The sequence below is a fragment of the Cololabis saira genome, chromosome 20 (assembly GCF_033807715.1).
Source record: "Cololabis saira isolate AMF1-May2022 chromosome 20, fColSai1.1, whole genome shotgun sequence".
NCBI lineage: Eukaryota > Metazoa > Chordata > Actinopteri > Beloniformes > Belonidae > Cololabis > Cololabis saira.
In genome coordinates this window covers 23986681-24130859 of record NC_084606.1, presented here as the reverse complement: position 1 = coordinate 24130859, position 144179 = coordinate 23986681, and the positions used below count along the sequence as shown (strand labels likewise).

Genomic DNA, 144179 nt, shown 5'->3' with positions numbered 1-144179 from the left:
CTTCCCGTGCAAAATGGCTGCACCCTGTAAGAACCATTTGATTGTTTTCACCACGACTGTAACAGTCACAACTGTAACAATACTTTACTTTGTGGTGGTGTGTCGCCCTAATGAAAAACCACCGCTGTTATGCAAGTTTGATACCATGAGAGGGTTTTACATAGCAAAAAAGAAAAAAAGAAGTGGAAAGCTGAGGCTCTTTAGAAAACTAATACCTTAGAGCAGGGGTCCTCAACCTTTTTTCAGTGATGTACCCCCTGTGAAATATTTTTTCAGCCAAGTACCCCCTAACCAGCGCAAAGCACTTTTGGTTGTAAAAAAAAAAAGACCTTAAATAGAGCACTGTGCCATCAGAAACTGATTTATTAAACATAAAAATATTGCTGCTACGCTTCAACCACGACTCCATCGTTGGTCCAAGTGATTGACAGGTGAAGCCAGGTGATTGACAGGTTAGGTGGAACCATCCTGGTGTGGTGGATACTTTGGGGTTTTAGGATAATAAGTTGAATAGCCTACTCCTGAAGATAAAATTCATTTTATGAATTTAGACTTATATTTTCCTCAATTATTTATGAAATATTTATTTTTAAAGGATTTTTGCATGGATGCTACTTTTTAAATATATGTATATTTTAAAATCTCACGTACCCCCTGGAGTGTCTTCACGTTCCCCCAGGGGTACACGTACCCCCATTTGAGAACCACTGCCTTAGAGAATATCACCTTTGTTCCCTTTAAATAGCAAAACACCTATTTATGGCTCACTTTGATCGAGTCAGTTCAACTTCCTTAGACCTCTAACTGCACTTTGGAGCAGTTACGTTTACTGCACAACTAAAGTTATATTAAAATGATGTATCTATGACATTGAAACATAAAATGCACAGAACACTTGCAATAATGCTTTCATATGTTTATTGAAGGGAAAGAGACTTAAGGAAATCAACTCATCCACCAGAAGCTAATGATTCAACACAAGTTGTTAGTATTTGTAACTTATCCTTTATACAGGACATGAAACATAAAAGTTATGACTCGCCACCTTCTCCGACACTTACGCCGCCGTCATTTTGGAAGTTAAGTCACAAAGTATGTCTTGGTTTTCTTTGAGCACGTTGCCAACGATTTTGTAGTCCAGCGCCCTCCAGTTCAGCACGTTTCCTGGAGTGAAGCTCTGGCTGTTCATGTAGTTCTGGATTTCGCAGGCGGACAGGGCGTAGTCCCACATGTGGACATCAGACATCATGCCAACAAAAGACTGTTTAGTGTCAAACCTACTGCCGTGAGAATCTTGTTCCTGCAGATGAGATGGCAAGTAAAGGTTTCATCATCCAATAAATCATCTTACATCTAAACAAGCTGTAGATGCCTAAATTCAGTTTAGGAGGGTCATTTCAGTTCATGTTTCCAAAGGTAATTTAGGTGTATTAAGATAAAAAGGTACTACTTACAGGTCAAATATTTACAGGATAATAAGTTCATGGTAAAACATAAGAATGTGTGTGCATGATGATAAGCTTAAAGATAAGAATTCTCATGTGTAAGGATTTGTGATATAAGAGACTGAACGAAAGCTTTCTAGCAAATTTGCATATTTAATTACTCGTTAGAGAGTTTGGGTTTCAGGTGTGGTTGTCACAGTAGTCGGTCGGGCAAGTGGAGTGGAGCCACACAGTTTGTTGACCTCTTTCAAATTGATCTTTTTATTCCTTATTTGTGGAAAATTCATGTCTGTATTGTTTTTTTGTTGTTTTTTTTAAAGTAAACTGATGAACCTAACCGAGAGGATCCATTTCTTTTTTTTTGCCATTAATGGATTGTAACAGGAAGAGGAGAACATCAAGCTTATGGCTTCATTACTTAGGAACCTACACAGACGATTACAAAATAAATCAAACTGATTTGTGGAGACCGGTGAGGTTAAGTAGAGAACGTTACCTGTCCTAAAATAATCGAAGGTTGCCCAATGATGTTTGATCCAGAGCTGATAAATCTCCGAATGGAAGGTTGTCCATCGACCCACACCTGCACCACTCCAAACGTAGAGTCCCATGTGCTGCAGATGGAGTGCCAGGTGTTTGGTTTGTAGTCGAAACCTCCAAACCCTACCCTTTTATCCCTGATATGGGGCGAAACCTCTTGTTTGCCTTCATCCCAGAAAATCAGGAAGTCGTTAGCAGTAGAGGGGGTGGCCAAAGAAAACAGGGAGTGGTCTCTTTTGAGGTCTGTAATGGATCTTAAAAGATAACAAATGAATTGTTTATTAGAGCGAACATCTCAGTGATGAAGATATAGCGGGTTCTGCTTTCATACGGACCTGTGACAGACGGTTACAACACCGAAATTCTGTTTCGTCGTGATCAACTTCACATGATCGGAGTTTGTTTCCGCTGGGAAGGTGAACATCTTTCCTGACAGATCTGGAGAAAAGAAAAGAAAATGAAATAAGTTGTTTTACATTTTTAAAGAATTTAAAAGAAAACTTCAAAGCAGTGGACGAATCAGTGCACGTTTATCACGTTCGTACACTATTATACTGTTTACATGAACAGTGTCAGGGTTTCACCCTTCCTGTTTCATTTTGAAGTCTGTGTCCTTGTATTTAAGTTCTGGTTTGACCTTCCTGTTTCTCATCTGCCCTGATCGTTTGCACCTGTGTCTCGTTATCCCTTGTGTATATCTAGTCTTGTCTTTCACCTGCTCCCTGCTGGTCCATATTGTTTCCTCCCTCCGTGTTTCCCATGTGTTTGGTAATTTTTGATCCCAGTTCCAGGTTTTTGCCATCCTGCCAAGCAGCGCTTTTTGTTGGAGTTAATAAATCTTTGCTTTTGAGAACTCCTGCGTCCGGCCTCTTGCTCTCTCCTACATCTGGGTCCGAACAACATAACATAATAGAATGGACCAGCCAGCATGGACCCACCAGGAAAGAGTGTGGATCTGTGGGAGTTCTTCTACGGTGACCAAGTGGAGTTCTGTCACCGTATGGCGAAGAGGACAGGGACCTGCCGCCAGACCCAGTCTGTTCCGGTGGGGGGTCCTGGACGCACCTCTTCCTTTTCCCGAGGTGGTCCCGGACGCTCCCCAGCCTCTTCTCCCCTTCTGGGGAACACGCCTGGCTCGAGGGGGGCCCAGGTGTGTTCAACCCCAGGGGAAACGACGTCAGCGCCACCCCCTATTCTTGCTCCGGCGGTGGTCCCGGACGCACCTCGCCCTGTAGCTGTTTTGGCGGTGGTCCCGGACGCATCAGTTCCTGCTCCGGCGGTAGTCCCGGACGCATCAGTTCCTGCTCCGGCGGTGGTCCCGGACGCATCAGTTCCTGCTCCGGCGGTAGTCCCGGACGCATCAGTTCCTGCTCCGGCGGTAGTCCCGGACGCATCAGTTCCTGCTCCGGCGGTGGTCCCGGACGCCTCAGTTCCTGCTCCGGCGGTGGTCCCGGACGCATCAGTTCCTGCTCCGGCGGTAGTCCCGGACGCATCAGTTCCTGCTCCGGCGGTGGTCCCGGACGCACCAGTTCCTGCTCCGGCGGTAGTCCCGGACGCATCAGTTCCTGCTCCGGCGGTGGTCCCGGACGCATCAGTTCCTGCTCCGGCGGTGGTCCCGGACGCATCAGTTCCTGCTCCGGCGGTGGTCCCGGACGCATCAGTTCCTGCTCCGGCGGTGGTCCCGGACGCATCAGTTCCTGCTCCGGCGGTGGTCCCGGACGCATCAGTTCCTGCTCCGGCGGTAGTCCCGGACGCATCAGTTCCTGTTCCAGTTCCGGGGGAACCCGGTGTCCCCTCAGCCGGCGTCGAGGACCCGGTGTCCCCCTCAGCCGGCCCCTCGGACTCTTTGTCCCCCGTAGCCGGCCCCTCGGATTCTGTCTGCCCCGAAGCCGCCCCTTCGGGTTCTATGTCCCACGAAGCCAAGGGCTGAGTTCCGAGAACGCCCCCGCGCACAGTCCCAAGAACGACCCTCTGACCCGTCTGCTCAGTCCCGAGAACGACCGTCTCGCCGATCTGCCCGGCCCCAAGGACGGCCCCCTGATATTTGACTATGTGTTGACCTTTTTCATGTTTTTCTCTTATTATTCTACAATTTTAATGAAAGCTAAAGGTTAATTTCTTTATTTTAAGCTGTAACATAAAATAAAAACATTAGATACTGTCTATAGAATGACAAGAAAAGACAAATAATTCCTTCAAAGCTCCTTCACTTTCAAAATTTCCTTTAGATCTCCTTCTAAGGTGAAACAGACAAAAGCACCACCTTCAAGAGCTGAAGCACACACCACCAACATCGCCAGTAGAAGGAAACACGTCATCTGAAAATAAAGGATTAAACATGTTCACATTTGGTGCATAAAATAATTTTTTTCACTAAATGCGTACTACATTTACAGTGTATTGCAATGAATACATGATAAATACGAGTGGAAAAAAGTATACGAATAAAACTATTAATTTTATAATTTAATTTGTTTTTAATTTTCTCACAAACTTAACATTGTGATCTCACCTTGAAATCTGCGTTTGCTCCGATGAAGAGTCGTGTTCTCATTTGAGTCACTGTTCATGTGTTACCTTTTATCCTCTTTTTCACCTCCCTGCTGCAACACACACACACACACACACACACACACACTAAAATGTGCTTTTTCGTTGACACTCAACATCTACATCTGTTAACATCCTTGTTCCACCTGAATAACAAACTACCTATACAAACACACATCATCTTATGCTTGTGAAGGTATTAACGCTAACACAATACAGTTCGGTCAATGTTCAGTCTGCAGATTATAATGTCAATAACGTCAATCTTCCCTGTTAAAGGTCTGTTGTAAAAGCAGAGGGACTAAATCTCCTGGCTGGCCAGGGAACATCCTGGTACCCTCCTGGAAAAGCTGCTGGAAGTTCGTGGATGATAACTGTCTTTGGAGGCTTATTAATGGACTATTTTAAAACAGAATCTCTTCCCCCAACAGTAACATATATTCTACTGTAACACTACGTAGCGGCTGGTTGCAGCAGCTGCAGTAGCTCAGATTACCTCAAATCTCTTTGTAAGCGCCATGTATAGCTTATAATTTAACTTTTTTATTGCATAATAGGACTTGTTTACACAGAGGTAATATATTTCAGTTTAAATTTTGAGAGCTATTATTTTATACTTGATTAATGTGATTAATACTTAAATTTCACTACTGAGATTTGTTTGTTTTGCCTTAACGGTTTTTGTAGTTTGGGCCTGTGGGGCTTCCGTAGTGGGCTGTGTTTTTTGTGAGTCATTGAATAAACGAGTGACGGTGGAGCAACACAGTGTTTTACCGTTCTGTTGATGTTCTGTTGCCATACTCAACGCATAAACAATCTCCTGTCGTCATTGCAATACAGTCATGAAGTGAGTAACAAGTGTAGCAAAAGAAGAAAAGAAAGTGTAAAGATAGTCACTACACTCTTTTTTTAGTGCGGGTTTGTGATGATTGATTATGACGGACACAAAGTTTCAACACACCTGAAGTCCTTACTTTGTTATGTTTCGCTTCAATACTTTTACTATCAGCCACAATAATTTGGTGGTATTTTTGGGATTATTGTCCACTTGGAAGAACCATCCAAAACCAAGCTTTGACTTTCCTTTTGGATAAGGTTGTGTTTGAGGATTGTCATGATCAGGACGATGGAAGATCTCCAGCTTACACCACTAGATCCACACAGTCTTCTTTCCTTTTAGCTACAATCTTTAAAATGTTGCTTGAAGCTTTTGTGGGAATCATTTAAACATTTTAAAAGAAAGCATGTTTACCTCTCTTACACAGAAGCTGTCTCTCTTCTGTATGATTGCTCTGTGTTCCCATGGTGTTTGTACTTGGTTGAACAGATAAACATGGGGCTGTAAGAGATCTGTGTCAATCAAATCAACTAATCTTTATTAGTATAGCACTTTTAAAACAACCTCTGTTGAACTACTAAGAATAATAAAAACATTCCAGTAAAAAAATCCAATGAAAAAGAAATAAAAGTATAAAATAAATCAATAAAAAAAGGGTTTGGTTCTGATTTGAATTGAGGCGGGTCAGTGAAGGACGATAACTCAAGGGGCAATGTGCTCCAGAGTTTAGGACCAGCTACTGCAAAAGCACCCCACTTTTTCACCCTCATCTATGGAACCTCTAGCAAAAGGAGATTTAAAACATTGCAGAGATATGAGGGAGCAAGGCCATATTCCATCCATCCATCGTCCACTGCTTATCCGTTCCTGGGTCGCGGGGGCAGCAGCCTCAGCAGAGATGCCCAGATTTCCCTCACCCCAGACACTTCCTCCAGCTCTTCCGAGGGGAGTCCGAGGCGTTCCCAGGCCAGCCGAGAGACATAGTCTCTCCAGCGTATCCTGGGTCTTCCCCGGGGTCTCCTCCCGTAGGGACATGCCTGGCAAGCCTCCCTAGGGAGGTGTCCAGGAGGCATCCAGTACAGATGCCCAAGCCACCTCAGCTGACTCCTCTCAATGTGAAGGAGCAGCGCCTCGACTCCGAGCTCCTCCCGGGTGACCGAACTCCTCACCCTATCTCTAAGGGAAAGACCGGCCACCCTGCAGAGGAAACTCATCTCGGCCGCTTGTATCCTCGATCTCGTCCTTTCGGTCAAAAGTTCATGACCATAGGTGAGGGTAGGTGCGTAGATTGACCGGTAAATCGAAAGCTTCGCCTTTCGACTCAGCTCCTTCTTCACCACGACGGTCCAGTACATCGACCGCATAACTGCGGACGCTGCACCGATCCGTCTGTCCCGCTCCATCGTTCCCTCACTCGTGAACAAGATCCCGAGATACTTGAACTCCTCCACCTGAGGCAGGACTTCTCCACCCACCCGGAGAAGGCACGCCACCCTTTCCTGGTGGAGAACCATGGCCTCGGTCTTGGAGGTGCTGATTCTCATCCCTGCCGCGTCGAACTCGGCCTCAAACCGCCCCAGCACATGCTGAAGGTCCCGGTCCGATGAAGCCAACAGGACAACGTCATCCGCAAAAAGCAGAGACGAAATCCTGTGGTTCCCAAACCGGATCCCCTCCGGCCCCTGGGTGCGCCTAGAAATCCTGTCCATAAAAATTATGAACAGGGCCGGTGACAAAGGGCAGCCCTGCCGGAGTCCAACATGCACCGGGAACAAGTCTGTACCCTCTCCAGTACCCTGGCGTAGACTTTACCGGGGAGGCTGAGAAGTGTGATCCCCCTATAGTTGGAGCACACTCTCCGGTCCCCCTTTTTAAAGAGAGGTACCACCACCCCGGTTTGCCACTCCAGCGGCACTGTCCCCTTCCTCCATGCAATGTCGCAGAGGCGTGTCAACCAAGACAGCCCTACAACATCCAGAGACTTGAGGTAATTGGGGCGAATCTCATCCACCCCCGGTGCCACTGAGTAGCTTACAAACCACCTCAGTGACCTCGGCTTGGGTGATGGATGAGCACACCCCAGAGTCCCCACTCTCTGCTTCCTCAGTGGAAGGCATGTCAGTCGGGTTGAGGAGATCCTCGAAGTACTCCTTCCACCGTCCGACGATGTCCCAAGTCAAGATCAACAGCTCACCCACACCATAAACGGTGGCGGCAGAGTACTGCTTCCCCCTTCTGAGGCGCCGAACGGTCCGCCAGAATTTCCCCGAGGCCGACCGAAAGTCTTCCTCCATGGCCTCACCGAACTCCTCCCAGACCCGGGTTTTTGCCTCCAGGACCGCCCGAGCCGCAGCTCGCTTGGCCTGCCGGTACCTATCTACTGTGTCAGGAGTCCCACAGGCCAACATAGCCTGGTAGGACTCCTTCTTCAGTCTGACAGTCAGGTATCACTGTCATTGCCCATGTGAGCGTTGAAGTCCCCCAGTAGAACAATGGAGTCCCCAGTTGGAGCACTATCCAGTACTCCTCCCAGGGACCCCAAGAAGGCCGGGTACTCCGCACTGCTGTTCACAAACAACAGTGAGAGACCTTTTCCTGACCCGGCGCAGGGAAGTTACCCTCTCGTTCACGAGCTGAGGGGCTACTGAGCTGAGGGGCTATAACCAACACCAGCCTGTCGCCTCTCACCCTGGGCAACTCCAGAGTAGTTCACGAGCTGAGGGGCTACTGAGCTGAGGGGCTATAACCAACACCAGCCCGTCGCCTCTCACCCTGGGCAACTCCAGAGTAGTGGAGGGTCCAGCCCCTTTCAAGGAGCTGGGTTCCAGAGCCCAAGCTATGTGTGGATGTGAGCCCGACTATCTCTAGCCGCACAAGCTCCTTCCCCCCCAGCGAGGTGACATTACATGTCCCCACTGCGAGGGTCTTGGTCCAGGGATTGGGTCGTCGAGGCATCCCACCATGACTGCTACCCAGTCCACATGGCACCAGCCTATCATGGACATTCCTGCGGGTGGTGGGCCTACGGGAAGCTATGTTGTTGGGGGCATTACGCACCTGGTATGGTGTCCCATGGCAAACAGGTCCTAGGTGACGGGCCAGACTAAGAGCGGTTCAAGCCTATCATGTGGGAAGGTGGCTCAGTTGGTAGAGCGTTCGCCCATGAACCTGAAGGTCAGTGGTTCGAACCCTAGTTCCGCCTGTGTCCTACGGGAAGGCAGGCCCACGTCGCCATTTCGGGCTGAGCCCGGCCCGGCCGGGTCCCACGGGCAAACACCCGGCCACCATGCGCTCGCCCCGCTGACGCCGATCCGGGCGACGTTACGGTCCAGACCTTGCTGTCTTCCTCTTCATGGTAAATGGTAAATGGCTTACACTTATATAGCGCTTTCCAGCTGTACTCCTACCACCTGAGCCACCTTCCCACATGATAGGCTTGAACCGCTCTTAGTCTGGCCCGTCACCTAGGACCTGTTTGCCATGGGACACCCTACCAGGTGCGTAATGCCCCCAACAACATAGCTCCTAGGATCACTCGGGCACACAAACCCGAGTTCAAGGAGGGGGAGCAAGGCCATATTGTAGTGGAAAATTCTGGTCCCCCTACATAAACTAAGTTTCTATAAGTATCACCGTTTCCAATTGGACTGAAGAAAAATAATGCCAAAAGTCAGATCCGTCTGGTTTTCCGTTCAAATACTTTACATTGCATAAAAACAATTAGTACCAACCACAGGAGAATTAACCATTCGAATGGACAACTTTAAAATCTTTCATCGAGTCCTCCTTCTTATATACTATCAAAGGGCCTGGGGGCCACACCCCTCAGTTTTATTTATTATCATGATTACAACCCATATTCTTCCATTGTTTCCCTCACGTATATTATATCGGAGGAACAAGAAACAACCTTTCATTTTTTTAAACTTTAACCACCCTCCCCTGCACCTTTTCTCAAAAACAGGTGTCCTTTTCTCAGAATTTGTGTCTTTTCCCAGAATCTCGTGTCTTTTCTTAGAATCCTGGGAAATTTGTGCACACAAGGGGAGGATCCCCCGAGTGACACTTGTTACTACAAATTTTGGTGTAGATTGCTCAAAAAAGGGCAATCTCTAGGCACCTGTTCTGAGAAATGACGCCCTCTATACCCAGAAAAAGGGGAGAGAATTTGCACAAAGAGAGCGGAGCTCCTCCCGCAGGAGGCCGCGTGTGCTCTCTTCCAATTTGAGCATAAAGGTGAAAAGAGACATTATGATGAGAAATAATTGACTCTTATAGCAGCATGTATAATGAAAATAGGACAGGCAAGGCAAGGCAAATTTATTTATATAGCACAATTCAACACAAGGTAATTCAAAGTGCTTTACATTGACATTAAAAGCGGCAAGACATAATAACAAATAGGTAAGAATAAGAAAATAAGTAAAATAATAAAAAGCACAAGCTGTTAAAAAAAATAAGGGCAGTAGAGTACAGCAGGTTTAATTTAAGAGTACATTTCAGTAAACAGTAATGTTTTTAACCCTGATTTAAAGGAGCTGACAGTTGGAGCAGAACTCAGGTCTACAGGAAGTTTGTTCCACCGGTGAGGAGCAGAATAACTGAACGCTGCCTCACCTTGCTTGGTTCTGGTTCTTGGGAACCACAACAAACCAGATCCAGAAGACCTAAGGGGTCTGGGAGCTTCATAGGGAACTAACAGATCAACCATGTATTTTGGTCCAAGACCATTCAGTGCTTTGTAGACCAGCAGTAAGATTTTAAACTCTATCCTTTGACTAACTTGAAGCCAGTGTAGTGATTTCATCACCGGTGTAATGTGGTCCAGTTTCCTGGTGTTTGTAAGGACTCTGGCGGCTCGTTCTGAATCAGCTGCAGCTGCCTGATAGATTTCTTGTTAAGGCCTGTAAAGATGCCATTGCAATAATCCAACCTACTGAAAATGAATGCATGAATAAGTTTTTCCATGTCTTGTTTAGACAGAATACCCTTAATTCTAGCAATGTTTTTTAGGTGGTAATAGGCAGATTTGGTGATAAACTTTAGATGGCTGTTGAAGATCAAGTCTGAGTCAATAATTACACCCAGATTTCTGGCTTGATTCGTAGCTGTCAATGACATGGAGCCAAGGTGAGCGCTGATCTTTTCCCTTTCATTTTTTCAGGGACAAAAATGGATCCATGTGGCACACCAGAAGACAAAGGGGCTAAGAATAAGGAGAGGTCATTAATCATAATGAAAAAACTCTTCCTTGTCCTGCTTGAGTTTGACGTGCACTTAGTTATCTGTACAGTGTTAAATGATGTTATGGATGAGATAGCTCACACAATATTGTGACTTTACACAGTAGGTGTGTCAGTTAAGCGGTGGGATAAGGTTGTAGATATTACCACCTGAGTGCAAGTAATGAATGACAGTAAATATCGTTGTTTGTGTAACCTGCATGCTATATCCATGTGTTCATATAGTCGAGTGTAATTTTGCGGTCTGATATGGAGGGGAGGTCGGAGCTTAACTGGCTGCATGTCCGGCTTCATGCACAATAACCAACCACACCCTCGGCTCACCTGAGTTACTGTATCACAGTGGGTGGTGTTGGAATATTTATGTATATAAATATAGACAAATGTTGAAGTTATCATTTTTCATGATTATGCCATAACTTTGGATATTAATCTTATGCGTATTGCTTTATATGTGTTAACTGAAGCTGCTGAGAAACTGAAGCTGCAAGTTTCACATCACCGCAGAGCAATGTGGGAGTAGCGCACATCCTCTTATCAAGCATTAGTGTGTGTGTGTGTGTGTTAAAGTGTTCTTTAAATCAGGGAAGCAACAGCCAGGTGCCAGCGGAAGGGGAGGCCTGACTGCATCTTGGACTGAAGATATTAACTGACTGCTTGTATTCTTCTATTGTGAGCTAATAATTTACCAATTTGCATGAGCAGCCCTAACCCCCACCCATATGCTGCTCGTGCCCGTGTAACCAGGGTGTTCCCAAATTAATTAAAAGAGGGTAGACGAGGCAGAGACGGACCGAGACGTTTGGAGGATTGTGACTGCACGTCCTCTGACCTCTCTCCTCGCGAGTTTGTTCCTGAACTGATGTCTCTGTCTTTTGTTAATATCCAGCAGATTTAGCCAACTTGCTGAGGGTGTCAGTCTGGACCTGACAGTTAGTGTTGCCACCTGTCCCTTAAAATACGGAATCTTTACGTAATTGGGAATTAAAAGTTGCATTCCGTATTGAACCAATACAGACATATATTATGCTCTTATTTATTGATGTCATAATATACAGGGGAAGGTCTGAAAATTTGAATATATTGCAAAACTTCATTTGTAGTAAATTCAACTTAAGGTGAAACAAATATATTAGTTCCCACTACATGCAAAGTGAGATATTTCAAGGCTTTATTTGTTATAATGTTGATGATTATGACTCACAGTTTATAAAAAACCCCAAATAAAATTATTTAACTTATTTCTATTTGTGAAAGGTGGCAACCCTACTGACAGTGGAAATATGCCTCAGCTAGATTTGTAGATAAGTGGTTGTCTACGACTTGTGTTTTACCCATCGACTTAGTAAAACAATGGACGAAGCATTTGGTCACGTGACCCATTCAGGTCCTTCAGAACACGTTAGCTCGACCACGGAAAGGTTAATACAAACAGTTGGTTGCTTTGCTAAGTGTGGTACCTTGATGATTATGAATGAGGAAGTGATGAGGGCTAGCCAGTGGCTGAGCGACTGACAATCAATCATATAAGAACTTAATTTATTGCTTGATTTACTGTAAAATCCCTGGCATGGTACAAAAAACATTCACCCTCCTCAGAGTTTTCATGGGTATGAAATAAACCGATGGGGACCAAAATGGGTCCATCGCTCAGTACTCATCCTCAAATCTTGATGTCATTCAGACAGGATTGGTAACATTTTATTTACAAAAATATAGCTGACTTTAAAAAACAAACTATGTTAATGTTATGTTATCTCACAACCAGAGGCGCTTTGTTCACCAGGGTGATCAGACGACACACCATCCAAAAGAAAAGCATTAATACATTCAAAAGCTCTGTTACAGTCATCGTGACAGATTGGACAGTTTGAGCAGAGATACCAGAGATTTCCCACAACTAGTATGAAAACAAAAACCACAAGAGCATTTTTAACTGTAATTGTCCTGTTATTCCACAAGGTGGCACCATAAGGACTGAAATGGTCTGGAATGGTCTTCCCACAATCAAGGATTTGATATGGGATTTAATTGTTGTTGCGGCTGCCTCTATTAATCCCAGATGTTTCCTGTTTCCCTTGATGATACCCTGATTACAACTGCTTGAAGGGGATTGGCCAAGGTCCACACACCTTCTTCTCTGCCCTCCCCTTGGTTGCAGTCCATCCAATCACCACTCCAGATCCAGAGACCCAGCAGGTCTATGGGAGGCAACTGTTTGCTCAGCTACAGTCTGTCTACACAGTATGTCTCAAACTTGTGACAAGTGGGTAATGGTATAGAAGCAACTGTATAACATTTTCATGGAGTCATGAACCATGGATATCCTCACCCGTGACTCCCTGAATATGTTATAGGCTACAGTTGCTTCATTGTCCCATTCATCAGTTATTGTGTGGAAATCTGGGGAAATACATACAAAACAATCACAGACCCGATTTTTATCTTACAAAAAAGAGCCATTAGAGTTATAAACAAAGCAGATTATCGAGAACCAACAAATAGATTATTCATAAATTAAGCTTAAGAAAACTCAAATATCCTATCTCAAAAAATTAGAATATTCTGGGAATCTTAAACTGTAAGCCATAATCAGCAATATTAAAATAATAAAAGGCTTGCGATATTTCAGTTGATTTGTAATGAATCCAGAATGTATGACATTTTTGTTTTTTTAATTGCATTACAGAAAAAAAGAACTTCATCACAATATTCTAATTTTCTGAGACAGTCCTGTATGTATGCGTATGTATGTGTATGTATGTATATATATATATATATATATATATATATATATATATGTATATGTATATATATATATATATATATATATATATATATATATATATATATATATATATATATATATATATGTATATATATGTATATGTATATATATATATATATATATATGTATAGTATGCGTATGTATGTATGTATGTATGTATGTGCTTATATATACTGTATGGAATGATATTTAGTAATGACATGTGGAATATGCTGTATGTTTGTGTACAGTTATTTTGTTTATACTCGGGCAACTTCTCATTTGGATTTATTTATGTATTTTGTTTAATTCTCTAAATCCTAAATGCACTAGTTTATAAAAGCTAACATTTTTTTTCCTTTCTTTTTTTCTCTTGTAAAAGGGTAGGTGTCATAAGCTTAGGCTTTAGTCTACACCTTTTGGTCCTTGGTTTTTAGTTAAAATTGTATATACTTTGGGTTTGTAAGGAAGGGGAGCGTAAGTGCAGCAGCTCAGAGAGGGAGCGTTACGAGTAGGGTCATTTAAAGGTTTAAAAAAACAAATGAAAAAATATTAGTGATGGGCAGATGAAGCCACATGAAGCTTCCACAGGGTTCATCTGATTATGCTGGAAGATGAACCAGATTCAGGGCTTTGAAACCACGCAGGACAGTGACATCTGTTGGCACACTGCAAGTATATCATCTGCTTCAACCAGCTTCCTTGTCCTTGTTATACTTCAATATTTACATAATAAAAAAAGCGTATAACAAAACAATTTGTGACAATATATGTTAGAATTGCTTGTGTTACATTGTCAATAATAAGTATAAAGTGAAAGTTTGACAAAGGCCTAAGGGTGACATTAAATAAAATACAGCTCATTAGGTAAACATGCATTGATACTGTAAATGCTATAGAACTACTAGCCACCTACCTTGAAACCTTGATCGCTATTTCCCGTTTATCCTGGCCGAAACAAGATGACATTATATAATATTATTATATAAGAATATTATAATATTAATATTATATAATAATATTATTATACTTAATATTATACTTATGACATATACGTATCACTTGGCAACCAAACACCGCTGCATTGCATTGTGGGAAGTTTCTGCTTAGCTAGTGTCCATCAATCCACACTACATTGTATGCACTATCCATACTCATTCTGGAGAAATGTATTAGTGTGGATCATGGATGTATTAAATATTGTATATTTAATACATCCATGATCCACACTAATACATTTCTCCAGAATGAGTATGGATAGTACATACTATTGAGTACGTTCTAATGTTTCGGACGCACTAAAAAATCTCACATACTCATTTTGCATACTCATTAGTGTGGAAGTATGCAATTTCGGACGCAGCCCATCTAAGCAGAAACTTCCCACAATGCAATGCAGCGGTGTTTGGTTGCTAAGTGCTGCGCAGATATATGTCATAACTATAATATTAAGTAGAATAATATGATTATATAATATTAATATTATAATATTCGTATATAATAATATATTATATAATGTAATCTTGTTTGGGCCAGGATAAACGGGAAAGAGCAGAGCGGTGCTGCTACTGATGCTGTGACAGGAGTTGTTACCATGGTAACAACTCCCCCTCCCAACGGCAGGAAGTGTGTCTCTGAGTAGTACGTCAGAATGAATTCATACTACTGATATTTACTCAAAAGTGTGCCGGACTTAAGTATACTTTTTGAGTATATACTGTTTAATATGGCATTTCGGACGCACCGTTTGAGTTTTGTTTTACTTTGGAGAGTGGAGACGCGGGAGAAATGCCACAGAAGAAGAAGCAACTCGTGCTCTGTTCTCGACGGGTAGCAGCGATCGACAGAACACCGGGGGTCACGTGACCACGTCACCTTCCCTGGTGGCGCAGCCGTCGATGTGAGCACATTATCCTCGGGAAAGGCAACTAACGGTATGTGACACGACGTTTTTATAAGAACACTGAAGGAAACTATTTAAATTATGTCATAGTTGGTTGTTTTCCGCTGCCGTTAAGGCTTCCCCACTAGTTTAATTAATTGAAGCGACTGATTAGCGGACAGATAAGTACTTTCTCTCTCGTTTCAGCGTTTTGCTATAGGGTAACATTGTTTTTCCTCACTTCTGATATTTTAAACAGACGTGCTAGCATTTCTTTCAGGTTGTATGTGCCAAGGAGAACAAGCCTCCTAAATTAAAACCCAATAAAGAGACAAAACTAAGAAAATAATTGTCTAAATTGTGTCTTTTAAATAGGAAAAAAGCAACTTGATTATACTGAGCCAAGGAGACGAAACTCTATCTTTGTGTATATTTATCTATGCGTATATATCTATCTGTGTGTCTCCTTTTTTAACTAGCTTTAGCCTGGCTGTTTGTGATTTTTTTTTTTAATTAATTAATTAATTTATTTTTTATTTAACATTTGCAAACAGTACAATGATAACAAAACTTCACATTATGCAATTTCACGTTGAATTATACCATATAAAGAGTACAACTCAAATAAAAAACAAAACAAAAAGCACAACACATTATAATAAGCCAGGGGGGATGAAATTATAATAGAAAGCCAAAACATTTACATACATTTATGGTTTTGATTGCTTTTGAATTAGTAGAAAACTTAATAGAGTCCAGATACTGTTTTAATTCACAATGAAAAGTAAAAAAAGAGGGTTTTTTGCATAAGAATTTGGATTTGTGGATGTGGAATTTTGCGAGGATAATCAACAAATTAATAATAAATGTTTCTTTTGGCTTTGTTCTAATCGTTACATGGTCAAAAACATTTTGTTTGTGATTGCATTGCTCTTGGTAAGGCTATCCCGTTACCATGGTTACTTCTAACAATAATGGATTTTCCCTGTAACAATTGGCCACTACATACTTAATAACCAATTTCATGGCAAATCCATGTGTAGAAATGCCTTTTATGAAATTTCTCAGAATTTTTATTGCTAGTTAGGCAACCAACAGTCTGCTTCTCAAAAACACCTGTTTTAGCTTATTGATGGCTAAGTTTCTTGGGGCTCTCTAACCAACAAGTGTCTTTTTGCAGAGCTTCCAGAGCGTCCGGTACTGATTGGGAGGGAGGCTTCATCCTTGAAAGTCCAGCTGGCACAGATGCAGATTACCAGCATTCCTGCTGTTGGTGGCCATCACTCACCGTAACCTCCTATAAGGCACAAACATGTATAATCCACATGTTTACTGGAACCAAAGTCTCCCCCAAGGGTGGCATGGACACTTCAGTACACTGGCTGGAGGGGAAACCCAGAGGCCATATCCTCAGCTGGGACCCGGATCCACCTTTCCCCCGAACGGGGCTTCAACAGCCCAGCCATTAGTGGCTGCGCCAGTGAGCTATGAATCTGAGCAAAGTAGGGCAATAATGGCTGAGGCTGTAAATATATCTGTAGATGTGAATATTGATGGAGACGGGCATCAATCTGTTAACCAAATCCCTTACTTTACCAGCAATCACAGAGATCAGTTTCTCTCTTGGGAGAACTCCAATCTGACCTCTGGCTTCCAAGGACGTGGGCCCTCTGATCTTGAGAGGGGCTCTTGGGAGTCGTTGCCTAGCCGCCAAATGGCCACTGAGAGTAAATCTTCCAAATTCTACTCATCATCTTTCTCTTCTGGCTATCTAAGCAACTTTAACAGCACAGTTGGTACCTCCAGTGAACATGAAAGGTGGTCTCCTCCAGGCTTGGGGAGCTTTGCAGGGAAAGCCAAGCCTGTGTTTCCCACGTGCAGTTTCTCCAGAAATACTCCACAAACGGCCACTGAGATCCCCCCACGTTTCGGATTGGAAAAAGGTGATTTGGAAAACCACTCCTATTACCCTAAATATCAAGTCCCTGCTCAAAACCCGCCTCTCATCTCACCCCCAATCCACATGCAGAAGCCCAAGACACCAGCAGCTGGTTTTCAGTCAAAAAGCTGCACTGAAAGTCGACCTGCAACAAATGTGAGTGGAATGAAAGGGTTAAGTAGCTTCATGGGAGCAGGACCGCACCTGGATAAAACACCAACTAGCCTCAAAGCAAGTAAAATGTTTGACTTTGGACTTGGTGGGAAATGTCCTGTAGGGGTTAGACGTGAGACTGGAAACATTTTTGGCAGAACGACGCACAGTTTTGGCAGTAAAGGCGTGTTGCCGATCAATACTTGCGTAGGTAGCAATCAGATTAAAGACCCACCGATGAAGATGAAAAGAGGTACCTTGGTTTCTTCACGTGACCAGAAAAGTTTTGAGACCAATCTTGGCTCATTGCAGAGCTCTGTAGCTTCTTCAGACAACGAACCAATGAAACAAGGGCAGGCCCAACCAACCCAGAATCCCCTCACCTCATTCTCTCTGTCAAGTCAGGACACGGATGTAACATTTCTCACATCTGAACCCCCCAAATTCCTTTATATGAAAGAAACTAAATTCAGTCCCTAGTCAGTGTTAAAAACCCAAATACCCAGCACTTCACTCGGTGCTGTCCGTCCTGGTCAATCTGGTCCTCCGCTCAACTGTAATGTTAGCAATTCAACTAATCAGAACAAAAGTGATGGGAAAGGTTCCAGCGTTGTTGAGCGGGTTAAAAAACAGCAGGCAGCACAACCTCCAAACTGGCTTCAAAATGAGCTGGACCTGAGACTGGAACCTCCAGTATCTCAGAAGGGACTGATTCCTTGTTCATCTGAACCCCCAAAATTCCCTTATATGAAAGAAACTAAATTCAGTCCCCAGTCAGTGTTAAAAACCCAAATACCCAGCACTTCACTCGGTGGTGTCCGTCCTGGTCAATCTGGTCCTCCGCTCAACTGTAATGTTAGCAATTCAACTAATCAGAACAAAGGTGAGTGGAAAGGTTCCGGCGTTGTTGAGCGGGTTAAAAAACAGCAGGCAGCACAACCTCCAAACTGGCTTCAAAGTCAGGAGGACCTGAGACTGGAACCTCTAGTATCTCAGAAGGGACAGATTCCTTCTTCCTTGAAACCACCTCCTTTGCCTTCTGTGGACCGCTGGACCAACACCGACCCCCCAGTCGAACCTCGGCCCATACCGAGTCTTTCAGCCTCTGCTCAGATACAGCAGCCACAATTCAGCAGACAGTCTCCAGATAAAGGGGGTCTCTCCAGGACTTCACCGCCTCTCGCCGTGATGAATGACTATGCTGCGACCATACCGAGAGTGTTTCCCTACACCTGTTGTCTTTGCAATGAAAGTTGTGCCCATATTAAGGTGAGTTGCATTGTGCTCCTTGTCCACTTCAGATATCAAGTTAAATGTAAAATGTTTGTCTTATTTTTCAGTGTGTCAAATTCTTTTTGACACACCATTTTGATCCCAATTTGTATTGATGTTTTTTTTTTTTTTTTAATTATCTGACTTTATTTTTTTATTTATGTTTATCTTTTATTTGGAAAAGCCTTGATTTCACAGATGCAGATTTACATAGCGTCAAAATCACTTCAAGTAAGTTAACATAACATTGGCATGACATTTTGTAATACTTCTGATGTCCAATTTGCCTCCTGGCTCTTCCCAGAATTTTCTTTGTAAAATATTTACATGGAACATGGAAAGCTTCTCATCTTAAATATTACATACAGAAAATTACACACAAAGCAGAATGAGTAAAGATCTTGCTGTAGATTATATCAATATATCATATTACAAAACACATTTTGATCCCACTCCTTATTTTTGTCAAGTTAGCAAAAGTCAGACCTAAAAGGTTTTATGTACTCATACCACTTAGACTACATCTGGTAAAATCTCTCCTTGATTTTTAGAAAGAATGACAACTTTTCCATTACATATATTTAATTCATCCTGAAAGTTTACAATTGTCATACATTAATCTAAAAAATTACAGTTGAGTCACATAGTAGTATATCTTAGATTATACAAATAATACAAAGATGAAAAGGTCCTTCCACCATTATTGTAAGAAATAAGAACTAAACTCCCTAGAACAGGGATGCACATTTATGCTTCTACAAAACCTTTACAAGAGGTGTAAAAAGACAAAGCAAAACAAAAGGGGAGAGAGGGACGTAAAACTAAGCTTTAGCATTAGATAAAAGATGGTCGTTCCGGTGTGACAAACATAATCCATTTATCCCGTATTGATAAATAACAGGATTGAAGTACCTGAAAGAGGCGAGGTTATGGCAGCTTCAGGTTCAGCATGTAGGCGTTGAGCAGGATGATGTCCTGCAGCTCTGGAGGGAGTTTTGTTAGAGCTGAAGCTGAGGCCCCTTCAGGCTTCATCCATCAGCTGTCAGGTCATTTGAGAGGAAACCAGATTAGACCAGCGTCTCCAGAGACGAGCGTTTATGTGATCAATAGCCTCTAATTGATATGATGGACGAAGCTGCTGTTATGTAGACACGAAGATAAAAAAATGAATGCAGATCTGTTGTTTATTAAACCGCTGAAATGGATAAAAAAAGAAAAGTGTGTCATATTCTGATCTGTAATAAAACTGTAAGACCTTCCTAAACACGAGGATTACTAAATATTAAAATAAATGCGATATGGGAAGATTAAAGTCACTAAAGAAAAGATGAGTTGTCCTCAATAAAGCTATATTTCTACTAACTCCATTTTTGTGGCCAAGTTATCAAGATAAAGCCTATTTAATAACATCCTGCCAGTTGATCAAAGGCTCGTAAAGATCGCCTCCACACCATTTGCTCGGTACGTTATCAACCGGTGGAAATGGCCGTGAATGAGAGGGGTACCAGACCCGTTTCATCAGTTAGAGCTGATCGCCCAGCCGACCTCAGTCATCGCAATCAAATATTATACATCCCATAATTAAAACGATAAACGATATAATGATACAAACAGGATTTAGAAACTTTATTTCTTTCTATATACTGTATAATAAACACGTACATACATATATACACATATAAAGAGGGTTTTCTGTGTATTGTCAGGCATTAACGGGTTAAATTGCAGGTTCACTGGACTAAAGTACGATTTATTTTGAAATTCCAGAAGATACCTTAAATTAAAAGTCGTCAATATCTCAACCTCCTAATTTTTTTATTTTATTTGTATCTTTAATCCACATGAATGTTTCCTGCTTTTATTGACAGGGACAACACTTAGACTAACGTGGTTTTCTACTGGAAGACTTCTGAGTGACTGGAAACATCGATTCATGAGAGGAAAAGCTCCATATTTATAAATAGATATGATGATGCTATCTTTATTTAATAAGGAGATTCCACGTCCAAACACAAACATGAGGTCCATGTTCCTAATGCTGACCCCCCCCGCCTCTAAAGTTAGCTCACTTCCCCCGAGAACACGTCTAAATGTGAAGATGACTGCCCACTGGGCCGGGCTATAAATAGAGGGGCAACAGAAATCCCCTCATGTTGTGAGGCCTGCCCCCCCCCGACTGAACAGGAGCAGTTGCTCTGCTCCTCACAGAACCGGGTTCATCTGCTGTTCGGCTGATGGCCGTAAGACAGTGAAATATAACGTATGCCGGTCTGGGAGAGTCTCAAACACACAATCCCAGTTTTAAAACCTTCATTCCTGCACAACATGAGATCAGGTTTAACTTGGTCACATGACGAGTCTGAGCTCCAGGTTAAGGTGTAAACTCTGTGTCCAAATCACTGACTTCCAGATTAAGAATAAATAAAAAAAATGTTACCTCTATATGCTTTTAACGATAACATAAGTCAGTTATAGACTGTATAAAAAGAACTGGACAAGCCTTCCAGGAAGTGGCTGGGAACCGACTAAAGTTGCTTTCGTCAATGAAAATTATGACTAAATATTGTCGTCAACGAACCTTTATCACCTGAGTAAAACAAGACGCAACAAAAATGCTGGTCATGTGACGATAACGAAAATTAAATATATAATGCAATATCGTAGAGGAATAAAAACAAGACTAAAATGTAGATTACAAAATAAAAACTCTGCTAAAATCACGATCTTTGGATACACTTTCCTACATAGACATGGAAAAGAAAACCGAATGTGTCGTTGAAAAAGAAAAAGATGGGGAGAAATGTGGAAAAATAAATATGTTGTAAACTCAAGATAGTCTTCTGTATCTGGAATGAATGTATTCTTGAGTCTATAAGGTAACATATAATAAGATAACCTTGTTTGAATTGTAAAATGGGTTTGGCTAAATACAATCTTTTTTCTAAAACTAGACTAAAATGGTCCTGGACAATTCGATTAAAATAAGACTAAAATGCTCAGACTTTTAGTTGACTGAAACTTGACCCGACTAAAAGGAGAATGAATGTGACTAAAACTAATAAAAACTAAAATGATAGCTTGACCCAATGACTAGACTAAAACTAAAATTGAAACAGTCTGACAAAAACAATAGTCATCTTACATATATTCTGATCAAGTCTATCCAAACATCCTTATTCTAGACGACGTTGGTGAAATGACCTCTGAAAGGAAGTCAACCTGCAGTATATGATGCGTACAAGGATGATTTTCTACCTCCTACTTTAATGAGCCGGTCAGAGTGGTCATGTGACCTGCTTCTGTTACAATAGTGTTTTAACGGTTGCATACGACATAATACCAATGACAGACCAGTAAACGGTACATGCTGCTTACTGTATAGTAGGCAGTTATGAAAACGGCCTCTTCCCGATGGGAGTCTTGCATCTTGCAAGGAGGCTTTTCGTGGTTTATAAATACCTGAATGTTAACAGACTGAATTATAAATGTAAAACGGGGTTGTCATATTATAGTTATGTATTATTCCTGCCTAGTAACCTATATTAATTCTGTTTATAGTATATAAACCTTGGTCATTGTTCGACTGATGTGAACTGAAACTATCAAATTTCACTGTGCAAATGAAGCAAATATAAACAAACTCTTCTCAAGGTTTCTGGCAGTTTTCAAGTGTTTCTTAGCAACTTTAACTTCTAGTGCTGCTATTAAAATAACATATAACACTTTACGTCGCAGTTTAACTTGAAAGGTTACATCAAGTCCACCCCCTGGTGGGGAAAAGTGGTATTACACAACATGCCGGATCGTCCCCACTCATTAACACTTTGACAAATTTGTCAGAAACCCAATTCAAGATAGGTGAGATATGTCCGGGGATAACGTTTTGAACATCCCGAATAAGTGTCTTTGTCATGTTATTTGTCTGACAGAAATCCGCAGGGGCGGAGTGCATTGCCCTCCCTAAGCCACACGGAAAAAAGAGAGAAAAAAGCTGTTTATTTTGCAGTCCCTAGTTTGAATATTATTGTCCAATTAGCGACCTGATTCATGCTGCTGATCCCACAGTGATATTCAGCCAGCCTGAATGTCACTTTCCAACCAGAAGCCCCCCCCCCCTTGGGGTGATTTTGGTCAGATTCAAAATCGCCCCAAACGCTCTCATAGACTTGCATGATGAGCCTTTTTTTTTCAAAATTTTGACCCTACCATTAATTTCTATGGGCTCCAGGAGTGCTTGCCCCTAATGTGATTTCGTCATACGTACCGATGCGTGCTCGGACGATACGTACTGCGCTTGCGCGTGTGAATAGACCAATGTCATCATGGCTGCCAACTCAAGCAACCATTTATACGTAGAAATAATGTGGCTATAAAAGAATCGTGACCCCCCCCCCCCCCCCCCACCAAATTTAAATACCAAACAGGTGACAAAAAAAGCGGGGAAAACACACAATAGTCCACTGTCTGAAGACTGAAATCTAGTGGTTATCTGAATCAAGTCTGGCGTGCTGCTGCTTGGTTGGAACAACAACATGCACGCCCACCGGCCCTTTGAGGAGTCAGTTTGAGATGCCTGTTGTAGATAGACTGTTAAAAGTGTTGTTGACCAAGGTGGAAGCATTTTATTGTTGTTGAACTAAATTTATTGTCTTTTAGACATTTGATTTTGCTCTGGTTTTGCCATCTATTGAGGAGGAAAACCAAATAAAACAATGCAATGTAACACTGTAAGTTCACTATCTGACTTTTATTTATTATTTTACCCATTGAATGGGTCATCTTGTCCATCTTTGCAACAGTTGCCCCCCTTGAGAAATTTGTCAGGAGCCGCCACTGGAAATCAGGAAAGCGCTTTGAAAGGTCTCCTTTATCTAAATAACGGACTGCTTTGTCTTACATTGTTGCTGCTACTTGCAGTTGAAGCACATTTTAAAATGTATGTGTTTGGATTACCGACCGTGTTCAGGCATGTGTGACCTCAAAATAAAGGCCACTGTCTGTGTGTGTGTGTGTGTGTGTGTGTGTGTGTATGGCCCCTTTAAGCCAGTTGTGACTGAAAGCTGTGTGTGTGTGTGTGTGTGTGTGTGTGCATGAGTCAGCTAGTGCACTATGCTACTGCTATGTGAGTGTGGGGGGGTGAGACAGCTGAGAGCTGCAGCAACGCCAGTCGCTCTCAGTCCAGACCCGGTCTCTCTGCTTCACCTCGGTGGACTGTCCCTGATTTCTCAGACCCACCCCGCCCCCCTATTTTCTTGGATCAATTGATCGATTGTGGACGTCGATGGGATTTGACGGCTCCGTTCTTGTGCGTTTGAAGCATGCTGCGCGTGTTTATCCTGTGTGCGGAGCGTCTGCAGACGCCAGACAATGACGTCAGCGACGCCTACTGCAGCGCCACCTATGAAGGTAAGTGTGTGTTTGAATACATGTTTCTGTCCCCAAGACTGAGCAGAGAAGTGATGTAAAGTCTCAGCTGAGAGTTTCATTCACTCTCACGGGACGCTACAACGTATTGATTTAGTAAACTTGTCTAGCAGCTGCAAAGTTGGAGTGGAAAGTGGAAAGGCTCCGATGGCCGACCTCGGCGGGGCGGGGCAGAGATGGACAGGAGAGCAGGTGGAACAAGTGTGAGGTGGTGTTTTTTTGGTTTCCAACCCCAGGAGACCACAGTTGTCCTTTACAGACCCCTCCACTTTCCTCCCTGTCATGGTAACGGTGGGTCCCGGGGGGCCGACCGCGCTCTGTTTGGGACCGGTATGTGACATTGACGGCCAGCCAGTTGGTTGGTCCGTCAGCTGGACTCAGGTCTGCCGTATCAGTCATGAACGCAGCAGCAAAGGAGGTTTTTCATTTCAGTTCCACCTGAAGGAATATTGTTGGTGTTCTTCTCTCAGATGGAAGTCGCTTTGGATAAAAGCGTCTGCTAAATGACGGTGGTAATAGTAATATTGCATCAGGAGGCCGAGTGGATGCCACAGCTGCGTATCACTTTACGGTCAGCAACATCAGCAACAATTAAACTAATGGCACTTTTCCACTAGTACCTACTCAGCTCGGCTCTCCTCACCTCAGTTTGGTTCTTTCCCACTAGGGGTCTAACGTGCAGAGTAGATACTTTTCTGTAACTATTCTGCCGAGGTTCTAAGCGGCTGAGTCGGCTGTATCTGAGATCATCACACTACAGGCCACCGATTGGTCGGGGGGTTGGAGTCAGACGTCTGAGTCAGGATGTGACATCAGCAAAAGAGCCACTCTGACGGCTTCTTGTTCATTTTATTCGACCATCAATGGCAGCGTAGAAGTCTGTTTGATGATCCAACTCTGAGGTGCAGATGTTCATAAACCTGGTGGCTGAGCAGAGAATTAAAAAGGGATCTAGATGGGCGATAAGGAACGACCAGATCTACCAGGAGCTCTGTCTCTTCATAGATGCTCGCGGCTCCCAGCTGACTTTTCAGCAGTGCCGAGACAAACTAAAGAAATTAAAAAGCTTGAAGCTTCTCTCACTCTCATTTTTTAACTTGATATCGAACACAAGCCACAGACCCAGCAGCACATGTATCATCTCCTCCAGGTTCTACATCTTTAGTGTTGTTGTCTTCTTCGTTTAGATCACACAATCAAATACGTCACAGCAGCTTCGCTCCAACCACCTACTTCTGCTCCAGGTGCTGAATTGTAGTGGAAAAGAAACCAGGCCGAGTTGAGTCGAGCTGAGATGAGTAGAGCCGAGTAGGTGCTAGTGGAAAAGTGCCATAAGAGACGGGACCGAGCCGGAGTCCAGTACCTGAACTTTACCTTAGCGATAGGTTAAAACGGTTCGCCATGTGGGAGGGGCTCAAGGTCACCAGCCAATTGAGGTGTTTTGGGCATCTGGTTAGGATGCAAGAATATAATGTAAATATTTACATTATACAACCCGCCCATTAAGTTCAAAACAGGAATGATTTATCCGAACAAAATGAATTTAATTGGGCACTTGAAACGACAAAAAACACAAGGTTTTCAAATCGAATATTTCTTTTTGACACAGCATTGAATTGAATGTTCAAACAAAAAATCAACGTTTACCTTAATTGTATTATAAAATGTTACGAATCACTCTTTTTTTTTTTCTCATTAGGAACCATTTTGGACGCTGTCTTTATGCTAGAGAGAAAAAAAACTCAGTGATCTAAAGAAAGAGGCTGAGACATCTCATTTTCTTGCATGCAAGGGTAGGCGCACGAGCAGCGAACTACAATGGTCCTGCCCCCAGCAAAGTTTATTTAAAGACATGAAAAAATGGGTGTGTATTTACAGAAGAAAAGGGTGTAGATTTCAGAGTACAATCAGGAAGTAGGCGTGCTGTGGGTGTGGTGTGGATCACATCATCGTACAGTGAATTCAGATGAGGCGACCTTGACTCACATGACGCAGCAAAGAATGGTGAGAAAAGCAGATAGATAGAAGGAACAAATAAAACAGGCCACATCATGGGAAAATATTTTCCCTCTAACACATTCTGATATCTGATGAGTGAATTTTGCCAGTTTTGCCCTCTATACCTACATTGGATTGAATCAGTTCCGAGTCCTTCTGCGGCAAGACCCGCCCCGCTCTAGTTGTGTTTCCATTACCCTTAAATTTATGAAAAACCCAGATATTGAAAAAGAAATTATAGAAACTGCTCTAATTTAAAAAAAAAAAAAAAAAAAAAAAAAAAAAAAAACCTATCTTTTTACGGTTCTATAAGGTGGTTTTTCGCGCCTTTTGTCTGTTATTGGTCGGGGTTGGAGTTGGGGAAGGGGTGAGGCGAATGACATGCAACCAATCAGCATTTTCAGGCTACGGAGTCATTTTAGATTTGTTATATTTCCCAAGTTTTAGTCTCAAGGGAGGAAATGGGAGTTATAATTTAGCTTGTCAGAGTAAGCCAGACAAAAACAGGTCAAAACAGGTCCTGCTTTTGTTACGTCTGATGAAGTGAGAAGATTTGGTGCTAGCTGTTGAATCACCATCATGAGGGATCCATCGGACCAGCAGGGGGGTCCAGTTTCACAGCTTATGGCCACATTGATCCCCACCTCTCCTGGTTCATATCCTCAGATACTTGACCCTCGTTGGCCCCCATAGCATTCCTCCCTTGTTGTTGTTTTACACTAAATCTTCGGCTACATGATTGCAGCTTCTTTTAATCTCAATCGCTCCAATCATGCTGCATTTTTCTGCTGGCCTTTTGCGAACTGCAAAAAATGAGCATTACCGCCCCCTGGTGGTCGGTGGTGCTATTTTTTTTTTCAATGAACCACTTGAGCTCCAACTAAAAAACAAGTATATTTCACTCAGTTTGTAGCTCCATCGTGGAACTGAGTGAAATCTGCCTGGTTTAGTTTGTTAAAATATAGTTTTAGCGTTTAATGTAAACATAATTGACCAGGATAGGGCCATTTGTTGTTTTAGTCGACCGCTGGTTTGTGTTTCATCCGAGTTCTGACTTCAGTGTGTCATGAACTCATGACACACTTTTTGCACAAACGTTTCCCTGTGCACTCGGCCAGCGCCTGCAGTCTCTGAGGACGTACGCTTGTGACTGAAGTTGCTTGTTTCAGGAAGTATCTTCAAGTAATCTGAAAATACTTATCCTGTCCTAACACACTCATAAAAAGAGTTATTTTGTAGCTCGTTATAAAGAAGAGTGCTATTGGGCTGTTTTGTTTACAGTTTGCCATCTGAACAAACTGGAGATAAACTTAAAAAAATTATGTTTGTATAGTATAGTTTGGGCTGCTACATGGCGCTACCTATCTGCTGCGTCTGTCTGCACAGACTGCTGCATCACTTCTTTCTCTCAGAGCTTATTAAGCTGAAAGGCTCTTGAGGAGGGGAGACTGATTTAATTGATAAGAACTTTCATCAGCTAATAGGATGTTTTAATCATTTTGTTGTTTTTCCAGTCAGTCTTGGATCTTTTTAAAAACGTGAGCGACCTTCACAGGAGTCAAAGAAGGGATTTCATGCCAAGTCGTAATACCAGTCATCTTTTGGTCTCATAAAATGTTTTCCTAGTAGGTTCTGAGACCCGAGAGATCCCAATTAATATTTGGGATAGAATCAGGAGATCCAGGGATCATTTCCCACCTTCACCTAAGGTCACGAGCAACCGAAAGAATGAGATCAAACATACAAGGAGAGGAAATGAGCCTCCTTCTCACCCCGTCAGTAACAGGATGTCTATTGACCACTAAGGAGCTATTGTTTTAAAACATAATTTAGTTTTAAAGTGGAATAACTTGCCAACAATTTGGAAACCTGTGTCATGTCTGTGGGTGGCGCTGTTGCACTGCACATGTTTTGTTATTTATGTATGTTATTGGCAGTTATTGGAGTAATTGGCAAAAGCAGGTGGATGTATTTTTCTCCTTTTAGAAGGGTTTATATAATTAAAGAATTAAGTTTATTTCTGATTCTCTTCCTCTTGAGCTGATTTGAAATATACCAGCAGATCTGCTGTGAAACATAAATTACATACGGACGATATGTTATCACATCCCATTTTCTGTATCTGCACTATGTAAATATACATATTTCTTTATTTTATTTATTTATCTAAACTGTAAATGTGACATTCATTGCTTTGCCACATTGGCATTTCTGATTTATATTGGAAATGACATTTTGATAGCAAAGTCTGTCTAAGTTTAGTCATCTGAAGATTTAAGATCAACTCCTCCGAGGACAGATGATTGTTTTGAACTGTAACAAAACAAAACTCAGACACTTGAATTTTACCTCCGTTTGGCAGCGAGAAAATGCTTTAATGTCTCGCTGGAGACCAGATGTGGGAGACGGCACATTTACCACAAACGTCAGATTAAAATAAGCCAGATGCAAAAAGACAGAGTCGGATAAAGGGATCAGAGAAACGGCAGCGGTAAAGGGGGTGATGCAGATAACATCCAGGGAAATATTTGGTCGTGAGCGAGGAACAATCAGTAGACACGAGAGGAAAGGAGCACAGGAAATGTAGAGATTTCCTTTGGATGTGAGGTGTGTGTTCCCAGCATGCTCGCTGCTCGCTGCCCTCTCCAAGTCAGAGGAGTCAGGAACGCAGAGCAGCTGCTTCGGCCGGGGTGCTTGTCCATTTGAGAAAAGAAGCTTTTATTTTGTAGACTCTGGTCCATGGAAATGCTGTAAGAGAAAGCAGCAGAAGGATAAACCGCTTCAAATAAGGACTTTGGAGAAGACAGATTATCCTTCCCTGGGCTGGTAGTTCTGGTTGACTCACCGAGACGGTCATGTAACCAACGGTGTCGGGGTCTGACCTTCCATTCCAACTGCCAGCCGTTCAGTTGGATTCTCAGTAAGATCTCAAAGGTTTCAGGACGTCGCTGGACCCGTTGAGGTTTCAGTCATGTTGCGTTGCGTTGTCCAGCGAGCTAATAACCTGAGACACTCCCACCCTCTGGCCAGCGTCACGTTCAGAGGTAAGATGACCAATTCAACACTCAGCCCAAGATAAAGGTAGTAACTAAACAGTCTGACACCTGGTACAGGTTCTAGCCATCACGTGAGCCTTTTTCAGGAGGGAAAAAAAAAAAAAGATTGTGTATCTGAAACTCTTTAGTCTCAAATAAATCAAGACAAAGGCACGTCCCCATAGATGTATTGAATCAACACGTCCTGTCCTGAAATACTTTACCTGAAGTTTTATTTGATGAATACGTGAGCACCGCAAGCTCAAAATCTTAATTGTGTTTCCTCTGGTGATCTTAAAAACTCTGTTTTAACTGTGTTTTGGTCTCCCATTACTCTTAAATCTGAAAATGTCAATACTTGCCATGTAAAACTCTTAAAGTAGCTTTTTTGGTTGTAGGGTAAGGTAAAGGTTGAGAATGGAACATCTCATTGTTTACCTTTTTATTTAGGCGCATTTGGGAGAAGCCATTACGGTTTGTATTAATCTGGTAATCTCACTTGAGAAGCACTTTGTCTCAAGCCCTATCTAACTTCGGGTTGAGGCTCTATATTTAGTTGCAGTTCCTCTTCCGGCCCTAGAGGCTGCAAAAGCGAGTCGATCTCCATTGACTCCCATGTTAAAATTTTAGAGCGTTTTGGTCTCAATCGTTTTATTTCACATCCATAACAGGGTGAATCTTTTTGTACCACGCCAGGAGAGTTTATATAAAGTGTTAAATGTCTAATTACTAATAGGAGTTATTGTCCAGCCAATGAGTAAGCTAAATCAAATAACTAACATAACTTTGATTGACATGCAGTGAGTGTGTTCCCGTCAGCCTCCCAAGCGCTAGTATTGCCAATGAATAATGCATTAATCAAAACAATCTAATTTGTATCTAATTTTTCTTAAAAGGAGAAAAGTTAAGTTGGCATTCGCTAAACTTCATTTTCCCAGATAACGACTGATTGGATGGAATTGATCGTAGCTAACGATGTTCTTGAATTTAAGTTACTACTCATGACTCAAAAATAAACATGGCGCTTATTGTAGTTTAGCAGAAGCTAACTTCATACGTAAACATAATAACCTAGTAACTAGTTTTATGCATAACTCAAAACTCTTCAGAGACATTTTATGGCCTAATTTGTGACTTGAATCCAGAACCGACAGCTGTAGCCTTCGCCGAGAGCAGCGCTAGCTGAGGACGGAGGTCATGGAAAACGCCGAGGCGGCGGCATGGCGACGTTGCTACCTGAGCTCAAGCCCTTGTTTATCAGTCTGTTTTGTTTGTTTTAACCTTCCACACATTGGCGTTTGCCTCCTTAATGAGGCGAGCTGTGCTCTCAACGTCCGGCTTTTGTCCGACAGCGGCTTCCTGGTGCCATCACGCGTGTTTGGATTACCCTCGTGTCCCGACTTGAACCTGATCCTGAACTCAGGTCTCGACCACAAATATGTGGGACTAGTGTCACCTGGGAGACCTGTGGCAACTCAAAAATCAAACCCCCCCAAAGTCTCTGTTTAGTCCGGTTTACGAAACCGAATGGTACTGAATGGTAAATGTAGCCCGGAGGGCTCTGTGCTGTCAGGCTAGGCGTTGACCTGCAGCCCCCGTACGCCATGTAGGTTAATGTAGTTATATGATATCACTTTATTGGCCACAGCTGCCGAACTTATGCCTGGATTTTTTTTTTTTAAACCGGTCAATTATTTGTGATGGAATAGTTACTTTTGTGTTACTGTACCTTTTAAGTAGTTATCCTTTTTCAGCTTTCACTTAACTAATGATGGTTTTCTGAGACCCGGGTCCCGGCCGCCTACCGGAGGCCGTCAGGAGCTGATGTGGGAAATCTGCTTTGTTTAGTTCTGACACAGAATTAAACAAAGCAAATAACCTGACAAACGTCATCAAGCGCTCCACCATCGGCATATTTCAATCGTTTTGTTTCAAACTGTGACCTCGGGCCGTCAGAGGAGTCCAGGTTCTCTGTGGGTTTTGACCACTTCTGGACTTCAGTGCGGCGAACAGAAGAGAGCATTTCCTTCTCCGCAGATAACAAATGCCGCGGCCATTTATAGAAACTAGGAAGGATGATGATGAGAGGGCAGCAAGGAAGCGGTGGGCGGAGAGAAAGAGGAACGGCTGCATGGAGGTAATAAATCTGGGCCCAAGTGTAAACAAAGAGACGCTTTTCTCGAAACGCCCCCAAGGATGTTTTGGCTCTTTAAATAATACCGTGAATAATTCTTTAACAATAAGTGTTGTTGATGAACAGCATCGCCAGGACTTTTCCCGTGTTGCAGCCACATCATTTTGTACGTCTGCAGGTGTGTATATCATTAAATTTGACCACACATGCCTGCGTTTGTGGGCTGAAGGAAGGATTTCCGGCCAACGTGTTGCTATTGAAACAATAAGTGTTGTCCCATCAGATCCAGGACCCCCCCCCCCCTCCTTCATCCACCTGATTATTATTAGACCCCGGGACAAATTCCACTTTCTCATTAAAGACAAAACCAAGGGAGAACACACACACACGCGTGTGTGACCGCGGTCGGTTCTATTCTCAGCTCGTGATGGAAAATGTGCCAAGCTGAACCAGCCAGGAAGTTGATGCTGTGCCACTTCCGCTCAGATCCAAACCGAGATAGCAGCCCTGCACACACACGCACACACACACACACACACACACACACACACACGCACACGCACACGCACACGCACACACACACACACACACCGTAACGCCGCCTCCTGAGCCGTGTGGAAGGGTGGAGATGTTTTTTAAGATATCCTCCAGGAACGGAGCTGCACTTGTGTGTGTGTGTGTGTGTGTGTGTGTGTGTGTGTGTGTGTGTGTGTGTGTATACACGTGCTGGTGTGTGTTTGTCCTGAAACTGGGAGACCAGTTAGAGGAAAAACAGGAAAGCAAACAACCTGTCCGAGGGTGTGTTATGGAGAGAGAGATTCAGGGCTTTTTAAAGAGTTGGGAGGCAAAATCCGATCACCCCTCGGCTGGTTCAGCCGTCAGCAGCTCAACCTCCCCAACAGTCACGGGGAAAGTTAGTGCCCCCCTGCTGAAACCTGGTCTCATCTGTAAAGGAAAGGTATTACAAGTCATGGGCTTGTAGCAGGATTGGGTGAACACAACCTTGGAGGAACGACAACGTCCTCTTAACTGTCTGACAGACATAAATGGTGTGGGCAATACTAAGCACCCCATTACCGCTTCTGATATTTAAGAGGGTAGGTTGCAGCGGCCCATGGGGCCTATTGATCTTTGGTGGGTGTGCAGGACTACGAGAGCAGGGAACAGTCTGGACTGGGTTTGGAGTTTAGCGTTTTACAGAGAGACGTATTATTCACAAGTGGAGAGCATTCAATCGTCCCAAAAGTGTGTTTTCCCCCAAAGTTGCATCGTTCAACTCTCCAAAAATACAAAAAGCAACTAGAAAACAATGGCTACACTTCAGTCCAATAGGCCTCACCAAGAGTGTTAGATCTTAACGTTGCCTCACTTCCTGTTTGCATAAAACCAAATAACGCACCAAAACTCTTCCCAGGAGCTGTTGGGCATGGCGGCGGAGGGATAATGATTTGGGCTTGTTTTGGACCTGGGTACATCTTAATGTTTTAATTTTTACATGTATTTTTCCTTAAATGGCCCAAAGACACTATACTACATTTTCAAATTGTGCAAGAATGCAAAGAAAAAACAACTTGTGTAGCATCAGAAAAAAGAAGTCTTAAAAATTACTGCCATAATTTGACATTTATCCAGGTCAGATTTCAAGTTTCGTCCAGCCATTTCTACTCAAAGGAGAAAATCATCTCTTCAAATTGTTGTTTAGAGTTTAGAGTTTAGAGTTTATTAATTTAGCACAATTAGATGCATAAAGCACTGCGCAAGGAGGGAACGAAGTTCTATAGCGAACTTGTACAAGGTTCCACCCCTGTCAAAAAAACAAAACAAAGGACAAGCAGACAGCATGCATGAGCTAAACAACAACAAAAGACAAAGATCAATAGCAACAGGAATTCAAGTACTTGAAACAACTAATAGTAAAAAACACAAAGAAAGAACAAAAAATGTGACAAAAGCAGTACAATGAGAAAGAATATATAATTAAAGGTCGATAAAATTAAAGGTCGAGTAGAGAAAGTAAATTAGGTTCATGTGGAAAGTAAAAATTCCTTTAGGTTTTTTTTGAAAATGCATTGGGAGGAGGTGGACCTCAGTGAAGAGTTTAAGTCAGACCAGAGCTTGGGGCCTCTATAAGTAATGTTGAATTGGTGACTTGAGGTTCGGGAGGACGGTATAGATAAACTATTGTTACTAAACCTTGTTTGATATGAGTGAAAGTCTGTTGTCAGAATAAAGAAATTGTGAAAAGTAATAGGCAGATCTTGTTTCCTGTATATAAACTTATGAATAAAAAGGCATGTTTGATAGGCATTCACCTTATCAATAGGTAAGAGTCGATACTTCAGAAAAAGAGGCGCTGATGGCGCATATCTAGAGGAGTGGGAGATCAATCTCAGAAACCTCTTCTGCAATAAGAGTAGTTTTCTTAGATGAGTCGGATAATTAGCTGCCCAAACAATGTTACAATAATTTAAATGGGGGAACAAGAAACTATAATATAGGGTTAAGTAAGCTGAGGAATGAATTAAAGGGAGAACTTTCCTCAAAATGCCTAGCATCTTCATGGATCTTTTGGAGACGAGATCAATATGATTACACCAGTTGAGGTGTTCATCTAGAATAACCCCCAGAAATTTGGTTGAATTGAATTGAATTGAGTTGTAGCCGATATAATCCGACTGTTCGCTGTTGTTTCTCGTCAGAGAGAGGAAATCAGAGCTCAGGACTTCATGTTACAGGACGCCTCACAAAGATGACATGAACACATTAAATCATTGGGGTTATTTTAGAACAGCGTAGTAAATCGGTGCTTTTCACGTATGATCCCATGTTGGGCCGTTAGTCTTCACGACGATGAGCTCCAGGCCTAAATGAGGCCAAGCAGCATTTCTGAGATCCTGGTTTAGGTTTGTGAGAATTAACATTAAAGAGCCATTAAAATAAACATAAAAACAATTCTGTGTTTAAGAGGATATGTTTAAGTGCTTGAAATGACTCCGTATCCATAACTCAGTTATCACCCAACCCTGTCACTTTTAAGTTTGGGCAACGCTGGTCACGATTAAGTCTATAGGATGTCCTGAGACGAAAGTTTATGTTCCAACCCAGCTTCATTCGCGATAAAACCTCTTCCTTACGCATAGAAGGAATATTTTTTGAGTGGAATTGTTAATCTGAACTAATATGGATTTGAATATGTTTTTTTGTTCATTCCATTTCTATTCAGTTTTGTTGTATCGTGCCAGTTCAGATTTATAGTCACTTCAAAGAACTTTACAACAATATCAGTGCAGTCTAGTTACTTTAATACAATCCAGGTATAAAGCAACTATTCCTATCAAATCCGATTCGTTATGATCAGTTTACAATCTAATTTACTCCTATCTTTATAAATCCATAAAAAGCAGCCTATCTTCCATTCAACTCGATCGATCCGCGCATGCATGTGGCGACAGTGGGAGGAAATAACTTCTTTTTAACAGGAAAAATTCCAGCAGAACCGGGATCATGAAGGCAACTTATCAATAATTTTTTTAAATTCTTTATTTGTTATGTTCAAAGTTTAATTTACAAGGCTATTTACTATTGAAATCTGTTTCTGTGTCTCGTTTAGGGTCCAAGAAGAAGACAAAGGTCATCAAAAACAACCCCAATCCTGTTTGGAATGAGGTAAAGGCTCCAGCTGATCTGTAATGTTCAGGTTTCATGGGAATGTGGGTGAAAAAAACTGAAAAATCTGACGTAAAAAGCCCATCAAAGCTGTCTGTGCTTCTCCTGGTGGGTGTTAAAATTGCAATTATTACCATAATTACAATTATGGTGTTAAGATATCAAACAAATCCAATCCTTACAGTAAACATCTTATATTCAGGCTAAATGTGAAACCATATTCTGATTTATTTGACATCAGCATAGATCCCATGAACGCAGCTAATGTTGATGACGTAGCTCTTATTTTCTTTTAGATTTATTTATTGTTGATTATAAACGTTTGCATCAAACCAGAGCTGAACATTTTTTCAAGGACAAAATGAATCAGGAACTAACATGAATTGCTTTAGTGTTGATGTTTCAGTTCAGTCAAACCCCAGAAAACACGTGATTTAATGTTTGTGTTTCCGTCCTCCGTGTCTCCGTCAGGGGTTTGAGTGGGACCTGAAGGGGACCCCCCTGGACTTCGGAGCAGAGGTGCACTGTGTCGTCAAAGACCATGAGAAGATGGGAAGAAACAGGTACGGTGTTAATGACTCCCAGTGGATCTAGATCACCTCGGTGATCTGATACCGTTACGACACACTTCATGAAAAGTGCTGGACGAAGCATCTGTGATGTCACCCGTTGGTTTTCTGGAGAAAACAAGCTTTTGAAGCTTATTTTTGGAGCTAAGTGCCATATTTGCAGGAGCTGATCGACCAGGACCGAGACCCTGGTGGTCCTGGCGAGTCCAGAGCACAACAAGCCATATGAAAGTCCTCTCTTAGGTCTCCAGTCACAGCACAGACATAGACTCCAATGTAACCATCACTCACATTTATGCAGAAATGTGCGGTTCAGTGTCACCTTAAGTCAGTGGTTCTCAACCTTTTTGGGGTCCTGGACCCCTTTGCAAATTTTTGGTCAGCTCTTGTTTTTACATTATTGCAATTTCAAGTGCTAACTTGAACTTTGCAAGTTAATGAGCGTTCCCCCAACAGCTTCCTGCAAATATTTCACAATAAAAGCATTTTTTAAAGAACTGAATGGTGCATGCCCACTGAAACTAGGGGGCTTTTAATTTGAAAAGGATGTAAGTTTGTATGAACAATGTCATTCAGTAACTTCAACAATGCAAACGGGTGAGAGGTTTCTTATTAAAATAAAATGAATGATCATGAAAGAGAAAAAGGTCATATACCCTCAGTAGTTTAGGTAGATAAAGGTCTCTGTCACTTTAATTTTTTTAACAATATCTTTTTTTTTTATTCACACAAGAAATTATTATAAAGGACATTTCACAACAACATTTTACTTAATAATCTTAACCCCAACCCACTCCACATCCCTTCTCTCTTTACATCTCTCTTGTTATAAGATATAAAATAAGTACAAAGTAGCATATGACAGTATTATAATTACAGTCCAACAAGGAATTTGACTCCGGTAATTTCGCTCTTTGGTAGTAAAATAAACAATAAAACAAATGTGGAATTTCTATGATACAGAATAAACAGAATAAACATTTAAGGTGCAGCAGTTTGAGGTAGAGAAAGAAAATAAAATAAAAGGGACAGTTCTGTATAAAAATAAAAAATAAAATATAAATAACCTATTTACAATTTTACAAGACAATTATACAAAAAAAATGCAAAAAGATTATACAAATTATACAAAGAAATACAAAGTGAGGGGTGCAGCAGAGTCAGGCAAACATGGTTATCAAGGAAGGTGCTAGATGATGCTAGATTTATTGCACGTGATTGGTTACTATGAGACTATTAGTTGTGGGAGTTCATCAGAGCAACCGCTTGGGGGAAGAAACTGTCCCTGTGTCTCGAAGTTCTGGCACACAGAGCTCTGTAGCGCCGTCCAGAGGGGAGGAGTTGGAACAGGCTGTGTCCTGGGTGTGAGGGGTCAGCAGAGATTCGACCTAAACATTCCGAGGTTCACCACTTCTTTGACATTTAGGTATCCTGCCCTGCATTTTCCTCCCGTAGAAGCACCCCTATCTCTCCATTTAATAAATCGGTTTCCAGATTTCCTCGTACATCCCGAGTTTGTTTTTTTAATGTATATGTTATTCTCTCCATTGACATACATTGTGATGTAACCTTGATCCAAGCACCTATTTTAGGTGCATCCGTTTTCCTCCAGTTAAGAGCAATAATCCTTTTGGTCTCGGTCACATTTGTATAAAATAATAATCTATTTCTAGAAATGTCAAATATTTTTTTTAAATATGTATTTTATTATCACGACCCCTTGCAATTACACCACAGACCACTAGGGGTCCGCGGAGCCCCGGTTGAGAATCACTACCTTAAGTGATGAAATGCACAAAAATCCACTCATGGGGCTTTGGATATCGCATCCAAAGAACAAAGTGGTGGGGGGGAAGGGCATTAATACGTTTTATGTTTGTATTTGTTTTATGTAAAGCACTTTGTGCTGCCTTCTATGCATGAAAGGTGCTTTATAAATAGTTTTGATTTGATAGTAGTGGAAACGTGTAACAATGGCAACAGTAACCAAGCCATGACTACTTGTGTACTGGACTACATATGCTTCCACCGGCGGGGCTCAGATCACGCACAGCGACGGCTCAGAACAGGAATCGGGATGAGAACCGCGTCATTGTCAGACTTAAATGGGACTGACCAGGCGTCAGAGTCAGAGAGGAAGGGTCAGCCGTCCAGTCATCCTCTCATTGTGGTGTTTATTTACTCAGTCATGCTTCCACCCATCCACCCACTGACGTGCTGACTGATTCATGGATCTACTTGCTGCTCATGGTATATTCCCCGAGGTCATTGCTAAAACCAGCATTTTTGTTAGTTAGTGGGTTACTCCATTTATTACACATATTCATTTCATTTTGACTCAGGCACATTCAGACTGCACAGCGAATATTCAGCTTCAGCCACCTAAAGAAGATTTGATCAATTATTTCAGAGCAACAAAGACCGGGAATCGGCAAAGTACATATTTGCAGATCCAGTGGTATGATAGCTCTGGAGGAGCTGCAGAAAAACCCTCTTTCCAACCAAAAGCAACCGCCAGAGACTGGTTTGTTATGAGTAGCCTCAGCGGAGCTCAGGTGAGCCTCCAGCAGACATCATTTCATATGCTGAAATGTGGATGGATGGACAGATTTGATCAAAATTCATGTAACCTAACCTTAATTAGCGTAGATCAGCATCAGATAAGTAAGATAAAGTACAGAGTGTGTGGTAACATGAGGTAAGGAAGGTGTGTTTCAACTAACTTACAGGTTTTTTTGTTCCCTTTTGGATCAACTGTGGTTCGGACAGAGACAGGTCCTGACAATGTCCACCCAGCACTGTGAAAAGTGGACAACTGGCTATAGCTATGTTGCAAGATGACCCTCTATTGCAAGATCAAAATGCATATGCAAAATTTGGTATAAACCATTCATACCTATCATATCATTCATTATATGCAGACATATTCTTTAAAATGTCATTCATTATGTGCAGACATATTCTTTAAAGTGAGTGCTAAGTCAAAATATATACCATCTTGCAAACTTTCATGGGACGTGAAACTGGCAACTCGGTCACTTGGAATGTCCAAGAATCTCAAAATGAGGAGCTGCAGTTTATTAAACATGAGAAGTGTCTCAGCAAACGGCTAACAACCAGCTTCAGATGGTGTTGGGCGGCAGTTTAACCGGCGGTGTATATATGTGTATGTATGTATGTATGTATGTATGTATGTATGTGTGTATATATATGTGTGTATATATATATATATATATGTGTGTATATATATATATATATATATATATATATATATATATATATATATATATATATATATATATATATATGCATATGCGCATGCATGCAGACAGAAGGAAAATAACTAGAATATAACATGATGCCCCCAAATGCTGCAGAGTTTAAAGTTTAAAGCAATGAACACACATCTTAATGTGACAAGCTAAAACAGTTGCTTTTTCCACCCGTCTGTCCAGGTTTCTGGGGGAGTGTCGGCTGGCCCTCAGAGACGTCCTCAACTCTCCGAACCTGGCTGCGTCCTTCACCATCTCCCTGGTGGACACCAAGAGGAACAACACAGGGGTGAGCACCGACACCTTCATCCAACCTTGCTGCCCCGTGAATCAACCACCGATCGTAAATCACTCACTGTTTCCTGTCTGGGGCTCAAAATAGAGAAGGGGATTCCTGAGTCAGAGGAGAACGATGACTCCTGTTATGTTTGTTGACGTGGAAACCTATTTAAAAAATGTGGCTCCTAAAGTCTTCTGAATCATCTGTGGGACACGTTCTTTTGATCTTCTAATGTTGAATTGACAGCAACGAGTCAGCCCTTTTAAGAGTTTTTAATGATATCTTTTTAGCCACAGATTCCGGTGACTGTTGTTCTTGTGCTTTTAGACTTAAAGGAGCTTGAGGCCGGATTGTGGCAAGATTTATGAAAAAAATCCGTATACATTTTAAGTTTTCTAGTAATAATGTCAGATGAAGCGTTCCAAACCCAAAAGAATGAGCCCTCTAGTGTATCTCTCCTTTGCCTTGAACAGGCTGTGTGCTGCAAAATGTGCTGCAATTCGGTCCCGATTTTCCCGCGCTGCCCTGCGGATGTGACGTCAAATGACGCTGCATGTGCGTTCTCCCCGTTCTCCCGTGACGGCTTCACTGTTGGCTGCAGTACCCCCAACGGCCGTCGTGGTGAAGTGTGGCGCTAGAGAGTCTCATTTCTTAAAAGGAGCCTCAAGCTCCTTTAACTGCTGCATTCGACACAGTGGACCACAAAGTCTTAATTTCTCGCTTGGAGCAGTGGGTGGGCATCAGGGGCGTAGCACTGGAATGGTTCAGGTAGTACTTGGCAGACCGAACTTTCTGTGTCAGCCTTGGTGACTTTGTGTCCTCCTCTGCTCCTCTCTCATGTGGGATTCCGCAGGGCTCGGCTCTCGGCCCTCTCTTGTTCTCCTTGTATTTGCTCCCGCTTGGCTCCATACTTAGGAAGCATGGGATTTTTTTATCATTGTTATGCAGATGACAGTCAAATTTATGTCCCTCTTAAAAAGAAAGACGCTTACTCAATCACTGCCCTAGTTAAGTGTCTTGATGACATACTGTAAAGGCCTGGATGTCTCTGAACTTTTTAAATTTTAATGAAAAAAAGATTGAGGTGATGGTTTTTGGTGGCGCCGCTGGAACACCCCTTCCAGATCTGGGCTCCTTGCCCCAGCATGTAAAACCAACCATCACAAATCTAGGGGTAAAAGTGGATGCAGCTCTCAAGCTTGACAGCCAGATCATGGCGGTTGTCAAATCGAGTTTTTAGCATTTGCGGCAGCTGGCCAAAATAAAGCCAATTCTTTCAAGACAGCAGCTTGAAATAGTAATCCATGCCTTTGTCACCACTCGGCTGGACTATTGCAACGCCCTTTATGTGGGGGTTAGTGCCTCCTCCACCTCCCGTCTCCAGATGGTTCAGAATGCTGCAGCCCGCCTTTCAACTGGCACACGGAAATATGAGCACATTTCCCCCATTTTAGCCCATGCAGTCTAGGATTCATTTTAAAATTCTTTTATTTGCTTTTAAATCCTTGAATGGTCTTGCCCCGCCGTACCTCTGAGCTGCTCCTGAGAGCCTAAAACTAAGAGGAAGCTCAGAGGGGATGGCGTCTTCGCTGTTGCAGCTCCAAAACTTTGGAACAACCTGCCCAGCAAATCAGACATCATCCTCTGTCTGTTTTTAAATCTCTTCTCAAAACCCACCTTTTCTCCTTGGCTTTTAACACCGAGCAAGACAGTTGAGTTTATTTTATTCTTTTATCTTATCCTATTTTATTCACTAGCATTTAACTTGATAGTTTTATTTTATTTATGTGTCTTATGTTTTACAGTGTTTTGTTTTTGTTTTCCATTTGCCTGTCCAGCACTTTGGACCATGTTGTTTTTAAAGTGCTTTATAAATAAACTTGACTTGACTTCAAGCTGCCTAATTTAGCAACATTAAAGACAAATGTCAGTCTTCTGTACAGAAGACTGACACTCAGATCTGTAGGTTCATATTATGCTTTGAAAATCAAAACAAAGAAAAGACCCACATAATCCAGGTCCCTTTTTAGCTATTTTAGCTCGGTTTTATGGCACTTGCAAACGTTATGTTGGGAAAATGTGTCTCAAAGGCCCTGACCTGGACCTAACTTGGGTTTAGGCTTCTGTTGTCTGAGGTATGATGGGACTTAAGTGTTGTAAAATATCTTTGACATGTTTTGTTGTAAGCATTGCAAGGGCCAGGGGAAGATGACTGATACATATTGGTGAATTTAAGCAGCCTGGGTAATCTTATCAGTTGAGGGCAAATATGGGCCATTGTTTGGGCCAAGCATTCTTTGTTATATTTGTAGAAACCTGGCCAGCTGTCTCCTCCTGATTATGGTTATTAGACCAAGCTTGGCCATTCAGATCTCGATTCACATGGCCGGTAGTACGTGAGAGTTGGCTGCCCTTGGTCACCAGGTCTGTTCATAACTTTTGGAGGACAGAGTTTCTAGGTGCAGCCAGTGGGTGGATCCAGTTCAGTGACCTCAGGATTACACCTCTGATTTTTGCAGACGATGTGGTCCTTTTTCTTTCAGCTTGCACTGAAGTGCACTGTTTGAGAAGTCAGGAAAAGGGTGGAAGGCCCGCTCTAGGTTTGGGCTGAGGCGTTATCTCTAATGGGACTTTGGCGGGCTTTAAGTACTTCTGGGTTTTGTTCATGAGTGAAGGAAGAGATTGGCAGGAAGCAGCACTAGGCTCACACCAGTTGAATCTCGTTCCAGTCCTGTTAGGTCGTCATGACATGTAGTGTCCAAAATAAACAGGTTTCCTCCGTAGGGTGACTGGACTTTGAGGGGTTGGCTTGGAGTAGAGCTCCTGTTCCTCCATATCAAGAGGAGCCAGTTGTTTTGGTCTGATCATCTGACCAGGATGCATCCTGGATACCGATGTCCAACTGGGAGGAGGCCTCAGGCAGACCAAGTCCATGCTGGAGAGATGATACATCTCAGCAGGTTTGGGGAAGTCATATTACCTCAAAGAGTTGGGGGATGTGACCCATGTGACCCGGATTCAAATAAGTTAAAGGACGGACTAGGATGTGCAAGCTGCCGTAAGGCTATCTCGTGATGTGCCGCATCATTTAATACACAGCTGAGTCAGTATCAGGTTATCACGACACATGATCTGGTTTATATTTACAATTATGAGAAAGAATCCAACACAAGCTTTTGCAGAGCGTTGCATCCAGATGTTAAACAAATGTAGCTGCGTAATATGAACAATCGCAGCTGAAACATATGACAACTGCTTTAGGTTTCTGAAAAGCTTGAAACTCAAATGTCTTTTGTACTAACCACATCAGATACACACACACACACACACACACACACACACACACACACACACACACACACACACACACACACACACACACACACACACACACACACACACACACACACACACACACACACACACACACACCTTGGTGGGCCACACCTATGTTCTTAGCTGCAGATGAAGCAGTGTTCTGTTTTCCATCCTCTCTTCCTGAACTCAAAACAAAGTCTTCCTGTCAGTGTCAACTTGACCTGATTGATCACACACACACACACACACACACACACACACACACACACACACACACACACACACACACACACACACACACACAGGTCTGGACATCCCCACTCATTCATATTAAATTACTGACTTTCAAGCTGCATTTTCCTGTAACTCTAACAAATAGTTTGACGTAACATCACAAAACAAAGGAGCATCCGTCATTATAACAAACAAGCCATTTAAACATTCAGTTGAATAATTGATCACTTTCTTGGCTTCCTACTGTACCTTGACTTATTTCTTTGCAGACAGTATGAATCCGAGAAATCTCATGTTGTATCTTTTAAACTGATAATGTCATCGGGTGATTTTAATGATTTAATTTTTTGGATACATAAGAAGTATCTATGACTGTTTTAGTTTATAACTCTTTCAGCGGTTTAATAATATCCTTCAATGGTATCTGGTTAAACTAAAGGAATGCGTTGTGAGATTTCTTATCTCTTAGACAGCAAAGAAAATGCAGAAAAAGAAATAAGAAAATGCATCTTTTCCATATGTGTTTCCTGGGAGTACAGGACAAAATGATGTTCTTCGTAGCATAACCTTGGTGGAAAAGCTCTGCTGTCTAGTTTGTGATGACATCATTAGAGGTCTTGTTTTACTGTCCTGTAGCTGAAGTTTCATGAAAACCTATCTCCAGAGCTGCTGAATAGACTACAGAGTTACATATTTAGACACATTGATTAAGCTGAAAAACACAAAAATAGAAAAACTTATAAAAAAAAAAAGAGTCTTTATGAATAAATTAAAGCTTTTGAAGGTAAAGTGAACGATGAAAAAGGGACAGCAGCTCTATCAAAGCTACAGAGGAGGAGCTGAGGGCTGAATATGCTGCAACAAAAGTGCAGTGCTGCCCCCTGATGGATGATCCACAGATGCTCTCAGGACCTCAGATCGCTGAGGGAGATGGTCTGCCAGACATCGCTAATCCAAACCTCAACCAGTCTGAAAGCTGAGCTGGAGTACCGGCCTGGGAAAAAGACTGTTACTGGTCCTGAGGACTTGAAGTCAGTGTTGAGGTTGGAGACGGGTCCCTCTGGTTGTGTTTGCAGAGCTCTTTCAGAGGAATGCAGTCACACACTCAGTTATGGGGAAGGAATTCCTCGTAGGTCGGTATTCAGCAGAGTCCCTGCCAGTTCCCTCCACTGATGCCACCCACGACAGGAAGCAGCATTCACCTCTAAATGATGACTCCATCCCTTTATAGCCTGAATATAAACTTCTTCTTTCTTTTAAACAGCGTTGTTCCTTCTGTTGTTATTGAGATAAACAAGCATAGCTATGTTTGCATATAAAGAGATATTTTTTTAGAAATATTTGGTTTTAACTTGGATTTATTTTTTTCCAGGAGCCTTGTGTTCTCAGTGTTATTTTTGATAATCATGTTGTAGTTTTCTTTATTTTATGTTTGTTTTTAATTGTGGTCATGACAATTTTTATTTGCCTTAATGGTTACATTGCATTCGAGTGTTTTGGCTTATTAGTGCAGGTATAAATAAAGGAGACAAAGTGCTCCTGTTATTGTGATACGCCACGGAAAATAAATGTGATGATGTTTCCATTTACTGTAACTGAGACAAAAGGAAGATTTGACCAGTACACGTGTTTGTGGCAGCGTAACAGACCAGTTATAAATAAAATGAAAGATGGTAACATGTGAGAGGAAGCCCTGGGCAGGACAGACTAGGGGGCCCCCAGAATCATGATGAATGAGGTCCAGGACCACAGATCAGTAACCAAATATTTTATTTAACAATTAACATATAAAATACAAAATAAATAACATAACTATCTCAATGCAAACTTTACATAAACACTAACTTATTATGTGGCTATGAATATGTTTGGAAGAAAATGGCTGAATTCACTTTACACAACTTTAATCTGCAGTAAACTTGGTGGATGACGGGAGTTTGGGATAAAGTGGAGGCGGGCTAGCAGCACCACTTTTTTATAATATAACACTCATAGCTTACACATTCTTACCACTGACCTTTTTTCTTTTCATCCTTGTTTTTTTTTTTTTCGTGTGCCCAGACTTGTTCGCTTGATTTTTTCCAATTGTGAATCACTATTGCCGCATGTTGATGCTGGCTAGTAATGGGGCCCCATTAGGGGAATTCCTGACTGTCATTGCAGCGTCTACGGGGGTTTCAAGTTGTGTCGCTGATATGGAGCGATATCAGTCGTCTGTCGGGCCCCCCCTACTATCAACTAGCCAGTGACAACTTGGAAAGGGCCCCGTGAGGGGGGTTTCTGATGCGTTGTCGTTGCGTCTAAAGCAGTCCCATTATTTAGTTGATGTCAGCCGTCCCTCGGGGCCCGCTATATTTCTGTTAAAAATAGAATAAGCCAGAAAAAACTTTTTTACCCCTGGTGTTTCTTTTTCTCATTTAAAAGTAGCTTTCCATCTGTGATGTTTGGTGAGAAAAATGCTTCCATCAATTATCTTGGTTCAATTTCTGCACTAATGACCCATGAACACCTAAAGACTAAAGCCTGGGATATACTTGCAGTTCAGACCGCGTACGCATCATGGCCGCCACGGGTATCCTGCGTTCATCTGACGCGTCTCAAAAAGACACTGAATGCGTAGCGACCTGCAGTTCTCACTCTGGCCACGAGTGACGCTGATCCCGGTCTGATACCAGCTGGCCACAAGTGAAGACGCGGAGGTCGCTAGTGCCGTTTACTTTGCCGAAAACGCAACCAAAGCAATGTTATAATCTCCTACATCATCCAATGGTGTCATGTTAACTTGTTCGTTGTTCTAATCTGCTACTGGTACTACCGCTACTACTAAATATGTAATCACTTTTCCAACTGTTGCTCTGCTTACTGCCCCCTATCGGTCGCCGCCGGTACGACGCGCTCTCCTCGCCTACTACCCGAGCGACGTTGCAGTTGGTGGTGGACGCGAACGCAAGCACCAAGTATATCCCAGGCTTTAAGGACAGAACATGTGCCCTGGTTTGATGGTGTTCTTTCACCAAGTCTCACGGTGTCTTCTCTCCATCAGGCCACGCTGACCCTGCAGGTCTCCTACATCCCTCCTCCAGGGATGGCTCCCATCTACCAGCCTCCTCACCAGCCGGAATCCCTGCCGCATAACAACCCCGGCATGGAGATGGACACAGTCACAAGTATGACGATCCCTTGATAAACGTCTGGATCCAACCACAAAAATAGTCGTTTTGATTCCTGGAAGTACTTCCTCTCCACTTGTCTTCCTGAGCAGTGATTTCTCTGGACACGCTGGGGGAGGAGGACACGGAGAGCATGATCATGGTGGAGCCCCCGGACGACCAAGGGGCCGACGATGGGCGCTCCATGGTGATTATTGGCCCCCAGGGGCCCCCCGGCCAGGAGTCCCCCACCGCCCAGACCCCCAAGCGCTCACCTCCGTCCTACAACACCCACGGTGGGCTGAGGAAGAGGAGGAGAGGAGGCAGCAGTCATACCAAACAGCTGCCCAACAAGCCCCAGGACATCCAGGTAGGTCACTGTACAAACGTTCAGGTTCAACGGAAACATTCTCACCTGCCTGAACATTGAGGGTTCATGCTTGGATCAGGGTCGTGGGTTGATAAGGAGAAGATTTTCAGAGAGGTACCGTATGCATGACTGTAGCAGCCCTTGGACCCGAAAGAAGAGAAATCTCAAACGGGTCCAATCACCGTGAAACTAAAAGTATCATCACAAATAAACAAAGGTGCAGTTTCATACGATATCAATTACAAGCTCAAAGATGAATGAAGAATATGCTGTGGAAGTGCTGTGATTCCCGTTTAAAGGGTTGTTTAAAAAAAAAAAAAAAAGAAATAGAGATAGTTTTGGTGCTGGTCTTTTATCAAACTTTACCAACGGATTGACCTCTGACTGACCCTCAGCTCGTCAGGGTCACGCCTACTTCCTCTACCCAGAGTTAGAACAAAACACGGTGAGGCAGCTTTCAGTTTTTATGCTCCTCACCTGGGGAACAAACTCCCAGAATGTAACAGGGCTACTGAAACTCTCAGTTGCTTTAAATTGAGGTTGAAAAGGTTGAAAACCTTTTTTATTTACTGCTGCATTTCAGTAATATCCCACAATGCACTGCAACCTTTATTTCTTGCAACTTATTTGATAATTAAGTGATTATTTTAAATCCTGTAAATTATGTTTTATTTTATTTATATTTTATTATCAGTATTAATATAATTTGTTTATACTTCATGCTTTTTAATTTCTGTTGTTGAATTGTGCTTTATAAATAAAACTATATAAAAATATGCTACAGCCTCAGTAAAAACTAAAACATGGTGAGATAGAAAACACTTTTTTGTGTGTGTGTGTATGTATATATATGTATATATATGTATATATATATATATATATATATATATATATATATATGCATTTTTGATATAAAATATTTATATATTAGTGTGTGTGTATGCGCTTTAGGTTCTTACCAACATGGTATTAACCATTAATATATATGCAGACCAAAAAAAACAAACATTTTTTGTGACTTTCATGCAACACAATCACATGACTAATCACAAGTGAGAAGAACTTTGCAGCATGTTGGGTTGGATCAAACCCAAGTTTGTTGAACAATAATACCACTGTCCTTAGTCCTCGCTTTAGGTGATTTTTATTTTTTTAGATGTTAAATGTGGTTAAGATGAATTTCGTGTAAGTTTAATGTTGTGTAAAACTGAGGCACGTCTTAATCTCTGAAGGGAAGCGTCAGTGCAGAACAAGTTAAAGCTTTCTCTGTGAATCTGAACTAATGTCTCTCTTGTTTACTGAAACTGTGGGAGAGATTTTGATATATCAAAGAAACACCCAAACTTACAGTCCGGACACAAACTCATGAGAATAAACCACGTCGTTAATAAATGATTGGGTTTTAAAACATGTTTTTTTTATGCTTTTTATTTACTTATTTCACTGCAAAAACTGTCCCTTTGCTATTTCGACCAGATCCGCGTGCGGGTCATCGAGGCGCGACAGTTACCAGGCATCAACATCAAACCTGTTGTCAAGGTGGCGGTGTCTGGTCAAAGTAAGAGGACACGGATCAGAAAGGGCAACAACCCAGTCTTTGATGAGGTTCGTATTTCTCCCTTAATGCCTCTGATCAAACGTAAGACGCTTCCCCCTCAAACTGTTGGGGCTTTTTCTCCACAGACGTTCTTCCTGAACTTCTTCGAGACACCGTCAGACCTGTTCAATGAACCAATCTTCATCACTGTGAGTCTGACTTGTCATATTTGCAAATATGTTGAAGACTGACAAATATTAGTCTTTATTTTAAACATTTTCTGAAGCTGTAGACATCAAACCCTGTACCTCCCCTCGCCTGACAGGTGTGTGACTCTCGCTCGCTTAGAACCGACGCTGTGATCGGCGAATTCAAGGTAAAATTGATTTTTGGTCAAACAAAGCTAGAGTCGTGTTGGACTTGAAGGTCCCGGACTTTTCCCCTCACTTTGAACCTCAACCTTTGCTGACTGTCAACTCCTTCCTGTTCCACAGCTGGATGTGGGCGCCGTGTACAATGAACACAGTGAGTACTTGTGTTTGCTGATGATGCACTACTGTGTTTGATTGAATAAAATAGAAAGCCTTTATTGTCATTATAATAATGAGATTAAGCAGCAGCTCCATATAACTGCACACATGAAAAGGCAATGTAAAAACAAAATAAGAAACAGACAATATAAATATATATACACTATGAAAATGAATGAATGAAAGAATATTGCACATAAATGAGTGAAGGAATATTGCACATGAATGTATGAGAATATTGCACAGTATGAGGTAGTTTATGAGTTTAGAAAAGCTGTCCCTGAGTCTGTTTGTTCTGGCCCGAAGAGATGATGGGTGGTTTGTTAAATTTTTTTATATTTTTTTAAATATCAGGACACTGCTTCTTGAGGAAATGGCTGCTGCTGTGTGACCCCGACGATCTCTCCGCCGGGGTCCGAGGTTACCTGAAGGTCAGCTTATTCGTGTTGGCCGCTGGAGACGAGCCACCGGTGAGTTTCACAGGCTGACGCCAGACGTGTAGCTGCACTTCTATAAAGGTTTATCACCAGTGTTGGGGAGTAACATGGGGAGTACATGTAAACACTGTCATGTATTTAGATTATTAATTTTGAGTAACTGTATTCCGGTACAGTTACTGTTTTAAATAAAAATGAGTAAATAATAACAGTTACTTTCGTAATACCATTTGAATACTTTCATATTTTCTACTTTCCCACCAAAGATAAATAATATAGATAAATAACAAGTATTTACTGTTAGTAATATGAGCGAAAGGATGCAGCAGTTTTTCCCTTTTTGTCATATTATGGAAACTATTTTGTTAATATTTTCAAAAAAGCTGTAAAAAACAGTCCACATTTTATCAACCCCCCCTTTTCCCCCCAAATATGGTCACATCCAGCTCCAGAGGGGCCTAGATCACCCAACCCATCCTCATAGCAGTGCAACAAACTAAAAATAGTCACTTTTATGCAGTTATCATGGAATCAAAAGTGGTTTAAGTTCTCAAACCGCTTCATTTTGAATGTGGTTAATTAAAACCTCTCACCCTTGGTCATCTCCAGGCGGATAAGCGAGAGTGCGTGGAGGAGAAGGAGGACATCGAGGGGAACCTGCTGAGGCCAGCCGGCCTCTCGCTGAGAGGAGCAGTGTTCACGCTGAGGATCTTCAGAGCCGAAGACCTGCCTCAGAGTGAGTCTCCACGCCGCCGTTGGTTGGTTGGCGCCTCGGCCCTTTGTTTAATCCCTCCTATTCGTCTTTGCAGTGGACGACGCCTTCATGGATGGGATGAGGCAGATTTTCGGGTTTGATGCCAACAGGAAGAACTTGGTGGATCCAATGGTGGAGATCCACTTTGCTGGAAAAACGGTGGATATTCGTTGATAACGTCCCTCATCAGTCGATTGAACGGAGCGTCATGTTAGACTAAACGACACGTTGGTGGTCTGTTTTCAGGTCTGCACGAAGATCATGGAGAAGAATGCGAGTCCCCAGTGGAACCAGAGCCTGGCCATGCCCATCCGGGTAAGGAGACCCTCTGGTAACTCCACCGTGTGACTGCTCAACCGATCCATATCATCACAGTTCCTGTCTTCTTGTCTTCCAGTTTCCCTCCATGTGTGAGAAGATGAGGATCAGAATTGTGGACTGGTAGATCCCCGCTCCTACGTGACTGTTTAGTTTGAGACGTTTACGAGGCTCTTCTAAACATACAAGTGTGAACTAGTGTTTCTGTCAGCCTGTTTCAGTTTTAGTTTGAGTCTAGTCTTTGGTCGAGCTATCATTTGAGTTTTTATTAGTTTTAGTCACGTTCATTCTCCTTTTAGTCATGTCAAGTTTCAGTCGACTAAAAGTCTGAGCATTTTAGTCTTCTTTTAGTCAAAGATTGTATTTAGCCAAACCCATTTTACAATTCAAACAAGATTCTTATCTTATTATTATATTATTGTTACCTTATAGACTCAAGAATACATTCATTCCAGATACAGAAGACTCTAATTTGAGTTTACAACATATTTATTTTTTTCTGTAACCCAGCAGCAGCGACTAAACCAGAGGAAACTACTTAAAACATGGAGATTAAGGATAATGAACGAAAATGAAGACTTTTTAGCAGTTTTTATTTTGTGATCTACATTTTAGTCTCGTTTTTATTCCTCTACGACAAGGATTGTCAACCGGTGGTCCGCGGCCCTCTGGTGGTCCGTGACGGTAGTGCAGGTTGTCCGTGAAATTGTAAATAGAAAACAATAATAATTTAAAAAATATATATTTATTCTTTAGACTCGATTTATTTTCCATTATTATTCATTTTTGTGAATAATTTACCCATCCAAATTATTTCAAATGAGTGAGAGTGAACTTTGTAATATTATAAGCCCTCTTGGCTTCCTATTGTTCATTTTTCATTGACTGTTTTTTTTTTTTTAGCAAAAGGTTCAAATATAAATATACACCGATGCAAATAAATAGCCTATAGGCCCATACTCTTATTTAAAAGCAAGGTGCAAAATAAAACAAACATCCCCAAAAGCAGTGGTCCCCGAGTTGCTTCTTGGTTATAATGGTGGTCCCTGGGACAAAACCAGTTGAAAACCTCTGCTCTACGATATTGCATTATATATTCAATTATCGTTATCGTCACATGACCAGCATTTTTGTTGCGTCTTGTCTCGTTTTCCTCAGGTGATTAAAGGTTCGTTGACGACGATATTTAGTAATAATTTTCGTTGGCGAAAACTTTGGTGTGAAGTTTATCCATGAACACATGTTGGACTTGCTCGGAGAACCACCGTTCATTAGACTGACGTTTGCAGAGCAAGGGAGGTCAGCAGATAAGTTGGCCGAGTCCAGTGGTAAGAGTTCTGGGTTCTTGTCGTCCCTTGTTGCAGGGATAGAGCCAGTCACAACGACGTCATCGGCACCACCCACCTCTGCATGTCCAAGATATCTGCTCCAGGAGGAGAGATCGACGGTGAGTGAGCAGTCAAAGCTGGTCTGAACCGGAGCCAGACCGGTTCAGACCGGATTTGACAGCAGTAGAGCATCTATACCGGCTAGGCTAATGACATCCACTCCTGGTTTGGACCCAAACTAACTCAGTTCTGCCTCCTGATTGGTTTGCAAAGATGATAACAAACACACCTTTGGAATAAGTCGGTTTTAAGAACAACTTTTCCATGTTGACAAGCTGGAACGTCTGTGCATGTTTGTTTCTAAGAGAAGCCATCAAGGCACCGATCAAACGATCACATTGGGTCAGGTGAGACGAGGCTGGTCGCTCAGCTGAAGCCTGCTGGACCAGTTCTAGCAGAGCAAAAGCATCAGTTACCCAACTTTTATTATTGTTTTTATTGTCTCTGGCACAAAAAAACGCTTTGCAGGCTTCAGACTGTGAGATCCGTACAACTCTGAATTAGGTTATTTATCGCTCTCACAGTGAGTTTTACTGGAGCGTAAAGAACAACAGAAAAGCTTCCTCAAGGCTTTCTGTGATTTTCAGTCACACAGAACCTATTTAGTGTCACGTAAACCATTGGATGACCCTGTTGTGAACTTGAGGCATTAAGATTAACCTGGTAATGGCTGAGCAGATTGAGGTTTTCAGTCTCTGGAGGGTCACAACAAACCCTCTATGCATGAGTTTCATCACTGTTTGTGGCGAGAGTGTGTATTTTCCTTTTTGCAGTTGTTTGGACTTAAAATTACACAGAGAATAAGTTACTTGAAGAACCACAGTTGTCTTCTTTGATCATTTGATAATACAGCCAAGTTGTCTTGTAATAACATAACTTCTTTAAGGTCCCATATTGTGCTTTTCCTAAGATGTGACTTTAAGAGGTGCACAACTGATTCAGCAGAAAATAGCAGATTTAAAAGAGCAGACTTAGATGGTCCCTTCACATTTATTGCCGCCATCACAGTGTATTTGAAACACAGGAAACAGAAAACGCTGCAACCATCTCATTTTTTTCTATTCTAATCTTATTCCAGTTATTTTTTGCTTCTTCTTTGCAATCTCTTTCTACTAACTGGCGATTAGCAACTGTTGACAGTAGAGGTGTAACGGTACACAAAAATCACGGTTCGGTACGTACCTCGGTTCTGAGGTCACGGTTCATTTTCGGTTCAGTAAGGGAAAAAACAAAACATAAAAATGGCTTTTTGTTTAATTTTTAACTTTTGCAAACTACAGTTTTATACATTTTCTTATAAAAATGAAACCTCCAATAAATAAATTATTTTCAAATTAAACAAAATATAAATCGTGTTAAAAACCTCAACAACTGAGTATATAAAAACTATAAAACTACCAATGACGTTACAGCTTTAGCTCGATCTGAATTTCTGGCTAAAGTCTGTTTAGATACCAAAGGTCGCTGTGTTGAAACGCTGCTGGTTTCTTTCCTCGCAGCATCGGTGTTCACGTCCTCGTGGTTTCAGATGTGTTATGAGGTTTGACGTGTTGCCAGAAACACGGTTGCTGGTGAACGTCGTCTGATCTACTCGTCTTTGTCCGTCGTTGTCACCGAAGTGTTCCCAGACAGGAGCCCTTAAAGATGAGGGAGGGTCTTCAAACTCTGCCTCCTTGTTTGAATCAGAGATGACGGCTGCTAGCGGATAACAAACGCACGCAGGAGTCCGGTGCCGACTACAAACCTCCAGTCCGCCACTTAAGATGTCCGAGTGGAAATCAAATCAAACTCGGATTTTAGTTAAATAGCTACATGAAATGTTGTACCGTATTCGGATCGGTACACGTCTTCACCGTACCAACGGCCCGGTAACGGAACGGTTCGGTATGAACAAGTGTACCGTTACACCTTTAGTTGAAAGTGGATTTAGTTCAGTGGATCCTACCGGGTCCATCACTGGAGACACGATTGAGGACGTCGGTCCTGCCACAGTTCAGCCTCCCTGGAGGTGTCCAGATGATTTAATAAAGTTAATTTTGTCCACGGCTTTACAATTTAACTTGCTGATTCTTTTCGTCGGACAAGAATATTTAGGCTTTTTAAATACCTGATATGTTCGGGCGATTACCTTCGCCTTCATCAGAGTCACCACTCTCTGAGTGACTGATGAAGGCGGAAGTAATCGCCGAAACATGTCAGGTATTTAAAAACTTAGTTATTCTTGTCCAACAAGAAGAATCAGAAAATTAAGATGTCCAGATGTTAGAAAGCTAAAAGCCTTCTCCTATTGGCCAGTTCCAGTGGCATCACCCAACATTGTGCAGAAGCTCTCCTGAAATTAAAATTATGAGCTTTTTGTTAATGTTGAGCAGATACAGGTGAAAAGGAAGTTTAATCACTTAAAAACACTGCAAAAATATTTGATAGATGTTTTGTTTTCTTCAGTGATGGAAAACTACGACTTTACAGAGAAGAACATGTTTTTTTTACGACATTGTTTCAAGTCTGTAAAAGCAGCTGATTGGTCGTCTGTGTGACGTGTGAAGAGTGTTGGGTTTGACTCTGCGGTGCTGTGCTTCTGTTTGAGTTACGTTCAGACATGTGTTTCCTCTCTGACTCCAAACACCTGTAACTCTTGCCCATCCTTCCTCTCTACGCATCCAGATGATGTGACTCCTCGGAGCGTCCACTCTGGCAGTACGTCCACCAGCTCTCTACATCACTCTTCCATCTGATTTCACTGATCTAAATCTCTTTTTACTCAAATCTATTTGAATCACGGCTAAGCTGCAAGCAAATTCAGAAAACATCACATCCCCCTTTCTTTTCTTTTGCCAGTTTAACATTTCAGCCTGTGTAAAAACAGTCAACCCTAATCACATCCATAGCGCTACACTGTGACCCGATGATGCTGAAACTTACAGCCTGTTGTCTCTCGTTACAGTGGACGACAGTCTGGGTTTCCTGCCGACGTTCGGCCCGTGCTTTGTCAACCTGTACGGCAGCCCCCGAGAGTTCACCGCCTTCCACGACCCCCACGAGACCCTGAACCTGGGAAAAGTAACCCCACACCCCCACTTCTTTTCAATTTAATTCATTAATAGGAGGATTTAGACTATAAGTCGCTTCACATTCACCAATTCACACACACACATACGGTGCTTTCTTATGAAATATCTTTGTGTAAATATAAGTGCTTTTCTTTAACAATAACCCCCTGAGGAACACAGCTCAGGCAATGTGGGCCCACCAAAAGAAACCCAAAGACTTTCCTGGACCACATCTGTATTTTACTACTAACGAGATCTAAATGTGTAAAGCAAGGACGTAGAGTTGTTCTTGGCATCGGTGGGGACCTATGAATCAACCCAAAGATTACATGCTCTTTATCCCCACATTAAAACCAACCAAAGAACGCAACAGCAAATAACAAAGAAAGCATTTTAAAAGCTCACACACAAAAAGTCTGAAATAAAAAACAAAACAAATGTGAAATAATTGTATCTGAGAATAAGAGATGATAATCTAATCTGGTGGGAAGACGAACTCCCAACGGAGCCGTGACCGGGCCCAGCCAGAAATCCTGGTTCTAGAAGTCTACCATACAAAGATTTAGTCCTGTTCCTCTCGATTAGACGCGTCAGTACCAACGGATGCAGAAGAAACTGCATCTAGATGCCATTTAACATATAAGTGTCATATTACCATATAATATGGTCAGCACACTTAATTATTACGATTAGTTGCTAATTCAAGGAGGCTAATAATGACACCTGGTCAGGTCCAAGAACCCAACACGCCTTGGGTCAAGGGTTCTCAGACACCAGTCCGTTCACCACCGGCGGCACATGAGCTCCCTCTAGTGGTAAAAGATGAGGTTATCATTAAAAATATAAATATTAGTGATGATCCGATCACATGACTAGAAATCGGGATCAGGTGGGAATTATCAGAATTTAGTAATTAATTGCAGTAATTAATTTAATTAATTACTGCACCGTTACCGGCTGCCGTTAATGTCAGGTAGAGAGTAGCTAGTGAAAAAAATTAGTGAACCGTGTTTTTGATGAGTTTATTGGTTTCAGGAGTTTGATGGACTGAGAATTTTTTAAATAATAAAATTTTACTAACACTGTTGCCCCTCTGTGTCCGTCAGGGGGAGGGCGTGGCCTACCGTGGGAGAGTTTTACTAGAAGTAACCACCAAACTGGTGGACAAGCCAGAGCATAAAACGGACGACATCCCATCAGATGATCTGCTGGTGGTGGAGGTGAGAGAAGAAGAAGAAGAACGTGATGGATGCAGGAAGATTATTACCACTTATACACCTTTCTCTCTCTCCATCCTACAGAAATTTCTCCGGAAGAGGAAGTTCGCTCTCTTCGTGGCGTTTTACTCGGCCACGATGCTTCAGGACATCGACGATGCCATCCAGTTCGAGGTCAGCATCGGTAACTACGGCAACAAGTTCGATTACAGCTGCCTCCCTCTGGCCTCCACCACGCAGTTCAGCAGGGCCGTGTTCGATGGTACGTCGGAGCTCAGACGGGTGAAATGAGTGTTTTTAGCATTTTCATGTATTAATAATGAAGACTTCCATCTTTAATAAGTTATTTATCTTTATATTTCTGTGAAATGCTGTTAACTGAAGCAGTATTGATGCATTTCTCATCCCTCCAGGCTGCCAGTACTACTACCTGCCATGGGGAAACATCAAGCCGGTGGTGGTTCTGTCCTCGGAGTGGGAAGACATCCGACCGAGGATCGAGGCTCTCAACATGCTCCTGGCCGTCATAGACAGACTGGTATGTGCATTTCGACTTGTTTAAGTACCGTCAACGTTGAAAATGAGAAAACAGTCACACGAAATGCAAAACATCAAATCAAAATGAGGTTTCAAAATCATCAGGAAGTGGGCGGAGTTCAAAAATCACCAAATCACATTTTGTTTTAAAGGCAACATATTCAGCTGTTGTTTTTCAAAAGTTGACCTTAATGAGATTTCAGTGAGATACTTTGATCAAAATACCTCACTGATACCTTACAACATGATAGCTGCCTGTTTTAGAGGCTGACTGTGTAAGAAGAACCAGACAAACCCCTCTGTTTGTTCATTTGAGCAAACGGTGGCCTTGAAAAAAACAGTTTTTATGGTCCTGTAATGATACGCTGTGGCCCACAGCTCCTTCAGCTGATCCAATTGGTACCAGAAGATGCAGAAAAAACTGCTTCTTCAAACCGTTTCGTTGGTATACAACCAATCAGTGAAATGAAGCATGTGACTGCAACCATCACCTTTTTCAGATTGGTTCGGTACGTTCTGTACCGGTGGGAAGAAGGGGTTTCAGACCCGTTTTATGAGAGAATATTTTGGTTAAGTGACTGGGCACGACAGGCCAGATGAGTCTAACTTCACAATTCAGTTCAACATACTTGTATCACTCAAATATTTTAACCCTTCATGACCGGCTGGAGCGCCGGCGCTCCCGTTTGCATATTGATTTTCAAAATGCGTGTACAATTAAAACCAAATAAAACAGAGCAATAATTCTTTTTGCATGTTAAACAGGAAGAGTTTCACTTACATATCCTGCATTTAGTGTCCCAGAGTTTTAATCCATTAAATCGTTTGGAAAAATCACATAATAATCCAGTAAAATTGCGGAAAGCTTCATAATTTACATTGTGCGTTATTTATAGATCCGGTACGTGTTCACAGCACGTCCTACGTTGACATGAAATGATATATCTCAAAAACTAAAGTATGAATTAATTCCAAATACATTTCCTGTGGTTTGAAAGGCTTCTGTGTGCACTTAAGTGCTAAGTGCACTTAGTATAAAAATACTCATGAAAATATGAAATGGCAGTATATCATGCAGAAATGTAAGAATATGCTTGTTCTATGGTAGGTCATAAAGGGCTAATATATGTATCAGGATTTATCGTCTAATATAGATGATCCCATGCAGATCTCTGTTCTCAGACTTTGAAGGATCCCTTCAGTAGAGTTCGAGCTTACTTGTAAAGTAAAGAATACTTTCAGGCTACAAAATCCATTTGTCCATCCAGGAGTCAAACCTGCAACGCGTGCAGCTGGAGGTGAAGGCAGGCAGCGATCTGGAGGAGGTGGAGGGCCGAGTGATCGAGCTGTTGGATCAGCTGGTCCAGGACTGCAGGTAAACACTTGCCTGTGTCTCATTAGCTGGTCGAGTTACCCCAAATTACTCGTATGGGATCAATCCTATGCTTTTTTGACGTCTATTTATTGACAATTTGCAGAGAAACAAATTGAGTTGTCATGACACGGTTTGACAGATTAAACTTGCCCCCCTGTGTGATCCTGTGTCCCTCACCTGTCCTGCAGCCAGGAGCTCCCCTCCCTGGACCAGTGGCCATGCGTTACACCTCTGGATCGTGCGCTGAAGCACATCCGTACCCTCCACCTGGAGCAGATAATCGCCGGGGCGACGGCACTCAAGAACGGTCCTGAAACGGAGCTGTCCTCGGTGCTGGAGCAGGCCGAGGACTGGGCCACCAGACTGAAGACCATGGCTGAGGAGGTGCGCTTGCAACTGTGAATTTACTCCAGTAGGGATTTTAAACTCTGCACATCTGCCTGATTTGTCATAATCAATCAGTTTTTCAAGTTGTCACATGTTTACTTTGACGTCTATTGAAGTTCCTACATGTCTGACTGAACTATAACGAGTCTTGCGGGAGAATGGAGATGGATTCCTTCTGACTGGTCATTTGACTGGATATGATGAGCTGAAAGTGGGATTTGATTATTTTAAGCAAAAAGCTCAAACTTTTCAAACTGAACACTGTGTTTTGAACATGTATCTGACATTCCTCCATAACATTACATTTAAATGTTGTGACACAGATCAATGTCACACATCATTATTGCTGAATGATGCCCTGCAGCTATAAAATAGCATTCAACAAATCCCTAAAGACGCCAGCCTTAGCCTGCTTTGAATATTATATTCTGCAAGTATTAAGAATAGAGGGCGTTTTTAAATCACGAAACATAATCTGACAAAATGTTCTCATTGTCACATAAACCTACAAGTCACAAACCAACGATTTGAAGGATGTCAAGTCCGTTTCAAATGCAGAATTGAGTTTTTAATTTTATTTATTTTTTATTTATTTTTGGTATCTTGAATATTCTTAGGAATATTCAAGATACCATTCATGACTTGATTTTTTTTCAGCTAAAAACCAAGCTTCATACACGATTTGGTGAAATTCAAACAGCATTCCAGCGTAGGACTGGGGATCGATTCAAATGTCAAGAATTGATTTGATTTTGAATCTTAAGATTCAGAATCGATTATCACGATCCGATCTGGTATTGATTTGAGCTTGATTTACGTTATTAAAATTATTCAAAATGTTTTTTGAGCTGTTACCTGAATTACATGACTGTAGTTATGCAACATATTAATACTAGTATTAAACTTGACACCATGTTCATTGTTTGATAGTTTTACACCACGTGCATGCATGATTTTAATGACACATCTACTGGGATTAAAGTTCACTGGGCGAAAATGTAATAATAAAGAAAACGATCTTTAGACTTACAAATCAATTTTAGGAATTAATATGAGAATCGATTTTTCCAACAAAGGCCTATTCCAGCGTAAACACTTCATAACTACTGCCCGGCACGGCGGAGGAAGGGGCTCGGTTTGCAGACACCTTGCAGGCTATCGGTCTGACAGCTGAAACGTGGTCAAATAACTGCACCAATATGTCGATTAAACCCCCAAATCTGTAACTGCGAGTATGAAAAATACAATTATTCATGATTTCGAGGTGGTGTGGTCGAAGTACAAACCTCAAGTTTATGATAAAGGTGTTTGGATGTTGGTTTTATCTCCTGGTATTTAAGATTCCCTCTGTGTCCTTGTGTGTTAAATTCTCTCTTCTCTGTTTTCTCACTTCCTCCCGTCTTCCTGTTACACGTCTAATACATCCCGTGTTCTCGTTGATATCCTCTTCCTCCAGCCTCAGAACAGTCTTCCAGACATAGTAATCTGGATGCTGCAGGGCGACCGTCGGGTGGCGTATCACCGCATCCCGGCGCACACCGTCCTCTTCTCCCAGGAGCACTGTGGGAAACACTGCGGACAGCTGCAGAACATCTTCCTCAAGGTGAACGCCGAGACACGTGGAAACCCCCCCGTCTCAAGCCCCAAGGTGTGACCACCTCGCTGTGTTTGTCGTCCTGCAGTTCCCTCAAGGCAGCGGCGCCGAGGCCAAACTCCCCGGCCAGCTGAGGGTCAAGGTGTGGTTCGGTCTGGCCACGGAGAGCAAACACTTCAACGAGTATGGCGAAGGAACTCTGTCGGTGTTTGCTGAGACGGTAGGACTCTCCGCTGGATCGAAGCACTTCAGTAACTGTCGTTGAGTCTGGATGAAGTGAAAAAAATCACAAATATACAAATATATGCGCCGGTTGCATTTACTTGAACTTGAAAAGGTTCAAAAGTGATGATTCTTACACGTACCGTATTGGCCCGAATATAAGACGACCCTGATTATAAGACGACCCCCTCTTTTTCAAGACTCAAGTTTGAAAAAAGACACCAAATTAAATTTTTATACAGAAAATAATTACAGTACATCTGAAATAAATGATTATAACAATATATTCGAGAGAAAAAGCATGTTATTTTGCCTCATTCAAATCATCATCTTGAAGTTTGCATCATAACTTCTCCTCAGCTGCAGGTTAACCTGCCGATCTTCCACCCACTTTTCTTCAGATTGACGCTACGTTTCTCCATTTTCTGTTCTTTTATTTTCTTCTCTTATTTATTTTTCTTCTTCGTGCTACCGCTATTTTTATTTTTATTCTTCGTGACAGGGGTTTGCTTTGGCCTGGGGAGTTAAGTTCAGGATTCGCTTTAAAGATATCTGGCGCCATCTAGCGTTGTGAATGGGTATAATGTCTAGACCCCGAATGTAAGACAATCCCCACTTTTTCAGTTTTATTTCAATGCAAAAAACACCGTCGGGCCAATACGGTAGTTCTCCTTCAACGATCAATAATATCATCATAGGCATCGAGGAACCTTTACTCATCCCACAAGGGGAAGTTCCTGCTTTTAACCCATCTCCATCTGGACCAGGAGCGCTGGGCTGCAGTCAAGGTTAAGGGTCTTGCTCAGGGCCCTGCAGTCCCAGGGACTTGAACCTGGCCCCCCCAGACCCAGGCCACTGTAACCACTAGGCTATCTTACTTTGGGAAGCTTTCTTTATATTTCGGCGTTATTTCCGCATAGAAGAGAGTTTGGTGCCGTTGGAGTCGTTGGTCCTAGTGAAGCTGCAGTATGTCTGCGGTGAGCAGCACTGACACACCGGGTCGGAGCGGATTTAGTCATAATGTTTAAACTGTTTTGTGATTAATGAGCTCGGTTTTTAATTATTTTGCATTGGATCGATGTAGCAAATAAAATAGACCATACAGCTCCTCAACAATCAGTTACGTGTTTCACATGAGCAGAGTTCAGATAAAAACATTTTAGTTCAGGTAAAAACATTTTAGTTCAGGTAAAAACATTTTAGTTCAGATAAAAACATTTTAGTTCAGGTAGAAACATTTTAGTTCAGGTAGAAACATTTTAGTTCAGGTAGAAACATTTAGTTCAGGTAAAAACAGCAGTCAGATCAGCTAAAATGTAAGTTTGCTGGATGAAATATATCAATTCCTGATAAAATAAGTGTGTGTGCAGCTATGCTCATGTGTTTGTACACAAAAGTACACTGTACATTGAGGCTTCTTGCTTTGGGAATCCCGGTCTGTGATTGGACGCTGCCTCGGCATCGCCGCTGCTCATTTGCATAAAGTTGAGATTCTCTCAACTTCAAATTGACGTTCTGGACACCTCCAACGCCTCACAGTGAGCTCTCATAGACAATGAATAGCAGCCGGACGCATATGTGACTCTTTCGGTGTGAATCCACAGTAAGAGTCAAGGTGACCGGTCTGGAAATGTGTTAAATTTGACTGATTTAACCTTTATTTAAGCAGCTGAGCCGACGGAGAACCAAATTCATACTAATCCAGCTTGTTTTCGAAGGAATCAGCTTTCCAGATCTGTAGAAACGGGTGCTCTGGACCGAGAACGAAAGCGAGCGTCCAGACTGTTGTTAGAGGTCAGGCTCTGTTTGTCTGCAGGGGAATAAAAATCAGAGCAGAAGTTCGGATCGCTGCTTGTTTTTGGGTTGTTATCCTCCTCTTCCTCAGATTTAATGCTTTTCTTTCCTCCTAATACTGTTACGGCGCCCCAGAACGGTCAAGTGTCCCCCCTTGATCCAAACCTATCTCTCCGCAGTACGAGAACCAGACCCGGCTGGCTCTGGTGGGCAGCTGGGGGACGACGGGCCTGTCCTATCCCAAGTTCAGTGATGTCACCGGGAGAGTGAAGCTGCCCAAGGAGAGCTTCAAACCCTCGCCCGGCTGGTCCTGGGCCGGGGACTGGTTCATCAGCCCCGAGAAGACGTGAGTCCCGGTTTCGGGGATTATTGAGAATTATTTTTACTGTTTTATTTCTTAAAGTTATATTATCAATAAAGTTATGGGACTTATGAAGTATGGAGTGAAAACTGTGACCCGTGTGAGTAAAACACTTGTCAGCTCCATTTAAAATGTGTTTCTGAGTATTTTTCCTTGATTCTCACTTTTAAAATACGTTAGTTTCATTGTTTTATTTGTATATCACCTGAGCTTCTGCTCAGAGGCAGATTTAACCCGTTTATGGAGGTTGTTCCTTGTAAATGACTTCATGTGGTTCAGGCTGCTGTTTGACGCCGACGCCGGTCACATGGCCTTCACCGTGGAGGTGTTTGAAAACCAGATGAGGCTGCCAGGCGGACAGTGGATCGGCATGCCGGAGGGATACACCGACGTGGTGCGTGTGTGTGTGTTTGTGTGTGTGTGTGTTACAGCTTCATCGTTTCGATAAATATCAAAACTGTGTGTTTGTGTCAGAATGGAGAGAAAGCGACGCCGAAGGACGAGGTGGAGTGTCCTCCAGGTTGGGTCTGGGAGGAGGTGGAGTGGAGTGAAGATCTCAACAGAGCCGTGGATGATCAAGGTACTGACACACACACACACACACACACACACACACACACACACACACACACACACACACACACACACACACACACACACACACACACACACACACACACACACGTACACGTACAAAAACTAGTTAACATATAAAAAGCTCACACCTGGCAGGTCTTAAGTTTGTACATGTGTGTTCAGGGTGGGAGTACGGCATCACCATCCCCCCGGACCGCCGTCCCAAGTCCTGGGTGCCGTCAGAGAAGATGTACCACACCAACCGCCGGCGACGGTGGATTCGGATGAGGCGACGGGACCAGCAGAAGATGGAGGCTCTCAGGAAGGTAGACGAGAGAACAACCCTGTAGATGTTGTTTCTTAATCAGACATAAATAAATAAATAACCATTTTATTTTATTAACCCTTTATTTATCCAGGAAATGTCCCATGAGATACAAGATCTCTTCTTCCAGGGAGTCCTGGCCAAGACAGCACACATACATTTCATATATAAGAGACAATAAAACGTGTGTGTGTGTGTGTGTGTGTGTGTGTGTGTGTGTGTGTGTGTGTGTGTGTGTGTGTGTGTGTGTGTGTGTGTGTGTGTGTGTGTGTGTGTGTGTGTGTGTGTGTGTGTGTGTGTGTGTGTGTGTGTGTGTGTGTGTATATATATATAATATATAGAAAGCCTTTATTGTCATTATAGTATGAGATTAAGCAGCATAAAAAGTACACATGTAAAAGGCTATGTAGAAACAAAACAAGAAACAGACAATGTAAATATATATACACCAAAAATATGAGTGAATGAATATCGCACATAAATGAAAGAATATTGCACACTATGAGGTAGCTTATTGTGTGTGTGTGTGGCTGATTTTCAAATACCTTTAACCATATTTACCAAAAAATCATAAATGTTTTTTTTCTTCAAGTGGTAAACTTGTATTATGTTTACAAAATTAAAAGCATTAACTTGAAACATTATATTTTCACGTAAAAAAAATACACTCATCTTAAAAGTATGATTATCCTGAAGTTCTTGAAAAAATAAAAAAAGAAAGAGATAATTAAAAGGAAAACTTTGCTTCCTGTGAGCAGTTGAAGTTCCCTCATATGGCCACTAGATGGTGGTCAGGTTACACAAATGAAAAGAGAAACCTTTGACAGGTACGCTGCGTTTGGGCCTTAAAGCCACTTTTAAAGCATCTAACTTGTGTTTTGAAAAGGGGGAAAAAATGTTTTTAATCAATTTAATATTTCTGTGACTGAACTGTCATGAAGTAATCATGATGATAAACGAATGTAACCCTCAGTTTGGTGTTTGCTTCCGCAGCAGCGTCCGGATGAGTCAGACCGGGAGGGCTGGGAGTACGCGTCTCTGTTCGGCTGGAGGTTCCACCTGAAGCCGCGGAAGACGGACAGCTTCAGGCGGCGCCGCTGGAGGTGCCGCATGGAGCCGCTGGAGAAGACGGGACAGGCGGCCATCTTTGCTCTGGAGTGCTCTCTGGTGAGGCCTCGCCACTAAAAAGATTTTAAGATATAACTGCATGTCGGATGATGATAAGCTGGTTGGGTTTAAGGTTCTTTGTGTGAAATTGAATTCTTAATTAACCTGATTTTGAGGGTTGGAGCTTTGTCATGTGACAGTTAGGGGCTTGCAAGGTCCTTATCTACCTGTAACGTTGTAGTTTCCTGCACCTTTAAGGGAGAGACCTTGTGCCTCGTTACTATTATATGAACATTCCCACCTCAGGTCTCAGTTTTTGTACTTTTTACCTCCATATTCCTCCGTTCCTCCCATCACCTCGTCCCACAGAGCAGCATAGAAGACAAGCAGGAAGACAAGTCCATCACAACTACGTTCGGAGTCAACAGACCGACCATCTCCTGTTTCTTTGACCGTAAGACAGCCTCCTCTTTTCATCCTTCTTCACCTCTCCTCATTCCATCCTCAATATTCCTCTTGTTCATCTGTGTGTAGGTGGGACCCGCTACCACCTGCGCTGTTACCTGTATCAGGCCAGAGACCTGACGGCCATGGACTCGGACAGCTTCTCAGGTATCACTCAAGTCTTGGCTTAGGCTCGTGTGTTGACTGCCTTGTTTCCCGGCTTCTCCATCATCCTGCATGTGAACTGAAAAGAGATCTGATTTAAAGGATGTTTCAATTCCTCACATGTTCCTGGAGGAGCATTGTCCTCTCAGGTTTGGGTCCTCCACTAGAGGTCTGGGAGACTAAAGGGTTCCCTGGAGTTTATCCTGCAACAATGTGCTCTTTTGCATCTCAGATATTGATACCAAATCTGGAAGTCACTATTAGTTTGCTGGATTTGGAAATCCCAAAGAATCTTTTGTCTTTCGTTCTCCACAACCAGTCGAGATATATATCCACCTCTTGACTTCGGGGCTTCCGAGCCGTAGCTGACACGGCTTCTTGGTTATGGAGATCCATGTTTGACGTACCGGTGTGCATCTAACAGATTACTGGTCTGGTGTGGTGGACCTGGGTCTCTGAGCTTCTTGTGATTACTGCCTCGCTGGTAGGACTTCTCCATCAGCCGCTCCTTCACCCTGCTGGTGGCTCATGTGAAGCCACGATGGTTCTTCCTCTTTGGGTCGTTGCTGCCTGAGAGAATTTACTGGCAATAACTGCCAGAAGGAAGGTGAAACCATTATATTGAGACCTGTTACCAAGGCTGATTGTGGCATCATCAGTTCAGCGGTTGCCGCGGTGCAAACACCTCGGTGCATTCATGGTGACCCGTCTTCCACTCTGCATCTCAGCAGGAAAGCGCGAGCTTCTCTTCAGTGTGAGCTTTCATAAAGCATTACGGCGTTCATGAGTTAAGGACGGCCCCTTTGTTGAAAGGGGTGAATGAAATGACATAAATAATAATAAATAAATAAATGATAACAATAGAAATAAATAAATGATAATAATAAATAATTAAAATTAGAAATTATATAATTATGAATTATAATAATAAATCAATTATAATTAATAGCAAATACATTTCTAAAAATAATACATTATTATAATAATTATTATAAATTGTTATAATAATGAATAAATAAATTGTAATAAATAATTTAAATATATTATAATAACATTATATATATATATATATATATATATATATATATATATATATATATGTGTGTAATTTAAATACATAAGAAATTATTTAATAATTATAAATAAATGTTTTATTCAGTCAGCTCTGGTGCTTTTCATTTTTGTAGCTGAACAGTGGAGTCAGACAGCCCGTTGTGTCTCGCCGTCCTCGTAGACGGACCGATGGCGTCATCGTCAGGACTTTGAGGCCATCCTTGTGCAACAAAATGTAACGCTGTTTGACCTCTGACACGCAAGCAGCTTCGTGAATGAGTTTCTTTTCCCTTTGGCATTATTATATATTCTTCAGTTTGATTATTTTATTTCAGTCCAATGCAGGTTAGTTACGTTGAAAAAGGACTCACTGATCCATTGTTGGGTTCATTCTTACGCAATCCACCTTAACTTTGATAAGTTGAAATAAAAAGTCTTTTTAAAAATCTCTCTCAGCGGAGCGTCTCCCTCCCAGGACCGCGGTTCCGGGTTCGGTCCGTCTCTGCTGATTGAATTTCTGTTGTTTCTTCAGGAAGCAATTTCAGAAACCCGCCCGGAGCACCGGGGGTTAAACAAACCATCTGCGTCTGTCGACCCCCAAATGGCAAATTTCCTGTTTTCTCCAGCTGGTTAGCAACTAGCTCACTGCTGACGAGGTAGCTAAGTGATCCGACGGCGTTTCAGGGTTTCACCTTGGAGGTCGTGGAGGCGGCAGCTACTGTGTGTGTTAATCAGAAGCTCGACACAGAATCAGATGTAAAAACAGGAGGATGAATGGATGGAAGTGATGGATGAGAGGAACAGAGGTGTCTGGCAACAAGCTGCTGATAAATCACGTCCTCACTCGTCCTCGTTAGCTCACACACCGCTGATAGATGGGCGTCACTTGTGTGTTAATTTGGCATCACATGGCGTCTCGGTGGCCAAGATTAAAGACCGAATGCTTTCTTTTAGTCTAGTCGACTTTAATCTTTTATTTATGTCTTTTTTATGGCTCTGTCCTGTTTACTCGTGTTTAAAGTCAGTATAATCAGAATAAAATGTTGAAAGGCTCAAGGGAACTTGCGATCCCTTTTACAAGGAGCTGCTTTCGCTGCACCTCTGAAGGGGGGGAAGCTGATTCAAAGGTTGAACATCCCTCGAAGCGGCTGTTATGAACAGAGCTAGGAAGACATGATGGAACGGGGAGCTTTAATTGCGCGTCTGTTTCAGAGACGTTTCAGTTAAAGTAAGACTCGTTTCTGTCTTCTGAACTCAATATGGAGAGAAAATCGATTTGTGCATAACTTGCTCGAAGTTACGACAAAACGATAATTAAGAATTCAAGCCTCCTACACACAAAAATCGTTAAATACATGTGCACGAACAGCACAAAGCTATAGATACACAAATGGTTTTGAGACTCTTTTCATGCCTCCAAGAAGCCTCACAGATTTGTCCGTGGTGCAATTAAGGAATGGAGGAAAGCTTGGTCATCTGAACTTTCATCCAAGTCCAGCATTATTTCTTTCGATACTTAGTTACCTCCCCTACGAAGGTAAACCTACTTCAGACCACCGTGATGTCTGTGATCAGTCTTCTTGTCTCCCGATTTGACCTTCAGTTTTTCCACCATCGAGTGGTCGTTGCTTTAAAACATCTAATATTATTTGTGAGTCTCATAAATGCAAAGGTAACTAAGTATCGAGGGAAATAACACTGGACTCAGATGAAACTCAGATGACCAAGCTTTCCACCAGTCTTTAAACGGACGAATCTGCAAGGCTTCTTGGAGGCGTGAAAAGTCTCAAAACACGATTTGTGCGTATTTAACGATTTGTGTGTAGGAGGCTCTTTGAATTCGTAATTATCGTTTAAAGGTATAGTCTGTAATCGTATTCAAAAACATTTATTGTTATACTGGGTGAAATAGTCCTTCCATCCTGAGAGTAGCCAGTGAATAATGTGTTCAGAAAAAGGAAAGAAAAAAATCTGACCCCTCTGACAGCTTTAATCCTGTAAAAACTCTAACCAATCTGTTTTTTGCGGTCCGAATGAAACGGATTGGTCAGAGGACCAGAGGCTTGGCAGGGGGGAAAGAACCAATCAGATGCCTTCATTTTAAGTCCCGCCCCCCTCTGTCCCATGCGCGCACTCTGCTTCAAGCCCCCGTGTCCACGGGTCCTCCTCGGCTCAGAGTGTCCCACTTTCAAATCTTGCTAGCTCTAGAACATCACAGACTATACCTTTTAATTCGTAACTTCGAGCAACTTACTACTTACTTACTTACTATTTTTTTGAGTCGAGTTTCTTCCCATAAATCAACATTTAAAGAATTTTTAATCAAGATACATCTTTTTTTTTCCTCCATCTTTCTATTCAAATCAAACTTTATTTAAAAAGCACTTTTAAAACACTAGTAACGTAACGTGCATTAGATTAGATTGTCCTCAGTGGGGAAATTTGCTTTGAGCAGCAGCAGTACACACAACACACACATGCAGAGAAAAAAGGATAAAGTTAAATATATATAATTACAAAATATAAACAGTATATACAGTACAGTGGAATGAAAATAAAAGCAGTGCTGTTTCGTGTATTTCCCCGGCGTAAATATCAGGAAACTCGATCTATGGTCAAATATTAATGTCCATGGACCACTGGTTCTTGGGGTAACTATACGGGTCACTGTCAAGTCCAACTGCCTTTTAATTTAAGCCGATAATCGGCTGTTATCCCGTCTTTTCCACTAATTGCAGCTGTTTTTGCCACTCAGTGCGAGTAAGGGGGGGGTCCTGTGGGGAAGTGACGTCAATGCATACCCTCCATACCCACACAGCATATATACACCCCTGCCCCCCTCCACCCCTACATAGACATTAAAGCATGATCATGAACATCATAAATAAATAATACATAACTATATTATTACATTACACTATGTTCTTTTCCTAATCTCCACCCTTACCCCCCCTCGACCCTCAACCACACCATCATTGTGTTTACCGCTGCCTCGCCGCTACACGCTCTCATAAATACACACTCGTAGCCTCACATAACCCCCCCTGGGCTGTTTATATGAGCACATGGGCTGTTGGGTCACTGTGTGTTTGTGTGTGTGTGTGTGTTTCATGGAAAGCTGGTGGGAAAGTGCATCTCGGCTTCTGTTTATTCTGATGCTAACGGCTCCACGGAGAGTCATTATTCGGCCTGAAACAACAAACCACCCCGTTGGTGTAACTGTACAGTAGAGACAGAGCAACTATAATCTGTAGATCTGAAACAACAAACTTCTCAGAGCGGCGTTCCCAGCGCTGTCTCCAGCTCATTCCCGGGTCGCTTATGTCACCGCGTGGGACGCCGACATAGTTGGGACCAATTCATACATGTAGATGTGCAAAAGTTCGTACAATCCTACCTTTTATCACATGTAAGGACCAAATGTAACTCGCAAGTCTTAGTTTTGGACAAATACAACCTAAAGTGAAGCCACAGAGGACAAAAAACTAATTTGGGCAATCCTACGTACCCCAATGAGTCAAGCGCTGGTAGATCCACGTGACCATGAAGATATTTTTAACTTCTATGTAACAACCAACGATTTCTACCATCCTTTGCTGTGATCTAGGTAGACTTGTAGACAAGACTGTCTAAACTGAGACCAAGATGCTACCAAGAACAGAGTATCAAGACCAAGACTAGTTAATCTCCAGACCCAGACCAAAAACAAACCTAGTAATTTCCTGATCCTGCGTGATTGTAGAACATCAGCTCCATCCTGGTTCAGCTAGTTTCCCTATGAGGTTGTTTTCAACTGCAGCACAATAACAGAGAAGTGGATGATGATGTTGAACTCACTAGAAATGTTTCCATCCATCAGCTGAGATCAGATATGTGTGGCGACTGCACTACCGCTATTTCTACACTATTGGAGGATTGACTCCAGTGCTTTTAAGGATTGACACGACTACTAACTAGTCCCAAAGTCCTCTAGCAGAATAACCAGCTCCAACACCCCCCTCCACCTCAGAAAAGTAGTGAATAGTAAATGTTGCTGATTTAAATTTGAATTAATTTGGAGATGAAACTGGAAATTTAAATATTAAAGATTGAAATTACATTATTTACCATTATAGTAATCAGATTACACTGTATATCAGAATCACTGAAATGAACCTGATGCTTAATCAATCACAACGATATGCAGATTTTATTGATATATTTATTTAAACAAGGCCGTTATAAACACAAAACTGTAATTAAATACAGGCAGATGCACCAAAACATTAAATCAGATACAAAATACAAATAGTTTACAAAACTGTACATTAACAAGAGGAAGAACTGCTGATCACCAGATTCTGTCACCTTGGTGCAACGAACTCTGTTATCAGAGTCCAGGACCTGGTGAGACCGAGACAAGACCAAGACCACAAGAAAGTGGTCTAGAGAACTACAAGTTTAGATGCAAGCTTGTGCATTGTTGGTTTTGTCAGCTGGGACACCCTGTTATGTTTTGATCGTTTAAATTAGATTAAAAACCCAAAGAAGTTCTTCCTGAACTTTTAAAACAAACCTGAAACATAGACGGCTCTGGTCGCGATTACAGAAAACTAAGGAAAGTAACCTTTCTTTTCAGACCCCTACGCCTTCGTGTCGTTCCTCCACCAGTCCCAGAGGACGGTGACGGTCCGTAACTCCCTCAATCCCACCTGGGACCAGACGCTCATCTTCTACGAGGTCGAGGTCTTCGGGGACCCTGAGGTGACGATGGCCAACCCTCCCAACGTGGTGGTGGAGCTCTACGACGAGGACACCTACGTGAGTGTTTAAGCTTCACCAAACGTGTCCGTCCGTGTACGAACGTCTGTTTTACCCACTTTTTTTTTTGCGTTGCCATGGCAACGTGCAGGGAGCGGACGAGTTCCTGGGCCGCTGCGTGTGCCAGCCGTCCCTGACCCCGTCACCCCGCCTGGCCTGGTTCCCGGTCCGCAGGGGGGACAAGCGCGCCGGCGAGCTGCTGGCCGCCTTCGAGCTCATACGCAGGGAAAAGGTCGGAGGCTGCACCTTCATCACCATTTGAGTCTTTTCTTTCCTCCTCTGTATTCAGTTTTTCAAAAATACAGTACATGAAGGTTTCGAAGATATAAATGATTGATTGATTGACTGATCGTCTTACTTTTTGGGATTATTATGAAACATTTGGTACAGACGTGGAGGCGTGTGTGTTAATCAGAGGGTTGTGTTGAACTTAGTGATTTCTGGCCAGGCGTTTACGTTTTTTAAGACCAGCTGGTAGCAATCTGCAATGTTGCCACTAGATGACTAAACGGAATAATACTACTACCACTGCTACTACTACTACTACTACTACTACTACTACTACTACTACTAGTACTGGCATTTAGAGAGAACAACATCTGAGAGAACACAAGCAAGAAATCACCTAGGAGGGTCCATCTGGATCAGTGCTGGTCAGACTGCTGAAAGTCCAGTTGGACACAAGTGCTGCCATGCCAGTTTTTTGTTCACTTCCCACCCAACACAACAGTCCCTTTTATACAATAAAACTAGGGCTAGGCTGGGCAGACAATAAGCTCAGTCTTGGACAGATTTAGCTGTGGCGGTCCTTCATCCAAGCAGAGATATCAGAAAGACAGGCCGATATTCGCATTGAGACGGCCGTGTCACCAGGTGGGAAGGAAAGGAAGAGCTGGGTGTCATCGGCACAGCAGTGGTAGGAGAACCTATGAGAGGGGATGATTTCACCTAGTGAAGTGGTGTATAGTGAAAAGAGAAGGGGGCCAAGCACCGATTCCTGTGGCACTCCTGTTGCAAACTCATGTCATCTGGACACTCGTCCTTGCCATGATATCTATGTGAATATTGAGGTCCAACTACAAACAACTACCACCACACGATATATTTAATTAAGTTATCCACATGTTATATTTGAAGGTATATAAACCGTTTTCCTACATTTTCGTTTCAAATTATTAAACTAAACAATTTGGAAATTCAATAACACATAGTTGAAAATTTCAATTTGCTCTCGTTGCACATTATTTTAATGGCATCTATCAATATTAACACTTTGTCTGTCAGGAATGAACAAAATTGGCTTTATTCATGAGTTATTTCCTTTGTTTTTATCATAAGACAAATAATCTGCAGCTTTAAGGACGTTATTTGTGTCCAGCTGTTGAAAAATGGTAGTTTCAAGCCAGCTTTTTAAGATCTTAACAATAATGTTTACTGCTGCCTTTCTTTTTTCCACAATTTTATGCCAAAAATGATCTTCTTTCTTCCATTTTTTGTCCGCAGCCATCGATTCATCATATTCCAGGACAAGATGTAAGTTGCTCTCACAGAAACTCTTTAAAGCCCCTCTTGTGCAGCAATACCACCCCTGACCACACAGGGGCGGTGTGACACACGAAGCGTCGGGGACAAAAGTGCTGGCCCCTCGCCACTCATCAGTGCAGGATTATCAGTGGATCTACACGCCCCCAGGTGGCCAGCAGTGGTATTGTTACATAGGGTGGCTTTGATGCTTTATATCTCGTCATTTACATCTCTGAAGATTTTCAGTCTTTCAAATAAAGTTTGTCTGACCCGCAGGGAGACTTCGTCAGCTCCACCAGCGTTCTAGATGAGGTAAACGAGATGGTTTTCTTAAGTCAAGTTAAGACCAAATAAGCTGAAGTTTACCTAGTTACTTCTACTTGTTTATAAAACAAAAACAAATTGGATTTACTCTAATCTCATCATAGGAAATCAACATCATCCTTTGTTGTTTTTTTTATTCTGCTCCTCACAAGCGGCCGAGCTTGTGAAGCAAAAGTAACATTTTCTAATAGTTTTGTTTGAATGTAAATCAGCACAAGATGTTTGACCACTGCTCAAAAATGAGTCAAAACGTAATTGAAACAAGGAATTGTCTATTTTTTCATTCTTTTTTTTTCTCTACTTTTCTTCTCTGTCGCTGGCCCAGTTGATGTTTCCAGGATTCCTCTCTGAAAACCTGCAGCAATGGGTACGACGCAGAAACTCTCGCACGAAATCCCCTGCTTCACGTCCGTGTCGCTGCGCAGGCACCTCACATAAACCTTCACTCCGGCTGTTACTCAACCCGGTCCCGTATCCCCAACCCTTAAAATAATTTGGCTTCACGTTGCATAGACCTACTGGTGTGTCCAGAAGCCCACACGGGACACGAGTAAAGATTTGAATCTCCGTGTTCTCGCTGGGCCGCACGCAAGTTCCAGTTTCTCAAGATAACAGACTAAAAGGTTACGAGAAACCACATTTATTACTGTGTAATTATCTGTCTCCTAGAATCTTAAATAAGCTGTCCAGAGCTGCTAAAATAAAGCTTATTTTCTTTTCCTCTCCAATAATACGTCTGTATATGTAATTATGGTGCCGTGCAAAGGTTAGTATCCCGTCTTTGAATCCTCCGACGGTTGTAGGTTTTAGTATTAGGCAAACACAACCTCAGACAAGGAACATCACATGAATTTTTTTTTTACTTTTTATGAAAAATGAAGCTAAAAAGAAGAAAAATACAATGCAAGGAACACTAAATACCTCTTTACAGCCTCAATAGGATGTAAGAAGGCAGTTATCGAGGACTTGATCATCTGCAGATGTGCAGACCTCAGAAAAAGACCTTTTGGTAATTTCTTGGTCTTGAGGATTCAGATGTGTTAACACAATGCCAACAGGGGAAGGCATCAGCAATGGTGATGGAGAAGCAAACACATCCTCCATCTATGGACAGATGAAACCAGCGTTGATCTGTTGGACTTTAATTACCAGCCACTGATTTCAGCAGAAAACCCTCACAGCCACTGTGGAGCACGGCGGTGGAGGGATGATGGCCTGGGGTTGTTTTGCTGCTGAAGGACCTGGACGAATAATTTCAAACACCTGGACTCAGAGCAGATGTTTTAGATGTTTATTCACACCTTTACATTTTCTCTCTTATTCACACAGTTAACCAATAGGTACCAAAATAAAGTCGCTCCAAAAGGAGAAAAACGCTACCTTAATGATGCGATACCCAAAAATAACATCAACAAAAAGCGGAAAACAAAGCTACTTATCTATAAAACCTATCTGAGCCCTAATTCTGGAACAAAAAGGCTACAGAACATGGAAAAATCACTCGAAGGAAGAAAAATTATGCGCACAAGGCGAAACTACTATGGATCTGGGACACAGGATGGTAGGACGATGAAGGACGACACACTGACTATTTGAACACATGGGGAAAGAGGGGACAGGTGGACACAATCAGGAATCAAGGGAGACGATGAAACATGAGGAAGTGACCTGAAACGAGAGGAGAGTGACCTTTCAAAATAAAACCAGAAATGACGAGACGTAAAAACACAAAACAAGACATGATCTCCCCGCGGTGTGACACTGCGATGTGAGAATCTGCCTGCCAGACTTCTTTCTTTTTGGTTTAATTGTTATTGCATTAAAAATGACAAGGTGCCAATAAGAAAATAAATAAAAAACAGGATTAAAAGAGGTGGTAATAACTTCTGCACATGAGTGGCATTTTCTTCTTCAGAACTCACTAAAAACAAACACCTACAGAAATATTGATTTTAGTCTTCCACACATCTTGTAAATTCATCAATTTTTGCCGTGTTGTGTTTCTGTACGTTGACCTCACATCTGCTGTTCTGCGTTGCTGTTGGCAGCCGGAGGAGTCGGACCTCCCCTACCCGCCCCCCCAGAGGGAGCCCAACGTCTTCATGGTTCCTCAAGGAATCAAACCCGTCCTGCAGAGAACCGCCATTGAGGTACCGCCATTATTTTTCCCTTGGAAGCCTTAAGATGGTAAAAGTGGGTTATTTTATATCTTTACCTTTCTGAGCCCCCTTCTCTCCTTCTCCAGATCCTGGCCTGGGGCGTTCGTAACCTGAAGAGCTTCCAGCTGGCCAGCATTACGTCTCCCAGCCTGCAGGTGGAGTGCGGCGGCTGCGTGGTGCAGAGCTGCGTGATCCGCAGCATGAAGAAGAGGCCGAACTTCGACGTCAACACGCTGCTCCTTGATGTGGTGAGAGCGCGCTGTGTAATCAGCGCACGGCTCCCTGGGCTTCCAGGGCTAATGAGAGCTCTGCTGTGATGTGGTTTATACCGGGGTCATTTATCTTCATCAGCGGAGCCGCAGTAACGACAGCAGAGACACCCCCCCTCCCTCAAAAAAACAGAGAAATCTATATATTTTGGTGTAAAAGGCTGAAACTGCATTTCAGAGACATTTTAGAACTGAAAGTGTTATTTTAAAGAAAAGTTCCCTATCCAGACTTTAACTGAAGGTTACACTTGGTGAGGTGTTCTGAACCCCCAAAGCCCCCCTGTACCCCCCCAAAAAATCTGCTCCTCAGTACAATAGAATCATGTAATTTACTGTAAAAAAAGCGTGAATTTTAGGAAAATATGAAGAAAACAAGGAGATAAAATAACGTTTCTATAAGAATCATCAGCTACTCGGGGGTAGCCCGCCCCCCCCCCCCCCCCCCCCCCCCATATCCCCCTGTCAGTCATTCAGTCTTTTATTCTGATCAAACAGACCTCGTTACTGCAGTCAAACAGCCTGTTTTTATAGAGCGATGCTTCATTTCCAGCAGGTTTACGTTGCTGCCATTTGTATTAAAGCCCTCGCTGAAACATGGAAATGTTGCACACATTTTTCCTGGTTTTCCCTCCTAAACGGGCTCGGGAGTCTTAATTTTAACAGCGTTAAGGTCTGAAGTTGATCACCTCGGTGTTTTATTATGACAAGTTTAACTGCAGCATGGAAATATCCGCGTTTTTTCCCCCTCGGCCGAGATCCCCACCGTCGCCGGTGCAGTTCAGAGCTAACCAGATTAAGGTTCCTGTTCTGACCGCCACAAAAGGTATGACGGCGTCGCTCGCGCTGCGGAAAAACTCACATTTTTCCCTTCGATCCGGCCCCGAAGCAAGTCCGAGTGTTTAATGTTAACAACGTTACGGCTGTCGGTTGACTGCCTAAGTGTTTTCTCATGCCACGGGAGAAGAAGGAAACAACGTCAGGAGTCTAACCAGGTCCCTCCGCTTGCTCTTCATCGTTAGCACCGTTAGCTTCACCTGAGCCTTTTTAAAGACAGAGGTCAAATGAATCACCGCCACCCGCCCCCATCCCCCCCCTTTTTTCTTTTTTGTGCCTTTGAGTCTGGGAAGTTGAATGATACCGAGACATTTTGTTGAGATTTAGCAGCCGGGTCTGAGCTGCTTCTTCAACCACGCCTCTCACAGGCCAAGTAAAATCAGGCTAATCAAGCGATTTGCCTGCGGCAGCTTTGAAGAGGTTTGAGGAAGCATGTCTGCAGCTCCAGCGCCGACATTACCGGCTCCAAGCCGGCTATTTTCAACAAGCGATGGTCTGCTGAAGGCTTTTCTGTTTCCTCTGAAGCAGTTGGAGCTAAACACAGATGAGCAGTTTGAGTCAGGGACAGTTTTTTGATTTTTAGCACACCTCAAGAAATGTTTCGGAAGAGGTTTAATTTCGTTGCAACGGCATTAAATGTACATAAACACTACAAAGATCAATTTGTTTTATGCATTTTGTTGAGTATTGATAATTTCTTCTTCTTTTCTCAGAGACTCCCCTGCGAAGAGCTCTACATGCCTCCGATTGTCATCAAAGTCATTGACAACCGGCAGTTTGGGAGGAAGCCGGTGGTCGGTCAGTGCACCATCCAGTCGCTGGAGGAGTACCGCTGCAGCCAGCAGGAGGATCGGGCCGAGGAGGAGGAGGGAGAACAGGAAGAATGGAGACGTAAGAGTTGGGGATGGATGCTCAAACTCGAGTCCTCGAGTATCCTGGTTTGTGTTAAAAATGCTTTTTCTGTCCGTGTTTCTGTGTGAAGGTGAGACATCCCGTTTAAGCTCTGGTGAGGTCTTCATAGACATTGATGATGAGCAGCCCCTCGTACCTGACCAGGTAAAACCGCACTTCCACTTGTGTAAAAGTTGCTGCTTGTGAGCATGACTTCCTCATAACCTGTTTTTACATATGGTAAAATAAATTGGAGGGATTTAGGGGAACCGAGTCAACATTCACAGTATCAAACGGGCCTGACGGCTCCAGGTCTTTGTCTTCTCGGGTTCCAGCAGACTATTGCATAAATAAAGAGAGAACTAATTAGAGATTTACTGCAGCTGTGTTAAATTAGTTTCTCGTGGCTCCGTTCCCTGAACCACTGCCCCACATCTCCCTACAGCTGAGCAGAAACCACACACCACAGCCCCTTTAACATAAATAAGAAGTTAATCAGCTGTCTGAGTGAGAGTAGTTGGTATTTACTCTGTGCCGTAGACCAACGCCTGCCGTGTTAGTAATCAGCAGAGCCGGCGTGGCAGGACTCTAGTTTGAGCTCAGGGTTTGAAGGTAATGGGCTACAACGTGGAAAACCGCTGGTTCCTTTTAAGAGCGCTGAAGAAACATTTACAGACGGTGAATCTGAGGAGGATTTCTGAGTTTCCTGGAAAGAATTCAAACCTTCTGTGTGAAGAAAAGTATTCAAGTCTCGTGGATTCTTCCTTTTTATGAGTTTCTCATCTCGTTATAATCTGTTTGCTTCTCCCCTGTATCTCTTCTCCTTGGTGTCTTGTCTTCCCATCTTCTTTATCTCCTCTCACCGAAGGACATAACTGGGATTCTTCCTCCTCTACATCTTGCGCGATGTAGTTTCTTTTATTTCTTGACTTCCTGTTTTAGTCCTTACTTTTAATCTCATCCCACTCTTTTACTTCATTCCCTCTTTCCCTTTCCTCCACTCCTTCCTCATGCTTCCTTCCTTTTTTAAATAATTCATTTATCTCCCTTTTAACTTTCCCTTTGAGCAATTCTTCACTCCAGCTTTTCCTCAATCCTCCTTTTCTTCATTTCTCACTGTGTAACTTCCACTTCCTCTTCTTTCACAGCATTTTTTTTGTGTTTAATGTGTTTTTCCTGCACCTCCATATTTTAGGAATGTTTCAGCATAGCCTATAGCAGCATATCTACCGCGAAGCTATATTTGAGACTAACTATTATAGTCTTGTTCTATAGCTGCAACTATGACTACTGACTCTAACACACTAGAGTTTACACTACCTCGAGATTTACCAACACCAGCTAGAGGTTTACTAAACACTAACTATAGGCTTTACTAAACACAAAGGTTTTAAGTTTAGTTTTAAAGGTGGAGGTGGTGTCAGCCTCCTTAACCCAGATTGGAAGTTGGTTCCAAAGTAATGGTGCCTGATAGCAGAACGCCCGCCCTCCAAATCTACATTTAGATACTCTAGGAACTACGAGTAAACCTGCACTCTGGGAGCGGAGAGCTCTGCCAGGAACATAAGGCACTATCAGGTCTTGTAAATACTGCAGAGCTAAGCCGTTTTGGGCTTTATATGCAAGTAATAAAATTTTAAATTGGATTCTGAATTTGACAGGTAGCCAATGGAGCGACGCTAGCACTGGAGAGACGTGGTCTCTCCTGCTAATTCCTGTCAGTACTCGTGCTGCTTTTATCACAGGAACCAGGAACTTAACAGAAGTATGAAGGTGAAATTTGTTATTGCTTCGACTTCTTCTTTTACTTTGAAAGTGTTTGTCCCAGTGTGTCACTTCCTGCGTTGGTGAAAACTGGACAACGCCAGTGATTTTAGTTACAATCCGTTACCAAACAATACCAAGACTAGTATCTGTCCTTATTTATGTTAAGAATACATCGAAAATTCCCGTAAAGCTTACTTTTAATGGCCGGGTTTCCCAGATCAGTTAAGTAGTTCTTAACAGCGAAAGACTTCTTTCAAACCTTCTTAAGGAGCCTTTGAAAGAAAATCGCGTTTCCCAGAGTCGCTCTTAGCTTAAGTATCTCTTTCATTAAGAAGGAAATGAAAGATGCTGCTGACCCAGTCTTTACAACCATCTTAGTGAACAAAGACTCACAGATCCAGCCGCGTCAGGCAAATCAATATCACACCAAGCAATGAGATATTAAAACAATGCACCCCGCACAAGTTTTGATCTATTTTATACTTTAGATTTATATTGTTTAGCATTTATTGGTGACAGCAAAGGGGGGAAAAAAAAGAAAAATAAGGAATAACAAGTGTGTTCCTGTATATGCTTTATGCATTACGCACAAATAAAACGATCATCATGAATATCATTTATTTGATAATTTGGCTGCTATACAGCATGTTCTCGCTGCAAATCAACCGCGTCACCGTGCGCGAAGCAGAACTGTTTATATGAACGCATTGGTGCGTCAGCACTTCAATCCCCTGGACGTGCTGTCGGACCGGGCTGTCCAGGCAACCGTGACACCTGCCCGAGCCCGAGCACCTATATGTGATGACAGGGAAGCAGCAGCTGAAAGAACGGAATCCTTTGATGAATCGTTCATTACAGTCTCAAATATAATCAATGGTGTCGGTTTATATTAAAGAATCTTTTTGCCCAGAAGAAAAAAGAGCGAAGACAACGACCCATAACTATTTTCTTCTCTTGAAAAAACCCACCTGCACCGCAGGGTTTAGGAGAAAAAGACGCTACAGAGTCGGGATGCAGCGTCTCAGAAGAGGAGGAATACGTGCGAGGCGGGGCCGATCTCTGCAATCTGAAGCCCTCTATAATTGTAAAAAGAATTTCACTTATCACGGGTTCTTTTTGGAACATAACCCCTGCGAAAAACCAGGGATTGCTGTAATTCCACGTTGCGATTTGCGAAACTCGCCTTCTCTTGGCTCATGTTTTTGAACGCACACACACGCCCACCACATTTCCTCCCGGTCTCTGCGTGTGGGGAAAAAAAGCCTCACTGTAGCCAGAAATAACGGAGTAACACACCGTTTGGATGAAAAAGGGTCATTGAATTATATTTATCATCTTAATTTTTCATTATAACGCACAAGCAGCAGGGAATTAATGCGTTAGGTGGCAGTGCTGCGTGTGAAAATGCGCTGATAGTGATCGGTGATCGATTTGCCTGGCATCGATTGATTTGGTTTCAGAACCGGACAGCTGCTCCAAAGAGCTTCTGAAAGAGCGAAACTAAAGAACGGTGTTAAGAAGTCATCTGGGAAACACCCGTATCTTAGGGTTCTCTCTTAGTTCAAACCTTCTTTGAACCTCTCTTAAATCCTTAAGAGAGGTCGGATCTGGGAAACCCGGCCAATGTTTATTAGCCTTTTAAAAAAAATCAGGATTCAGACACACTTCAGGCCACCTGAGATATTGTGGCATTAAAACATTTTCTTTTCAACGTTACTAATCCTAATCATTACTATTTATCATATAATAACTCCAAACCACACATTTCTGTTGTGCTCTAAGGTAGAAGAGATAAATAGTTCCTACTTAAATTAACCTTAACAGCGCAGATAAAAAGCTAACAATATTTTGTTTATTTTTCTCTTAATGTGAATAAATAAACCAGAACTGATATAAACGTTAACATTAGTCCAGTGTTTAATTGATTAAAGTGACTAGCAGCCGTGTTGGATTTAAAAAAAAAAGGCGTTTTGGGTTCACACTCTTTCATGGTTTCAATCTTTTTAATAATTTCATCTATGAGGTTCCTCATTAATTTCCTCTATTTTCCCAGCCGGCAGTTGCTTGTTTAATGGCATCGTCATGTCTTCTTCCTCTTCTCTTCCCTGTGGTGGTTGATGAACCACTTGTGTCCATCCTTTTCCCCGAGTCCCCCCTGGTGTGTCTCCATATTTCAGTGTCTCTGTGCGTCCATCCCTCTCCGTCATCCCTCAGCCCACAGGCGTCATCACGGCTTCACACACCGTCCCGTCTCCAGCTCTTCAGAGGACTTTACATCAACTTATATTAATTTCCTGGAGACCCAAACTAACCTAAAACCTCATCTCGATATTTAATATGCTGCTGGCTGCCTCACTGTTACGACACCGACCTCCTTCGCTCCGCAGAAACCGCACATACTTTTCCATTGTCCTCCGTGCATTCAATAACCCACTTGTCGTTTCTGGTGAGGGGGTGGGGAGAGTCCAGAAGTTCAAAAATGCACAGCATGAGCTTCCATATGTAAATCAACTGTGTTGACACCAGTATACACTCCCTGGCGTTAACGCCTCCATCCAATTAAAGTTTAGATTTTACATCACAACATCCGTGTGGATGCGAGTCCAGTTATCCAACCAGCCGTTAAATTTGCGGTGGCGGGTGGATGTTCTGCGCGCCTGCAGCTTTGAACCACAAGTTGATTTGTAAAATGTAATTTGAAGAACTAAATTTGAACAGCTGGTCAACAACATCAAAAAATAAAGAGCGTCGTATCTGATTCTCTTACAGAAGCAGGAGTAAAGATGCTTCGTACACACCTGACGGCTAATCTTCATCTAAGTCGTAATTTTAGACTAAATCAGTGCTGATAAAACACAAACAATCATCTGATTTTGGGTAGAAAACCTGTTGCACATTTTTGCTATTGCAATCTGCGTCACTCAAAAATTCATCCCGGTGATGAAGTATGGAAGTGGTAGCACCATGGTTGGGCCTTGCTTCGCGGCCATGACCACTGGCCATTATTGAAGGGGACTTTAATTATCCAGCTTACCAACATATCCTTCAGGACGATGTCGTGGTAGTTTAGTAGAGGTTGAGCGATGCTGCAGGACAACGACCTGAAACATCAAAGAAAGCGAACCGTTTGTATTGGTCCGGTCAGAAATCTGCTGCCACAACAGAAGCACATGAAACCAACATAATATAACTGATCCATATTGATGAAAAGACATGGGTATAAAAGACCTTTTAAACTATAGTTTTTAACGCAGATTAGTTCTGCTCATCGTTTTAGGTATGGCAATTAGTTTTGCCCACCTACGATCGGTAGGTGGGGAAGATTTAGCCATCAGGTGTGTAGGAAGCATCTTTACTGCTGCTTCTGTAAGTGAATCAGATACAACACCACTTATTTTTGATGTTGTTGACCAGCTGTTAAAATTTAGTTCTTGAAATTACATTTAAAAATCAACTTGTGGTTCAAAGCTGCAGGTGCGCGGAACATCCAAATAATAAAACCAATAAGATGAATGAAAGAATTATAAACAAAAATAAGAACTGCTATAAAAATGAAAAAAGTAGTCCTACCAGCGGCGTGTCATTAATGGCGCTTTTCCACTAGTACCTACTCAGCCCGACTCGCCTCGGTACGGCTCGTCACGCATCATCCCGGCTTTGTTCTCGATTGTTTTTCCACAGCCAGGTGAGAAGTGGGCAGGTTGGGGTGAAGCTGCTGTGACGTACTCGATTGCGCAACCGCTTTGTTCATGTCGGCGCAGATGAGAAAATCAGCTGGAGCCGCGAGCGGCTGAGAGTAAAACAGAGCGCCTGTGGATCTGATCGTTCCTTATCGCCCGTCTACATCCCTTTTTTAATTCTCTCGTCAGCCACCAGGTTTATGAACATCTGCACCTCAGAGTTGGATCACCAAACAGACTTTGTATAATAAAATCGCTGCGAGTTGCTCCCGCGCTGACTCCCGCTTCCTTATTCAAACGTCAGACGGCCCCGCCCCCCGACCAATCAGTGGCGTGGAGGGTGATGACGTCAGATCCAGGGCCGACTCAGCACGCTCAGAACCTCGGCAGCCTCGGTACAGAAAAAGTATCTGCTTGGCACGGCTCCACCCGCCTTGGCCCATAGTGGAAAAGCGCAAGACGGGGGCGTGGCGAGTAGAAGCAAGCTGAGTAGGTACTAGTGGAAAAGGGCCATTAGACAAAATCTGAATAGTTTAGTTACTTTCCACCGTATTGCTGTTAATGATATACATTACCACAGATGACTAAAGTATCAAAAGTATCAATATTTTCATTTGAAAATCGATTTTAGAGCATATAGATCTGGTATAGTATCGATCCGCACATCACTAACTAGCCTCTAGCCCAAATCCTAAAATAAACACTGCTCAAATCCTGGTGGCACCTCCAGTAAGATTGATCCTTCAAAGCATCTTGAGTCGGTTTTAATGTGAATCAACTGGACTTCTTGATTCAAGTCTGATTGATTAAAAATGAGAACTAAATCTAGGAACTGCTGGCTGTTTGAGCCGAGGGGCCAAGCCTCTTGGCAGATTATCGGCACTGCGTTGATTAAAATTGGTAAAACTCTCCATGACAGAAACAGATGGCTGGTGATTAATAAAAGGAAAGCTCATCCAAATAAAAAAGGTCATGTCAGCCAAAGTAGCTAAAGGTGAGAGAGCTCAACGGCCAGTTGGCGCGCCCGGCAAGCTCGTGTGAACAGTTTGGATCCGGGTTTGGAAATTCATTAAGAGGGCAACACCAGCAGCCAACTGTCTGAAGTGGACAAATGAGTCTGAATGATGCCCAGCAATATTTTAATGGTACTTAAAGGTCTATCTGAATGGTCGCAGTTCTCCTGCTGTGCTGCAAACTGGCAAATAACCAGGACTCATGTCTAAAGGCAGGATTTTTGCTGCTTAAAGACACCAGCCAGTTCCACAAAGCTCAATGTGTCCAACATGTCGGGAGCAACACATCTGGAGTCAAGTCTGATCTTAACGTGTGTTTTTAGTCACTAACATGTTTGCTAAAATGTTTGCAGGACATTTTTAAAACAATACTCTGGAGTTACTGAATGGTGATGAGCTTTTGTTGGAGGGCGAAGCAACAAATCATAGCAGTTTTGATTTGGAACGGATTATACGTTAATTTTAGCCCAGAAGTCAAGTAGCAACATCTCAATAAGTGACGGATATAACTCTGAAAAGCCTAAAAAATTTCCTTCCACTGAGGTGATGGTGTTGACAGAGACGCCAAGGGATGTTTAACTTTTTGTGAACCGGATTAACCGGAATATCCATCCCTTCGCTGCTAGAATTGCATCTTTGAGTCGTCTCCAGGGGCCTGTCATCGCCCTTGCTGGTTTGATGCCGACCGCTAAGTAGGTTTAGTAGCTGTTCCTCAATGGGACCGTTGGTGGTCGGCTCCAAGATTGAGTCCATTTCTATTGATGGCAGCGTTAAAATGTCTGTTATTTAACCAGATTTAATTCTCATTTCCCAACGATCTGTCAAAGACGACACCCACGCTCTTAACCTGAGGGGAGGGGGAAACAGAGGAGTTGTCAATGGAGATGGTGAAACTGGGAGTCTTATTGAGAGCGGATGTTGAACCAACAAGGGGGACTTCAGTTTTATCACTGTTATGTTTGACAAAATTCGAGGAGAGCCAGGATTTGAGCTCCTGTAAACAGACACAAAGCGAGGGGGTTGGGAAAGTGGAGGTGGGTTTTAGAGGAGAGGTAGAGCTGGGTGTCATCTGCGTAACAGTGGATGTTGTATTTTTGGAAAATATGACGAAGAGGAAGAAGATAGATGATAAATAGGATGGGACTGAGGACAGAGCCTTGGGGAACACCAGAGGAGACGGGAGAGGGTTCGGATGGGAATGTCTTTAGCTGGATGAACTGTTAGTTAGTTAGTTAGTTAGTTTCTATTGACGGCAGCGTTAAAATGTCCGTTGCTTAACCAGATTTCACATCTATGACCGAACTTTTTGGTCATAAGGTCAAATTTTAAAAGGCAACAAATACATCTATAATTAGAGGCGTGGTCTGTTGATTGACGGCTGGCATAGCCAATAAATATCCCTCATCACTTTTGCAGTTTAACTTGCCTTCTGGACTGTGAATAAGGTCTTTTAAAGAGCACTCTTTTATTTTAAGGATGACATGGGTTGTTGTGGTTTTCCACTTGTTGCGCCACTCACCCTTCCTCATCGGTAATCGTCCGATGCCGCGCTTAGTGAAGCCACCAGCCGTGTGAAAGGGTATGTTCCTGCCTTAAACGTCTCTCAGCAGCTCTGCAGATTTTTTGGTGGGGACCTGCTAACTTTGATTGACGTGCAGTTGGGCGGTTTCCCGTATGAAGGAAAATGGGCTTCAAACCCGGCCTTTTCCGGTTTCGACGGCCTGTTCTTGCTGCCCTTTTACAACATGACGCTCTGCAGCACGAGGAGGAGAAGGCTTTTAAAGCCGTCTCCAGAAAACCCGTGTGACAGGGATCCTTTTATACGCTCGACGGTCCTGTCAGAGGTTCCAAACACCAATTCATCCTGAGGTTGCTACTTGTCCTCCGGGCCAACATAAATCGTCTTTATGATGCAAACAATCCTCTGTTCCTACTCACAACTGCTCAGTTTCATTTAATTTAATTTCTAACGAACGTTAACACTCATTACCGTCCAATAACAGAGCAAGTGTCGGTTTGACTCAGGATGTCTCTCGCCGCACTCACATCTGACATCTGCCAGTTTGACGTTCACCATGGACCCTGGACGTTTTACTGCGGCTAACCGTAACCAGCTAACCTGAAAGTGTGTGTTTGTCTGTGGATGTTTTCTTGTAGCTTGCAGATGGAACCAGCTCCGCTATCATTAACCTCTCAGCCTCTTCTTCCAGCCTCCATGTAGGTAACAAACTCATCTTTTAACTTCATTTACCAAATGTTTACCACATATTCACGTGTCCATCCTTGATCTCATGTCACATCAAACTGAAACTGAACGCAGATCTGCTCATACTGGCAACGACGGCCCATATTTTTACTCTGAATAAAGGTCTAGAGCGAGAGAGAGAGAGAGAGACAGGCTCACGGACACATGAGGAGGGAACGAGAAGTCTGCTTTCTTGGTCTTGTCTCCTAAGCCTCCTACTCCAGTTTTAGCGAGCAACACACTCGGAGCCGTGCGGTTTCGCTAGAAACCCGATCCCTGATTTGTAAGCGAGACCACGCTCCCCGTTACATTCTTCCGTCTTATTTTTCTAAGCCAGGTCAATTTGGAGACTAAGCTTGACCCGGAGCAGACTGCACACACAAACACTCACCCAGTAGTGCTCTCTCCTTCCCCTGACGGTAATTGGGGGGAGGAGGAGGAGGACGAGGGGTTGATTTCTTCCTCTTCAAACACAGATATTTGTTTTATTAAGGGTCAGATATTGAAACCAGTGAAATTAAAGGCTCGGCTTTCTGTCCCGGCCCGAGCCAAAGTCAACAGAGCTGCTATAGATCGTCCACGCCGCAGCGCTCGTTAGAAGACGGTTACCAGAACGGAGGGAGGGATGGATGGATGGATGAGAGAGAAGGGAGAGAGTGACGAAAGGAGGAACACAAAGACTGAAAAGAATCAGAAAAGGTTTGACTGAAAGGAGGAAAAAGAGGGAGGGGGGTAATATCTCGTGGCACCAGGAGAACCTCTCTTATGTGCTGTAAATCCTGGCTCCTTAATCGTTGGGTTGGACCCAAAAGAGCGGGTCAGGGGCGTACGTCTGATGACTACCAGCTCACCGCCGCCGTGTGTGTGTGCGAGCTCTGCTTCCAAGTTGGATCGGTCAGATTTAGTTTCAGAGCTGGAAAAGTTTGAGAGGATCGGCTGTCAGTATGGCCACCGCTCCACAAACCCCGGAGCCTCCGATCGCCCTTCGACACGTCTCAGATCTGACGCCCCTCACATGGAAAATGAACATCGGGTGTCACAGTTCATCTGCAGGATTGGTTGCTGATGACAGCGTTTATCAGGGCTCAAACTAAACCCCCACCTCCCCGTTGCCATAAGGTAGCGGCGTTTTAAAAATCGTTGGGGTCAGTTGCAAATAATGTGGTATTTGAGACCTTCTTGGGGTTTTTTTTTGTGTCTGGAGGCGATGTGTCTCACATGAATACTGCCCTTTCAAAAACTGTGGTTGTGGTGCGCCTCTCTTCTGTCATCCGTCGGCGAAAGTATCCCGCTCCGCTGCCAACCTCCAGTCAGGTTTGGTTAAAATCCCAGTTTGAAAACGTAGTTTGCCTCAACGTCTATAAATCCTTTTCTGGCTGCTTCAGTTCAGAAACACTAACTGGCGTGGCCTGGTGCCAGGTGACATTGCAGGATTTTCTGAAAGCACGCATTTATGGCCCTCTGGTGACACTGTGACCAGAAACAAGATGTCAAAATAGCTCACTAAATCATTGTTGTTTTTCTTGTTGTGATCATTTCAGCCGCAGACCGATGTAAGCCGGCGTTTCTCCTCCAGGCTTCGAGTGCTGCTCGTAAATCCGGCCCGGACTGTCACTCAGGCGGACGCTGGATTGTTTCTGCGTCCGCGCCTCGCCACTGTTAGCTTAGCACGAGCCGTGAATGCTATTTGATAGCGAATGTGGAATGTTTTGTCGAAATGTGAAAAACACGGCTCTGATATGCTTCGGTTCACTTTGGCCGTTCAAACGAAGGCGACATCCAAAAGGCCTCAGCTGTGACGCAAAACTTTCAAAGTGAGCGACGTCAATGGAGGAAAAGAAAGTACAGTCCTGCATCTGGGTCCGAGTTCTAGTGTGGTTTCGCCCAACGCCAAGTCCCACGGGAGGCGTTCAGGAGCCAGACGTCCCCCGTTCAGTTCAATAACCCTATTTCTTTTTTAATCCCTGAAGGGAAATATATGTTTTTTAGTTATTGTCCTTATTTACATTTCTTTCGTCAACCGGATTCACGGGATTATCATGCAGTACTCTGCTTGTTGAAGGATGTCTTGTCCGTTTATTATCCTTGTTTGTAAAACAGTGTCTGATGTGTGGAAGAAACTTAAGTTGAAATCTCCTCTGAGACCGGATTGGTTACGTTTTTGGAAAAATCTGCCGTTTCTAAATTGATGCGGCCGAGCCGAGGTGGAGCGCCAGAACAGATCTTTGGTAGACCAGAGCAGCCAGTCGCTTCTGGTTGGACCGAACTTTTCTGGCGAGATGTCTAAGATCCGAGCACAGCTGCAACAGAGCCAGTCGCTGGTTTTATTCCGGCTTTCGGACCCGGGGTTATCCCCTAAGTACCGCTGGGCCCGGAGGGGCTGCAGTCCAGGTTTGCTCCCTCCTTCCTCATTAGAGTACTTCCAAGTACTTCCTGCTCAGCTGAATATAGCAGATGAAGAATTTACCCTCAACTGAAAGATGAGATGAAAATCTTGTCTGTCTGTCTGTCTGTCTATACATCTATCTATACATCCGTCTATCTTTACATCTATCTAAAACAGGCTACCCATCATGCAACTGCCACCATCTGTGGTTGATATGACGGCGTTGGGTCAAAGGATCAAATTCAATGGCCCAATAAGATAATTTCAAGAAAACTGGTTTCAACAATCCAGGCTCATATTTGGCTTCCTTAGCACCTCCTCAAAAGCTTTTGAACTTCCTTCGTTTAGTTTTAATGTTCGGTAGTTCAGATCTGTATGTTCTCTGCACAACTCACCAGATACTACTGCAGAAGTGAAACGGATGTCCAGTTTTGGTGTTTGTGAAGTCACAGAACCGTTTGACATTGAAACATCACCTCTGTGAATCCAGTTCATAGGTTGTTTTGAAGGGTTTGAGATGCTTTTTTTTTCCCTTTCCATCTGAGTTGTTCTTTATATTTTACCTGTAAATGAGTACAAGGAACTAATTCAAAAGATTTGAACCTCTTGTTCTTCTGGGTTGTTCAGAACCAGGCAAAAATCATTTCCTGCAAGTCCGAGCACTCCCCCAAAGCTTTGCCTGGCAGCGTAACAGCAAAGAGGGCGAACAGAAAGCCACTCGGGAACTGGATATAGATTGAGTCACTTCTGTTTTACATTAGACAATAATGGCAACGATGACATTAATTTATGTGAAGATGCCAGAGATTTTTCCTTGAGGTTTGGTGCTCTGCCTTGAAACCACAGTGGATGACGACGTAGACACAAACACCAGCCCCAGTCTGTCCACATTCTCCACGCTGACCAGTTTGTGTTGGAGATGCTTTACTGAATGAGGTAAACGAATATCCGTCTAGATTTGGGCAGAACGCTTCCTGAAACTGTTCTCGAAGCATTAAACTGCTGCTTTGGTTTAAACTACAGCGTTGCTGAGATCACGCACAAGGAGACCTTCAGCGCTCGAGTCCTTACGTACGAGCAGCAATGTTTCATGGACGTTTTTAGAGGCCAATATTATTTTAATGGAATTTGACCGGTTACAGATGACATGCTGGGATATTTCCACTCTGGAGTAGATCATGAAAAGAGACCCCACTAAAGACAGGAGAGGGGGAACCTCCTCTCCTCCTCCAACAGTTAGACGATAAAAGCCTGTGAGGTCGGTCCTCAAGGTGAAGTTGACAAGCTGATTTTGATCCATTTGAATCAGGTGTGTTGAAGCAGAGAAACTCAAGGACTAGGATTGGTGACCACTGCCCCAAGAAAGTCGAGTTGTTGCCTTAATCCGACCGATATACCGAAGTTTTAAAAGCCATGTTTACACCTTAGCCGGGCTGTAGTCGAACCAAACTGAATGTCTTGAGATCGAGCTTTTAGTGCCGGATAATGAGTCCTAATCCGAGTTATTCCAGCATGTGTACCAACCCACGCTTAGCCGAGCTAGCGACTCCCCCGGGCCACCTAGCGTTGCAGAGTCGAACGCACCACACTCAATAATCGATTGTCTTCTCGCGCAGGTTTGCTTCGATTTCTGGGAAACTCCAGTTTAATCCTTAGCTAGATTGTTGCTAATAGCTTGATTTAGATGTGCAGGTGAGTGCACCTTCTGATGACCGGTGTTGTGGTGCCCAAGCTCATTTGGAGCCTCTTGACGCTCATATTTACCAACTTTTCCAAAGTTTGGTCCAGCTGCATCGAGGAACTTTGGATTCCTCCTCCAAGGAGCAAGTCCTCCGCCAGAAAGCACTTCCTCTACTCTATTTGAATGTACAACGCTAGAATGAAGGTGACAATGATTCACGTCACCCCTGTAGGGATGAAGTGGTATTACACGTCTCGATGGACCCGTCCCTGTCTTCAGTGACTCTTTTTGAATATTTTCAGATGTTAGCCCTTCAAACAAAAATACACTTACCGTATTTATATACCGTATAAGGCACTTAAAGTCTTAAAACCGGCAGTGCTCCCTGTAATCCGGGATATTTATGTATGCTTTTTATTGTGTTTACTGACCTTGAAACAGTTTTATGGGGTACACTGTGCTCAAAAATAGTACAGTTTTAGTGAGTTTGGTAGCGACGAAGCCGCTCCGCTTTCAGACACGTTAAAGTCTGTCCTTGGTTGGATACGGGTTGCAACGTTGGATAACTAATTATGTAGCACTGCAAGCATCATCCAACATCTAGTCCATGTTACCTTACTGTAATTCAGTGTTTCTCAATCCTGGTCCTCCTGGGCCCCCGTCCTGCATGTTTTAGATGCTACCCTGCTTCAACACACCGTGATACAAGTACCTGTGTCATCAACAGAGTTGTGCAGACCTTGGTGACAAGCTAATGAGGACCTTTAATTAGAATCAGGTGTGTTGGTGCAGGGAAACATCTAAAACATGCAGGACAGGGGCCCACGAGGACCAGGATTGAGAAACACTGCTGTAATTAGACGTCAACGTTTTCAAATCTACATCATAATCCAGTTATAATCAAATGTTGGAATACAACGTTGTTCCAACCTCACACTAACTTCAGGTGACCGCTACCGCTGACAACGATGAACCAATCAGAGAACAGGAGGTAGTACGACGCTTACCACCTCCACTTTTTATTGGTGGATTCGTGGAAGGCGAATGATTTAAAATGTGAGTTTATTTTTCTGTTTTAGTTACAGCTGAACAATATTCTGAGTTATTGTGAGGTGAATAAAGTTCAATTTATCAGACTGTTTTGTTTCGCTATATATGTTTTATCATGCGCCTTATAACCCTTATGTACAGTATGAATATAATAATGAAAATAGACCCGTTCATTGATATTACGCCTTATAATGCCTGATGGTCCGCAAAATACGGTACTAAGCACAAACTTTCTCCACTTGTTGCTGGATTAAAATTATTTCTTTATTCTTTGTATAAACAGTTGAACTGGACAGTGAAGTTGCTGAAAATCAATTCCTTCGTACTTCGATCTTCTGGACCTTTACCCTATCCTGAAGTAGGCGTTTGTAGCTGATCAATATCCCGAAGACATGTCTCTGGGTCGGTTACCGTTTTTATCTCCATGAGGACCAACGTCTGAAGGCCTCCCGGTCCAGCTCCGGCGCTGCTGCTGCCGCCGTGACCCCTCCGTGGACGGGGTTTCCCCACAAAGAGCTTTTATGAAGCAGCTCAGAGCTCTTATGTAAAACTGCCGTCTCTCCTCTCGGAGCTCTTGGCAGTGCCAGCCTGGTTCGGTTAGCCTGGCTCTCCCCTCCAGGGCGTAATGATAGGCTGCAAACCACACCGACACCCTGCACAGACTGTGTGTGTGTGTGTGTGTGTGTGTGTGTGTGTGTGTGTGTGTGTGTGTGTGTGTGTGTGTGTGTGTGTGTGTGTGTGTGTGTGTGTGTGTGTGTGTGTGTGTGTGTGTGTGTGTGTGTGTGTGTGTGTGTGTGTGTGTGTGTGTGTGTGTGTGATCTCCAGAGGGTCCACTTTAATGCATGTCGCAGTCTGGAACCGACTCCACCGGCGAACTTGATCTCCCTGGATCAGGAGTGGCGGACTTGGGCGGACACGCCCTCAGACACACTCTGCTGGCGCCCCTGTCATCAATGCTTGGCAGCGCCTGCACACAGAGGGCACATTAACGCGCGGCAGGCACTTCACGCCTCAGACATGGAGCGCTGTGAATGTGTGTGTGCGTCACCGCTCTTTTCCATGCTGCCACTCTGGAAAAACGAGGAATTCCATAGTTTTCCTCGTGTCACATGTGTGTGTTTTCTGAGTGATGCTGTGTGTCTCTGGGTCTGTGGGAAGTAGGAGAAAGGGGATTCCTCACCAACCCCGCGGCCATGAGAGCAGCTTTTACTGTATATTTACGCCCGAAAAAGTTTGGCTTGTGCGTCACAAGCGTGTTTTAAGCTGTGGGTTGAAGGTTGCCGGACATCTGAAATGTTTGTAAGAAGGGATAGATTTTTTCCTTCTTAAAATATTACTAGTAGCTTCCAAGAAAACAATAACGGGGAAATGGCTTAACAAAGAGCCACCAACAAAAAAATAGAATACTTTTATTGTCATTATACATGGGTACAGTGAGATTAAAAGCAGCATCACCTCTCCAGTGCAAGACAGTGCAAACAGATAAGAAATATAAACAATATAAAAAAAATTGTAAAGGAGATGTTTGTCATGGAAAGGCTGACATTTTCTCTCAGACTCTGCGCAGATAAATGTGACAAGTATTGGTACAAATGGATGACGCACATGAATGTTGTAAAAGAAGACCTTTTATGTTAACATATTATGAACATTTTCTTTCTTTCCTTAAACAATTATTACAACATGCAACTCATTATTATTATTATTATAAGGTAAATTCTCTATGTGCTCAAGAGTAATATGGACTAAGGAGGATATGGACTGAATCCAAATCACACTCGGGACCCTAATAAAGCCCCCTGTCACCTTTACTCTCGGTGGAAATGTTGGAAAAGTAACCCAGAAAACAAGAAATGAACACAGAAAAGACAAACTGTATTGTGCCGACCCTGGTATCCTGTCTGTTCATATGTTCATCAGCATGTACATCTGTGTCACTGTAAAAACTAAAACACAAAAATAAAGTTTAAAAAAAAAGAAGGGATAGATTTATCTCACCGGGTCTCGGTTCCAAGCGGCTCGTGGCGTTGCCAGTGTGAGCAGACGTTTAAGCCAACTTGGTACACGAGGCAGCTTGATGTCATACATCGACTCCAGAAAAGAAAAAAACCTCATCATGTGAACCGTACCGACTCCATCCAAACCTCAACGTTTCAAAACACAGATATATACTTTACCCTTAACACAGAACAACTTTGTAAGGCCCCAGGATGACTCACAGCTGTAACAGTAAGACTTTAACTGCTTCTGCTTTGATGCCAGCAGTCATTTTGTAATAGAGGGATTCTTTCTTTCTTTTTTTTTTTTTTTTCTTTCTAATGGTGCATGTATCGCTCTGTAATGAAACCTCTGTGTTATATGAATTAAGCAAGTTAAAGTATTGGAGTTGGAAAACTACTTAAACTGTATTTGATCCTGTTATTTTCATGCGTGGTTACTTTCTGTCAGCGGAGAGTGAGGGAGGGCGTGTTGCCGGGTAAAACCTGATTTCTTGTCTTGCTTGTCTTTTAATGCGGCCGCCAGATGTTACAATGGGTAAGTTTGTGACCACACCGTCCTGTAAGAGAGACACTAATGGCAAATGTTTTTGAGGTGGGTTCGGTTTCACGCTGGCGGCATGTTGGCAAGTAAACCGGATCCTAATGATCATCGATGGAAACAAAGGCTGAATTAAATCAATCAATCAAATCTGGCAAATCACAGATTTGAAAGGTGTGAACCATTTGAAGATAGTCATTGCAAGGGTAAAGTTATTCCTGTATAGAGCTACTTTGTTTTACGTAGTTTTGTCTGAACAACTTTGCTAAAGTGTTAGAATTTGGAGTATTTATGAAGTATTTGGATTATTGTGCACATTTTTAAACCCGATTATCCTGTTAAACATCTAAGACTTTGCATTTATTGTTTCTTCCTTTTAATATTTTTGTTGAATTGTTAAAAATTCAGAAAAAATATTCTTGAATGGTGTTGGACCTTAGATATCCCTTTGCCACCAAACCGGTTCCAGGGCTGGTTCTGGGTCAGTGCTGAGTTTGGAACTGGGTTTTCTGTTTCCACTGACAAAGAAAAAGTAAAACCAACTCTTTGCTGGGCTAGAGGAAAGAACCGCTTACGTAAGCGGAGGGGGCGGAGTTGTTAAGGCCAACGGCAATAGCAAGGCTGGGAGACAGAGACATTTTCAAATAAGAATGAATCTGGATGCAGCAAAGCAGCAGTGGTCTGAGGAGGAGACAACCTGTCTTTAGAGATGTGTCCACGGAGGAGCTACGGGGACCAAGTCCTATTAGAGCAAATACCTTGTTGTTGCTTCAACTTTCACGCCAATGCAAACGCAACGACGTAACTGACCTTTACAGTGACGAAATGAAATTACTTTATTTGTTGAACAGGGACCTTACATATTAATGAACGCGTGTAAATATGCATGGTTGTAGCCAGAGGCTAATTTCCACCATTCGTCCCTGCGGCAAATTAATGCCAGACACAGAACTGGACACCAGCAGACATACGAGACATCAAGGTCATCCATATCAACAAAACACAACATAAAAAAAACACAACTGAGCTAGATAAAAAACATTAAGCAATAAAAGATGTTACCATTGATAAACCAGCAATTAAGTGACCATATAAGTTAAAGTGCTAGGTGCTTAAGTGCTAGAGTTTGTAAAGTGCTGATGCATATTGCACATTGCCCTATTGCACCTTTCTGGCACACACTGACGTGTGTGCTGATGTTGCACAAGTTGGCATTATAGCGTACATGGTTGTAATTATGTATGCACCATTGTACATTTGCATACATACTAAATGTATATAATCATACAGTAAAGGGTCACGACAAGACTTGTTTATCACCAGCAACCCCCCCCCCCCCCCCAAAAAAAAAAACAACCCTTACATTAGAAACACAGTTATCAATTACAGTTTCAATATCAAATTTATTCTAATAGTCCAATTAATGTTCACACCTCTGGTTTTCCTTCAGCCATATTTTAAGTTTTGAAAGAGGGTAAAGTAGAGCTGTCTCTGATAGTGGTAGGGAGACTATTCCAATAGCCCCCCCAAGATGGACAGAGCATTCCTGCCGAACAGTGCACCTGCAGGGAATCTCAACATCTCCTCTGTCGCAGGCCCTGGTGTTCATGCCTTTGACAGTCCTTTTTTTAATGAATTCCCTCAGAGGTGGCGGAGCTAGACCATGTAGGCTTCTTTGGATAGAACAAGCAAATTTGAAACTAAAAACTTAAAAAATCATATTTTTTAAGGATAAGACAGATGTGATAGGAGTGTTTTATCCAATGTATTTAAAGGGGACCCATTATGGCATCTAATACCTATTTTAAACAGGCCTTGAATGTCTTAAAAACAAGCTTTTGATTGTTTTTGCTAAATAAATGAGAAATTCAGCCTCTGAGCCATGTCTTTATCTTCCCATTTTCTAACCTCATTATCTATGAGGGATTCTGAGTGGGCGGGGAGGCTATGATAATGAGGATCTGTGCTGATTGGCTGCCTGAATGACGCGATACACCGCTACGAAAAAATGGCGGAAGCTCCGGCCGGCGGAGTTAGTTGTGGGCGTGGTTTCACGCATCGGAGGCCAACCTATGTAAATCGCATTTTCGTTACGTAACGACGGGAGCAGAATCTGAACGGCTCGTAGAAGCCACATCACACTGGATGGATCATCCGGGCGGCTGTACAGACACTGCAGAATTTGGTTGCTTTCCTCCTTCTCTGAGTTGGCAGGCTGAGGGGAGACCACTTTATATATGTTAAAGCAAGATAAAACGTGTTTTTCATAATAGGTCCCCTTTAAGGCTTTTTCAAAGAGTGACTCTATGGGTTTAAGTGCTGTAGAACATGCCAGTGCCCAGCTTGTAAAACAGTAATCAATATGTGAAAAAATCATACAGTGTAAAAACATGAGTTGCAGTAGTGGACAGTGAATTCCTTATTTGTCTAAAATTAGCTAGATTATACTATACATATTATACGTAATGACGTGGCTCCCCTTAGCACCCGAGTTATGGAAAAGCAAACTGGTTCTCAGCTGGTTATCAAGTTGAACAAGTTTTGAACCAGAACCAGGACTAGCACAGAACCAGCCCTGGAACCGGTTTGGTTGGAAAAGGGGTAAGAAAGTGATTTTGAGAAAGAAAGTGACACCAAACAGCAGGAAAAATGCATGAAATTCATACCAAATACCAAAGTTCAATGACCAAGAAGTAGTTTCTAGAAAGACTCAAAAATCTCTTGAGTTTTTTCCTGAAACTTTTTACCTGAAAAGGGGTCCACGACCCACCAGTTGAGAACCGCTGGTCCGGACGGCTGTGTTGACCTTTAGCTCGTCTCCACCAGTTGAATCAGAATAAAACAAGTGGTCCAGACATAAAAACAGAGACGTGGTAGAAAAGCAGCAGAATAGTCCACTTCTTCGCGCTTAAACATAAAACAACACGGCTCCTCTTGTTCATGTTGGTTTTGCCCACTTGTTGCCTCTTGTTGCCCATTTCCACTGCCTCAGCACCCGTATACGGTGACCTTAGAGCCATCAGAGATGACTTTTACTCGTGCTGACGTGAGCTGGCCGACCCTACCCTGCTCTGCCATCGCTGGAAAAATCAGGAAAAGGAGCTTTTTGGTTGTTTTCTGGTTTTTGTTTTTTTGTTCTGGCATTTGTACAATACTGCTTAAAGACTCAACACAAGGATGTGTCTAAAAGTAAAAATGATAAAAATCAAGCGGTTGTCAGTAAAGTTCAGTTGTCAGGACTAATCGAACTAATGGAGTTTGATCCAGTTTTGGGGAAAATCATCTGATACATTTTAATGTTTTGATGCTTACGCTGAGCTTTGTGGCCTCCGTCACATGTTTGCTAACCTCCTTGATGGTGGTGTGGTTGGCAGGGAGAAGAGTCCATGGACTGGTGGAGCAAGTTCTATGCGTCCACCGGAGAGAAGAACAAGTACGGGACGTATCTGGAGCAAGGCCTCGATACGCTTAAGGTAGGAGTGACGTCAAAGGGTTCGAAAAGCCCAAAATAAATGCCAGATCAGTGATGCACGCTGCAAAAACACCTTGTTTCAAGAGCATTTTAAGACTAATTTGGACTATTTTGCTAATTTTAAGTGTTCTAATCAAGATTTTTTTGTGGTTATTTTTACCCCATTACCCCATTTACCCCAAGTTATTGTTGCCCTAATTAAAACAGATTTATGGAATATTAGGTTTATTTCTAGAGGGGGGTATTTTTGCAGTGTAGTGTCTTAGAAGGTGTAACCGGAGCGCCCTGATAGCCAGACATTCATCCCTTTTGGATCGACATTGTTCAACATCATTTGAACTGTCAATGTGAGCAGGTGACGGGCTGACGGATGTGTTTTAATGTTGGAAGTGCTTGTGAAAAACTTTTAACGTGGGTTTTTGGGACACACCTGCTCTGTTTTTTATTTTTATCGCAAAATGTCAATTTACGTGACAAGAAGGGAAATAAATACGGTGGCCGACAAGGGCCAAATGCACTGCAACGGCCTAATGCGTCTCAGTTAAGGAAAACGGCTTCAAGTACAGAAACGATTCAAATTCACAAACTCAAAACGAGATACAAAAAGAGGAACGTGGTGCGAATGAAAAAACGTGCTGCAAAAAACAAAGACAAATGCAGCATCATCAAACGCGCTGCAAATAGAGAAAATGCAAAGCACAAAACGATATAAAACAAGAAACCATCTTCAAAAGAAAAACGCTTCATAACCGGTTACCAAACCTGCAGGGGGCGCTCTCAGCGTAACAGCTCAATGGACAGACACATGGGATGTAGAGAGAGACCGAACAGCTGACTGAAACACATTGTTTACATCCATGGTTTAAACATACAGCGGGAACGGTAATGTGATATAATGTGGTTTATATCACTGTACAACGCTGTACATTACGAGACATTTCTTTATTATATTTTAACGTTACAGTCAGCTGTTCGGCAGTACGTTTTTTCATTTGCACCACGTTCCTCTTTTTGTACCTCGTTTTGAGTTTGTGAATTTGAATTGTTTCTGTACTTGAAGCCGTTTTCCTTAACTGAGACGCATTAGGCCGTTGCAATGCGTTTGGCCCTTGTAGGCCACCGTAAATAAAGAGCATAAAAAAGCAGTTTCTGAATCAAAATAAACATAAATCACAAGAGGGACTGAAAGGGACTGAAAGACTGAAAAGAAGTTATGTCATGACACTGATCTATCCAACATAAACTCAACTTACTCAAAAACATACGTACAAAGACTTGCGTCCATTTACTGTGAATGGGGTGAAGCTTCGCCCAAGTGAATTGTGGGTTCCACGTGTCGCAGTGGCAGCGTTGTGTTTTTTCACTGGTTGTTTAGCGTAACGACACATCAGAAGCATTAACATCATTTTTCTTAAGAAAACAATTTTCTCAAAATCCAATAAAAATTCCATTACATTTCTTTCACTTATGATTTTGTATTTTATTTTTATTTTTTTACACGTATATAAAATAGAAAATTAAATTTGATAGTTTACATTTGGACACAGAGCCATTTAGATCCTTCTGCAAGTGGAAAAATGATTCAAAGGGGTTTATAAGAATAATTCCTTTATTTGTCTCACAGTGGAGACATTTTTGTTACAACAGCAGCAAGAGAAAAAGTACCAAAATAATAAAAAGAAAAATAGTAACAATATAAACACTATAAACCAAGTTGCACATTTGGAAATATAAAGCAGAGGATAAATATTCTGCTGGAAAGATCAATATTAACTTGTCTCAGAACCAATTTTTTTTTGTTCTTTTCTCTCCACCAACATTGGTTCTGCTGTGTTAAGTTTTCAAACATTTTGTGTGCTGCTTAACACAATGGACACTACATTCAACATGCAAGTTTATTACATCACACAGTTATCATAATTGAGCTGTGACTTAAATGATATTTTAAAATTGTTTTTGCATCCTGATAATAAATCTTTAGATGAGGCTTCTGGGGTTAATGTGAAAAACATGTAATCTGTGGAGGCTGGAGCAGCGTAAAGAAATACAACCGGTTACGTCACTCACAGACAATGATTCATTGTTCTCCCTGCCAATCAGCCAGAGTTTCTGCTCGTTTCCATGGTAACCATGCATGCACAGGGCCGGTAATGCTGGCAAGCAGGTAGAAGTTAAGCTACAAGTTACATTTCCATAGTGAACAAACACCAAAACAAAAGAAAAGACCAGATGCTGGAGGAAGTAAAGTAAGAGCTGATGTTGGTGAAGCATTATCTGGGTGGCAACAATTACCTCCGTGTGGCAATGCCACTTCTGACCACATGGGGTCAGCATATCACAAAATATACAGGTCAGCCTCTGGTGGGATAAATTGGTCTTACTGGACGTACTGGCCCCGCCCCACTCGTTAGGGCCAAGCGCCAACCATTTAATTTCCAGGTTGTTGCTTACGTGGAACTAAGATTGGTTGCAGTTCCTTGATTGACCTCTGGGGGCTGCAGAAATAAATATACTTAGAGCCTGGTTCAAAACAGGTTTTGGTCACATTTGTTTGACTTCACATCTCAAGGGGGGGGGGGGATTTTTTTTTACCCCCCCAAGGAGAATAAATAAAGCATGAACTTTATTTCTAGAAGGAATGATTCACGGTCAGCTCAGTCAGTAGCTAACCGTTATCTCTTCCTCATCTGTAATCGTCATGCTGCCCCGCTTAACGACGCAACTTAGCCGTTGGGGTTAACCCACCATCAGCTAAACGGGGAAGTAATCTTTTTTATTTTTATTTTTTATTTACGAAGAAAAAGATAATTCAGAACCACTCTTCGGAAACCAGCGGGTCATGTGACCTAATGCTTTGTCCATTACTTTATACAGTCTCGTTTGGACCAAAGGGGTCTCCTGGCCAAAGTTCAAATGTTTCTAAGTCGACGTGATCAGGAGAAGCCGTCCATCCCCTAATTAGCTCACGGTTGGACTACTGCAATGAGTCTCCCAGTTTTCTTTTAGTCGCCTTCAACTGGTGCAAAATGCTGCTGCCGTCTTTTAACCAACACTAACAGACGTGTGCACGTCACTTCCGTCCTTAACTCTCTTCATCGGCTTCCCGTCCTTTATAGAGTTGATTTTAAACTTTTGATGTTAAAATGGCTTTTAACACCCAGTAGTGCAGGGCTATTCAATTGGCGGCCCGCGGGCCACATGCGGCCCGCCAGAAGCTTTTATGTGGCCCTTGGTCATATTTCAAAAAGGGGGTGTTTGTTTGAATTTTTTTTTTTCTTTTTTTTTTTTTTTTTTTTAAATAATAGTGATGCACCGAATGTTCGGCCGAAAATAGCAAAAAAAACACTTTCGGTGCTCGTTGGAATAAGTGGGGAAAAAAACGAACAGTTAATAACAGCTAACAGATACAGGCAGACAGACATGCCAGGAATGCGTTCACACAAGGTGCGATTTTTATTTGTAATGTGTGCAGAGAATGCATATCGCATTTAAGTTTAGGAAGCTTGGTAGCCTTTTTTTAGTTGGTTAACGATGCATAGTGTTTGTACATGTTAATCTCTGTTGGAGATGTTTTTTACTTCTGATTTTTTTGCCAGTGTTGCACAGTGTTAATGTTTGTCACATTATTATTAACCTCCGTTGTACAGAGGACTTGTTGACATCATTAGGCTTCTAGGATTGGCCTGAAATTTTTTTCATTTGAATAAGTGAGGACTTTGCATTTCAGATGGAACTTCTAAGCCTCCTATAATTTCATGTGATTGTTTTGTTTTGCTGATATAATGCACAGATGTGTCATTAATAAAGGAGCTTATGGTTAATATTTTGGTTGCTTATTTATAACATCAAACTGGCTACTATGGACTGAAATGCTTGTGCTCAATGCTTAATATAATATTCAAATAAGGAAATCATTATGGCGTGTTTTATTAAAAGTAGGTCAATATCAATTTCATTAAGTTTGCACAATGCATGGTTTCAAAATGAACTTGCATTCAAAATAATATTTCTTTATCTGAATATTATATTTAACATTCACAATTACTAAATCTGGAGACAATTAATACATAATTCATATGTAAACTAGATATATTCAAATGTATAATACAAATGTATTATATTTACATAAGTCTTCGTCTTTGAGTGCAAAATACATTTTGAAAACCCCCACATTTTCAAATTGTGCGGCCCTCTCCATACAGTCCTTTTGCAGATGTGGCCCCCGGCCGAATCTAGTTGAATACCCCTGCAGTAGTGTGATGGCACCTTTATCTTATTTGATATTGTTTTATTTGATTGTTTTTCTTTGTTCTTATTTATCCTTTTTATCTATTACTTGCTGTAAAGCACTTTGGCCCACTTTTGTAAAGTGCTGTATAAATAAAGTACTTTACATTACATGGGATGCGGTTTTTTAGGTCAACACAGCAGTCATAGTTCAGGTGATCAGAGAGTTTGTCAGTCGGAGGGAGTGTGAGAGAAAACCTTGTACAGGTAGGTAGTCCAGGTTGCTGTGTTCTGGAGGCCTGGTTCTCAATAGATGTTAGAAGCAACAGGATGATGATTGTCATTGGCAAAATTTGAACAGGACTTAAAAGAACTACTTCAATTTAATTTGCTGATTCTTTTTGTCGGACAAGAATATTTAGGTTTTTTTAATTACCTTACATGTTTTGGCAATTCCTTTAGCCTTCATCCGAGTCACAATATGGTGTGTGACCCGTCATTTATCAGCTGATGTTAGGAGGCAGGACTCACCTGTCAGATTTTACAAAATGAACTTTATTAAATCCAGCACCAGCTGCCCTGAGAAGATCCCTTCATCATTCATGAGCTCGTGCTCCACAGGTCAGATCTCTCTGTCCATTTCCTCAGGATGTTCTTGAGAACAGCTTGTTTGTGAATGTTTACAGACTCAGGACTGAAGGCGAGCCCCCGTTCGTGAGATCTGTAACATTTTCCAGTCATTACATTTCTGATTATTCAGTTTATTAAACCCAAAAATGTTTGATGGATCATCTTTTGTTGCTGTGGCTTCGATTCATCACATTAATTCTTCCTAGATGTTTGTTTCTTCACTATATCTTTCCTCACTTTGCAATGTCAGTTGGAAATCGATCGGTCGGATATATTGGTGAAATAAATCGTGGTACCAGACCGGGAGGAACGGCCGCACGAGACGGCTCTGCTTCGGCTTCTGAAGTGTTTTGAACTGAAATCACATTTCTGTCCTCTTGCCAGTTCCCCTTATTCTTTTCTTTTTTTCTTCTTCTCAGACCTCGGCGAGGCCAAAACCTCCCGTCCATTTTCCAAACTCCTTTTGGATGACTCATCCGAGGTAGAGTTTTCTTTTGAGGATCGCCCCGGCGGGACTGATGGAGGGGAAAAGGCCACCCTCTGATGTCAGCCGTGTCTGAAACAAGCGATCACACGAGTCGTTGCTAACGTCCGTCTTTAGTCCGTTGCCCACGCCCCGTTCAACCCTAATCCTGATCTCTCGGTCCGAACGGCGACCTCTCCCTCCACCGGGACTCCGAGAACACGTCACTCGTCTCGTCCGATGCCCAAACAAATGACTAATCCTGTCAGGATTTGGCCTTTTTTTTACTATTCTTAAATGTGACCTCTCACCCCGTTTCAGCCCCCGCCCGTCGTCGCGTCCTTTCATTCCCAGAACTTTCTGAAGATCTTCTCAAACACATATACCAACAAGGGCTCCATAGTTACATTTCGATTACCCGATTGTTGTCAGAAAACTTAAAGGAGCTGTATGTAAGAGCAATAATAAAACGAATCATAAAATGACCCCGATATGTCAACAGACATTTAAAAATCATGTTCATTTCAAATACTTATGTCACTGACAACAGCACTCAAGCCAGGATATTCCAGTTTAAAAAGAGGAGTTGCAGCCCTCAACTGATGTTGATGTTGTCATTTTTTGTTTTGGCCTGAAGCTCCACCCTCCACCTATCTCCCAATCACCAAGTCAGTATTGTTTCGGCATCCGGGTTGCCAGCTCGGCTCTAATTATCGGCAGCCATGGCAGCCTACGTTCCTGCTGCATTCTGCAGCCTACCTGGCAACCTCTGGTCGGGGGGAGGAGGGGGAGGGTACACGCCGCTCAACAATATTTTGAAAGTGACTGCAGTACCAGTTTTGGACATTTCTTACAGACGGCTCCTTTAATAATCATAATTATTAAATCGTCTAACCAAATTTTGGAGACACAAATGAGCCCAATTACAGATCCAACGTAAAGAAACGTTGTCTTTTATTCCCCATCAGGCTAAACGGCCCTATGGAGAACAATAACCGCTCGCTCAGCAGTCCTTGACCCCTGAAAGACTCCTTCCAGCGTCCTGGTGGGTGTAGTTGGTTCATTCAGGAAGCTTATTAAGTGGGTTCACCTCGGCTAATGGAAACACATCCAAGACGCCTTTGAGTTTTTTGCGACATGTCAAATGTTTTGCTCCAAATTCACTTGACAGTTGGATGGAAACTAGTGAAATGACCAATGAGCTGCTGATCCCATCATTGCTTTGCCTCACTTTCACCCTCTCCCCATCCCTCCGTGCCTCCTCTTTATTTATCTCCTCCCTCCTCTGACGATCCTTTCATTTGTTTTTTGACAAGCGTTGTCAAAGGGAAAAGAGCCGCTGTCCCCTTTTTACTTGTCCGTCTGCCTCTTTTGTTCATTCACCATCTTTGAGGCAGAGACCCTGTTTCTAGCTCCAAGGTGACCGGAGGAAAACATACCCTCTTGTTAACCTCATTTTTATGGCTCTGTTTTGGCCTCGTGTTTTTGTCACCTCTCTGTTTCTGTTTCCATCTCCACCTGCTGCTGTGGAGACTTTTCGTTTGAATTATTAACTACACAGTCTTTTCTGGAGCAGCACCCAGGTCTGTTAGTACCAGCAAAAGCTTACCTGTAATCATCTAACTCCTAATAAAACAAGGGTTTGGATATTAGTTGGTCAAATCACAGTTTTTACAAGAAGTTTAGACAATTAAGGGGCACGGTGGCGCAGCTGGTAGTGCAGCCGTCTCACAGCAAGAAGGTCCTGGGTTTGATTCCCGATGGGGACGCTGTGGGCGCTGAATGCGTGTTAAGTTCCACTTTGTGACCCCAACCCACACCCTGGGTGGGGTTGGTGAAAGGGCCTTTCTGTGTGGAGTTTGCATGTTCTCCCCGTGTTCCCTAGGTAGCTAATGTGAGCTACCCTCAAAAAAACATGCACACAGTCCTGCGCTACACATGCCAACCGGGGCGCCAGATGGGGAGGATCTGGCCGGAATAACGTGATCCTTCCACGCGCTACGTCCGGCCGGAGAAGCCCCACCCGGCCTGGTGAAAAGAAGCGGCCCGCTCACTCCGTGCGGGGCCTCCCTGGGTTGGTAGAAGGAGAGCAATGCCCAGGACTGTCACTTAGGTAGGAGCGCTGGGTGATATAATGGGGAAAAAATCGGAAAAATCGTTTAGACAATTGATCTCTCGATGGGGGGCTTTTGTCCTAAGACAGATGGATGGATGAACTAGTCTGTTTGATCACCAGTATTTCTACCAGTATTTCTACATTGATCATTGATTGAATGCTTAATGCGTAAATACATTTATTTATTATTATTCATTTAATCATTTTTTGAGCAAAGTTTGAAAACATGATGAAACTCTGCCAATAATTTCTCCATTAACTATTGGAGTTAGGTTTTTCCAATCAAAATAGGGTCACAAAAAAGGAAAAAATAAAGGGTTTGATTTGAAAAACAAAGATCGGTAAAAACCAGATCACTGTAACACTCGTGGGGAGATTTTCTTCAAATGACACAAAAGCAAAAAAAATGCGTAATGCTTTTGTGTAAGGGGGGAAAAGAGAATCTCCCAACTGTGAAGCACAGTGGAGTGAGTATCGTGGTTTGGATGCTCATTTGTTTTAAACAGAAAATATTCAAGGAGACAAGTCCATGATACACAGGTAAACAACACCTGAATGTTCCTAATTAACATTTGTACATAGGTTCCATGTGAGGTGTGAATGGGCCGTATGAACCCCGTATCGGGGTTTGTTTCATTTCAGCCCCATGTGACTTGCTTTAGTGGTTGAAATCGGGTACATGGGTAGAGAATGGCTACCACGAATAAAAACCCAATCGATTTTCACCTTGGTTGGGAACCAGCAGACGGTCTCTCCGGGGTTCGCGGGAGTATTTGAGCCAGCTACTGGTGCTAGTCAACCTAAAGATCAGCCAGATCTCAGAGATCCATAAAATAAGCACAACTACATTTGTTGTCCCAGTAACCACGGTTACATGATGTTTTAATTATAATAATTCCGAATTAAACTATTTTCCTTCGAGTTTACATGGAAATAGAAATTCCGAATTGAGGTTTACATGGAAAACACGTTTGATCGGCTTTATCCAATTCTGCTTGGGTCTGGGGGTTAGGAAGGTTCTGATTGGATAGGGGGGCGGACCGGAAGTTACGTCTACCGGAAGAAAAACTAACTTAGCCGCTACAACTTTGAAAAGCTCACAATTTTAATGTTTCTTGCCATCTGTTGTTTTAATTATTTCCAGGTCCTCCAAGCTATTTATTAAATAAATGGTCTCTGCTCTTGACCACCGTTTACTGCGTGCTGCCATCTTGAAACTTTGTTTCGAAAACAAGCCCAGCGCAGAATATAAGCGTCATCGCGACAGACGGGCAAGGGAACGAGCAGAAAGACCGGAATTAATTTAAAGCGGAATGAGTGAATACATGATCGCTGAATTATTCTATTCGGATTTAAAATAAACCGGAATAAACCAGCCACTTCGAAATTAAGTTTAATTCGGAATGGCCATTTTCATTCGGAATTGGGTGTTTACATGGTAATTTTTAATCATTTTAAATCTGATTTAATTTTAATTCTGAATTAAAGAGGAATTAAACTTCCCATGTCAACGCAGCCATTGTCGTGCTAAATTAGGCACCATGGAAGCGATGTCGGGAGAAAGTGGACACGAGACCCAAAAACGAGTATTTTTGCAGCACCAGACTCAAGAAAGTAATCTCTCGGTCCCAAACACAGAGAAGTATCAATCGGCTCAGTTAAACTGAATCATAATTTATCAGGGCGAAGTCCCACAGGAACGGAGGACGATTAATGTATTGGTGTTTGTTTCGTGCACAGATACGGTTCAATCAAAAGCATCAGATGCCTCGCCAGCCTCGAGCAGTCGGTTTTCTCTTACCGCTCCCTTGGCGCCGGCTTCGGTTTTCAAGTATTGAAATAAACATTTCTCTGGTTTACTTCATCGCTGTCATCACTTTCTTTTCCTCCTTCTCCTCCGCCTCCGTCCTTTCCCCAAGTCTTTCACCCTGTCTGCCCTCACCACTGACCGTGCACCTTTCATTACTCTCATCCTCCTCCTCCTCCCCATCGTTTCTCTCCCCAACAAACCTCTCAGCTTCCTTCTTAACAAAGAGGTTGCATGCAATGAGAAGCATCTCATTACTGTCGTAACCTTTCTCCACCCCCTTTCATCTCATTTTAATATACTATTTGCTCATAACTTAAAACCAAAGCACGGCCTCATGTTTTCCCTTAGAACCCCGCGAGAACATTTTGTTCAATCCGGAGGTTATTGCTACATGTTTTGATTAATTTCGTGGGATGAAATGAGGCTCGTTTGGGACACAAGTGTTTGCTTTGGCTTTTTAAGGTATGTCAGTGGGAGGTTTCCTTTGTGACCGCACCACATTTTGTGTCATTTGCAGATGTGGTGATGGATCAGCGGCTCCAGTAAGCTAGAAAAAAGCACGGTTTTAATATGTAAGGACATGATGTTAACAAGTGAAACCTTTCGTCTGTAAAATCCGGCGGGAGACGAACTCTTGGTTCTTAGTTTTGGTCTGAACAACTGAAGCTGGTGTTTTTATTATCTGTTTTCTGAAAAGTTTGTGAAAAGTAAAGACTAAAGCCATTATTCTAGAAGGGTGACGATATGGTACGTCAAAAAGGTTTCCGTGGTTTCAATGTGTACCTAAAGACGTTTTTTTTAACAAATCATGAAGAATATTTTCACAAAGCAGTCAAGCCTTCATCAGTAGTCACTGTAGTATTAGATATTTATTGTCATTGTTATATAACAACTAAATTAAAAGTGCCATCAGTCAGTGCTAAAAAATAAATAAATACTATAGCATATAAAACATTTACACGTAAAAATTAAATAAAATGAATAACTGATTAACAGGGAACGTCCTCTGAAGGGGACTTTTTTCAAACTGTTTGATGGTGTTATCTGGTAAACTGAGCCGTCCAGCTCCAGCAGTCCCACCCATAGAAACTTTGGATGAGTTTATGGTGCTACGACACGCATCAACAAGGAAGGTGAACGATGGCTTTGGGAGGAGGCGGGCTCACAGAGCAACCACTGACCTCGTCCATCCGTCCGTCCGTCCGTCCGTCCATCCATTTTCTATATCCGTTTTATCCTTTGCAGGGTCGCGGGGGTCTGTTGGAGTCTATCCCAGCTCATTAAAGTCGAGGGCAGGGCTACACCCTGGACAGGTCGCCAGTCTATCACAGGACATCATGTTAGATACAATTAAGAAGAGACGCGAAAAAGTAGGACGGAAGAGCAACAAACAACCAATCATACGTCGTCTTTTTCGCTCTGCGAATGAGCCGCGTACTTTGAAAAGGTCCTGCCCCCGCGTACGATTTCATTGCCTAGCATTTCCTTTTACATGCTCTTGAGCACTTTTTTTTTTTCTCTCTCTTTTAATACTCAGCAATAACAGGCCAGAAGCCTATAAGCCGGTTTTCAAGTCTGAAACGAAACGGGCACACAAGCCTTTGGAATCTGCAAGAGAGAAAACAAACAAACAAACAGGAACAGGCAGAGACACAAAACTAAATCATGCTTTTGAGCACATTAAAAAATTATTTTTCACAATATTTCCCTGTTAATCTTGTTTTTCACACATAAAAAAAAGATAAAGGATATTAGCGTTGGTGAATAGTAGTAGATAGTATCCACCTCGGAGAAGGGTGCTAGTTGGATTAGTCTGTAATGAACGAATGGACCTGTGTTTCCAGCCTGTTCACTTCTTTGGTCCATTCATTGTCATTTCTTTGTGAACGAGCCAAAACTGTGAGTGTGTGGCGCCGCTAATGGAAACAAATGAACCTTCTGGTCCTTTTGACATGTGGACGTCGCCTGCCCGGGTTCGTCATCCTTTTATAAAGCAACACAGACGCCGTCTAATTACAGCGGCCGGACACTTTCAGACTACATTTCCGTGTGTGTGTGTAATTAAACTGACTAATACTTATCTGTGATGTCACGCGAGGCGGCGAGTGTTGGAAACCTCAGAGACTGAAAAAAACAAAAATGACTTTATCCAGAAACGCAGAGCAACGTAGGAAATAAAGCACATATTTGTACAATTTAACCTTTTCAGCCTCTTCATCCTTCTTATTGCATTTGTTTCCTCTTTAAACCCTCATGTCCTATTTTCCCCGGATTTTTTTATGTCTATCAACTGAGCAAATGCTGAGGATTAAATAAACTTCTCTTCTTTCAGGTGTACGACAAGGAGTTGGAGAAGGTGGAAGACTTTGCAGGTTTCTCAGACTTCTGTCAAACGTTCAAACTGTACCGAGGAAAGACCCAGGATGAAGGAGACGACCCTTCGGTGGTGGGAGAGTTCAAGGTAAACCCCCGAATATCGGATCAGCCAATCGCGTGTCGGCTGAGCTCGGTGCGTTCAGGCGTGTAGATGCGGTCGGTATAACCTGCCGAAGGTCAAACCCTGAGCTTTGGAGGGGAGAAGAAAGACACGACTGTTGGTAGCAAATGGACTGGACCGAGGGTTTCAGGAGCGGCCCCCCGACGGCGCTCATTCTCGGCCCTCTTTAGACCCCTTATTACACACTGAGGATCAGCAGTTTCCTGACTCCGGTGGGCTCCACAAGCACCAGATCTCTGCCTGGGATGTGGTGTGTGATGCTACAACGTTAAAGGGAAAGTTCGGTTTTTTACAACCTGGACCTTATTTCAGAAATAAGGTCCAGGTTGTAAAAAAACGAACTTTCCCTTTAATACAGGAGGAACTTGTTGAATCTAAGTCACAAATAATTGAGGTAATACCCTTAAAAAACAAGAGGTCCAACCTGGAACTGGCAAGCTTGACCTAAGAATACGACTAGTGAGTGTGTCAACTATTTCATGTTATTTTTTCATTCCTCACATCTTCTCTCTCATGTGTTCACCAGGGCATGTTTAAGGTTTATCCGCTTCCAGACGACCCGTCGGCCTCCTTACCCCACCGACGGTTCAGGAAACTTCCTCCTAACGGCATCGAGGACTGTCTGGTCCGCGTCTACGTCATCCAAGCTCGAGGACTGCAGCCCAAAGACTCCCATGGAAAGGTGGGGAAAAAAAACACCTGATATCTGATAACGACAGAACACGAAAAAACAGATGAAGGGATCCTGAAGTTACAAGGTTGATCTGTTATGACTTCAGTGATACCTGTTTTAGGAAATCTTCAATAAGTAATGAAAGATTACGGAATATATAGAGCTGAAAGCTTATGTTTTGTTTCCTCGACAGTGTGACCCGTACGTGAAGATCACGCTGGCGAAGAAGACCATCAGTGACCACGAAGACTACGTCCCCTGTACGCTGGACCCTGTCTTTGGAAAGTACGCACTGTTTACATTACAACAGGGGAACCCTGTTATGTAAATATTGTTTTACATCAGCCGTTGTTTTCAGAATTGTTGCTTAGCAACGGTCTGAAAAGGGTCGTGACCAGAGTTGTCAGGTGGAATATTCTTCTGCATCCGAACAAACCTGAAGTCTTCGGTCCGGTGGACAGGTGAGACCAGAGTAAAGTCGTCCGGCCGGTAGGTCCGGTGACGTGTTGGGAGGAAAACCGAGCCCAGCTTTTCAAGAGTACCCACTGTCAAGCACGGTGGTGGAAGGGTGATGGTTTGGACCTGGGCATCTTGGAGTCGTTGATTTTCTAAAATGTGAGACAGCTAAAGTTTGGATGAAAAAAACGAATGTACCAACGTTTGGGAATAAGTGCAGACCTGCCGCTGAAATGCTGTGGCGAGGCCTTAAAGTCCCACATCATGTGATATTTGTTCGTATTCATATGGTTCAAAGTTTATTTAGACGGGACAATGCATATTCATGAACACTACATTAAGCAGTGTAAATACACCGGGTTTAGCAGAAATGCTAGTTTTCACCCGCAGTCCCCACAAACACAATATGCAAACTCCACACAGAAAGGTCCTGCTGGGCCTGGGAGTCGAACCGGGAACCTTCTTGCTGTGAGGCAACAGTGCTAACCACTAAGCCACCGTGCTGCCATATTCATGTAGTCTTCTGCTTTGTGTGTGCTCAGTGAGCATCGTGTTCGGCCTGCCACTCGCTCTGCTGTTACCGCTTCCCTTCTTAAACTACTGTAAAGTGTTTTTGTAAGTGTTTTTTCAGCTAGTGGATGCCCTACATTTCCTTCGGGATTAATAAAGTATCTATCTATCATCTATCATCTATCTATCTCGCTTCATGACGGTTTAAGTCCAATTTGAAGCTTTGAAAGTCAGAAAGAGCATGTCATAACATTTAAGGGGTCAACTTTATAAGCTTTTCAACATGGTACTTAGTATTGCCCCTAATAACAGCCTAAAAATGCTATTTATTGTCTGAGTTGGTACTTGGATTGAACCGATGGTCTGATTAAAGGACGATCACTCTTCTATCTTCCACATCAGCTTCTTCTCTTCACCGTGAATTAAGTGCCCCTTTATTAAACTCAATAAGCAGCTTTATGTCAATAACGACGTTAATGAGGGACGTTGGCTGCTGACTTTACCGTCTACGCCGTGCAACACTCGAGCCTGTTCCCATTCCCAGTACACGTGTTAAACGATGGGTGGATTTGCTTTTTCCAGCTCAGAAACATAACTCAGGCTCAGATGAAGGCAGTCTTTTCCACTAACATATTGAAAGCCTTGTGTACTGAATTCATTACACCACATTGAGCAGGCGGACAGATTTATGTCGCTCCGAGTGTCTCCGTTCCCTCCTCTGCCTTTTTTTATTTATTTATTTATTTTTTTGGTGTTTAGCCAGCAGGGGTCGCTACACACAAGCTAATGGCGCACCAGAGATCACACCCGAGTAAAACTGGAAAATCTAGAGATGACCTTTTAAGTTCCTTTAAAGACACAGTTTTCTTTCACCACCTCAATAAACGATAAATAACAATAGAAGAATTTTTTGGGCACATTTAGTCCGGCATCTGCAGCTCAAGCGCTGTGAGAAGTGATCGTAGCACATCTTTAGATGATAAGAAGAGTAAACTGTGATCAGTGGAGGCCTGATGTGGCATCATCAGGGGACTGAGCGGGCTGGTATCCATGGCAACCGCCTCCAACGAAGCTGTGACTGCTGCTTTCCAGGCTGTTCGAGCTGACCTGCTCCCTCCCGCTGGAGAAGGACCTGCGGGTGATGCTGTACGACCACGACATGCTGACCAAAGACGAGAAGATCGGCGAGACCGTGATCGACCTGGAGAACCGCTTCCTGTCCAAATACGGCGCCATGTGCGGCCTGCCCCGGTCCTACTGCGTGTGAGCACCCGCCGCCGCAGATTCTAAAAAACCCAGTTTTCCTCCCCCATCCTTCCCTCCTGACTCGCGGTGTCTCCCTGACAGGTCGGGGGTGAACCAGTGGCGACACCAGCTGACGCCCAGGCAGCTGCTCTGCAGAGTCTGCGAGCGGCAAAACCTGCAGAAGCCCGTGTTCGAAGATGCCGCCATCCGCTTCAGAGGGCAGCGCTACACAGCTGCAGACCTGGGTGAGCGACACGTGCAACCTCTGCAAACCCTGTCACGTTCTTTAAAAACACATCATATATAATAATCATACAGTGTTTTATATTCATATTATATCCAAGCACCAACTTTCTACCTCTAGAGCTGCACTTCCTCCGCTGACCACCGGGGGCCGGTTCCTGTTGTCATGAATGATTGGTGTAGATACACGACGAATCGTGTATCTACACCAATGTTTTTTTGTTTTTTTATTAATTTTTTTTTATTGACTTTCAGAATCAGAAATTCCTATCCATCACATGCATCTTATGTGCAAATATTTTACATCTGTTGTCTACCAAAATAGGTTTTTTATTATTTTGTGTCTGAAAAGTGGAAAAAAAAACAACAAAACAGAAAAAGGAAAAACAAACAAACAAAAAACTATGTCCAGGTAGGGATTGATCTTTTCCATACAATTCAGTCAGTCACTAGTCTGTGAAGATAAAATCAGGTCGGTGGGGCGTGAAATACTGTATTTTGTGGACCATAAGGTGGAATATCAATGTACGGGTCTATTTTCATACATAAGGCGCACAGTAAAACATATATAAAGTGAAACAAAAGTCTGGTGAGTCTAACTTTATTCAAGTTGTTCACAATAACTCAGAATATTGTTCAGTTGTAACTAAAACAGAAAAATAAACTCACATTTTAAATAATTCATCTTCCACGAATGCACCAATAAAAAGTGAGGGTAAGAGTCCTGATCTCTGATTGGTTCATCGTTGCCAGCGATAGTCACCTGAAGTTAGTGTGAGGTTGGAACAACGTTGTATTCCAACATTTGATTATAACTGGATTATGATACAGATTTGAAAACTGGGTTTCCTCTAAACACCTACGTTGACGTCTAATTACAGTAAGGTAACTTGACTAGATGTTGGATGATGGTTGCTTGCAGCGCTACATAATTAGTTATTTAAGGTTGTCTGAAGCTGCAACCCGTATCCAACCAAGGACCGACTTTAATGTGTCTGAACGGTCCGACCATCAATCAAGTGGAGCGGCTTTGTCGCTACCAAAGTCACTAAAACATGTTGACAGATTTTTGAGCTCAGTGTACCTCATAAAATTGGTTCAAGGTTAGTAAACAGAACAAAATATATATAATATTGTAGGGTGCACTGTCGATTTTTGATGACTTTAAGTGCCTTATAGTGTGGAAAATAAGGTATTGACCCAGTTTTCCCAGTGTGAAGCAAAATTCTCCATTTTGTAATTAACAAATGCCGTTATCGTCTCCATTTTATAAATGTCCATCAGAGAGAATCAAGACCAAGACTAGTTCATCTCCAGACTGAGACCAAAACAAACCTAGTAATTTCCTGATCCTGCGTGATTGTAGAACATCAGCTCCATCCTGGTTCAGCTAGTTTCCATATGAGGTTGTTTTCAACTGCAGCACAATAACAGAGAGAAGTGGATGATGATGTTGAACTCACTATAAATGTTTTCATCCATCAGCTGAGATCAGATATGTGTGGCGACTGCACTACCGCTATTTCTACACTATTGGAGGATTGACTCCAGAGCTTTTAAGGATTGACACGACTACTAACTAGTCCCAAAGTCCTCTAACAGAATAACCAGCCTCCAACACCCCCCTCCACCTCAGAAAAGTCATGAATAGTAAATGTTACTGATGTAAATTGGACTTAATTTGGAGATGAAACCTGAATTTTAAATATTAAAGATTGAAATTACATTATTTACCATTATAGTAATCAGATTACACCGTATATCAGCATCACTGAAATGGTGATGCTTAATCAATCACAACGATATGCAAATATTATTCATATATTTATTCAAACAAGGCCGTTGTAAACACAAAACTGTAATTAAATACACACACATGCAGATGCACCAAAACATTCAATCAGCAAATACAAATAGCAAAATACAAATAGTTTACAAAACTCTACATTAACAAGAGGAAGAACTGCTGATCACCAGATTCTGTCACCTTGGTGCAACGGCATCTAAGTTTTCCAAGACAAGACCAAGACTACAAAAAAGTGGTCTCGAGACCTCCTAGTCTTACTCTCAAGGGTATTTTGCATTCAGAGATATCCTTTAGGTCGTGTATATATGTGTATCTCTCTCCAATAGTCCTTCATGAGAGGGCAGTCCCAGAAAATATGGTTCCATATTCCTCCAACAGGACAAGGTGTAATAAAATACCTAATTAGGTTTTTCCAGCCACTTCTGTGAGCCGGTTCATCCCCATTGATACCGCTGTATAGTTATCCCTCCATCCTTTTCCCATTTTGTTTCAATATATGGAATTTAATGTGGTTTCAAGTTCAATAGTCCCTTATATGAGCATGAAATAGTTCTGTCAACAGTTTCTGAGTTATATTGTAAACAGTTCATTCAAACATATGTTCATCTTTGTTCTTATATGGCATTCGCCCGCTGCACCGGGGGCTTTGGGGTTTAGTGAGATTAAAAGTAGAGCAGATCACTTCCTCAGCAGTTGTTTGTCATCTCATCCCTCGTTCCCCCAGGTCTCTGTCCCTCCCGGTTCTCCATTTATTCTCCATAACACGTTAGTGAGAGCTTTGCAGACTAACCAGAACCAGCATCTTGTTGAGGCAGCCTGACGGCCGCTCGTCCCGATAAGCGGCTTCTGAGCTGAAGGTGGCCTTAGTTTGATGAACCCCCCGTGTAATGAGGTCATCTGAGGTCATCTGGCTCCTGTGATCCCAGTGTTGACGCTGCGGCCTGCGGCGGATTATTAGGAGATCGTGTAAATGTTTGGATTGAAAACAAGCGGCTTGAGCCCGACGCTGAGCTCCCGGATTGCGTCACGATGCCGTTGTCACGTTAGTGTTTGTTCGTTCAGGGATTCTCGTCCGGCTCACCGGCCCAGCTCAACCTCACATTAACACATTTGCAGGTAATTACAGTTGTTTCTATGCAATAAAATGAGTTTTCTCTTGTAATCAGGTTAACCGCAAGACTTTACACACTGCCCTTCACCCCTCTTTCTTTCCTACCATTTCTCCTTCCTTCTTTGATACCTCTCTTCTTCATTCTTTGTTTCATCCAACATGACTTCTTCCTCTTTTCTTAAAAAGTCTTAAATACCATTTTCCTAAAATAAGGCCTTCAAACGTCTTAATTTGTCTTATTTAGGAGAAATTATTAACAAAAATGTTTCCATTATGGCAGAGAAAAGAAGAAACGTGAACCTTTTTTGGCTATTTAGTGGTTCTGTGAAGCTTGAAATGTATTATGCATTTAATAATTGACGGTTTTAACATAGAGAATGTATCGTTTGGGCTGGTTTTTCATTATTTAGGTGGGTTTTACATCACGTCTGGGCTGGAACCTGTCAGATCTGGCAACTTTGACCTCAGCGCTGGATTTCTTAGTCGCCTAGTCTCGAGACAAGGCAAGCCAATATGGGTAAATGTAAATTTAGTGACAAATGGCCTCGAAAATTCCAGTTTCTCTGGACATTGGGTTCAAATTGTGTGACTATCTTTTTGGTCTTAAATTTTGTTTGAAAATGGTTTTAAAAAGTCTTAAATTTAACTTGGTCAAACCTGTAGACACACTGGTTAAAGCAGGGAAACATCTAAAACATGCAGGACGGCGCTCCTCTTGGCCTGATTCTGCAGGGCGCCCCCTACAGTCTCCGAGGTTAAAGGGTCATCATCAAGAAGAGAGGCAGTCCTGACTACCTGCAGGTTGTGGCTTTAGTGATAATGAACTAAAGAAGCTATACAGTTAGGGAAAGATAAATAGAGAAGAAAGTAGAAACAAGGAGGAGAAGCTAGTTGGTGTGTTTTGCAGCACGGTCCAATTAAATAAGTCTTTAGCCCAAAAATATCATAGAAGCAGACTCCCATGAAAAATACCAACAATGTTACTATTCTGAAAAATTAGATGCTAATTTAAAGCAGCACAATGTAAGTTTTCCACCTTTTAATATAATATTTCCAGAGTCATTGTGATGGTACATCAACTTCCAACAGGTTTAATGACACCTCTGTCATGGTCTGAGGGGTCTGTATCGCCTTCACTGGCACTATGTAACTTTGAGGTGGATGGTAGGAACCCTTCCAAACTACTGGTAAAGCACTACCACTTTTGTCCAAAGGAGCCGCCAAACTCAACAAAAGCTGAAAGTTACATTGTGCTGCTTTAAGCTTTTAGTTTTAGCTGAATTAATGACAATTACTGCTCCGTTTAGCCGACGCTGGATTAGTTTAAACTGCTGATTACTTATCTTCATAGCGCGATGATGACTGGTGAGGAGGTGATGGTGGCTGGCCATTGGCCGAGCCAGGTGTCAATCAGAAGGCTCCGCCTCATATTAATATTGTTGATAACAATAAAGACAAACAGTTTTTTGCACCAGGCTTTTAACCAGGCTGTCCACTTTAATCCCAGTTAGCATGTACATAGCGCTGCGTTCACTATATGAGGTAGGAGGAATCAGTACCAGTTAATTTGATGGTAGTAGATCCTTAACGGATTCATGACCTCGAAAGAGCGAAGCTGCGGAAAGATAAGTGTAAGTTAACATCTAAAGTTTATCTTCAGAACATTAAACGCCCAGTTATGGATCTTCTTCAACAACCATCGTTTTTGAATTTCCCGCCGTTTCTTCTTCGTCGTGATAAAAGTCGGGTAGGACGATAGTTGGCTGCAGTGTCTGTACAAATCGACTGATGTGCAACTTTTATCAGCACCATCTTGCGTAAACTTTGCTCCCTTGGCTCCGTTGTTATGTCTGAGCAACGTACAGGAAGTAGATCAAGGCTACACTGCCCCCTGGTGGTTGGTGGTGGAATTGCAGAAACTCACGGCAGAACAAGAGTAACTGAGTGAAATCCTCCCGAATCTCCTGTTCTTCTTGTGCTCCGCTCCCGTTAACCCTCCCATCCCCTCTTAGCCTTTTCTTAACTTCTTCCTCTCACTTTCTTCCCCCATCACTTACCTTCCTTTCCTCCCCCATCCTTCCCTCCTCTGCTGGGACGGAGAGGTGGAGGAGGGGGGGGGGGGGGCACGGGACCACCTGAGGAGTGGGGCGATGAGATAAATATTCAGGATTCAGGAGGTTTTAGCTCCTGCACACACACACACACACACACACACACACACACACACACACACACACACACACACACATATGTTCCATGGCTGCGCGATGCAAGGTCATGGTTGTCGTCATGGTGATTTATAGTACAGTCGTGTGTGTATGTGTGTGTTTGCGCCAAGATCAACATCTCGGCCGTCTCCCGGTTAGTGAGTCTGTACTCCCGTGTTCTCTTTCCACGGTTGCCACGGTTACTGTGCGTCAGCTTTGCTGTCCGTCATTTCTGAATTCTGTCTTTTTTTCTTTCTGAAAACTTCTCTCGTGTTATCCATCCCCTTTTTCACTCTCGTCTGACACGTGTCACTCTTTAAAAATGAGAATTAATAAGTAAAAATAGATAAATGAAATAGTAATCAATATGTTGAAAGGAGAGAGAGAAGTGAGTTGTGTTGGTTGCCGGGCAACGACTCATCCCATGACGTCACACATGGCTTTAACAGGTAACGATGTCATCTTGACAGGTGCTGACTCCAACCAGAATGGCGAGTTTTAGGAGGTTAGAATAAACTTATTCACATATCAGAAGCCAACTTCACCAATAGTGCTAAAATGATGTCAGCTATGTGATGCAGCGGCCTTTCATCAAACGATTCTACCAATGAACAATCATTTTTAGGGTCTAATATACTTTTAGCTGATGAGGTTAACCCTATCTAGCCGTCGTGAATGTGAAATCTACATCTATGGAGACCAAAACTAGTAATACGTACGACATCTAAAGCTTTACATGAGTTCATGTTCTGCTGTATAGTTTAACCTTCACCTGCTCGTGGAGCCCAAGAAGTCATTTGATGAACTGCAATTTCCGGCACAAATCCCCAAGCGGTGCAGAAGTGCCAAAATTAGTTCCTGCAGCCATTTCTGGACTAAATAAATAAACCTTACTTAGCTCAAAGTTATTTATCTCTTTATTTTTTTTACATTTTCTTTGTTGATTCAGAGAGGAAATTACTTCAACTGCCTTGTTCTTGTTCTGTGTTTTACACCTGCTCAACCCTCATGAACCTGGGCTTTAACACAACTCCTAAAAGTAAATAAATGTCCTGTTGTCATGGTTACTAATACTGACAGACATTTAAAAAAAAAAACTGTCACTTAGGTAGGGGCACTGGGTGATATAATGGGGAAAAAAATCGGGATAAAAATATATTAAAAAAATAAAAAAGTGCACCAGCAGATATGCGTTAAATCCAGTCCGCCACAGTTGCAGTACCACTCTGATCCACTGGAGGAGCACTTCACCTTGTCTCGGAGGCCTGTGGCTTCTGACCTGCTTTGGCGTATCTTCATATATTCTATTAAATTAATGTTTGTACATTTTTTATCTTTTTTTTATTCAGCAAATGTACACAACAGGACCTTATAGTTAAAAAAAAATTGTGTTTTTAGTTAAAAAATGTAAAACCATGACCGCCTCCGTCTCCAGTTGTCTTCTCGTACCTCCTTCCCTTTTCTTGCTTTCTTCCTTCCTCAAATTAATCTGCCCTGTTTCCTTCCCTTCAGCTTTGCATCATTTCCTCTCTCTTCCAAGTCGAGGTCAACATTAATTGAGAGCAGCTCCATATTTGCATGTTGCCTGGAAGCACCGACTCTTCGACTCAGTCATGATGCAGGAATCAACAAGTGGGAGATTTTACCAGCGTTTCAGGAGCCGCGGCCTCCGCTTGAACCCAGAACTCTGTCTGTGTGCTTTCAGAGGACAAAAATGCGTCTGTGCGTCACCTCGGTCCACTCAAGGAGCGATTGTCCCTTCACATCTTGAGGAAACTGGGACTGGTACCAGAACATGTGGAGACCAGAGCGCTGTACAACCCACTGCAACCTGACATAGAGCAGGTGAACACACACACACACACACACACACACACTTGCTCATTCCCATTTCTGTCGTCTGACCGGTTGCTTGTCTCCCTCTCAGGGGCGTCTGATGATGTGGGTGGACATCTTTCCCAAGTCTCTGGGACCACCCGGACCCCCGTTCAACATCACGCCACGCAAGGCCAAGAAGTAAGAAACACATGCAGATGAAGGCCAGGCAATCGATCAATAAAAGCCCCCAGTCAGCTGATCAGTTCTCAATATCATTCAGTCCTCTGATCAGTCATTCAGAGGGTCAATATGGCAGTTGATCAGAGTTATCATTAAGCAAATACACCAGTCGTAGTGAAGCTCTTTCTGTGTAAAAACAGAATCAAAAATCTGATCAGCTAACCAAAATACACAACGCCAAAAGGGAAAGACGTCTTAGAAAAACAGTTGTTGTGACTTCTCGAGCTCAGTGAGGTGTGATTAGAAGAGAAAAAAGGTCCGTTTAGAAAGGTTGCCATGGAGACCATGGATCCAGATTGAAGTTGGCATGACTGCATCTGAGCAAACCATGAAACTTCTGGGTCGAGGTTCTGCTGTCAGGCACGGTGGTGGAGGAATGATGATTCGGGAGGGTTGTTTTGCCTGCTCCGAGTGAAAACATCCACCTAACAGAAAAAGTTTGGTTGAAACCGGGCCATGCAACAGAATAATCAATCAAGAATCTTGGTTTTAAAAAAGTCAAAGTCCAGATTGGGTTCACTAACTTCTGAACAGGACTGTCTGAGGTCAATGGGTCTGTTTTCGTTCAGGTTCTTCCTGCGTTGCGTCATCTGGAACACCAGTGATGTCATCCTGGACGACGTCAGCATCAGCGGCGAGAGGATGAGCGACATCTACGTCAGAGGGTAAGACCACCCCCCTCTCTTCTGCTTCCATACCCGTCTGTTTTCGACACGTCGATAACAGCTCTGATTGGCCCATCAGCTGGCTCGACGGACACGAACACAACAAGCAGAAGACCGACGTCCACTACCGCTCCCTGGGTGGCGAGGGCAACTTCAACTTCAGATTCCTGTTTCCTTTCCACTACCTACCGGCGGAGCAGCTGTGCGTCGTGGATAGAAAGGTAACGTGTCTGTCACCTGAACGGCTCTAATGGCGCTTTTCCACTAGTACCTACTCAGCTCGGCTCTCCTCTACTCTTTCCCACTAAGGGTCTAACCTGCCAAGTAGATACTTTTCCTGTTTCTACTCTGTCGAGGTTCTAAGCGGCTGAGTCGGCTGTATCTGACATCATCACACTACAGGCCACTGATTGGTCGGGGGGGTTGGAGTCAGACGTCTGAGTCAGGATGTGACATCAGTGAAAGAGCTTCTGACGGCTTCTTGTTCATTCAGACAGGCAATGGCAGCAGAAGTCTGTTTCATGATCCAACTCTGAGGTGCAGATGTTCATAAACCTGGTGGCTGAGGAGAGAATTAAAGGGAAAGTTCGTTTTTTTACAAATGACACCAAACTTGCCTGGGTGAGTATACGACCATAAAAAATGCCAGAAATAAGGTCCAGGTTGTAAAAAAACGAACTTTCCCTTTAAAAAGGGATCTAGACGGGCGATAAGGAACGACCAGATCCACCAGGAGCTCCTTCACTTCATAGCTGCTCGGACTTTATAGCAGCACAAAGACAAACAAACAAAAACTAAAAAGCGTCGCCGCTTGAAGCTTCTCTCATTTTTTAACTTGATATGGAACACAAGCCACAGACCCAGCAGCACATATATCATCTCCTCCAGGTTCTACATCTTTAGTGTTGTCTTCTTCTTTTAGATCACACAATCAAATACGTCACAGCAGCTTCGCTCCAACCTCCTACTTCTGCTCCAGGTGCTGAATTGTTATGGAAAAGAAACCAGGTTGAGTAGAGCCGAGTAGGTGCTGGTGGAAAAGCGCCATAGATCCAAACACGTGTAGGAACGAGGCCGCGAGGTCTAGTCGGGAGGAATTTCTCCCGCGATGTCCTCCCCGACCGCTCGGCTGCCCGCCGGCTAATCTGCTGCGGCCTGCAATTACCAGAGGAGGGAAAAAAAAAAAAGAGAGATTTATGTGACATGCCCACAAGAAGGAGTAGATGCTGCCGAATATGTGAGACTCAACAAAAACATGCAGCGAGGAGCTAAAATAACATCTCTCTCAAAACTAGAATAACAGCTCGGCTGTCATGTGCTTCTCTTGGCCGGAGGCCGAGCCTCCTTAGCCGCTCGCAGCCGACATGGTTTACGACGGCGCTGGCTCGCTCGCGCCGGCAGTCTTCAATCGGCGGGCGGCTGAGGAAGACAAGAGGTTTAAGTGAAAAACAACGAGAACCAAAAACTCTCCCGGGGGCGGAGATCTCTGAGTGGATGAGGAAGAAGAGGCTCAGGGTCCTGTTGAGACGAGGATATCTGCCGTCAAAGTCGTTGCCAAAGCTAAAGAAAAACACACAAGTTGAAGACGGGATATCCGCCTAATGTTTGGCGTGTATTCGGGACCATAATTTAAATGGGCTATCCCGCCACCCAACATGCGTTTGTGCTGTTAGGTCTCATCAGGAGGTTTCTGGAACGACAGGCTGAGAAATACAGCTGGAGATGGTCAGTGGACATAGCTGAGGATGAAGGTCAGGAACTGGCAGGTTCTCCAAAGAAAAAAGGATAAATGAATAATTTAGCTGATGATGGTGACGGGTTTGACCGTCACATGACCAAGCTATTGAAGTAAAGTGCAGCATATTTTGCAGCACACAGCCTGTTCAAGGCAACGGAGAGATACGGTAGAGGGCTCATTCTTTTTGGTTTGGAACGCTTCATCTGACATTATTACTAGAAAACTTAAAACGTATACGCATTTTTTTCATAAATCCTGCCTCAAGCTCCTTTAATCTGACCGGTTCCAGGGCTGGTTCTGGTTCTGGGTCAGTGCTGATTTTGGAACCGGACTTTCTGTTTCCACTGACAAAGAACTGGCTCCCGGCCAGAAGAACCGGTTCCAAGGTAGCACCAACTCTTTGCTGGGCTAGAGGAAAGAACTGCTTACGTCAGCGGAGGGTCGGACTTGTTAAGACCAACGGCAACAGCAAGACTGTGAGACGGAGACATTTTCAAATAAGAATGAATCTGGATGCAGCAAAGCATCATGGGTCTGAGGAGGAGACAACCTGTGTTTTAGAGATGTGTCCACAGAGGAGCTACGTGGACCAGGTCCGTACACGTAATGACCTGGCTCCTGTTGGCACCCGAGCTATGGAAAAACAAACTGGTTCTCAGCTGGTTCGCAAGTTGAACGAATTGTGACCCGGCACCAGCAGTGGACCAGAACCAGCTCTGGAACCGGTTTGGTGGAAAAGGGACACCTTTGAGATTGCTTTTTCATTCATAGTGATGACAGTCAGCCATCAGCTGCGCCCTGTGGTCAAGGTCAACTTTCATGTTAAGGTCAGCGGTTTTGGAGACTGACCCTAGTGGTCAATGAAGGAACTGCAACAAAAAAAAACTAAATCCACGAGCTGCTCGGTGGCGTAGTGGGTTAGGCAGCGGCTCATGTGCTGAGGCTACAGTCCTCCTGCAGCGGTCGTGGGTTCGAGTCCAGGCCTGCGCGCCTTTGCTGCATGTCGTCCCCATTCTCTCTCTACCCCCTTCCTGTCTGAATAAAGGGCCACTAGAGCCCCAAAAAATCCACTTCCTGGTTGTTAAGGGATTAGGGATGTATCACCATGCCAACCAGTGGGGCGTTACGCCGGATTCTCTCAGCAACGTCTTCATAGACATCGAATGGAGTGACGTCATGAGTTGCTTCGTTAAAAGTCAGGGGATAATCAACTTTTCCCGCATCAGCTGCAGGGGGGTTTAAACACGACTATGGCGTTAAAAATTATCGTCTACGCCCCCAACCATTACCAGGATCACCTGTGGACAGCATAAATAAATCAGACACGCCCTCTTTCATGCATTCCCATAATGCCCGTGTTAATGTAATGTAACTTGTAACACACGGCTGCTAACTACGCATCACTAGTAGCAGGTTAGCGCCCAGCGCCGGATTCAACGACACATAATCCAGCTTCAACTAAGAGAGAGACGAGGATGGACGGAGGAAAGGAGGTAGAAAACTGAACAGGTTTCTGTACTTAGCCCTCTGGCAGCAAAACTGAAACTGATTGATGCCGTTAGATATTGCAGCGAGCAACCTCACACACACACACACACACACACACACACACACACACACACACACCCTCTTCGTGACAGTTGGGGAGTTATGGCCTAACGTACTTGGACAGAATTTGTGCCTAAACTGAGCCAAACGTTGAACACACACCCCGACGACGGTACCGCCGCTAGCAACCGCACCCCCCCACCCCGACCCCCCCACGTACACACGGAGGGTGTTTGTTGTTTGCTCTATTGTTTGCCTGCGTTGTCATGAAGTGTGGCAGCCCACTGTGGATGGACACTCTGACTTAGATCGTCGGTGTGAATTCATTACGCCTCAAATGTGAGTCTGGCTTGTAAACAGATGGACACAAGGCATTGTGGGGTTTTCTTTTAAACATGAAAGAAGTAAATGTACGTAGTATCACGCAAAAAAAAAATCTGTGTTTGAATAATCAGAAGCATCAGAACAATTTCCGACCCTTTATTTTTCTTTTTCTTCCACTTTGGTACACCTTTATTTTTCTTATATTTTATCATATTTTTTTAATCATTGGTTACAGACAGTTTTGGTTGCATAAAAAAGTTTTGTTGCGTTAGATATATTCACGTGGAGGTTTGAAACAGTCAAAATTAATTAATTTAATCATTGAATAAATGTACAATGCAATGAATAAAATTGGAAATACATAAACATACAATCTATTCAATATACAATTAAACAATTAAATGATTAAATGTATCATTAAATAATCAAATGGTGAATATATTTCATTTGATATACATTAGTCGAAGTGACAGTTTAACTAAATTCATGATGTGCTTCAGCCAATGCAGGAATAATTAAATATGTAATGAAATAATGAAATATATATCCAATGAAATATTCAAAATTAAATTATTTAATGACACTAATAATTTAATTGTATATCAAATAAATTATATATTTATGTATTTCCAATTATACTCCATTGTACATTTATTTAATGATTGAATTAATTAATTACTACTTAATTTTTAAATAACTATTGAAGGTACGCGACAGGACGAGGCTGGTAGCTGCAGAACTGCTGCAATTCAGGCCAACAGACCAATGAGATGATTATTATTCCTGTGTCAGCAGAATAGAAACCCTCCACAGGTTCTGGTCTGAGGGTAGGACAGACGTCAGCCGACTCTGCTGCAGGATCTGATGTGTTAGGAAGGAGATTAGCCAGGTGGAATGACCCTGAAGGTGTTACTTTTGGGGGTTTGGACGACGCTGGTGCAAAGATGTGAACTTAAACGATGCCTGATTCAAGATGAGAGGCACTTTGGAACCTGTGAGGATGAAGGTGGGAACTGAAGAGGCATCATGGGGCCTTAAAGGTACATAAATCCCACCTCCTCTAAAGGAAGTCCTTCCACTGGAGACGAGGCACCCTGGATGATGTAATGCTGGATTAGAGGTGTTTTGGACGCTATGAGGACAAGACGCAAGAAAACAAAAAACCTCGTAGACCCTCAAGAGTGAAGGACCGGTGTGAAGAGCCGTCAGGGAGCCTTGACTTTCTAGCATCTCAGTTTTTTAGAAGGACGTTGTTTCCCTGGAAGGAGCTGGAAGATCGGTGTTGTGGACCAAAACCTAGGAGCTGGAGGACTTCTGGGCTAAGAGTGTAGTAGAGGCCGAGGGGAAGGCTACGTTAAAGTTGTGGTACAGACTACTGTTGTTTTTGTCAGCCTGGTTCAATTTTAGTTTCATTCTATTCTTTGGGTCAAGCTATCATTTTAGTTTTTATTAGTTTGTCACGTTCATTCTCCTTTTAGTCGTGTCAAGTTTCAGTCGACTAAAAGTCTCAGCATTTTAGTCTTATTTTAGTCAAAGATTGTATTTAGCCAAACCCATTTTACAATTCAAACAAGGTCATCTTATTATTATATTATTGTTACCTTATAGACTCAAGAATACATTCATTCCAGATACAGAAGACTCTAATTTGAGTTTACAACATATTTATTTTTCCGCATTTCTCCCTGTCTTTCTCTTTTTCGACGACACATTGGGTTTTCTTTTCCACGTCTATGTAGGAAAGTGTATCCAAAGATGGTCTCTTTTTCTTCTCCAGCCCCAGAGCAGATCCCTGCATTTCTCTATGTAACTTTGTTTTTAATTGACGTGAACCTAGAGCTCTGCGTTAACGGCATCAGCCTCTAACCTGCAGCTGCATCTTCTGGATCTGATTCCCCGCTGCAGCGACTGGGATTGAGGACGTGACGTCACCCAGCAGCAGAACTAAACCAGAGGAAACTACTGAAAACATGGACATTAAGGATCTTTGGTTGAACATTTTGTCTCGTTTTGGTCAACGAAAATGAAGACACATTTTAGCAGAGTTTTTATTTTGTAATCTACATTTTAGTCTGGTTTTTATTCCTCTACGATATTGCATTATATATCTAATTATTGTTATCGTCACATGACCAGCATTTTCGTTGGGTCTCATCTCGTTTTCCTCACGTGATAAAGGTTTGTTGACGACGATATTTAGTCATAATTTTCATTGACGAAAGTAACTTTAGTAAAGACTCGGCGTTAGCCTAATCAAAAACAGCCTGAAACGTAGTTTCAGTCCTGCCGGTGTTTGAGATGAGAGCCACGGATCCTCCTCAAACCGGGCTCAAGGAACCACAGAACCACCGAATGGATCCAAGACCCGGAGAGGCCAATCAACTGGAAGGCAGGGCAGCGAGGATTGAACCCGACTGTTTCTAACCTGGTCTATTCTCATGAGAATCACCTCGTATTCAAGCCAGAACCAGGATGTCAACCCCCCCATCCAACAGTGGCCAGTCAAGCACCTCAGGTTGAACACGCTCTGCTGGCAGGATGACGGGCCGATGGTGCATGGACGACAACCCGAATCCAAACGCCAGGAATGCAGGTTTACACAAGACAACAAAGAAGAGATGGAGAAAGTAAAAGATGGGCAGAGGGGCTTGAATGGCTTGAATACGAGGTGATTCTCATGGGAACGGTTCTGGTTAGAAACCGTGGGGGGCTGATGGGAGAAGGAAGGCGGTGAGAGCTGCTTTTAGACTCGTCTGCTGGGAATAGGTGTGATGTGGCCTGATGGAGACGAGAACAATGACCCAGGGCGTGTCGCGGCTCGAGCAGGAAAACAAAAGGATGATAAATGAAAGACGAGCAAAAGAATAGAAAGACAGCAAAAACAAAGCCGTAGATCATGAAAGCATTGGGTCAGTTATTTCTAGGTTCTGCAGGGGCACAGATCCCAGCAGCTTCTGGCCTTTCAAGGGGTTTTCATCCCAGAGAGTACCGCTTCCATTTCCTACCTGTACAGAACCAGAACCGGGGACTCGTGCAGGAGCTTCCTCACGGCCTGGAAACCAAAGATGGATCCAGAGGAACCAGACTCCCCTCATATAGTCTTGATGCCACGTATGTGACATGCGGCGTCTCCCTGGGTCCACCTCGCTCTGATTGGAGTCTAATTATCCACCGTGTCGTCTTTCTCAGAAAATAATAAATCCAGGTTGAGTCATGGGAGGTTTTTCTGGCGGCGGTTCTGTGGCCTCTGAATAAAAGCAGCTCCCAGTGGAGGCGGTTTTGGGTTTTACCTCCAGGACGCGGGCCGACGCAGTCGTCTGCTGCTCGTAAATCCAGGTGGCAGCAAGGGCTACCGTGGAAAACAGTCTCGTCTGATTAGAGAGGAACTCCACATTCATGACTCGTCGTACCTCCGTGATTCATGCTCGAAATTAAGGACGGGGTTATTTGTCCCCGTGGGAGGTTGCTACGGGTTTGGTTTGTGGAAACTCCGTCCCCTCGGGTGTTATTTATGAGCAGTGATGTCCTGAGTCCTATTTAAAATCGTGTGTGAAAAAAGCCATATTTTCTGCCGACCCCACGACGGCCGGGGAGCTTCGGACGGATAGAAAAGAGCGGCTGAGGGAATGGAAAGAGAGGGAGGGAGGGGGCGAGCGAGCAGGCCGTTAACACGGAGGTGAGACGGGATCAGATCTGTCTGGCAGTTTAGCGCGACTGCAGCCCAGGTGATAATAGCTGCTGATACGTGTCGGCGCGTGGAAGTGGCGACGCCGTGAGAGATGTGGCGATGCGGCGCTGCTCCGACCCCGAGGAGAGCTTCCTCCTTACACTCAGGGCCCGAGCCTCCATGGGGCCCTCTACTACTGCCAATAATACTGATTATTGATCATTCACACACCCACTATGAACTTCATGTTCTTCCCTGTCATTACAAATACACTTGTAAAACTAGATGTAAGAACTTAATGTTGTATTTAGATTGTAATCCACAGTGATTGTGCAGAAAAAATGCAGAAAAAATCTTTCAATTAATATTTTGCAAAGTCAGCAACTACTGGCCACACAGAGAAGCAATAGATAAAAGGTCAGAGAGCTGCACAGTTGCTGCATTGTTGTTTCCATCATCCTATTGTCAGCCTGGCATGTTTTTACCCATCTATGGTTTTTAATCTGAAATGGGAGCAAATTCAGCTACAAGAGCGGCCTGGGGTTGATTTACACTTAATATTTAAAGTGATATAGTACTAAGTGTGATACTGAGTGTCATCTACAGTGTAGGCCTACTAAAAGAAACAAAATAATCAAATAGATTTATAAACCATTTACTGTAAACATGTTATCTACTTTATTTTTGGTTTTAAATAAACTGCAACAACAATGTGCAACAACAATTTGAAGTGGAACAACAACAATTAAGTGCAACAACAAAGTACTACAAAAACTAGAACTATAATTAAAATCACTCAACTTAGATAAACAGTACCTCGTCAATATTTCTCCAATAAATTCAAATGTACAAAAACAGACCTTATTAAATAGAATAAACAAATAAAATCAAACAAATACTTTTGTTACAGTTTTTGTACAATAACATACCTTTGATAACGTATGAATCATCACTCGCACATAAAAAAATATTTGTTATTTTATTTTTTTTAACTCTTGGGGCCCCCTAGTGCTCACGGGGCCCCAAGCAGCCGCTTAGTTCGCTTATGCCTTGGGCCGGCACTCCATCGCGTCCATGAACACAGAACATGTCTGAGAGGTGAAAATCACAGCTCTGCTGGTCTGTGTTTGTCCGCAGGAACACTTCTGGAGCCTGGACAAGTCTGAGACCAAACTGGTGCCCAAGCTGACCGTCCAGATCTGGGACAACGACAAGTTCTCCTTCGACGACTATCTCGGTGAGCTTGGCGGTGGAATTCCCCCTCGCCAGATCCAGGGAGATCGAGGGATCATTATGTGCAGTTTTTATGTCTTAACTCCTCTTCTTTGAGTCAGATTTACTCCAACACATGTAAATACATGTTTCTGCCCCTTTAAGTAGGCATACGGTATTTAGTCAGACACCAGTTGTGCAAGTTCTCCCACTTAAAAAGATGAGAGGCCTGTAATTGGGGTGATAACTGATACTTTAGAGTCACCTGGCAGGTATCAGGGCATTAGAAACATCCTGCACCTAAACAAACACCTGACATTAACAACAAACCCAGCAACACAGAATCTTCTTTTATCTTGATCAATGAAGCGGTTGCCACTGCCAGGGGTGTTTCTAGACCCCCTGGGGGCCCTGGGCAGGAGAGACCATGGGGTCCCCCAGAATCATGATGAATGAGGTCCAGGACCAAAGATAGTAACAACATATTTTAGTAAACAATTAACATATATAATAAATAACATAACTATCTTAATGCAAACTTTACGTAGCCACTAACTTATTATGTGGGTATGAATGTGTTTAGAAGAAAATGGCTGAATTCACTTTACACGACTTAAGTGCAGTAAACTTGGTTGATGAAGGGAGTTTGGGATAAAGTGGCAGCTGCTTTTTTTATAATATAGCACACAACTTACACATTCTTACCACTGACCTTCTTTCTTTTCATCCTCTTCTTGTTTTCTTTCTTTTCGTGTGCCCAGAGGGACACGTTTGCTTCATTTTTTCCAATTGTGAATCACTATTGCCGCATGTGGATGCTAACTAGTAATGGGGCCCCATTAGGGGTATTCCTGACTGTCATTGCAGCGTCTACGGGGGTTTCAAGTTGTGTCGCTGATATGGAGCGATATCAGTCGTCTGTCGGGGCCCCCCCTACTATCAACTAGCCCAGGGGTCGGCAACCCGCGGCTCCAGAGCCGCATGCAGCTCTTTAGCGCCGCCCTAGTGGCTCCTGGAGCTTTTTCAAAAATGTTTGACCTTTTTTTTCTTCTTTTTTTCCTCTTTTTTTCCTCTTTTTTTCCTTTATTTCTTTTTCCCCCTTTTATCTTTTTTTCTTCTTTTTTCTTTTTTTCCTTTTTTTCTCTTTTTTTCTTCCCTTTTCCTTTCCTTTTTAATCTCGACATTTCAACTTTTTTCTCGACATTTCGACTTTTTTCTTGACATTGTACTTCAACATTAATCTCCACATTTCGACTTTTTTCTCGACATTTCGACTTATTTCTCAACATTTCGACTTTTTTATCAACATTTCAACTTTATTCACAAAATTTTGACTTTTTTCTCAACATTTCGACTTTTTTATCAACATTTCAACTTTTTTCTCGACATTTCGACTTTTTCTCGAAATGCATAATGAAAAAAAAAATCTTCCCCCAGTTTTAACAAATATAGATACACGTTATACAAGACTTATCATTTTTTGCGGCTCCAGACATATTTGTTTTTTGTGTTTTTGGTCCAATATGGCTCTTTCAACATTTTGGGTTGCCGACCCCTGAACTAGCCAGTGACAACCTGGAAACGGCCCCGTGAGGGGGGTTTCTGATGCGTCGTCGTTGCAGCGTGTAAAGCAGTTCCATTAGTTTGTTGTTGACGTCAGCCGTAGCCCCTTCAGGTCGGGGCTCTGTTATCAACCCAACACAGCTGCATACAGCTGATTATTGCTCCCCAACAGTCTGGGGGGGTAAGAGACCCTCCAGACCCCCCAGACCAGGTTCTAACTCACTGCCTCCGCAGTTTTGGTTTAGTTACTGCTAAACAAATAACTTTAACACGGCTTTCTGTCATTCTAGGGTAAGGCAGACCCCCCCCTGTCCTCCTGGCCCGGTACAGGAGGTAAATCTGTCCCAGGGACCATATGTGCGATGTATGGACAACTACTGTGATAACATTTATCTTTAGAATTAACGCTCTTCAGTTTCCGCGGCGTCGGCACATTTCACACCGAGGAAGGGCCAATGCTATTTTTTTTTCTCCCTTTTCCCCGAAACTCAAGCTGTCCAAATCTCGCCTCTCCTTCACCCCTGACTCTGCCTCAACCCCGTCCCTTACAATAACTCAGTGCCGCGCGCCTCTTATCTCCCCCCCCCCCGTCTCGGATGGTGTTCCTTCTCGGCCCGCCGGCGGGAGGATGACGCTCCGTAGACTCGACGTCCCTCTGCGGTGGGAAATGAGGAGGAAGATGAGGAATCCAGATCCGGACCTGCTCCCCTTCTGTCACCGTCTCGGAGCTTTCCCTCGCGTGGGTTCGCCCGCCTCGTACGGCTGCGGGTGTGTGGCCGCCTCAAAGCATTTTTTCCGCGCCTGCCTGTCTTCAGCTCGTCGACTCGGACCGCTGACTGTTAATCTTGCTGCACGGCGTGAGGGTCAGACACGAGCCATTTTCCTACCGTCGCACTGTCAGGCTACAGTTAACTCTGGAAAAACACTTCCAGCGGATGTCTAATCTTTCTTCAGCCTTACCTACTTAACGTCAACAAAGATCAGAACTGTACTAACTAAACTCGACCGCATGATCCTCTATAATTCACTCAAGACACACTCGGTAATCAATCTCCATAGACAGATAAACTGATTAAACGAGCAGCTGATTCTGTTGGGTTTTACAGCGCCGCTTCTCAGAATATCCAACTTTGGAAAGCCGGGTAATTTAAGACTCTCTCAAGTCTGATTCAGACGACACGGGAGCTTTTTTTTTTCCCCTCCTTCTGGACAATTATATAGTCATAAACTTTTACCATACAGTAGGTTCGCCGAGACACATGAGAGACTACGAGTTGGACCCGTCTCTTTGGAGCGTTGGAGGATGGCACAACTGTGATGTTTTGGCTCAGAAAAAACATTTTTCAGGTTTAACAACACAGCCTTGTTTTGACAGGGAGGCCGCGGCTCCTTAAAAAGTCTTAAATTCAATTTTTGCTAAAATAAGGCCTTTCAATGTCTTAATTTTAGAGGGAATGTATCCAGTCATGATTTAAAAAGTTTATTTCATAGTTTTGAGGAGAATCTCCTGCAGAGGTTCTAAATCTGTATTGACAGGTTGGGCAAGACAACAAATTTCAGCTCCTTTTCCTGGTTCTAACTAAATATTTGAGAAATTATTAACAAAAACGTTGCCATTTTTGCAGAGAAAAGTAGAAACTTACACAATAAACTCAATAAAGATCTAAGAAAAGGAGCACATATCATTTTTTTTTTTTTTAAACATGTGTTTATTAGTCTTTTGTTTGCAATTTACAGCAAATCAAACAGGACATTCTTACAGGCAAGACAACAGAGCAAACTCCTTAAGAGCAATCTCCTTATTCCCCCTCCCTTCCCCCTTTCCCCTCAAATAAAGCAAAAAATGCAGAAAAAATAATAATAAATTAAATAAATAAATACATGAATTACATAAATAAGAGTAGACAGATATTGCTAACAGTTATATGAAGAGTTTCCCAAGGGCGTTTCTCAGTTATTTACATTATATCATTATTTAACACATCCTACTCCCTCAGAGCCTCCTACTGCTGAAGCAAATTACCAACATTAACATCATGTCTCAAAAACCTTATAAAAGGTCTCCAGATGTCATCAAAAACATGACGTTTCCGTTTAATAATGTACGTTATCTTTTCCAATGTCACGTTTGATGCCATCTCTTTCATCCATCTTCCAATTCTTGGAGCATCGACATTTTTCCAATTAAGAGAAATTATACGTTTAGGTTGTAATATACACATTTATACTAATCTAGATTCTTTTGTAAATGTGGGGTAGTTGGATATATGGCCAGAAGGAAAAGTTTGGGATCCAGTGGTAGCTTTTTAGTTAATATTTGAGCTCATACTGTGTCCTTTACGGTTGTGTTGTCTAAACTGAGGCCGCCGGTGTATTCCAGCTCTTAGGCTGTTTTCTGGTCCAAATCACTTAAGTTTGTGAACGATTCGGTGTTTTCTTTCACCGCCAGATCCACACCAAAGGTCGCCATTTAAATTTCAGATTGAGGCCTCCTCCTTTTCTCGGTCCGATCGTCTTGCTCCACCCCCAACTGTGATTATGTTCACACCAAATGAAACAAACCGCACCAGTCGCAGAAGCTCGGTCTGGCCGTTGTAGCGTCTCCACCGTCTGTGGGTTGTCAGGAAGACGGGACGGCGCTGGATCTCAGGGCTGCTGTGGAGCTGTGATCTGGAGCCCCGCTGGCTCCAGTCCCAGTGTAATCTGGGGCTTTAGCAGGAGCCAGGCTTGAGGCGGTTCTGCCCTCCGGACCCAGCCGCCCCTCCAACCCGGCCTGGAGCCGCGTGATGTGGCTCCTGGCCACCTATCTGAGGCTGCTGTGGCTGCACCAGGATCACATCTGACTCCTGAGCCGGGGGTTCACATCCACCAGCTCACCGTGGCGTCTCCTCTTCTTGACTTCAGCTGTCCTGTGTTTCACAGCCTCCTTCATGCCGTCGGAAAAAGGCTCCCAATCAGCTCCAAAATTAAGTTTTTCCCTCATATGCAAATATTGACCTTTTCATCAGATGTTTTCACAGCCAGAAAGTGGTCAGCTATTATTTGTATTAGTATCTTTGGCTTGAGTGAAAGGACCCAGTCATGAGTAGCATCAGTTCCAACACTTCATTCTGAGCAGCTATAATAAAATCACAGAGAATTTGTTTAATTTCTAATGTTTCAATCATGTTTTTAATGCACATTTTGAAGTTGGACATGAGAAAAAAAAGATGAACTGAAACAGAAAAATGTGATATTTACATTCAGTTGATTCAGTTTCTGCCCTAATGGAAAAGTTCAGATGTGTTTCATGAGAAATGTGTCCATGTGATGCTGCCACCTGATCTCTTCAGATGCGTCTCAATGACATTTACATGACGCACATATTCTAAGAAGCAACATTTACAAAGTTTGCTTTGACTTTGCTTGACATTTGGGTGGAAATCAATTAACCTTTGACCTTTTTTAAAGTGCAACTCTTTTCAACAAAAGGAAAAAAACAACCCTATACAGACATTGAAGATTACCAAATAGTAGTAAACTTCTATTAGATTTAATTAACACACAGTTTGGTGGACAGTGAAGGTCACATTATTATAAGCTGAATAAATATAAATAAAATGTTATTTCCTTATAGAATCACAATTTATCCACCAACTCTAAAATGTCCCTGCTACGCCTGCAGGGGTTAGATCCCAGATACAACAGACTGGAGGGAGGACACACAAAATTTTTTTTCTTTTTTTTTCTTTTTTTTCAGCAAAGGCACTGCTACGACAAGATAACTGAAACCAAAAAAATGTAATATTAAACGGAGGGCATCTAAGGAACAACAAAATTAATGGGCTGAATGACAATGGACTAGCAGGGGAGGAGTGAGGGACAACGTATAGACATACTGGTAAAGACCCAGGGACAACTACAGCTGGGAGGTTGTTATTGTAATAACACAGGTTCCTGTTGGCAGAATGGTGACACCTACTGCTTATATGAATCATCCATCCATCCATGTATGCGTCCGTCCGTCCGTCCATCCATCCATCCATCCATCCACCATCTGCACCTGTTTCATCCTCTGTTGGATCCGTCCCAGTTGTCTTCAGATGAAGGACCGGTTGCAGATACTTATCTCATTGAACCGACGCTTAACTGTTCAATTCATGGGGATGGAAATGCACATAAACTTAAAGGGGCCCTATTATGGCATCTAATCCCTATTTTAAACAGGCCTTGAATGTCTTAAAAACAAGATTTTGATTGTTTTTGCTAAATAAATTAGAAATTCAGCCTCTAAACCATGTCTTTATCATCTCATTCTCTAACCTCATTATCTATGAGGGATTGTGAGTGGGCGGGGCTATGATAATGAGGCTCTGTGCTGATTGGCTGCCTGAATGACGTGATACACCGCTACGAAAAAATGACTGAAGCTCCGGCTGGCGGAGTTCCCCCGTGTGTCATAACTGGATGCGAGCGAGCGTCAGCGACAAAATCCATTCCATTATTTTCTATTGGACTGTCCTAACTGGCCGCGCAGCGCTGTGCGACGCGGCACGCCGTTTTAAGCTGAACATTTGTCGGATGCCCTGCTTCCATTTTCTTCCTGCCGCTCGCGTTGAAAGCCGGTTGAAAGCGCTGTAGGAAACAGTCACGGATGGGGAACGGCTGATCCAGTTAGTTGAAATGAGAAGTTATCTCTATGATTCCTCCTCATTTCACTACAAAAACCTCAATAAAGTGGCAGCTGGCTGGAGGGAGATGGACAGAGAGCGTCTGATGTCACGCAGTGCGATGCGATAGTCGGACGCTCATGCAGTTACACGGTTTTATAGTTGTGGCCGTGGTTTGCATTTTCATTACGTAACGAAAGGGAGCAGAATCTGAACGGCTCGTAGAAGCCACATCACACTGGATGGATCATCCGGGTGGCTGTACAGACACTGCAGAATTTGGTTGCTTTCCTTCTTCTCTGAGTTGGCAGGCTGAGGGGAGACCACTTTATATATGTTAAAGCAAGAAAAAACATGTTTTTCATAATAAGTCCCCTTTAACATTTTACAAATTGCTTACAAAATGACAATATATCTGGATTTAAACCCCGACTACTCCAGAGAACCCACGACCTGCAGGAGGATGGACGTTGTGAATGACTTAATTGACCCCAGTATTGTTTTAGACCTCATGCTTGTCCGCTTCTTTCTTTTCTGGGCTAACTCGTACGAGTTTTATCTACTAAGACAGATTCATCCAATTATTGCAGGAAATGTCACGATTCTTGACATAAATGTGTCTCCAGGTCACCTGGTCTTGGACCTGAACCACATGCTGCGTCCCGCCAAGTCTCCAGAAAAATGTAACCTGCAGATGTTGAACCAGCCGGTGGACAAGCTGGTGTCTCTGTTCGAACAGAAAACCGTCAAAGGATGGTGGCCGTGCGCCTGCAGCCAGAACGGAGAGAAGATCATCGCCGTGAGGACACACACACACACACACACACACACACACACACACACACACACACACACACACACACACACAGAGATACCAGATCACGTTGAAGCCGGCAGCAGAGGGGCAAACAGCAGCAGAGCGAAGGGACGTCCCAGGTTTCAGTACGGCAACATAGTTAGCTGTGATGAACCCTCTGTGTTAAATCAGTACCGTGTTTGCGGACCATAAGGCGCAGTATCAATGAACGGCTCTATCTTCATACATAAGGCGCATGATAAAACATATATAAAGCGAAACAAAACGGTCTGGTAAGTTGAACTTTATTCAGAATATCGTTCAGTTGTACCTAAAACAGAAAAATACTCACATTTTAAATCATTCGTCTTCCACAAATCCACCAATAAAAAGAGGAGGTAAGCGTCGTACTACGTCCTTTTCTCTGATTGGTTGTTCGTTGCCAGCAATAGCGGACACCTGAAGTTAGTGTGAGGTTGGAACAACGTTGTATTCCAGCATTTGATTATGATGCAGATTTGAAAACTGGGTTTAATCTAAAAACCTAACGTTGACGTCTAATTACAGTAAGGTAACGATGACTAGATGTTGGATGATGGTTGCTTGCAGCGCTACATAATTAGTTATCTAACGTTGTCTGAAGCTGCAACCCGTATCCAACCAAGGACCCACTTTATTGTGTCTGAACGGTCCGACCATCAATCAAGCTACTACAACATTTTGAGAGATTTCTGAGCGGAGTGTATCACATAAAACTGGTGTGAGGTCAGTAGGCACAACAAAATTCACACATAATACGCCCGGATTATCAGGGAGGGAGCACTGCCAGTTTTTGAGAAAATTTAAGGACTTTAAGTGCAGAAAATACGGTATATGTGAACTTGCTCCTAAAGCTTAGTTTGTTCACAAGTGAAGTGCACAAAAGCCCCTTCTGAAACTTTGCGAACGAGTAAAACTCAGTCCAGGATTCATCGCCGAGTACCGGTCCCCCAGTGAGACGCCAGACACCTGAATATGATGACATGATGTATAAACAACAACAGTCCTCTGTATTGTTGTCATGGTGCCTTCAGGGGAAGGTGGAGATGTCTCTGGAGATCGTGTCGGAGCAGGAGCAGGAGGAGCGGCCGGCCGGCCTCGGCAGGGACGAGCCCAACATGAACCCTCACCTGGAGGAGCCTCAGTGAGTCACAGTCCACAGGTAGACGTCACCGTGACGATCTTCTCTCCTCATCCTCATCCCCCTTTTCCTGTCCCGTCCACCAGCCGTCCAGAGACGTCCTTCCTGTGGTTCTCCTCCCCGTACAAGACGCTCAAGTTCATCCTCTGGAGACGATTCAAATGGGTTATCATCCTCTTCATCATCCTTTTCCTCATCTTCCTGTTCCTGGGTGTCTTCCTCTACTCCTTCCCGGTGAGTTGGAGTGCCACAGGGAAACTGGTTGTGGGTGGAGTCCAAAGGAGACCAACCATCTCTGTATTTATGTGTGAATAAGTCAGTGCATGTGCACCCTTGTTGCTTCATTAGCAAGTTAAGAGCGTAAGTAGCTGCCAGGTGCCAAACGCATTCGATCGTCACAGTCTACGAGCACCTTCATAAAAGCAGAAATGTGCTTTTCTGGAGCATTCAAGTGTAAACACAATGCCAAAGAGAAAGGACATCAGCAAAGGCTTTCCGATGTCTATGAGGAGTTATATCATAATTATTAAGTACAAAAGATAATTTCCAAGATGGTTTTCAATCCAGGCGTGAACGTCCAAGCCATGGAGGACTTTAAAGAACTACATCTCATGGTCTGAAAGATTCATTTAGCATATTAAATGTTTATAAAAGTAATATTAGAAAATGTGAAGGGTGTGTAAGCTGTCCTCAAGGTCTGGTTATGTTCCAACTGTGGACGGAGGGATCCTACCAGAACCATCAGTTTAATTACGATGGATTGATGGATGGATGGATGGATTGATGATGGATGGATGGACGGATGGATTGGAGGGATGGATGGATTGATGATGGACAGATGGATGGATGGATGGATGGATGGATGGATGGATGGATTGATGATGGATGGATGCATGGATGGATGGATGGATTGATGATGGATGATGGATGGATGCATGGATGGATGGATGGATTGATGAATTGATGAATGGATGGATGGATGGATGATGGACAGATGGATGGATGGATGGATGGATGGATGGATGGATTGGAGGGATGGATGGATTGATGATGGATGGATGGATGGATGGATTGGAGGGATGGATGGATTGATGATGGACAGATGGATGCATGGATGGATGGATGGATGGATGGATGGATTGATGATGGATGGATGCATGGATGGATGGATGGATTGATGATGGACAGATGGATGGATGGATGGATGGATGGATTGATGATGGATGGATGCATGGATGGATGGATGGATTGAAGGGATGGATGGATTGATGATGGACAGATGGATGCATGGATGGATGGATGGATGGATTGATGATGGATGGATGGATTGATGATGGATGGATGGATTGATGATGGATGGATGGATGGATTGATGATGGATGGATGGATTGATGATGGATGGATGGATTGATGATGGATGGATGCATGGATGGATGGATGGATTGATGATGGATGGATGGATTGATGATGGATGGATGGATTGATGATGGATGGATGCATGGATGGATGGATGGATTGATGATGGATGGATGGATTGATGATGGATGGATGGATTGATGATGGATGGATGGATTGATGATGGATGGATGGATTGATGATGGATGGATGCATGGATGGATGGATGGATTGATGAATGGATGGATGGATTGATGATGGACAGATGGATGGATGGATGGATGGATGGATTGAGGATGGATGGATGGATTGATGATGGATGGATGCATTGATGATGGACGGATGGATGGATGGATGGATGGATGGATGGATGGATGGATGGATGGATGGATGGATGGATGATGGATGGATGGATGGATGGATGGATGGAGGGATGGATGGATGGATGGAGGGATGGATGGATGGATGGATGGATTGATGATGGATGGATGGATTGATGATGGACAGATGGATGGATGGATGGATGGATGGATGGATGGATTGAGGATGGATGGATGGATGGATGGATTGAGGATGGATGGATGGATGAATGGATGGATGGAGGATGGATGGATGGATTGATGATGGATGGATGGATGGATGATGGATTGAAGGGATGGATGGATGGATGATGGATGGATTGATGATGGATGGATGGATGGATGGATGGATGGATGATGGATTGAAGGGATGGATGGATGGATGATGGATGGATTGATGATGGATGGATGGATGGATGGATGGATGATGGATTGAAGGGATGGATGGATGGATGGATGGATGGATGGATGGATGGATGGATGGATGGATTGATGGATGGATGGATGATGGATTGAAGGGATGGATGGATGGATGGATGGATGGATGGATGGATGGATGGATGGATGGATGGATGGATGGATGGATGGATGGATGGATGGATGGATGGATGGATGATGGATTGAAGGGATGGATGGATTGATGGATGGATGGATGGATGGATTGATGGATGGATGGATGATGGATTGAAGGGATGGATGGATGGATGGATGGATGGATGGATGGATGGATGGATGGATGGATGGATGGATGGACTGCTGCTTAAGTAGGGTCCAGGTGAAAGGGATCAGTATCCGGCACCTTCAAAGTCAGCTGGGAAAAGGGAACTCCATGACGGTGATCTGCAACCCCTGGACTCTCCAGCAGAAGAGTCCAGGTGTTGCAGCAGGTTCAGTTGGACCTCGGTCTGATGGAAACGCTGCAGCGGTTCCCCAGAGCTGTTTCTGTCTTCGTCTACGTCCAATAAAGGTCAGGAACGTTAACCTCACGCATCGTTTTGTTTGCCATTGAACAGAACTACGCTGCCATGAAGATGGTCGGGCCCTTTGGGCCGGCCAAGACGGCCGAGTGATGGCGCCGTCAGGACGGAAGTTTGGGACGGAGCTTCAGGACTCCTCTCCTCCGGAGGCGAGGCTGAGACGAACTAGAGCATTCTGGGATTTCTGTACAGACGGACGAGCTCAGCGGCAGCCGTGTGTGTTTGTGTCCATTTGTGCCTTTGCCATGTTTTCACCCGGCCGCCGCCGTATTACCAGAGCTCAGCAGGCGCCGTCCGCCCCCCCGCCACCTCTTTCATGCCGCCTGCGCTCCTGCCGAGATGAAGGACAGTCAAAACTCACCGCTGAGGCCGATTCAAAGATGGAGGTGCTGCTTGATGTTTGTGCCGCCGACGGTTTCCCAGCAGGAGGCATAAACGCCGGACAGACGTCAAATGTCAAACTTCATCACCCCAACAGTTTATTCTGAGCTTGAAACAGGATTGTAGTCCTTCTCTGTGACGTGTATGATATCGTATTGGTGTAAAAACTTGTATCCTAGCGACCGCCGTATGTGCGTTCACACTTGATGCCTTCAGGTGTGGTGGGATTTCTCATCATCCTCCTCTTCCTCGTCTCGCAGGGGTCAGGGGGTCAAGTCGGGGATTTGCTGTCGCTGATCTCGGAGCTGTGTGTGTGTGTGTGTGTGTGTGTGTGTGTGTGTGTGTGTGTGTGTGTGTGTGTGATCTTCACGGTTAAATGGAAACATGGAAGGATAACAACATAATTGAGTTAAATCTTCAAATCAAACCATTTTTAAAATTTTCTTTGAGAGTTTTTATCTCGAACATCTAAAACAGCTTTTTAACCTGTTTTGAGACACGACACATTATGTTAGAATAAATAAATAAACCAAAACCTACATGCATGTTTTTGTCCCACCGTGTCCTCAGGACTGCCCCTCATCATATAGACTGTTTTTGTTTTTTAACGTACATCTCTGTTCTTATGTTTCAAGCAGGTGAGTTTTATCTGAAAACACAGATATGGATTAATGAAGTAATATCTCACGTTGGAATCCAACCGTGAAGATGAGACGTTGCCTTCAAGGGACAATAATTTAACACCAAAGTTACACCAGATGTTTAGAGGGAGATTTATTTATGTGTTGCGGGAATTAGGACTTTCAGAGCTTTTTGATTCTTGAACTGCGTCATAAATGTGAACCAGCCTTAAACAGCCTGCCGATGGCGACGAGCTGGAGTCAGACAACTCCGCCGCTCCAGCTCTGTTCCCGTCAGCGAACGCAGCGTGCCTTCAGCCCTCAGCTGTGGAGCAGCAGCAGCCTCCACGTGAAAACACGGATCCAATTACGTTTAAAAGGTTTCAGTCAGTGTCATTTTGGATGTTTCAGCTGGAAACGGAACGCGCTCATGAAACGCGAGAACGCCTCTGCCGTTGACTAATAAAGTCCTGATGCCGTTAAAGTGCAGGAAGCGGTAGCTGGTGGGGACTCTCTCTGGGGGAGGATGTGTTTTTGCATGAGCAACACCGAGTATTTTCTGTTATTGTTTCTGATTTTGTGGGAATGTGTTGTAAACGTGTGCTGGATTAACATCCAGCACATATTAGTGTATGCACTGGACTTCATCAGTATTATCAATAAAACTGCATTCAGATCAGTGTGTGTGTGTGGTGTATTTAAAAAAAAAACCCAACCATCCAACAACCAGGCAGAGGAAAGGGTAATTAGATGAAGAAACGAGCGCAGCCACAAGTCCTTTAAGGAAACCGTTGGTTATTTTTGTAAATTCACATTGACTTTGAGCTAAATCTCAATATTTGCAATGGATGCAACCCCTATCGTCATGGCGACTCCATCTCGTCATCTCAGTTTCAGCTGAGCAGACCGACCCCTCCATCAACGCTGCACCGCTCACAAACCTCAGGTCCCGTAGACCCACAGCGTTCTTATAACATGTTCTTTTTATTAAAGATAGTTAATAAAAAAGATATGAAAATAAACATGGATGCTGTTAAAAACAAACACCAAAAATGTCTACATGGTGGTGGACGAGGTTATCATATCCTGTATAATCGGATGGAGAGCAGAAGCTGCAGCTGCAGCTCAAATGCTTCACTAGTTTATTTGAACTGGACCGTCCAACCATTAAATTATTGACTCGTACTTTTCCTTTGTTCAAACTAGGCCTGTTTGTGAAAAAAAATGTAATAACTGAGGGAAGGGACGATGAAAGAGGAGCTTTTCAGTTCCAGTCTGCTTGTCTCACGGTGGACCGGAGCAGGAAACATCTAAAACCTGTCGGACACTGGACCTCGAGGATAGTGATGTTCAATACCACCGATTTCTTTTCCGATCTGATATTGAGTAAAATTCAGGCTGGTATTGGCGATATCCTTGTCCAAATACACCTAATGTGCCCGGTTAATCTAAAAGAAATGGTGTATTTTAGATAGCTTAAGAATACAAGATATCAGTCACTTATTTAGCTATTTATTTTAAAGTCAGAAGTATACTGAGGTAGCGGCCGAGCTATTACAACAGAAAAACCAATGTTTGAAAAAGGTGTTTCCATCATAAAAAAATTGTAAATTGTAAGTAAAATAATAAAACCATTAAAATAAGAGAATAATGAACAAAAATAAGAACTACTATAAAAATGAAAATGAGCAGCGTGTCATTCAGACTACATCTGAATAGTTTAGTTACTTTCCACTGTATTCCTGTTAACGATGTACATTACCACAGATGACTGAAGTATCGATATTTTCATTTGAGAATTGATTTTAGAGCGTATAGATCTGGTATCGGAAGTATTGATATTTCAGTATTGATCCCCACATCACTACTCAAGGACCAGGGTTCCCGGCCCTGATCTGTAACAACGTGGGGGGGCGAGGGGTCAGTCAAAAATGACAACTCTTTCATTTTGAATCAAATCAAACCAGCACACCAATCAAATGTATGAATCAATTTTTTGGCTCACTATCTCGAAATACAAAGAGGAGCTATTTAATTCCCTAATAACCAGCAGCGTTTTCTTGAAGTCAAGGGATCCCAGGCTTCCTCATTTTCCCAGAATATATCCGTCATTTAATTAAAAAAAACACTTATTTTAACAGTTTACAGTTGTGGCTCTGTCGAAAACTGTTTTAGCAAATAAAGTGCAGTAGTGGTGACTTCAGTAACATGTAGGAAAAAACAACAACTTCAGTAATAATTTAAAAACACGGGCACATGTAGGTTAAAAACAGGATTCTCGTTGTCGGTCTACTGTCCTTACTGCGCCTGCGCGCTTTGATGAAGCAGCATGAATCCACTGAAGCTGTTTATTGTTGTTTATGTGGAGAAAATGAGCACCACGGGTTGTGACTGTGAGGGTGTATAACCATTTAAAGGTTTTATTGTCATAAATTGATGTTTGGTTTAAGAGGGTGTATGTATCGGATGGTAACCGAGAACTACCCATCTACCCTTCTGTGTGGAAAAAGACCACTTTCACATTCATGCTGCTGCAGTTTGTTACATAAATTTCCGTTTTCAAAAGACAAACTTGTGTTATGCTGCGTTTGACACGATGACGTACAAACTGCCGAATAAAGCTGTTTGTGTTCTGAAGTCAGAGTGATTGATCAGTTGGTGAATTGATCTGGCTGATTCCTGCTGATCATCTTCTTAACAACCCACACCTGAGAACCTGTAGCTGGTTATCAACCAGATACCTCCAAGAGCTGCTGAAGATGTGATGCGTCCCCTCGTTTGCTTTATTCAGACAGTTCATAAAGGTTAAAGTTTGCTGTCCTGATTTAAAAACTAAAACCAGCATCAGGATTAAAGGCATGCGGCTAAACTCTACTTTTAAGGGTGTATCTAGGTAAATGTGGTGCGGTTAGCTGAAGGTGCAAACACCACAGGTGTCCCTGTCACCGCGGTCAGCTGCATCTGTTACCCTGGCAACCCAGAAGATGGTCACGTTTCCAAGGGTCAGCTTTGCCTTTTACTACAGTATGTAAGATGGAACATTTGAAGCCAAACTTCTTTGAAGATCTCTCTCTCTCTTCCCCTTTGTTAATAGGCCTACTCTTCTCTTTTTTAATTTATTTTACTTTGCCTTTATTTTCAGTTTTCATCTCATAGCTTTTATCCTGATCAGGAGGATATAATTTAATCAAGACTTTAAGAGCCAAAATGAATGTTTTGTACTTAGTTTGGTTGCTATGGTTGCACAGGTGCTCGGATTTCCCTACACCTCAGGTGATAGTTTAGGGGTGTGGTCAGATGCTATTCAATGGATATGGGGGTGCCCATCAGGTATCATCTGGGGCTGAGGGGGTTTTTCTGTTGACCGTCTTCTTTTTTTTTCCCCCTGATCATAGTCATTCTTAAATACATACATCAGCCGTAGTGGTTGTAGTCACTTGTCATACATTCGAAACACAATACTATGTTGTGGGAACAAAGTCGCTACAAAGACACTAGTGTGCGTGTGTGCGTGTGTGCGTGTGTGTGTGTGCGCAGACCAAAAGTTTGGACACACTTCCCCATGAATGAGAAGGTGTGTCCAAACTTTTGGTCTTTTTGCGGTCTTTTTTAAGCCCGTATGGACAGTAGGAGACTTATGGCTTCGCTTACAAAAAAGCCAAACAACTTTTATTTATTTTCAAGAACAAGCACTTAACTAACCTTAAGTGTTGTAAGGTGAAAATAACAGCGACTTTCAAATGTGGCATCTGACTTTAATCCCACACCTCCTGCATGCGGCCGAGCTGCGTGATTATTATTTAGAGGTGGGTTAATTTCTTCAAGGTTAAACTGGATCGCCTTACTTGGCGCTGGAATGAGTAATTAGGGTCAAACTTCCATTAAACTGCATTTCAAGATGTAAAAGGCCTCGTAGAAGCCCACCTTTACCACAGCGGCGTATGCTTAAGTGTTTTCTGCCAAGTGGAGCGTTTTCCTGGTGTGTGGCTGAAGGGCAGGCCTGATTAGTGCGTACGCTGAGTGTTTCAGTCGCTGACCTCCGTACGAACCTGCAGTGTCGGCACAAGTCGCTTTTTTGACCGATTCCTCTCCTGAGCTCCCACAAGCCTAAATTATTACGTTTCTCTCCCACCTCCATCGCTCCTCATCCCGTAAGCGCTCTCTCTTTTTTCCCCTGGCTGCCCAGCTAGTGTTCTTTACTCTGCTTCTCAGGGGCGTTGTTATGGTCAGTCTGAACTGCAGGTGAACCTCTGACCGCACTGGCAGCGTGGGTGGGCCGTAGGCGGTCCTCCATCTCCTCGCCGTTTTCCTTGACCTTCACGGTCTTCCTTCTCCCTCTCCCCACCCTTTCCTGACCAGCCTCTTTATCCTCTTCCCATCACTTCAACCCCTCGAGTACCTCAACTCTTTCTTAATGTCCTCTGTCAATCAACTCTGTGTTGACTCTGTAATGATGCAAGGATTTCTTTCACGTGTGGCCAGTTTGTCATTTGAAAAGTCAGCTGATCAAAGAAGAAAACCGCCATCATAGTTAAAGGAGACATTTGCTTCCCCGTCTTAGAAGAAAGCTGAAACGGTTCTCGCACGTCATCCCACAAATAAGATCCAAAACAACTTTGGTCTGTACTCCCATCTTCATAGCTGCTGGTTGTACTACCCCACTTCCAGAAAATGGAAAAACTGTGAGAAAGAAACCAAAAATAAATAAATCTCCAAGCAAATTCTTTGCCTCGAGGCTTCGTTAAACCCTTGAAGTGCCAAAGTTGCGACTAAGCAACAAAACCTGAAAGAAACGGACCACAGCGCCAGTCAGAGCCACATCTTGTTATCACTTTCCACCACTAGATGGCGGACATGTGTTGATTCAGTCTTTCCATCAGCACAACAATGGAATTTGAAATTTCGGTGTTGAATAAGCACTTTGTCGGGACTTTTATTCTGAAGGAGACGTGAGGATGATGATTGTTGATCTTGTGACCGTGAAAGTGGCGACCCGTCTGTGCCACATGGCGGTGACGTCTCCGTCCACGACAGTGGTGCACCCCAAGGAGCACATGTCGGGCCTCTTGAAAAATCCAAGGGTTCTCCATGTTTGAGACGAGTTTGAAATGTCATGTTTTTAATACAAAATAAGCTTCATATTTCAATAGTTTACTGCCATCTCAAGTGT

The 144179-nt window shown here is 42.9% G+C and overlaps 2 protein-coding genes across 8 annotated transcripts; one reads left to right on the top strand and one right to left on the bottom strand.

Moving 5' to 3' along the window:
- Window positions 1–901: 901 nt before the first annotated feature.
- On the bottom strand, window positions 902–4596 carry LOC133420172 (C-reactive protein-like). Its single transcript, XM_061709769.1, has 5 exons — window positions 4498–4596; window positions 4249–4303; window positions 2321–2423; window positions 1942–2239; window positions 902–1300 (listed from the first exon to the last, which is right to left on the bottom strand). Exons 1-5 carry the CDS (start codon window positions 4537–4539, stop codon window positions 1058–1060), a joined length of 741 nt encoding a protein of 246 aa, XP_061565753.1. The 5' UTR covers window positions 4540–4596; the 3' UTR covers window positions 902–1057.
- A 19199-nt stretch (window positions 4597–23795) lies between these two features.
- dysf (dysferlin, limb girdle muscular dystrophy 2B (autosomal recessive)) lies at window positions 23796–139682 on the top strand. 7 transcript variants are annotated; one of them, XM_061710593.1, is made up of 57 exons: window positions 23796–24035; window positions 34831–34886; window positions 35358–35449; window positions 38911–39016; window positions 45603–45726; window positions 45822–46078; window positions 47555–47683; window positions 47762–47824; window positions 47941–47991; window positions 48110–48140; window positions 48500–48615; window positions 49192–49318; window positions 49392–49495; window positions 49583–49651; window positions 49734–49777; window positions 51019–51101; window positions 53707–53739; window positions 53987–54102; window positions 55199–55312; window positions 55394–55571; window positions 55723–55847; window positions 57115–57221; window positions 57410–57605; window positions 59065–59211; window positions 59291–59422; window positions 61398–61564; window positions 61859–61973; window positions 62054–62159; window positions 62339–62481; window positions 63474–63647; window positions 63957–64041; window positions 64122–64199; window positions 69868–70049; window positions 70141–70281; window positions 71553–71582; window positions 71850–71885; window positions 72223–72264; window positions 73946–74047; window positions 74143–74304; window positions 75873–76050; window positions 76142–76215; window positions 84668–84727; window positions 95785–95883; window positions 107461–107589; window positions 108152–108307; window positions 108492–108583; window positions 110357–110527; window positions 110612–110754; window positions 117583–117722; window positions 117805–117893; window positions 118505–118600; window positions 118680–118821; window positions 127015–127114; window positions 133928–134100; window positions 135171–135280; window positions 135364–135511; window positions 138045–139682. In XM_061710593.1, the coding sequence occupies exons 1-57, from the start codon at window positions 23948–23950 to the stop codon at window positions 138099–138101; spliced, it is 6408 nt and encodes a 2135-aa protein (XP_061566577.1). In that variant the 5' UTR covers window positions 23796–23947; the 3' UTR covers window positions 138102–139682. The 7 variants fall into 7 exon arrangements, with proteins under 7 accessions (XP_061566577.1, XP_061566580.1, XP_061566581.1 ...); XM_061710594.1 differs by lacking the exon at window positions 23796–24035 and adding an exon at window positions 28720–29095; XM_061710596.1 differs by lacking the exon at window positions 53707–53739.
- Window positions 139683–144179: the final 4497 nt, after the last annotated feature.

Excerpts from the sequence above, each read along its gene's own strand:
- dysf (XM_061710593.1), top strand. The coding sequence starts at position 23,948 with ATGCTGCGCGTGTTTATCCTGTGTGCGGAGCGTCTGCAGACGCCAGAC. Across the intron at positions 55,313-55,393 it reads ATGATCTGCTGGTGGTGGAG|AAATTTCTCCGGAAGAGGAA; the intron begins GTGAGAGAAGAA and ends TCCATCCTACAG. Across the intron at positions 64,042-64,121 it reads CATCTCCTGTTTCTTTGACC|GTGGGACCCGCTACCACCTG; the intron begins GTAAGACAGCCT and ends ATCTGTGTGTAG.
- LOC133420172 (XM_061709769.1), bottom strand. The coding sequence starts at position 4,539 with ATGAGAACACGACTCTTCATCGGAGCAAACGCAGATTTCAAG. Across the intron at positions 4,304-4,497 it reads GAGCAAACGCAGATTTCAAG|ATGACGTGTTTCCTTCTACT; the intron begins GTGAGATCACAA and ends CTTTATTTTCAG. Across the intron at positions 2,240-2,320 it reads GTTGTAACCGTCTGTCACAG|ATCCATTACAGACCTCAAAA; the intron begins GTCCGTATGAAA and ends TTATCTTTTAAG.